Here is a 122,582-nt window from a genome sequence, read left to right as displayed (position 1 = left end):
TGGTCTTGAGATTTTCTTCACAATCACGGATAATCACCCAAATCAGCTAATTCGACAAGCAACGGACTATAAACCCTCAGATCGTTTTAAACATAAAAAACCGAAATCCTCCATCGCAAGAGAAAGCTGATACAGCCTCAATGCTCACAATGAGCGGGTAAATTACGCACAATAATCTCATCACCCACAAACTAAAATCCAGATGAAGGAATAAAGAGTCAAGTACTCAGTCTAACCAATTAAGTTCAAAGTTGGTCTTGAAATTCACTCTTGCTCTTGTTATCATTCAGGGAGTGAGAGGTGTGATTGAAGTCTGATTAGCGGAATAATGAATTACTGACCGTTTAAAACTATATATTTAGAAATTTATGTACATTTAATCATACAAATACAACATTTATTTTACGAATGATTCTATTTTTTTCAATTTAGCTACTTGAATACAAATTGTACCCTACGGTTATTCGTTATGAACTGGTCAATAACATCGTCATAAAAAGTTGATTTTACTTAATTTTCCCAAGTAACACGCACACGTGCAAATGCTGGCTGAAGCTCACTGGCTAGAGCTACTTTGACTGCGTATGGCATGTGTTTAAGAACGGCGTGAAGGGAGCGGAAATGACTATACGCGCGCATGAAATCACAGTGCTGTAGTGAGGACCTGGAAGCTCCGACAACCGAGCAAGTCAAGGTAGCTTTCACTAGACGAGCAAGCATCGACCTTCGATACACAACGCAAAGCTCAATTATTACCATGCAAGCTTAGTCTTCTGTCTACAAAAATAAAAACCTAAATGGAATGCTTATAAATGCATGCATTTATTAACAAATAAATATTACTTCTTTATCAAGTAATGAGCTTGCGCAGCAAGCATGGAGAATTCGCCGCTGCTTCTGCATTACTTCAGCCTTGGTATCCACCTCCGAGTCTGGCTCCCACTGATGAGACCTCAATAAAGGTCGAAACCGGTCTGTGTAGTGACCCATTATATCTGCAAGGAGATGCCTTAGTATCCCATAATGCAAAGCACAAGTGAGGTGTAGTCATACCACCTTTGATAATGGATGTTATCCCAAATCCACCCTTATAGTTGAGATGTTAAATTTATTACCACATCAAGCACATTCAGGTAATGAGGCGGGAACGAAATGTTTTTTTTTTTTATATACTTTCTATGCACATTCTTAATTAGTGCTTAGTTCTGTGCCTTATTTTTTTAAATTAATAACTGTAGAAAACCAAGTGAAAAAGTAAAAACACTAATAAAATAAATGACTAGTTCTTTCCATTCCTATTGTGTATTTCAGATCGAGACAAAACACAAAGATATTTACAAAGAGATTTCTCAATTAGAAACTTGCTTTTTAATTCATTCAATAAGCGATAGATGTTGAACGTAAGGAACAGATATACTCATGATTCTGCCCGTATGATATCTCGTTCTACGTTCAACATCCGGCGTTTGTTGAATGAATTAAAAAATAGTCTACTTCAGAAATCTATTTGTCAGTACCTGTTTATATTTGTGTTTTGTCTCAATATGAAGATGCACATAAAAGGACGTTATGAAACTAGTCATTTATTTTATTCGTGTTTACTTTTTCACGTGGTTTTCTCCAGTTATTAATTAAAAAAAGAAATATGAATACAAGCTACGGGAATTCCAACTCGAATGTTCTGTGCCTGTCCGACTTGTTTATGTATACGTTTTTAATATTAGTCAAGTGTTAAGCTCTTTGATTGCTTTTGCTGTCGGCAGCTTGTGTTCGATAGCTGACTACATCCACTTGCAAAGCAATGCTGTTTCTTTATGCTGCACTCCCTTCCAGAATTGCGATTCTACTTCTTACCCTTATTCTAATATTTTCATTGGTTCCTTAGAACTCATATCTTTCTTTACCTTACCTGTGTAAACAGCTTGGTTTCGTCCACAGTGGAAAATTCTTTTGAATTAAGGTTAATCTATATTAAAATTATTTAATGCATTCCAACAGTATGTCTGTCGTCATCGCGTAATCTGTCCTAAAGTAGATGACCAGGTGAATGAATGAATGAATATAGATCCTCCTAATTATTACGTTCAATATAATTTTATCGAGTTCACGTTGCTCGTATATTTCAATCCAGTTTTTTTTTGTAATTTCAAACTTCAATCCAAACGATACTTTCTCTGCCATACTCAATGAAACAAAACTGATTAAATCTTTGGTATACATCATAAAATAATTATTGAAATGATATTTAAGACGATCTTTTCATTTTGCATGGAACTTGATATGATTTTCAACTGACTAAGTCATAAGAAGAGAACTCCACAAAGTATGTCTCCACTCTCCTGCGCAACCGACTGGATAAAATCTGCATGCTGTACAGCTTCACAACAGCTAAATACCGTTGTACTGTGCGACCACAGATTCGAGACCTTCGACACTTCTGCGCATGGCAGAAGGTGAATCCATTCCGATAATAGAGTAATCAATGCGTTTCGTGGGATGAGTGTTTATTATTATACGTCGGAAAATTAGCTTTTCTTTTATGAAAATTCTATTCCTTAAAGTGAAAAAAATTTTACGTATAAAGCACGTGATTTTGCGTGTTGGTAACGAATTCGTACATTGCCTTATTCCTTTCTCCCCTTCAACTTGAATTGACTCCTTGGCAATCTACCAGCGACGGCTCTCGCTTCTGTGGTCGCAGTAATAGATTGTACTTCATCCTAATCCAGTGGATTCCTCTCTCTCTTTGAGAGGGTTGCAGCTGATTACTAGGGAGATAAGGGCGCAAGGCGGTTTCCCGTTGCCTTCCTTGCCGTAAGTGTTTATGACTGGCATGTGTGTTTTCACTGGACCGGTTTGCCTGTTTTGAGGAAGGAAAAACCTCCACACGAGACCGGTTAACTTTCTTTAAAGAGACCAGATAAAGGTTCCTCATGTCATAGACACGAATCAAACCCAGGTCTTTCTGACCAAACGGCTTCGTCTATACCGACTGAGCTACGGAGACTCATTGAACTTCATATCTTATATATTTCACTTAATGTAGTAGAAAAAATAGTTACTTTGTGACAAGTTTATTCTGAATATGACGAAAAGGTTATTCACCTGTCTATGCTTCCGGAAATATTCGGGAGCCTATTATCATAAACAAAATTTTGAGTCTTCATTATAGATTTGAAATTTTATTTAAACCAACCTATAGTATTATCATTTATGAAAGAAAACATACACTTAATTTTTTTTTTATTCGATTTACTTTTTTTTTTAGCATATGCATCTATCTCATATTTGTTCATTAGAATTATTTAATGTGGATTACAACAGTTTACACAACCGAGCAGTTTTCATTCTTTCACTTTTATACTTTGCATTACCTCTTTCATCCAGTCGGCATGCAAAAATACGAAATATTTAATTCAGTTAAGCTGATTTGCCAGTTTTGTGGCCAACCACGACGAATGTACGATCATCACAATGAATTTTTTAAGTCCAGAAAATTAAATATACGCTATATCTGTATATTTATCATTAGCAACTACAAACCGCGGAAAAAGAGCGCAGAGGACAGGTGCAGTAAAAATATAAAAAAATTTTGAGAGGTGCCCAAATCGGCACATTAATTGAAATCATAGTTGTAACACAGAGCAGCAGCTCTTTTCCAGTTCGTTTGGCAGTGTGATTTTTGCTTCGCGATGGGCATTATTTCGTGTTTTGCTTCCTACTTAGCAACTTAATAAATCAATAAATTTCCATATCTTCATCTATATAACCAGATTAAAAACTACGAGCGTTGCTGCGGACGACAGAATATATTCATCTAAGATTTTATGTATATTATTAACTATTTGCAGTGGTAGGTCAAGATGCCCGCACTCATTAGAAACGAAAATATAACAAAGAATGTTAATCCATATTAAATTATTCACTGCATTCGAATCTTTTTTACTAATAGATAATGCATTACAGTAACTAAATCATAATCCATAACATGGGTAAAATGGACAATTATTCTTACGTTTTTGTCTAATTTTCTGTAGGGCAATTGTCGTGTGTACTAATTCAGTGATTGGGATCGTATATCAACTTTCAAGTTGATATATACGTAGGTAGTTATCAAACTTATCAGCGATAAACGTCGATCTTTGTACGAACACTTCTGCGATAGTGACTGTTTAGCTGGGATCGTTTGATCTTTCAAGTTGATACCGTAAAGACAAATGTCGTCCTTTGTTAGTACACCTGTCGATTAGAAGGTTGTTGCGCATTTCGATTGAAAAAGACCCGCGTTCAATTCTTTCGTAACGTGAGGGATCTTTATATGTACTTTTTCAATTGAAAGTGAATCAGCCGATTTCATAGGGAGGTAGTTTTTTTTTTTTTTTTCTCCCTTCTACTCCCGGAAACTATGGCTTTTTTAAAATCCCTCATTCCAGCAAATCACCCGCGAGGGCACACGCAATGTACAGACCAGTTATGGTGGGCGGTAGATGGCGTTGTGTTGGAGTGTAAGTAGAGGAGCCCGAGTTGCATAATGGAGAAGTGTGCCCTCCCATTATTACCGAGATATCAGGTAATAATGAATCAGAGAATTTCTGATTAAAAACATATACCTCAAATTGAAGTGGATGAAACGAATTAGATGAAAGTTATCAATGGGAGTGGTCTTAACTTAAGGAAAAAAAATTATGCGCTTACCTATAAAGTTCCGTCAGAAACTATTGTCATGAAAATGAGAAGTTTAGTTAATAAACATTAAACTTCATATTAGCACTAAGTTTGGTCACGCCAGGATACTGAGGCATGCGTCAGCATACATCAGGAAAGACTTGAAATCTGTTAACTCAGTTCACTGTGCAGCGCTGTTGGTGCAGTGAATAATGCACCGTATTGTTTTTAATAAAAGTGTTCAATCTTTAAACGAGCTATTCCAGCTCATTCATATAAATATACTCTTATTTAAAATAAGAGTATATTTATTTAGTTCGCCACCCAAGATTGTCGTGTGTACTAATATTTTGTAACCGTATGCTCAAACCCACATTAGAAGTTATAAGAGCACAAACTTCTTTAGAAATTATACCTCTTAATTTCCAGCCATATAGAAGTAAATATTTTGTCTATAATTTGTGAATATTCTAAAAGTGTTCGCCTGAAAGAAATCAGGCAAACAAACATCCTAAGAGAAAACTCGGCATTATCTACTCCAGGGTTTCTCAAACTTTTTCTACGACGGAACACTTCACAAATCCTGAAATGTTCACGGAAAACATCTTAGTTATTTTGTAATGTATTAATTAATAATTAATTGGTAATTTAGTTTATTTTATTGTTGATTAATAATTGATAATTAATTATTAATCAATAATTAATAATTACTTAATCAGCAATTAAACCATCATTTAATTAATTTGGGATGATTTTCATTGACATGTCCCATTCTGATCACCAAAAATTTATAATATTCTTATAAGTACTAACGAGTGAATGCAGACTTTTTCTCCTGTGCGCTGGTTTTGTAGGTTAGATAAATATAAATAAAATAAATGAGTAAATCTAAGCGTTAAGAAAAAAACAATCATTTATTGTCAAATGTTAATTAGTAAAAACAGAACACATAAAAATAGTAAAACGTATATTGCAAATTAAGTTCTTAATGACTCCGATGTTTTTGGGTCTTTGAATTACAAATTCTTTTGATATCAGGCACAACATTAGAAAGTTGAATTCTCATATTTGGTGTAGCGTCGAATCTGTTCCTGGACTTTGATTTGGTTGCAGCATAATATGAAAATCCTGCCTCGCATAAATCTCATTGTAAAAGGAAGTAAAACAAGAATAGCTAGTTTTGACACGCTTGTCCAGAAATCATTGATTGGCAGTTCCTTGTATTTTTGTTTTAAATCAGAGTCACTAATTAAGTCAATTAGATTTTCCTAGTCACTTGCGCTGAAGCCTGCTGGCTTAGCTGTCACTGTAAATGGATTCAGAACCCAGGAATTGTCCTCACTGCATTTTGGAAAATATTGCAAAAGGATGGATTGCAAGTCATGCCAGTGTTCTAAAATTACGTTAGATACTTCTTCATTTACTTTAGAATTTATTTCAGTCAAAAATTCATGCAAGGTGGAAAAACAAAATCATTCTGTTCAACTGTAAAAATCCAGAATTGCAACTTCCTATCAAAAGATGCAATTTTATCTCTTGTATTAAAAACTGTAATATTCTTTCATTGTAATGATAAGTTAATTTCATTGCACTTTGTAAAAATATCTGCCAGATACGCAAGACTCATCAACCATGAAGAATTTCTTAATAATTCAATAAAATTTTGTCATAAATTATGTGACATCAAGAAGACCATTAATTCACTACGAAGTTTCAAAAAGCCTCAATAATGCTTTTCCTCTGGATAGCCATCTCACTTCAGTATGTAATAAAAGTGAATTATGTGCACTACCCATTTCAACGCAAAAATTTTAAATAATCTGGATTGAAGTGGTCGAGATTTTACATAGTTGATCATTTTTTCGGCTTCATCCAAAATAGTTTTTAAATATGTACGAATTCTTTTTGTTACTAGTGCTTGTCTATGCAAAACACAATGACTTTTGGTGGCTCTTGTAGCTACTTGCAGGATATGTGTTACAACTACCTTCATCTTTCCTACCATTGTTTGAGCACCATCTGTACAAATATCAATACACTTCTTCCAACCGATTTCCTGTTTTGTAATATAATTATTAATACAGTTGAATATCTCTTCTGCGGTAGTTTTTTCTTGTAGATATTCGCACATGAGTAAATCTTCTTCAATACTTTTATCAAATATGTAACGAACAAACACTAGTAATACAGCGAGTCCTGTGACATCTGTAGATTCATCCATGTGCAATGAATATTCACTGCAGTCTAAGTCGATGAATTAGCTGTTTTTCTATGTCAGCAGAAAGATCTTTGATGCCGCTTGAAACAGCATCATTTGATAATTGTACTGCATCTATTTTTTTAGCAACCTGCTCGTTTAGCATGCATTATACAATGTCTTTCACACCAGGCTTAATGAGCGTCTCACCAATTGTATGAGCTTCACCATGAAGTCCAATGCGGTAACTCACGCGAAATGACGCCTCTGTTGCATTTTCAGTTGAAGGAATTGTAGCCATTTGAAGTTTAAATTTTTCTAATGAGTCACGTCGTTTCTTAAAAAATTGTATATCTTTTCCTTTGTAATCAGTGTGTTTCGTTTCGAAGTGCTTACGAAATTTAGCTGGAGCCAAAGAACTGTTTACTAGTATTTTATTGCATAAAACATCAGGAGCATGTGTATTGCCAAGACACGTAAATCCATAATTTAAATAACTTTCATGTTACTTCCGTTTTGGTCTGTTCTTAGATGACTCTTGTTCTTTAATATTAGCTTTTGAAGAAACCAGTTTGCAATTCCATATCTTCTCCAATCATACGAGTAGATGTGTCATCAGAAGTACTTGCTCCTCCTTGTGTTAAAGTTCTTGTCTTTAAACAAGAATCCATGGGTATTTTATAATAATATTCAAATTCCAATATTTGTCAGAGGTATAATAAAAACAAATAGAATTGTGTTGTAAAGGTAACTTTAGTATGAAAAACAATAAGATTATAAATAAGAAATATCGAATAATATAAAAGTAAATGAATAATGCAAAATAGTAAAAAAAGACTAACACACAAAAGTAAATATGCATTGTAACAATACTTGTAAGAAAAGTACTAAACCGTATCAAATAATATAAAAGAAAGTGTAATAAGAATGATTTGATAAAATGTTCATTAACAAAAATTAAACAGTTCGAAATAAATCAGATATTAATTATAAAATTAGTTAAAAGAGTAAGAATTCTTTTTTTAAAAGCCGCCTCGCCTACTCCCTATATACGGGAATAAAACGGCGTTAGCTGATTTTTTTCTTTTCACGAGGGCCCGGTTCCAACAAATTTACTCGTAAATTCCTTTCCAATTTTTTTTAAAATTCGTACATTAACATAAGTATTAATAATTAATTATGGCATAAATCATAAAGAGTATTAGTACACTTATGTATACGGTGTTGACAAATAGAAATTACATTTAATTTAGTTATCAATCACTGGACTAATGAAATCTTTTAACATGTCGTAGTTTATTCAGTCAAACATCATTAAATTAATTTGTGCTGATTTTCATTGACATATCCCATTCTGATCACCAAATATATTTATAATATTATTATAAGTACTTACGAGTGAATGCAGACTTTTTCTCCTGTGTGCTGGTAGTTTTCCCCTCCTTTTGTACATCCTGGAGATCTTTGTAGGCTTGAGGTGGACTATCTGTTCCATCACAAACACCTTCAATAAGAGATTTCTTAATACCAAAATTAAACAAAGTGCCTTGTCTCTTATTCATATTAATTTTAACTCTGTATTCCTATTACTTTTAAAAAAAATCACGGCACTCCGGTTTCAGAACAAGCACTTACACACTGCAATACGAACTCGCGAAGAAAGTATTCAGTAGTAATAGATTTGAGAACCGGATACAGACTATCGTGATCTTCAATTTCAGTGGAAAAAGTTTGTTTATACTTCCTTGCTGATTGGTCAATGATATTTGCAACGCAGATGTTATTTCATTCAGTTTTGAGAACACACTGGCAATTTTTATGATCGGTCATAAACGGCGGTATTCACTTTCCCGATTGTTGAAAGATTTCAATGTGTGAAAATTAACGATAATTCTGAATACTTCCATGTTTAAAAATATTCTGCTTGGTCACTGACATTTGCTACACAGATGTCATTTCCTTCAGTTTTGAGAACAGAAGATATGACACCAATTGCTGTAATGGGCTTTCAACCAATTTTTATGGCCCGCCATAAACAGCAGCATTCCCTCTCCCAAATGTTGGGAAGTTTCGATGTGTGAAAATTAACGATACACAGATCTGGGTCTGAGCTTTTCGACATATTCACGAATATTATTCTCCTTGGAATATTTTTACTATAAAATATTTATTCATGAAAAATGCTTAGAAAACTAAAATGACAAATTTCAGAACTTCTTGCGGAACACCTATTCACCTTCCGCGGAACACAGTTTGAGAAACCCTGATCTACTCTATAATATAAAATGATAAGCCTTTTTTTGTAACGTTTTTGTGTAACGTTTTTTGTCAAGTTATTTGAAACGTTTTGAAACTCAGGGCTACCCTGAGTGTCAATTCTTAAAAATTCGCGTCATCAGAATTCAAGGAGAACTGGTCTACCAGTCCGCAACTCGGGAGGTTGGGTGCTGCAGGTGCCAGGGCGGGGGGAGGAACCCCCTTTCGAGTCTTCAAAATTCAATTCATCAGAATTCAAGGAGATCCAACCTACCAATCCGCAACTCGGTGGGTTGGGAGCCGTAGGCGCCAGGGGGGAGGGGGCAGAACCTCCCTTCGAGTATTCAAAATTCAAGTCATCAGAATTCAAGGAGAACCGATCTACCAGTCCGCAACTCAGGGGGTTGGCACCGTAGGCGCCAGGAGAGCGGATACCTCCCTTTCGAGTCTTCAAAATTCGAGTTATCAGAATTCAAAGAGAACCGGCCTACCAGTCTGGAACTCGGGGAGTTGGGCGCCGTAGGTGCCAGGGGGGGGGGGAGGAACCTCTTTTCGAGTCTTCAAAATTCGAGTCATCAGAATTCAAGGAGATCCAACCTACCAGTCCGCAACTCGGGGGGTGGGGTTTGGACGCGGTAGGCGTCAGGAGCCCCCTAGTATATATATATATATACAGGGTGTTCGGGATAAATTTGACAGTTTCGTAAGGAAAAAGAAAATCTTCTTTGTATCTATTAAATTTAATGAATTGACAAAAAAAACATTACAGGCAGAGTTAATTACAATACTATCAACAAGATTTACTCAAAATAACCACCATTAGCATCGATCATAGCTTCAATTCTGCTTCGGAACCTCGAACAAGCTGATGCTACAGTCTCCCTGGGAAGGGCCGCAAAAACTGTTTTAATTTTATCCATTAACTGGGCTTTTGTATTACTGGAAGTGCGATTGGTGTCTTTTTCAACTGCGCCCCATACAAAATAATCCATGGGGTTAAGGTCTGGGGAGTTTGGAGGCCAAACATTTGGACTGGTGAAGTCGTAGAAATTTTCAGACAACCATTTTTGACTTTTCCCAGAGGTGTGGCAAGGGGCCGAATCCTGCTGCCATACATACGGCCTACCATTGGCTACCCTTGTTATCCAGGGCTTGACTACAGTTAGCAACTCCACGAACAAAGCCCGAATTCCAATGCCAGGGTTCTTCAACACCTGTTCCTGCAGATTTGCGAGGAATTCTGCTGTACGAACGCAATCAGATCGTCTGCTAGGGATCTTTCTTCTTGCTACATCCTCGTAGTCACCATTGCAAGTCTGTAGTTCATGCCTGATTGTTTTTACTGTATTCAGGGAGCATTGGGCAGCAGTCGTAATATCCTTATTTTGATGGCGGGCACGAATCATCATGATACAAGTTATTCTCTTCCATGATTCAGGTGGGTTCCAGCTATCCATCCTTTCTGACATCTTGTATATGAATGAAGAAGGGTCCAAACTTTTAAATGAAGAGAAATGTGTGTTAATACATGTAACTTACGGAAAAATATAATTAATTATAAATATGTCAAATTTATCCCGAACACCCTGTATATATATATATATATATATATATATATATATATATATATATATATATAGGGTGGCCATAAAATAACTTTCCCTCTTTGGAGGCATCTGTATAAACGGAATGAGACCAAATTTTATATTGAGACGTTTGGTGAGATGATTTCCGCTAAAAAATATTTAGTACCAATAATCGCCGATAGGGAAATTTTGGCTCTGGTGGAGCTGAAAACAAGCGGATAATTACATTAAAGGCAGATAAAACAAAATAATAACATTTCAACGGTGTAAGCGACAGCCGCGTCACTCATGCGTTTATCATAATCTCCGGTAGTTAGTGCTTGCACACGACTGAACTTAAGTGAAGCATTTTGGAAAATTATGGAGACAACTACCGTGTTTGAGTAAAACTTTAGTTTAATAATAAAAAAAATCCAATAGATAATAATAATAATAGAACTCTAGCGTTGATGTAGCCAAGGTTTCTTTTTTTCTTCTTTTTTCTCACCAGAGGTCAGGCCAAATAATTGTTGTAACGGTTGGGCAGTAACTTTAACAAACCATGTAGATTGTAGTGCAGCTTATTTTTCTGTATATAGTGTATGTGCTCCAGAAGATGATCTTGATATAAAGATCGAAACGTCGAGTGTTGACTTTGGTTTATATTAAACTAAAGTGTTACTCAAACATTAAAATTTTTTTAATGAAAATTTTAGTTTTTACAGTGGTAATTATTTCGCTTGTACAACAATTGGAAAATCTTACGTATAAAGGACGTGATTTCGCGTGTTGGTGATGAATTCGTACATCTTATTTCTTTCTCCCCTGCAAAATGAATTGACTCTTTTTGGCACATTGCCAGCTGAGGTTCTCGTATCTCTGATTGAACAGTACATTCTTTTATATTTAACTGATACTGTTCATGTAGTATTATTGCTAATCATGCCTGTGCCCTTTCTCCACTTGTATGCCATTATATAATTGTATTTCATACATTCATTTTTCGAAATAATGCTACTTAATTTTTATCAATTTCTCTAATTAGTTTATCTTTTGGAATGTTCATGTTGCTGTTTTTAAATCATACTATTACTTAGTTAAAAAATCTACACAAAAATAAAAACCACGCCAGTGTAGTGTTGACAAATAAATATTAATTTGACAATGTTCAGTAATAAAAGCATTCCCTTGTTACATATGAATTTTTCTTCTGAACAGAAATAGCTACCTAAAAGCACCAATGCACAGTGGCGTAGCTAGAGCTTTCGCCGCCGCTCTTAATACACACCAAATATACTACAAAAAGTCAAAACAACGTATAGGGAAATAAATTAAAGCACTATGTTTATTTTAGTTATAAGTATAGTTGTTAAAAACTAATTATTAATTAAGTAAGATAAATGACTAAGCTAACGTAAATAAAAGAATCGTCGAAAAATAAAATTGTCTCACGTGAAAAGTCCCGCCCGGGAAGAACCGCACCCTCCTCTTCCCCCTAGCTACGCCACTGTTAGTGCAAATAATCCAGTGACTCCGGATTTAAAAAAAATAATTAAAAAAAAAAAACGCGTTTGCAAAACGTTGTAAAACAGCAAATACTGTTTTACGACGTGCAAATTTGCTGATGTTTTCATGTTATGAAAACAGTATCAACAAGCAACTAGAACATCCTGAAACGCGTGTAAAATAATCACGTGACTACTTCAAAAGGGAGAATTATTGAGTAGTTTGTCAAGGCTAGGAGCATCGGTGGACATGCTGTACGCTCCCTCAAATAGGATACCGCAAGAGGTAAACCGTCCGTAGGTAGGACGTTAGTCTCAATGATATCAAGTAGCAAAAACCATATGATAAGCGTTAGTAACACCATGAGTTACAAGCAGTTCCCAGTTTGATTGACAGTTACAATGTCAATCTCCTGGCGAGGAGATTGACATTGGTGTCACATTCGGTGTTGTCGCTAGCGCCCACCGTGTGCTTGGCGGAAAAGAGAAAACTAACATGGAAGGAACTATGCGGCCGACATAGTATCGTCCGCAGGCAACGTCGCTACCACTACAGCAACTGTTTCTTTCTACGTAATAAACAGTTAAAAATCAAATATACATCAAATAACCAGCATACAAAATCAAAAACATATTTGCTTTGCAAACAACATGGAGAGGTCATGATCATAAACAAAAACTGCCTAGAAACCGCCCGTGACCAATACATCGACCAAGATCGCGCTACTACGAATGAAATGTGGGATAGATAGCGCTTCTGGTCAATCCTATAATTAGCGGCCTAAGTGTGACTAAAGGAGGACTCTCCCTAAATAAACAATTAAGCTCATATTATGTCAGAGACCACGAGGGAGTCAAGGACTCATTGAGGGAAGCTATATATTACCCACACTAGCTATCGTACCTTCTCAAACTCATTCATACTAGATGCATTCATCAGTCAGAGAGAAAAATCTATCTATCATCACTTTCTTCACGGAATACGAACTCATTATTATAAACTCTCCCGAAAGGGAGTAGACAGAACTACTTCAGCACTAACGTTTTGAAGACAGGCAGGCGGATTCCCCATCAGTAAGTCTTCACTCAGCAAGAGAAAGCTATACACAAGCCAAGGCTTTTCAGGCAGAAAGCAGACAAATGATGGTCCAATCTCATTGCCCTAAATCCGTACACTAGTAGTATTACGATAAGTGTCCGTGACATGGTTTGAGATATCAAATTATAAACCAGGTTCTGGGAGAGAGAAAAACAAATCACGTTATACCAAAGATTGGCTAACTCGGAAACTGGATGTGGGGGGGGGGGAGGATATATACGAGGAATAAAAGGAAATTAGTTTTTAATTTTTTCACACAGGCATTCCATGTCAATACATGATTTCATATAACTCCTAATGCAGTGGAGTGTAGGTGAATTTTTTTAATGTATATCGTATGGAAATATTGCTGTTTGACAACTGCTACGAGAAGAGTTTTATTAATTTGATACCAGGAGAAAATTATACCATTTTGGCACTCGAGTATTTTGAATGAACAAAATAACACGAAACTGTTTATTGCAATTAGTTTTTATTGATTACAGTTTACTTTCATGAAACAAGTTTAATTCAGCAAGCCACATTAACAGATAGTTATTCTGTATTACTTCTTTGACATCTGACACAAATGACGCAGAACTAAATTGTGTATACCTTACTTAAAGAGAATCACGTTTCGAATTCTGAAAAAGTATATCAAGAAATAACAAACAAATAATAATGCTAAGTAACAATACAAAATAGCAGACTTAGTTATATCAAAAAAAAAAAAATCTAATCATACATATTAAATAATTACTAAAATAAGGAGCCAAAAGGCTTCAGTTCGGCGATGCAAAAATTACAGCAAATTGGATATTAGATCCAGCATTCGTAAGTTGACCAGAGAGCTAGCAGGAATACGTTCCTCTACATCCCCGAGTTGCCTTAGTGCGGACTGCTTCAAATACATAAGCGCTGCCCATGCGTCTATATATTCGCCTTTTATTAGTCCATTTTGATAAGGTTTCACTGGCCTGAAATAAAAGACGAATATATAGACGCATGGGCAGCGCTTATGTATTTGAAGCAGTCCGCACTAAGGCAACTCGGGGATGTAGAGGAACGTATTCCTGCTAGCTCTTTGGTCAACTTACGAAACTTTCATAGTTTCTGTATTCGACCTTGAAATAATGCTGGATCTAATATCCACTTTGCTTATATATATCATATATAATATTTTGGATAATTCTTGGAAAATCGCTGATAATTTATGGAGTAATTAAAATTATTCATAGATATACTGAAGTAGCTTACAACTGCGTTTTATATAAAGACCTCAGTCTGTAACTCAAGAAACTTAGGTATTAACAATTGTGATTACACGTCCTTTAACAAGAAAAGGGTCACTTCTGATAATCATCCAAGAACAAACTTCTAATAAATCCATGTCACTTTTCCAACACTTCGATATGTTTTGAAGCATCAGGCAGGTCGCCTCGGAACAGAAGCTGATAGTAATAATGCATTAAGAATTTTCCCAATCAGATGACTATAATGGATTAACACATACTTTACCAGACTGCACCTGGAGGAAAGCTGATGAATGTGGTATGCAGGTGGCACTATTGAGGTCATGCTGATGGCACGATGATGGATTCTTTCAGTATGGGCAATGTGTCCAGTCTCTCTTTTCTAACATCCGCAAAACCACCATACTCGTAACAGTGGAATCAAAAATGCCTCTCAAAAACTTACCAAAATGTAAAAAAAATGTTTCTTCAAAAATCTACCGAAATCCCACAATAAATCTCTTTCACATCCACTTCAACATTTGTGGCATTAAGCAAACTTAAATGATGTACGACAGATATTGAATACGAAGTATCTGTTTTGACTGAACTCCAAAGTTCAGCTCCAACAACATCCACGTTGGCTTTACAAATTCTTCTGTGTGATTCCTTCTGTCACAGGAATGCTATTTGTGCCTTTGTGGAGTCCATCTGATATTCCTTGACAGAGGAATATCAGATGAATATGGCAAATCTGGAATCTCCTCTTTTTTGACCTACAAAGGCTCTCTTTATCGCTTCATTAATTCATAAATCATTCTGGTCTCTTTCAACTAACTTCTGCATTCTAAAGCGTGTGGTCGACTTCAATGTATACCACTGTAATAATTAGATCCCTTTTGTACGAAGGTGAGCTGAAAAGTTCTGATAAACACCTAGAACAAAAATAGACCAATTTGTGCAACAAGGGAAAAACTTTTTTTTCTCAGAGGATTGCAAATGATGTAGCAGCATTGTATGTAACAAGTGTATAACACTTAATGGGGAATATGTAGAACAATGTGTAAGTTATATAATTTTACCTCAATTCTTTTATGGTGATTATCACAACTTTTCAGTACACCCTCGTAATTCTACTAACCAGAGTGGCTGAGAAGCTAAAAGTATTTGAAGAACGATGTGAGGCAAAATCACCCTTCTACCAATTATACCAACTAACTGCCATGCAATCCTCTGCATTTGCACAATAATTTAGATCTTTTCTTGAGTTAGTTACTCCTAGTAGATTGCTGGAGTCATTTATTCTTGATAACCGTAACCGTATTTTGTACAAGTTTCATCTCAAGTAGAATGTCTTGCTTTTCTTTCAGCTATTCTTAGCATAAAGTCCATGACAATTAGAACAATTTCAAGTGAGATGACTGCCATCGGTGACTTTTACTGCTTTCCAGGGTCAGATTACTGTTTGCACTCACCAGACCATAATATATTCTTGCTCCGATTAAATTACAGAATTGTCCAATGAAATGGGTAATTCTATAGTTCCCTTCATCCTGAAATGTATAACTGAAATGAAAGCCTTCATTTTTCCATGACATTCAAAATTCGATTATAACATTTTATAAAAGAAATAAAATATAATTCGATTTGAAAATCCCATTATAGACAATGTTTTTCAACAGTTCTGTCAAGGCAATCAAAGAAAATAGAAACAGTCGAGCGCCTAGAGATAATAAGTACAGCTTCATTCTTGGCCTACTCTATAACCTTCAACAGTTGTAGAACAATTAAAAATCTTTTTGTCTTCAAAAGAGCTGAATGCAGAAAACTGACCTTTACGAGCAGCTATTATGCCTCTTGTCCTCTGAGATGGCAGATAGGTATACGACTTCATCAATCTGAAGTTCTGCCTCCCTCTCTCTCTCTCTCTCACCAGTATAGTGCTACAGAAACCTGAACACAAAGCTGACCAGGCATCATTCTTCTTCTCCAACTTCTGCGTAAACAATCCAAACAAATCACCTCCAACCATACACTGACAGGTTCACCACATGTCTCTAGTGGCTCTTTTTCAGAAACGTTTCAAAATAATCTTAACCAACTTGCATAGGAAAAAGGATCTTGGTTCAAATAGTATCCTCTCCAAAAATTATATTTAAAATACTAATCCATGGAACCCTAGGGTTTCCATGACTACTAAATAATCAAAGTCTACGATTTTGCAGAAACTTGCTGCGCTCTCCTGAGCAAATAGGCATCGAAAGTTGCATTAGGTGTAGTTTCTGGTTTTAAAAAGAAATCTTCATTGAATGAGGAAGATACTAATTTTTATTAAATCAACAGTTATGTTACTCTGTTATGTATAATATGCACACAGGTATCTACAAATTATGCAAACCCTAATCACCACGGGAAAAAAATGCTCTATCCCCGAGACGAAGTATTTTCATGACATGTCCCAATAAGTCAAACTGAAGTTCCACAAAATGCTTGATATTGCTGTTGGACAATTTATTTGTTTATTATTAAATAAAAAGGCATTCCTCAGCTAACAAAATTTACTCACTACAGACTAGTGGGCGAGCGTATTTCTCAAGCACTGATTATGTATCATATGTTTTCTTTATTAAAATATTTTGCAGGTATAACGATTCATTGTCATAACTCCTTTCCAATAATTTTTTAAGGAAAGTTTCGTAGGGATTACACAATAAAGAAATCATAACAGGGTTTCCTCTACACCCAGTTATATTCAGCTGTCATCTATCCCGCAGCTAGTAAGCAACATCATATTTAACCTACTTCAAAATAAATATGTCTACCATCAAATATTTGGGCTACTGCTGTCACCTGAATGAGCTTTAAAGTAATGGAAAAGATCACTAAGGGTCAGCTTTATCATTTGGAGAAACATCAGCTAATTGGTGACTTCTAGTATGGATTCATCTTTCACCACAGGACATGCACCATTCCAAGATAAAGATCTCCTAACGATCATTCAGTGAAGTGATGACAACCAAGTGACCTTCGATGCTACAGAAAATCCTATCTTTTTACTCCAAAAAATCTTCGTTCACCATTGTTTACTTTTGATAACGCCGCAGCTCAACAGTCAAGACCAGATCTGTCTTCTGAAACTGGCATTTATGTTTGTATTTTCTTGGCATAATAGCTTCATATTTCAAGCTTCTTTAGTATCCTTTTTTCACTCAAGACATAATTTTCTCTTATCTAGCCCTAAACTCTACAAATCCTAAATGTCCCAATCTTTATTTGGGACATTTAGGATACTGCCTCCACATATGGGGTAGTGCACCAAAAACCTCTCAAAAATTCTTAATGTCGTCCAAAAGATGATTTGGAAAATCGATGATCTTCTTCTCAGACGCAACGAACTCACTGGCTTACAAACTGTTCCTTCTCTGAGCCTTTTTCAAATATTTACATGGGACTATTTCGGCATCACAATTCATTCCCAATGAATTAGTTTGTTTAGACTGCAGCTTCTGGTTCCTGAAATGTTAACAGATTGTTTTTCTCTCTTACCCTCTGCTCCCACCTAAACTCGCGTCTTCATAAGCATCAATTTATTATAGGTATGCGGGAGTGATAACAAAAAAAAAAAGGCTACTAGAACTTTGACAGTGGCTGCTGGGTGAGGAACCTGCAATGCTTGAATATCTGTTCAGCGATTATCTGTGCATTTCTTCAGCTTACACTTATCAAGAATCATGGCAGTGACTATGCCAATCCTGGAGCGAGTAACTGACAACTTATAATCAAAATCATTAGATAAGAAATTCGACATAACCGATTATGATTTTAAGTTTCATGTTATCGACAGCCACGTACTTTTCAACAGTAGCACTCAAAATAATAATAATAATAATAATAATAATGTAATATAATATACAGCCTGCTAAGCTTGAAGCAGTAAATATAATTCAGAATCTGTAACGAATTTGCAATTAGAGGAAAACTTCCAGAAACCTCATTGCACCTCCGTAGTGCAATTGGATGTTCTTTCCGTTCAGCTATCTGAGGGGTAGTCTTAGTCAATTTAATGCAAGTGAATTCCTAAGGACTCCCATTCCTCTGCATTTATCCTTTTCAATAGGATTGAGTTCCTCATGACATCTTGAAGGTACCTATGAAATTTTGTTTGGATGTTTTCACCACGTGTTCTGTCATACATATGGTCACACCTGTATGTCCAAATAGTAAACATAGTTATAATAATTATGATTGTTTGTACTCTGCTTAAATTTTTCTCTTTTATCCGAAATATTCGATTTTCATTCATTATTTGATTTTGTGGCATCCATTGTTTCACAAGACTTTAGAATTCTTCTGCTTTTTTTTCAAGAAATCATCATGTGGTAAAGTGTTTCTGGCTGTTCACAGAATTGACAGGTTGCAGGACCATCCAGCGGTATTCCTTTTGCTACAATCCACATTTTGGTTGGCAAGCATGCATGATGAACTTTAAAGAAAAAAGTTTTATAGAACGGACTTATTGGAAGACGAAATATATTGTTTAAGACTGAGCTCAGTTTGATCTCCCCTCTTTTTTTGTTCTCGATGTTGAGGTATTGGGAAAATGGTTCTAGTTAGCTTTGCATATATTGCTCTTGATCTAGTATGTAGTAGCTTCTCAGTGCCGTAATTCTCTTCTATAAACCGGTATCTTTCAGCCATTTCAGTGAACATTCTGGGTGGTCTTTTTTTGATCGACGGCAGAGAGAGAGCTGATTACTTTGTTAGGAAGACACTTATAGAAAAGCAATTGCGTATCCGTGGTATGATTTATTATGTGCTTTTACTGCAGTTATGGCTCTGATTATCAAGATCTTTAGGTGTATATTAACTTGGCCGAGATCTCTAGTTTCTATTTCGTGGAAGAGTGTTGTACGGCGCATTGGTTCATATTGTGAACTCCATATGTATGTTGCAAAGAGCCTATGAATTTTATCCGTCCACGGTCCGTGGTATGGAATGTTATGTATTTTGTACCACAGTCTGGAGCCTAAGTATATATTGCAAATCCTAGCTTTGCCTCTCACGGAAAGGTGTATTTCGCATATTATTATTATTTTTTAAATATGGCTTCATACAACTCTTTTCATTGATCTACATATGTGCCTACACCTTCAGTCTTTATTCCTAATACTGGCAAGTAGTTTTTTCTCAACATTGCATCCGGTATTCTTGGTTCCTTTTCCCACACGCCGACCACCAAACAGCAAGATTTCGCCACGTTCACCCTGAAAGCGGAGTCCTTTGCGAATGAGTCCAATGTTTTTATTGTTTTTCCATGAATTTTTCATTTTTTGGCGTGCGTGCGTGCGTGCGTGCGTGTGTGTGTGTGTGTGTGTGTGTTATGTCGTTGGCATAAGCTAGCAATTTTGCTTCGTTTTCTCCATGAATATTTGTTCCTTGAATTTGTTTATTTGTGTTTGTTGCTCTAATTAGCGGTTCAAGTGGTTTAGTGCATCTGAAATTTCACCGAGACTGTCCGAAATGAAGGAAGATAGCGGGAAAAGAGGGACCGCATAATTCAATAGCTGTTTATCCATTTTAAAAATACGATTTAATACAAATGCGTTGCTTTATAACCGTAGATGTAGTAAAACATCTCCATGAAATGAAATACATTTATCTCTGTTAGCTCATAACAGCGAAATGAAACTCAGTCTTTTTTTTTTTTTTAATTAATTTTTTTTATGTAATATCCGACTTTTTCCCTTATCCCCCCCCCCCAAGTTATCGATTTTTCTCTTTGTTTCTTAATTATGGAAATCAGTGTATTTTTTGTTTTACTTATTTGTAGTTGTGAATAAGATCGTTGACCGTAAAATGTATTATTCCGATTCGAGTTCGCATGTTTTTGCTCAAATTGTTCAACCGTTTCCTTAAATGAGCTTACTACTTTCAATTATGCATAATAATATAAACAAAAAATATATAAAATGAGAATTAAATAACTGCAGATATGCAATACCATTTTATATACATTTTCCTTAATTTAAGGTACTCCTTTTCATGTGTGGCGCTGCTTAACAAATGTTTCTTAAATTGATAAAAATTCATAATGGTTATTCTTTAGTGCATTTTACAGAGAAAAAAACGGTGAATTTTAAATAATCCATCAGTATAAATATTACATTTCTAAGCAAATTAAGCATATTATTTCAGGTTGATATTAAACAAAAAAAAAAAAAAAAGTAAATTCAAAATTCGATAATTACGCTTTTCCTTGTTCCAACAAATGTATGGCTTCATTGATACTTTCCAGAGGGAAAGTGCGAGTAATCAAATCGTCCGTCATCAGTTTCCCTTCAACGTACAAGTCCACTAGATGGGGTAGCTCAAAACGAACCTTATAATCTAATAAAATAAATAAATAAAAATTTTCTTAATAGTAATTCGAAAAATAACACCTAATTCTAGAAAAGCTGGATTAATTTTATGACCCGTATATAAATTAAACACGCCAGATATTCAAATTCACAGACACTGCAGCTTTATTTTCAAAAATATTCGTTATCGTAATTTCTCATTTAAATTTTTAAAAATATTGAGCTTCGTTTCAGAATTTAATGCCTTAAAATAATTAGGAGCTTGTAAATTTTGAATAATTTATCGATCTAAAGAATAAATAAGTGGAGTTGTTTCTTCTCAATCTGTATTTTTTTTCTTCTCTGAATTTCGAAACAAAGAAAGCAAACACTAGCATTCAGAATACTTTTTTCGTTTTTTAAAATTTTTATTTAAATTTATTTTTTTATGAGCATATTTTTGAAATCCACAACTTTTTCTTTAAGATATTCAGGCTGCTTCTGTAAATAGAGTAAGACAATGACCACATGCAGTAGTTTCAATTTTGCCGGCCTGGTTGACCGAGTGGTTAGCGTGCTCACTCTCCAACCAACAAGCTTCGGGTTCAATCTCGCTGTGGGCACGGATGTTTAGAATTGTCTTTAAGTGAAAGATGAATGTCATCTTCCGGTGTGCGACCACCGCCAGGTTATTGGAGGTCTGAAGTGGCTTGAAAAAGTTCCATGTTTGGTATCGGGACTATGTAAAATACATTAAATATACAATACATAAATATACGAAATAAATAAATAAATATATATGTTCATCTTGTTTTGACTGACTGAAACCGAGAAAATAGATAAGTGAATTTAATGGAACACACAACATGTTTCGTCAAAACGACTTCTTCAGGTGTGGTAACACTTAAAGCAAATTTTAAAAAAATATTATAATGCCACAATGTTTTTATGTTTTTTTTTTTTGTTTTTTTTTTAATTTGCTTTAAGTGTTACCACACCTGAAGAAGTCGTTTTGACGAAACATGCTGTATGTTCCATTAAATTAACTTATTTTCTCAGTTTCAGTCAGTCAAAAAAATATGAACATATGTAATCACCGAGTCAATGTAACTAATGATTATATATATGCATATATATACACCAGTTGGATCCACTCCCTGACGCCTACGACGCCCCACCCCCAAGAGTTCCGGACTGGTTGGCCGGTTCTCCTTGAATTCTGACTCGAATTTTGAAGAATCGACACTCAGGGTAGCCCCTGAGTTTCAAAACGTTTCAAATAACTTGACAAAAAACGTGACACAAAAAGGCTTATAATTTTATATTATAGGGTAGATAAAATAAGCTAACGCCTTTTTTATTCCCGTATAGGGAGTAGGCGAGGCCGTTTTAGCCCTATCTAACTTTTGGAGACCTTCTTTTTAGCTCTATCTGATTTTTGGAAGTGAAGAGAGGTGGCTCAACAAGTGCCGCCATCTCGTGGTCCCTAACACAATATATTTAATGTCTGAAATAATATGGGTTCTACGGTCGAATTTCTTGAGTTTACGGGACGAAAAACCCGCTTGTCCGTGCCAGGGATCGACTAACTCGGGAACCGGTCGAAAAAAAAAAAGGCTTAGAAAAATTTCCTCTAGTCGCCGACTAGATTCGAAAGCAAGTCTTCCCTCGTTCAGTCAAGCACTGTGGTGTGCAAACGCCACATCCACTGAGCTACAGAGCCTCTTATATATATATATATATATATATTAAGGGAGCTACTCCCCCCACGGCACCTACGGCGCCCAATCCCCCTGTTCCGGACTGGTAGGCCGGTTCTCCTTGAATTTGCCCACACCCAAACGGGTGTGGGCAAATATGGCACTCCATTTTTGAAGAAACGAATTTCTTGCATGGATTCCAATTGTAACAAAAAGTAGGGCTTAGATTATTATATGCGTTCGTTCTTTGAAATGTATTGTTTTTGATATCAAGCGTACTGAATCATAATATAATATCCCTAATGCCTGAAACCAATGGCAAGTGCTACAAAAAAAAAGGCAAATTTATAAAGGGCAATATTAAAAGGCATTTGCCTTTTAATATTGTTAAATTATTGTAATATTTTATATTTAATGTAATATTTAATATTGTAATATTTTAATGTATTCATAATACATTAAAAGGCATTGTAGACACTTATGGAAATTTTTGTTGAAAAATAAACTGGTTAAATTTCTGAATTCCTCTCAGAGAACAATATGTTTAAATTTCTGAGCTCTTTAATTTGATGTAATTTTTTGGGAAAAAAACTATCTAGGATTAGTCTGTGGTAAACAACATGAAAAGGAAAGTATTAAGAATGAACATCTGCTTTTGAAATTGAAGTGGAACTTTTTGCAGAGAAGAGAGAACTTGATTACCTTATAAAAAAAAGGTATGCGTAACGTTATTATTCATTTTAATTAGGAAGGAACTAAATCATAATTCATATTAATACTTACCACCTAGAACTGTTCCCTTTAGTTTTTTTCCCATCAACAGATCAAAAACATCTACAGATACTTCGTCACCTTTAGGGGGCATGCCAACAGCTATACAATGGCCAAGATGCGGATGCAAGGCCGAAAAACCAGATTTCTGAAGAAAAATTAACGCAGTTGTTAGAAAAAAGAATATTGAAACAGACCTTTAAATCAGAAATATAACGTTAGGATAATGTTTAAAACCAGCATATTACAACTCAACTATTTCCGAGTACAAGTTCAAAACATCTATTTCCAGTAATTGACAAAATAATAATGCGTTAACTTTTCCCAATATGATCATGGGGTATTTGAATCTTTAACTGTTTACTATGGAAAGCCGGAGTATTTAAACCAGTGAATTTCAAAAAAAGCACTAAGTGCGAAAAATGTCAGTATATAAAAATGTACTGTAGGTTCTCGATCCATGTTGAAAGTCGGGAATGCTGGAAATTATCCTGTGATAAACTATCAATATCAAAAACGTCGGTTACCCAAACTTGATGAAATAAACTGAGATTTCACCATTTTAGAAATGCAAAAGTATACAAAGTTTTTTAACGTCAAATTCGTCCACAACGAACTCTGAAAGCTATTTCGAATTTTATAATCTGAGACTGTTATTGTGAAACTTTTATGAGACACTTAAATCTGTTCATCTTGAAATATATGCATAGAGAGAGAGATCACATATCAAAATGACAGAATTTCCAGCCACTTAACCCCTTTCCCTCTGCCTAATACCAACAAAAGCAGCAGAATAGATTACTTGCTTTTTCACTTCTTGTACAATACCTTGCTGTATTTGTATACAGTGGAACAAATAGTCATCTTTAAATATTTGCTATGGACAACTTTACTGTTGTTGTCTTGTCCTTTGAAGAATCTTATATGTTTCCGTGTGCTCCTTGTACTGCTTTGGCTATGTCGATGCTTTTGTTTGTATAGAGCTGTTGTTCAGGATTAGGATATATTTCTTGCAAGGCTGCTGTAATTGCTGGACAGGTAAAGATGTGAGTGAGTGTCAATTCGGTATTGGAGCAGTTGTTGCAGTTTCTATATGTTCTCGTATCATCTGTACTGATCTTCAATTCCTCTATAATGTTCTGTTCGTAGTCTTGCTATCGTGATGGAGGTCTTTCTGTCAGCACTGATTTCGGGAATTTGATGTTGTATCACTGATTTCAGTGGAATTAGTTTAACTTTTGCTAGTGACTGGCATCAGCAAGAGTTGTCATGTGAGTTTCTTTGTTGAGTTCTCTGGCCTCTTTTGCTAATTTATCAGTTGCTTCATTGTAATCAATGCCTACATGAGTAGGAATCCATCGTAAAATGCAATATTTTCCTAAACACTTTAGTTGATTTAAGAGTTTATGGATGTCTTGTGAGAGCTTGGTATTGCCATTTTTGATTGCCTCCATAGCTGATCTTGAGTCACTGTAAATTATAATTCCTTCAGATTGTTGAGATAATGATAATTTTAAATACGCTTCAAGTGCTTTATTTATTGCGTAGAGTTCGCCGGTAAAATTGGAAGCGATTCTTCCACATTCAACTTTTATTGAAAATTTTTCACCTTTCGGGAGTAGAAGGAGAACACCAGCGCCTCCATTAATCATATTGGTGTCTGATGATCTATCGTCAGACAAATAATAAAATAACAAATAACCTGTTTGGAGGATGAAAGAAGGTTGATAGTATTTAGACCTTTTTTTTTTTTTTTGAGCATTTCTTTTGGTTCTTTTTTTGTAGAGTTTGGTAAGGATTAGATTTATGGAGGTATTTGAAGGTAAAGGACTGGAAAATATAGGTTTTTTGTTTATGTGGGCATTTAGCTGATCAAGACCTATTTCTTTTCTGATAGTGTCATCTTAATTGTAAAGTTGATGATCTGTGAAGTTTTTAGAGAGATACGATCGCTTTAGTAGCTTCCGATATTATTTACGAATTTTATGGTGGCAAATTTTCGTCTGTCCTCCAGCAGGTCAAGCCCACATTCCTGTTAGGCTCTGATATTGTTAGTGGATGAGACTGCACTAATGATAATCTTGGATGCTTTTGCTTGTATTTTGTCTAATGTTTCTTTTCCGATGAGGCCGAAGGTGACCAGATAGGTGCTGCATATTCCATTATTGACCTTATTAGTGTAGTGTAAATAGTTTTGAGGATTTTTGGCTTTGCGCCCCAATTTGTTCCACAAAGCCTTTTCAGTATATTTAATTTTTTTAGAGCTCTGTTGGAAGTGTTAGAGATGTAATGTGCAAAACGTAATTCCTGATCAAGCGTAACACCAAGGTATTTTGGATTTGTGACTTTTTCAATTAGCTTATTGTTGATCATGACTTTGGGACTGTAGGAATGTCTATTTTTCCTGTCTGTACTAAAGGTGCTTAGTTTTGTTTTGTCTGGGTTGATTTTGAGTTTAAGTTCATCTGACCATTTTTCTAATCCTCTCATGGATTTGTTTAGAATCTCCTCTGATTCTTTGATTTTAGCACTAGTGTGCCAGATGGCTATATCATCTGCATAGCAAGCTACTTTTGTGTTTTCTGTAAGGTAGGGATGAATGTCATTGACATATAGAAGGAATAGTAAGGGACTGAGTACTGAGCCCTGGGGAATACCAGCCCAGGTTCTCGGCTCTTTTGATATTGCTGCATTGATTCTGACTTTGATCTTTCTTCCTCTAATGAAATCAGCAATCCAGATTAAAGCGTTACTGTTTGTATTAATTTTTTGATCCAAACACGATCGAAAGCAGCAGTCATATCAAGGAATATGGCAGTTGTCTTTTTTGTTGTTTTTTCCTGAAATGAGTCTATTATTGTTTGGCAGAAGTGGAATAATTGATCTGTTGTCGAATGACGAGTTCTATAGGCAGTTTGGTAGTAGTTGATTTTCTTATTTTCTGTCAGCCAGTGCATAAGCCTGGAGTGTATGATTCTTTCAGTAATTTTACAAAGTATGCTAATTAATGCGATAGGTCTATAACTTTGACATTCTGCAGCATTTCTGTCAGGTTTCAGGATGGGTACAATAACTGATTTTTTCCATTCTTTTGGAATTTTGCCTGTTCGCCAAGAGGTATTGAGAATGTACAGAAGTTGTTCTTTGGCATTTTTGCCAAGGTATTTGACCATATGACCAAAGATAAGATCATTACCAGGAGATTTACTAGGTGCAGTTTTCTCGATTGATGAATTTAGTTCACTTAGTGTAAATTTTTCGGAGAAGATGTCATTAGTTTGGTATGCTCTTGCTTGTTTTAGTATGTTTCTTGTGAGTTTATTGAGGGTCTTGTCCTCTCTGTTATACTGAAGTTTGGAGTTGTTTGAATAGGTTTTTGCCCGTGTGTTTGCAATTTCTTGATCTGTAATAGCTTGTTTCCCAGCATTTATGATGAAATTTGTTTTCTGTTGGTTCTCTTTTTTTTTGATATTGTTGTCTAGGATTCTAATAATGTTCCAGTGTTGGCTGTCTTTTCTTTGCAGGTTACTGCAAAGCTCCGCCCATTTCTCTTGTTTGCACTTCCAAATTTCCTGCCTTATTTTGTGTGTTATGTCCATTAATTTCTTTCTGTATTCATCAGTTTTATTAATTCTAAATTGTTCGTTGATATTGTCTCTTTCTGTAATCATTGAATCAATATTGTGATCTTTCCAGTATGGTATCCAGGTATTTTTCCGCTAGTCTCTTGGTATTGTTGCTTTGGCAGCTTTACTGATGTGTGAAGTAAGGATTTGTAATTTTCTGTCGAGGTTTCCAGAGACAGGTTCACCTTGACAGAGGCTCTCAAAGGTTTGAGCAAACCTTGTCCAGCGGCTTTTCTGAAGTTCCATGTCCTTTTGATTTGCTGCTGTTCTTGATCAATCTTGAAGTTTAGTGGGGTCTGTGGTCATTGATAGCATTTCCCAAAATTTTCCATTGTGCACTTGATGCAATGCTATAATTAACAGCTGTGATGTCAATAGCAGATTTAGTTCCCGTAGTTTTAGAGAGATAGGTACTCTGTCCATTGTTAATTGTTGTGAGTTCCAAATCTGTAAAGAGGTCTTCCAATTGTTGACCTTCATGGTCTAAATCGGGAAAGCCCCACGTTGGGCTTTTTGCATTTAGGTCACCAAGTATAATGGTTGCATCAGTTGGAGATTCGCTTAGCTTTTCAATGATGTCTGTATCAATATTTGTATTATCAGGATGGTAGACGTTTGTGATTGAAATAAAATGGTTTGGCAGATGTATTTCAACAGCTTGAGCTTCCGTCGAACAGTTATTATTTAAATATTGATTTAGGGGGATTTCTTTGAATTTGATTTCTGGGGTCTTCAAAAGGAGAGCAAGCCTGCCACCTGCTGTTTCCTCTCTATCCTTCCTAAGAACTGTGTATCCTTTGATGCTGAAATTCAGATTTTTGTTTAGTTTTGTTTCTTGTAGACAAGCTATATGGATATTGTTTTTGTAAAGCGTGTATTTAAGTTCATCCATTTTTCTCTGAGTACCGTTGATATTGAGTTGCAAAATGTTAATATGAGTCCTCGTAGCATATTTGTTTAATGATAACTTTACTGTTATCATTAGACATAGCTGAAAACGGCGAAAGTTATGCAATGGAAAAATTACAGCATGTCATTTGTTTCTATGAGTTGAAACATATTACATGGGACAAAGTTTTTCACGCAGGTTTAAGATTAGAGCGTGAAGTCTAATTTCTAGACAAATTCATTACACTTATGGGGAAAAAAATGGATGATACAATCACAGTAATCCACATAATAGGTATGCTGATCCATAAACAAAGCTTAATAGGATACGTAGTCAAGCACTGAATGTATATTCTTGTTGGAATTGCTAAAAGTGAAAAATATCAAATATTGCATAAATGCCATGTGTAAGCTTCTTTGCATATAAACTGCAGAATATATCCCCCCCCGTTTTTTTTTTTTTTGAAGTACTTGATATTTCGATAAAGCCATAATCTCGAATGACAAGAATAATTATTCAGAACGAACTTGCTGGAACGCATGGTTGGTGGGATGTTTGATTTGTTGCCTCTGTTCACCATTTGATTTTCTAAAATATTTTCAGACTTGCAAATAAACGAAAAACTTTCGGCAACAGTAGCACAGGATTTTACAGATAACGATTACGAACAACGAAACTTAAAAATATGATGTTTCCGTTTGACGTACAGTATCTTTTTAGTAAAAATTACATCTTAAAATGTGAACAAGAAGTTGAATGTAGTTCTTTTAAATGGTACAGCATACTGTTGCTACTTCACATGCACTTACCATAACTTTAGCGTTTCCTACACACACAATGGAGTAATCTACGCCTCCACCTGACATTTCTCTCAGAACTTCATCGATAGGTTTCTGGCTGTCATTTGGATTCACGAATTCGGTACATCCAAGCTTCATCGCTAGAAAAGAGCAAAGGTGCACTGAAAATAAACTAATAAATATTAAGCATGGCTCATTAGAAAAAATCAACTGCGTGATGTTTTTATGTTAGTACATAAATTTCATTTCATAAGATTTGATTTGTAGAATAGAAAACAAAAGAGGAAAAAATTGCATCATAAATATACATTGAAAAACAGTTTGCAACTTGTCGATCCAGTTCAAAATTAATGGAAAGTTAGCAAGTTATTAATTTATAGTGGAATTCCAAGAAAGCAACTTTAAGTTGTATCCACTAAATCTTGGTGATGTTTAATTTTTCTCTCTTCGTAAATAAAAAACTGGACCATACTTTTTTCTTTGCATATTATATGGATTCTAATGAATAATTCCCTCATACTGTCAATTTCAAATTATGTTAAAATATCCATTTCGAATTATGTTTCAAAATATCCATTTTGGGTCTTTGACAAAGCTATTATAATTGTATCTTCCATACATCTCCACCTGTTTGTTGATGACTCAAAACTGGGAAGGGTGATAGTCAATTCCAATGATGTAGTTTTCTTGCAGGATAACTTAAATAGGTTAGCGGTATGGGCTAAGATAAATGACTGTCAGTTTAACGTGACTAAGTGTAATACACTTCCGGATGATGAGATCAATGTTGTGTACTATATTAATGGAACTGACCTGCAAGAAGTTGACGAGGCTAGGGACTTGGGGGTTATTGTGGACAGAGAACTTAAGTTTAGACATATTGCAAAGGCTACCAAAACATCATATCAAATTACATGGTTGTTGAAGAATACACTGACAAGTAGGAATAGGAAAGGTAATGGACCACATCTGGAATTTTTCGCATATATCTGGTCATCTGAATTTCTTGGTGATGAGCAAATGGTTGAGAGGATCCAGAGGCGCGTTACAAAGATTGTTGCAGGCCTGTGGAATGTTTCTTATGAAGAAAGATTGAAGGTATGTGGACTCCAAAACTAGCTCATAGACATATGAGAAGAGATATGATAGAAACACTTAAGTTATTGAAGAGGTTTTATATGCTTGACTTTTTTCTAAACAGTGTAGGAAGGGAGAGAACGATGGGTCAGCCCTAGAGATTGTGCAAGAGTATGGTTAACAAGGGTGTTAGGACTAGATTTTTTGCTTGGAGGGTGATGCATGTGTGGAATGCGTTGCCAGAGGTGGTTGTCTGTTATTGAATTTAAGAAGTGTGATAGGTATCGTGTTAATAATGCGAGTGTGTCAATGTAGGATCTATCGCGATGAGTCTTCTGACCCCATGGAGACACCGTTATAATAACCTCCAAATATATCACGTGACATAAGAATGAGAGGGAAACGAAAATGTCAATTATACTTCGAATATTTTGTCTCTAATGTTCAGCGGTACTTCAGGAAATGCAAATTAATCTTCGAGTCCTTGACGGCTTCGATTCCAGACAAATATCGCGCTGTCTTCGCTGTGGAAGCAATGAATATTCAAAAGGAATATTTTGAATCTTCTTGAATATAAGAGTCGATTAACACCCTGGTCATTCATCTGTTATTATTTACATTTTCCGAAGTTATTCGATCCAGGTTTCAAACAAGTAATTTTTATTATTCTTCATGCAATGCATCAAGAAGAGTATCAACATTTTGAGTCATCCAATGATTTAAAAATATTTAAGCTTTTAAACATGCAACTTTTCATAACATAACTCTTTCGGAGAAACACAAATGCCGACTTTCTTTTTTGATGAGTCTTCAAGTTGCTCACTCGACAACATGGCCAAAAGTAATACGCAACGGTATAGCGTCGGAATGTAATTTTTCCCCGCTTGTTCGAATTACTAAGATAAAAAGGCGAAATCGGAAAGCTTGTATTCAAACATGCAATATTAGTTTAACAATTTGTGTCACTGGTCGAAAACTATATCGAATATCTTTTATTCTTGAAATACATATATATACAAACCTAATTCACGTTTATCAGGGTTGGTATCTACACCTATGATCCGTTTAGCTCCTTTTGCTTTACATCCAATAACCGCACATAATCCGATTCCTCCTAATCCAAAAACTGCACATGTGGATCCTGAGTGTACTTTAGCACAATTAACAGCAGCACCATAGCCAGTCGGGACACAGCATCCAAACACACATATCTTCTCTAATGGAGCCTTCTTGTTAATCTGTAAGATTATTTTTACGTAGGTTATATAACACGTTTACAATATTTTGCCAGTAAAATTAACCACATTATAACGTAAAAAAAGAAAAAAGAGTTGGATATTTCTTTATAACAGGCTAGAATTTATTTCTTTAAAGTAAATTTTGGCTTGTAGTATACCCCAAATACAGTGCGTTCTATGGTCAATATTTTGAGTTGGGAGATTAAGAATACGAGTTTCAGGGAGTGGAATCCTACTTGCTTGTGTCTGAAAGGTCCGGAAAGAAATTCCTCTGGTCGGCGAATAGAATTGAACCTTATGTCATGGACCTTTAGGAATTTTGAAAAACGTGTCGACGCATCTAAGCAGCGAAGGGAATCAAACAGAATTCATTCCTACTATAGAGACGATGTCTGCTTTATAGCTGTTAATTTTTACATGTTCATCTGAAGCCTTACATATCGGACTGGTTTTGAAGCTAACGTCCATATGAAGCAACCTGTAAATCTATTCTATTTATTATATTCAATAGATTTTTTACACATATTTGGACAATCTTCTTTCGCATATATTTCTTAAAAATTATAGCTTAAAATATTCAAGAAAGAATATATTATGTTAATATGTTCATTATTTTTTCTGAAGCTGTACGTCAGACAATCGTTTGGATTTCTAATTTGCTTTTAGTCAGCCTTTTCTCCCTAGTGTCCCTTTTCATACTTGGACTCTTTACATTAACAAAGGAAATAAGAAAGAAGTGGAATTTTAAAAAATACGAGCATCACCATTTTCACTCATTGCACCCCCCCCCCTTTCGAACTCAAAATATAGTAGACATCAAAATATCGACACACATCTTTCACACAAGTAGAAGTTATTTAGTGGCAACAAACAGAAATTTAAGTTATTGTATGAAATTCTAGTAATGTTCCTTACCTTAGTAACGGACATTTCGTGAGTAACCGTGTACTCAGAGAAAGTACCAACCGAGATCATTTGGCGAATCGCTTTTCCCTTGCAAGTTATTCGCGAAGTACCATCTATTTGCAGTCCTGCCCACGCAACCCTGAAAAATTAAAAACCCAAGTAATGAGAACAAGCATCGGTTTTCTATAAAAGGCAACGATAGTTTTCAAGTACCACAATGGGATGTTTGTGTTTCAAGAAAAAAAAAAATTAATTAAACTGTAGATGAACAAAGAAGTTTGAGTTATTTTTTCAAAGTTAATATTTGGATAAAAAATGTGATCGAGTTACTGTGGATGATTTATATGCTCAAAGATCTGCAAAGTAAGACGGAGATACAGTAATCGTCACATACAGTTTAATAATAATAATAATAAAATGGCTAATACAAATTAATTGATTGGAGCATGTTTACTGACGAGTGTAAAGTAGAAATAAATGCTATTCGAGCAACCAGCAAGATATGCTTAGTATTCGGAGAAGATACCAAAATAAATTGTTGATAATCTGTGTGTCACGCACGACCGACCGACCACCCTTAACAGAAGCTAATTTCCTTTGAACTTGATTCTCGAGAAAGTTGGTAATTACTTGCAGAATAATAGGATAAGGATGATGAAACTATCCGTTTGTAATTAATCTGTTTATGCGAAAAATTAGTTTCGCATAAACTTAACAGCCAACCAAAAATTTCAGAAATAAGTTTTCACGTCACAGTAATAAGCCAGTTTTCGAATGGTGTTTTACACGTGAAAAAACAGTTATGCACAAAAAGAGATCATCGAAGCCTACAAACGTACCAACAGAAGATTTTGCGAAGTATCTGGTGAAATATTAGGTATTGTTCCTAGCGAGTTTCTTCTAGTGAAGCGAGTTCATGACGTATTGTCCCTTTGATAACATAAAACTTCTTACGAGGCGCGAGTGACAGGGAAACAAGATCTATCAGTAATCCCAGGTCACAGAACCTCGGTGTCAAATATCTCGTTCATACGACACATCAGGTTGCAGACCATTGTCGAGTAACGAATCAGACTTTCCCAGCCCTTCATTTGTAGTTGCGAGTAATGGTTTAGTAACGTTTATAAGCTGTATTTACTCATTTACGCAATATATGACATATATATTGCGTAAATGACATAAATGAAGCATTTATTTACGTCAGATACGCAAGCTAAAAAAATTAGAATAATTTTCGGAAACGAAAAAAGTTATTCCGAATTGCTTAGCTTAAGTGAACACGCCCCCCAGTTAGGTTATTAATCTACACCATTAAAAGTTCTACAATTTCGGCAATAAGTTTGTCACGTTTAAGGATTACTATAGTATTAACTAATGTAGTACTTTTCACTTAACGTTATCTTCGTAACAACTGTTGTTACAGTAAATTTAGCCTGCGGCTTTCCACTTAGAAATTATACCAAAAACAGAAGAAAAAAGTATACTTTCAGCTCATCTAATTCTTTCTGAATTATAACAAAGTAGTTGAATAAATCTGCTACTCAAGTTTAATTCTTAATGGATGAATTTAGCAAGTGTCATATGCAGTCTTTTTACACGATGGGCATACTGTAGTTAAGCGATTTTTATTTCAAACGATCCTCATCAAATGGGAAGCACACAATGGTAGAAATACATTTAAAATTAAGTAGTTTAACAAAAACTATATTCTTACCAGAAATGCTTGCACATGTTAGTGTTCTGATTCAGACAGAGATCGCATTCTCCACAGCACGGCGTCGAAAGAGGAAGCACGTGATCACCTGAAAACGATTGAACAAGTTTCATTAGACTACATAATACAGTTAATATGCTGATATTTACCCATTAATAATATGTAAAATAAACCGTATATAAAAGAGTACTTGACAAACTACACAAAACGTTCACATGCCTATCAGTATACCGCACAATCGTCCCAACTAATCTCCAAACACCCAAACCACTAGTCAATGTCCTCTAAGCCAGCGCTTCCCAAACTGTGGGCCGCGGCCCCCTTGGGGGCCGTTAAATAATGAAAACAAATTTAAAATGTTTTAAGACTAAGTATTCATTGTCAATTGTGTATGTAAGATGCCAAAAATGTAATATTTGCATTTGATTTTTTCGATATTCGCTGTGTATGTTTTGTATTGAATATAAATACAATAAATATTATAATAATATATGTCTGTATTACGATTTTTTTTCGATGGGGCCATTGAAATATTTTAATTTTTCCAAGGGGGCCTTTTACATCCATAGGTTTGGGAAGCACTGTTCTAAGCAATTCAGAACATAATCTACTGCAGATCTTTTCCTCCATAGAGCAATACATACACAACCATTCTTATTTATCCAAGTGTTTGATGACATAAGAAATTCAAATGGGATGATTTTCGCAATTTTTACGCCTCATTTCCTTGGTTGCATTCTTTCTAGTCAGGACAAAACATATGCGCCGAGCGTATCACAGAAATAATTCTTATCGGTATGGAAACATTTATTCCTCATTCCACTCGAATTCCATCTCTTATTGAAGCCTTGGTTCTCGTAAAGTGTGCAAAGACTGGACAAAGAATAATCGAGAGTACCCTAGCAGGTTGTCATCTAAAAACTATCTTCCTTTGTTGCTTATACCAAAACCCAGAGGAATAGCTGCAAATAGATTATAAACCCATCGAAAAATGAGCTAAGCAGACACCTTTTGTTACAAATAGCAGCGACACTGTTGGTCTCCAGCTACAGCAGTCATTTCTGTCCAACAAAAAAGCTTCCCTCACCATTATATCTAAATATTATATGGCATCACCCGCAGAAGAAGACGACTTCCTGGCTTCCTACTTCTCTCCAACTCTGCACAGAAGACTGTAGCGAATATTCTCCAACTATTCCGAACACTCATCACTCAATGAGTTCTCTTTACCCTCTTTTGGATCTTTCGCTACAGAGTGATCAGAAATATTATCTCTAAATTGGATACCAAAAATAGTTTCTTGGTCCGGATGGCAATTCTCTGATGGTTCTGAATCTTTGCACTCTGGCGTTGAGTCCTAATCCTCTCCTATGTTGAGTCCTAATCCTCTCCTATGTTGTATATAATGGATTGTATACTATGCTCTCTTCTTTCGCTAGTATACAATCCATTCCGTAGAAGGGTAACAAATCTTTATCTTTAAACTACATCCAATTTCTCTCATTTTTTTTTCAAATTAATGAAAAGATCCATCAACAAGCACCGTTACGTGATAAATCAGCACCAGAGATAGAGAATAGAACTGATGCCCGCCTCTCGTTATCATTGGTATTCAATACTAATAAAAATTATTCCAACTGGTGCTCCTAAGGATATCATGTTGGTTGAGGGCATCGCTCTCCCAACGAACGCTATCATACGGCGCCTCCATCAACCCTCAACTCCTGTAACCTAGAAGACAACACAACTAATGAATGACCACCAGTATTCGGATTCGTCGCTGCGTATCAACAAGGGATCTGTTTATTTATTTAGCCATTTCTAGTCAAATGCCGTGGAAGAGTTTGGAATTTTGGTTGCTCTCGATATCTTCATGGCTATTGACCTGGTGGTACACAAACGCACTGAGTAAACTGTCATTATTTCTCTGTTTCCGAAATCCCCCAATTTGGTTACCAGCTTTCTAACTGGAGAAATACTTCGTGGGATGGTTCTTTATCTTCTAACTGCAATTAATTCTGAGATCACACAAGGCTCCGCTCTTTCGCATATCCTCTTCCTTCTGTATATCAATCTATTCCAGCTGATTGCAATATCAATACAATACATAGCATCGCTAATAACAACACTCCTTTTCATTTAATAAACCTTGGGCTGCACAAATCACCGCGACATTCAGGACCTTAATCTCTACTACTCTCAATTCCAATATTCCCAAAATATTCAGCAAATGGGTTTAGATAACCTTGTCGGTTTCGATGCTAACAAAACATAATACTGTCTTATTTTCTATACGGAAAAAAGGAATCTTTTTTTTTTTCAGTCTTAATTTTGATATCAACTAAATTTCTTTTAAGAGATTTTTCTTTTTGAGATTACTGTAACCTCAAATCTTTCGTTGCTCAAACATGGTACAAATAATGCCTCCTTTTTCATCCAAAAAATTAGGTTCTTTCTCTCGAGACTTCACCTCCAAACAGCTAATACAAAACACAAATCCGTCCACCATTGAATATTGCTTTCGGCATCCAGTGTCCCTAAAAATACTGGATTCTGTAGAGCAGTTAGATTAATTAATGACCCTTCAGTCACTAATACAGTTCACTATTACTTTTATGGCTATCGTTCTCCAGAATTCGCATCAATAATTTGCCCACTCTGAAAATGTGCAAGCGCGTGTTTGCAACTAATTAACACCCATTCCCTCTGCTGCTGCCCTTTGGATCAGGCTCTTTCCCCCACCTGTATGTTTTCCAAGGTGCAAAATTCACAGCTCTTCAAGTTAAATGTGAACAAGTTCCTCAATGTCCATTCACGATACCACTGGTTGACCAACCTCTCGTGGATGGGTTCTCCATATATATATATATATTTTTTTTTTCTCGTCTTCTGAAACGACTGATTTCATGCTTAATGCTTTCAGGTTTGCAAAGTAACAGCTCAGTGTCCGTTGCTCTTCCGGTAATTTTTTGCCCCTCCAGAACAGGTATTACTTTGTAATAAACTCATAACGGCAACAATCTAAGTTTAAAATTCGATTATATGGTGAGTTATACGTTGTATTTCAGATTATTAAAATCGCAGATTTGGAAAATTGATTCATATTCATTTATATGAATGAAATTTGCGCATTTAAATCTAAAATCAGTTTTCAGTTCCAACAATTAATTCACAAAGCAGTGGCAAATATGACAGATACCCTGTTAATGAAAAAATGGGGTGACCCTATTATGTCTTGGCGGTAACTCACCAGGCTTCAAGGAAGTGACCCCTTCTCCTACACTTTCAACAATTCCAGCACCTTCGTGACCCAGCAGCACTGGATACTTGCATGATTCATATCCTTGCTGAAAGGATACATCGGTATGACACAGCCCTGCAGAAGCCATCTGAAAGAGAATTTAAAACGGTTGCAAAATTAATTTAGGCTATTTACATAACAGTCCATAGAAATAATTCAGTTAAACTAAAATAAAACAAGGAAAATTATTTCGCATTTCAAGCTTGATTTTTCAAGACCAAGCCAATTCAAACAAACTTGAATTCAAGAAGAAATGGGTAAATAGTAATAAAGTTCTGTCGATACCATTTTAGAAATATCACAGATGTGAAAAGCTGCACGTCATGTTTTCGTTCTTAATGTGGTAGTTTTATTATTTAACTCTTGGGGAACTGAATAAATTACAAAAAAAATCCTCTCTACTAAATAAATCCTTGTTAATATCCTCTAACTAGTACAATATTTCACCATCTCATTGGATTGTTTGAAACAATCTTTCTATAGATGTGCGATAATCGAATATAGAACCATGCAGTATTTAGGATTTTCGGCTTAAAATCTGAATTAGTTGGCAAAGAAAGTCGTCTGTGCCAACTACGTTAGGATCGAACTTAATATTTCAAAAAAAAAAAAAGACTACCACCATTTAAATCCAACTACATCTCTACTAATATTTACATCCACTGCGACTTTACCTTAATTCGAACTTCCTTGGCCTTTGGGACAGCGATTTCCACCTCTTCAATGGACATCGGGGTATTTGCTTCCCAGACAATAGCAGCACGACATGTAATAGGCTAAAATCAAACATCAGACGAAATGTATTAGTTATTTGAAAGACTCATACTACAGTAAATAACTTTAATAACAATGCAATTTTACAGATTTTTTTTTCTTGCATATAATAAAAAATTCTTCGATATTACATAGGCAGAAGAACAATAATATAACTTTGTCTACAACGATAAAGTGAAACAGAATTGAATCGTAGACATAAATTTAAGTTTAGTCGATAACTAAGGTTTAGCACTTTCTTCGAACAAATGCTCATGTTTACAACTACTGTTATGTACTAAATCGCTATTGTTGCAAAGATTACTGGGGCTAATGTAATTTATGTTGAGCCAATACAGATTTATGAGCTTTAATAATATTCGGGGAACCCACATAAGTTCCTTTGATTTAATTGTAAAACATATATACAGGCAAAATATTCAGAATTAATAAATTTTAACAATTCTATAATGTCCATTAGGAAATTTTATTACAAGAATTTCTGTCTTTCAGAATGGGGGTACAGTATTCAAAGCAGTGATTCCGTGTTTATCAGCTCTTGTGACAATAATGTTCTTGTTTTTAACCCGACTAAAGCTTTCAAGTTCTGAAGCAGGAATGCTCATTTCAGGTGACCATAACTAACGCTTTAAAAGCGGAGTTTATTCGCGGCATAACCAGAGGTGAAATGAGAAATCTTATGTAGAGAGTCTAAATAAGGAACTCGTTTTGGAGCAAGTCCCAGTTTGTCACCCGAACTAATTTACATATAACTGATTTAAAAAAAAAAAAATCAAACAGATAGTGCATGTCATCATAGATGTACTATTAATTTTAGAAATACTGTTAAATTACAAAGACTGTTATAGATAAATATTGTATAATAATGGAAACTATAAAAAAGTTGGAGAACAATAAAAATAGTACAAAATGAAAAGGATTAATGTGCTAGAGTTAGATGTCGGCTGTAATTTTGTTTATTTTATGTACATACTATTTTAATAACGTAGTACTCTGTAATTCTAAAGCAATAGACAAACTAGCACCGTTTGCTATTCATGCATCTGATTATCATATATTTTCTACTTTATGCGCATGACACTCACTACGTAAACGACCACAGATGCAACAACCATAGGGCGAGTTTTTTTTTTTTAGTTTACCAATTATTTGCTACGTGCATTATCAACAATGCTGTGTTTTATCAATTTAGCATATGATGGTAACTGAGAAATCAACAGAAGTATTTTGCTGTGTGCCGGTAATTTGGAAATAACCAGCATCGATTCTAGCAAACCAGATGCCAATCAAAGGCATTAAAGTGAGTATAAAACTCGCTTAGTGAAAACTTTGAGAAGTCGCATCATCAGGAGTGAATGGGATTGTAAATAGTAATGTAGCGTATGCTTTAAAGAATTGGTAAGTTAAGGTTTAAATTTTGATAATGAGATATTCATTTTAAAACACCCCTTTTTTCTTTATCATTTATAAAGAGCGCTCAACCTATGAATGTCAGGGTTTAGTGATTATTTTGACACTAAGAAATGTTTTTATAGTGAAGAAAATTCATACATTACAGGATGTGTGTTGTCGCATGATCCGTAGGCCTTCCATCTAGTTGCAAGTAAGTGTACTTGCAACGGAATTCAATATGCACGTTTTCGATTTTAAGCAATGTATATTGGAAAGAAGATTTTGATATATTATTAGCATTCTTACCTTTCCAGCAGTAGATGCCATTTCTATTTCACTTTCGAAATATCTACAACGAGATGCAGTATCTGAGACAAAGGAATATTAAAACACAGTTAAATTTCCAGTTACATCATAATATTTGAAGCATTTGATAAATCCATTAAAATTTATTTACATTTTTATGGATTTTTAAATATTTTACGATGGTCTTTGATAAAATATCAAAATTATGGAAAAAATAAAAAAAAATTAAACATGAAAAAAAAATTGTTTATTATCGATAAAATTATACAGTTTGGTATAATTCAAAATTACTTGAAAATAAAATCCATTCCTTCAATGATAATTAAAGGAATGGATTTATAATTTTTGCACATTACAATTAAATCCTTTAATTGTAATGTCCAAATGTTTAAAGAGACGGAGTAAACACGATAAGCACCACGAACACTCTACTACTGGCGCAAACTGCATATAAACAACAGTGGAACTGCACGACGGATAGTGGCGTATTACGCTAATAGCTCGTATCTCACTATGACGTGCATATGCTTGCGCGCGTAGCAAATACTAGCAATATGACACTGTGGTGAACACAGTGCTGCTAGCGTCCTTCGCCCTCCTAAGTGCTACAAGAATTTTTATTATTTTTTATACAAAATAAGGGAATTGTATAGGATTGTTGATGATAAAATTAAATATTACAAGCAAACATACATAAATTAATACATTTATATATCGAGAAAAATTGGGGTGCTACATTACAATTATATATATATATATATAATAAATAGAAAACTATAGTAGCTAACTAAAGTATAAACCACAAGAAATAAGGTTATACAAAATCAATGCTTTCCTCTGGACCATCGTAAAATATTTAAAGATATTGGCTACGAGAGTACTAAAGCATATTAACTGTTTCAGAAATATTTTCTTAAGTGTAATGTGGAAAAATCGTTTAGTAGTTTGTCTCCTTTCCCCCAATTCTCTTGCTCATAGATGGCAACTGATGTTATAGATCTTTCGACATTTCCTGTGTGAATGAGTAAAAAAAAAAAAAAAAAAGTACGGTAATTATCACTATACGCAATTCCTGAAATATTTTTAAAATATTCTTATAATTTCACTTGTTCATGGCGATGCCGCGGCAAAAGAAACTGCAAGAGAAGGATGCTAGTAGTGTTTATGAAAGAGCCAACGGGCATTGAGAAGGCCATATAATGCAATATCGACCTACGCAGTCAGAAGGATAAAAACAGATGTGAGTTACGTTAAGTAGAATCATTTAAAAAGAAGAAAATATAAAAGATAGAATAAAGCACAGGAAAAAAGTTTTCAAGTTGGCAATGAGAGCGAAATCAGATGAGAAGTTGAGCGAGCATGCTGAAGCGAGACTCAAAAAGTCCTTTTGCCATGTGACGAGTAAAAGGAAGAACTATTATGGGAGAATATCTCGAATGAATGAAGATTCATTCACTTAAACCACTTATTACTCTTTGCGAAAATGCATGATCAAGATAATGTAGTGATCGCTGTAACAAGAACGAACATGAGAATGATAGTGACCTGGAGGTATTTCCATATCTCATTGCCAATACGGCTGTGAGATATTAAAGCAATGTACAAGAGAATTTAGGGGCTACCTTTGATTAGGGCCCTTCAATTTAACCTTGTTCACTGATAAAGCTCCATGAGGGTGGTGGGAAACTAAAATAGTTCACTGCATAAGGATGGATCAAAACAGAGGAAATTATCCACATTTTAGTGTCATAGGACAGGTGGTTATAGTTTTGGAAAAGATGCGTTATATCATCTGCTAATAGTTTTGTGTGTGCTCGCAAATTTGCTTGTGTGAAAAAAACAGGTTTTCGCTAAAAAAATGTTTCTTTTTCAGTATGAGATTGCCTGACTCATCTTAGTGATTCACTGATTCTAAACTGCAACTACAAAACTCGGTTTGGTTTCTTTGGGGTATGCCATTTGTCCCAATAATGGCGCTACATGCAGCTTTGTACCAACCAAGGAATTCAAATCCGTTTGTCACTTCCTTAATTTGTGCTTTTGGTAAACATATCCTGGTCCTGTCTGATTTTGTTTTTGTATAAGATATTTCAAGCTACTGTTATCAGCGAGTCTACAATTAATTTATTTCTCAGCTTTTTATTTTTAAACTGTATTTGCTGTTGGCAACCCTACGTTCGATAACCGAATGCTTTCTCTCGCAAAGCTGTTTCTTTATATGGCACATTGCTTTTGTGAATAGGCACTTTACTTCTTAATATTTCTACTCTATTTTAAACTGTTCCCATTTGTTCTAAGCTTAGACTTGATTTCTTTACAATTACTTATAAAAACAGTTTTATCCTCTTCAGTATAAGATCCTGTTAAGGTTAATCCACATTAAACATCCTCTACATTCTAGCAGTTATGTCTCCATCATTACTTGCTTCGCTACTTCCAACTTTCCCTTCGTCATCATGTACCGTATAAATTAGATTGTCAAGTAAATAAACGAAAAAAGAAGCCTCCTAATTCTAACCTTCGACATAACTATCAGATTCGCGTTACTAGCTTGCATATATTCCTGCTCAGTTTTATTGTCATTTCAAACTGAAATCCAAGTGACACTGGCTGTTATACTAAATGAAACAAGAACTGATTGTTCTAATGTAAACAGTAATTATGTAAATAATATTTAAAAGTAATTCTGAATGGAAGTTGATATGATTTTTCACTGAGCATTTCTATAAATGATGGTATATATCAATTTGTTTTCAGAAGATTCAAAATTTCCCTGAGAGCTGATGACTATCACATTTGGCATGAGGATTGTCTTGGTTAGCACTACTTAAAAGTCATGAACTCAGCCCATATATTTGCCTTTATTAGTGCATTTAGGTTTCAGTGGCGGCTCGTACATAAGCACTACGACACTGCATCACCCCCAAGGAATAAATGAAAAAATTAAATTTTGTGTGTGTTTTAAATAATAACAATGCTTACAACATGCTACAGCGTATGTTTTGACATTGATTGAATAGTTAATAATTGGAAATTGTTCGATTAACGCTTTAGATTACGAAACAAATGCACTGCGATCTAACGCCGATATTCCTTTGGGCTTGTCATTGCTATTGATACGAAACTTTTATTATTGGCGTTTGTTCGTGGTAAGGATGAAATATTTTTAATAAAGCAATTTTTAAATATGTAAATTTATTTATTAATAAATTCCTTACTGATTAGGAAAAAAAAGTTTTTTTTTTTTTAAGAATCCTATAGTATTATCAATTTTAAAAGAAAGCAGACACGTAAACAACGTACTATTTATTAAGTTTACTGGCTTTTAATGTGTATGGCGCGTTTATCTAGTATTAGTTAATTAGGACTTCTTTAATGGAGACTACGCAGTTCTTGTGTTTTTACTTTTATGTGGTACTTCACCTCTTTCATTCAACCAGCATACAAAAATATAAAATTGGGAAGACAGGAGGTTTAATTTAAGAAATCTCGTTTGTCAATTTTGTGGACCACCACGATTAATCTACCCGAAAAACAATCAACAAGTTTCTACATAACCAGAAAAAATTGCGGAGGGACGACGCTGTTGAAGTTCCTACCATGCCTTATTTCCATTAAGTTCATCTAAAAATCGACAATCCATCTTTGAAAATAACCGGATATATTCCTGCCACTTTCCACAGTAGTAGGAGTTTACAATTTCTGAATATACAAGTGGATTGTGAGTGTTGCTGACGCAATCTCAGATGAAATGAACTTTCACACATCGAGATGATTGTAATCAACGTCTGGCATTGAGCTGAGCCACTTACTGACGTCCATCACTTTGAAATCGAGACGTTGAACCTGAGCATGCGTTATTTTTTTAGTATTTATTTATTTTTTATTTTTTGTGTACATACATATCCATGCTGAATTTTTGCCATTGAACACTTCGCATACTTTTTTTAATAAAAAAATGGTAACTCCCCACATTCGTGTTTCAGTTGCGCATGTGACAATAATGTTAATATGGGAGGTGAGAGAGCTATTTCTTTATGTTCGTAAGGTCATACGGGTCTCGTGGCATATGCCAGAGACCTACTATAGGTCTTAGCTCGAAGGGACTAAAGCACCAATAACCTATTCCTAATTCAGTCTAGTTCATCTTGCCACATTTAAGTCCCTGTTAATTTTACCTAATGGACGTATATTTGTTTGTAATTCTCTACTACCACTTCTGCGATTGTATTATCTGTCACTGACTAAAATAATGGTGTCGAAATCGTCACGATTTATTAGGTACCAATTTCAGAAACTGATCATCGGTATAGAAAGGATTAACCTGTTTTCTTTCCCATTCGGCACCTCACACACGGCACCGATATGCTTTAAGTTCTTGTACCTCTCGTGAGTGGGGAAAAAAAAAGTGGTTTGCGTACCACTTAATTATTCTCCATATTGTTTATACATACACACAGATGTGTGTGTGTGTGTGTGTGTGTGTGTGTGTGTGTATATATATATATATATATATATATATAATCAAGTTAACGAAAAGTAATGCCATTACGGACGATAAACTATCCACGTCTACAAATGTTGGCAGAAGCGCGTTTACATTAGAAACATCACTTAAGGTATTTGTTATTAATATATGACAATTGTGGTAACTAAATCCTAGCCATTAACATGAGTAAAATGGACGATCAGGCTTACCTTTTCGTGAAACTTTCCAAAGTGATTCCTTAGCCGAGATCGTTTGTGAACTTCCAAGCTGATAAATGCGAAAAGGAAAAGTTATCAGCGATAAATGTCGTACTTTGTACTAACACTTAAGTAAAGTTTTCCGAGAGAGAATTTTTAATTAAAACTAGAAGGGATCTTTCTTTAAAATGTCACATTCTGCTTGAAGTGGATGAAACAAATTAGGTGAAAGTTATCAATAGGATAGTTTGTTTAAAAAAAAGATGCTGCTAAAAGTTTCAGATATGTTAAGTAAGCAGGCACAGCGATACAATATCATTAAACCGGATTGTCAAATGTTCTTTCAGGAGGGGTCACATACTTCATGGAGTTTAACCTATAAAGTTCCGTAGGGAAGTATTGTCTTGCAGTTGAGAGATTCAGTTAATAAGCATAAACATTCACCTAACAGATTAGCACTAAATGAGTTCGATCATACCAGAGTGCTGAGACCTAATGTACACTGCCGCAATACATTAGGTAAGGCTTTGAACATTAGGTTTGAACTCTGTTAGTTCAAGTTCACTGTTAATTGCAGTTAATAATGAACTGTATTTTTTTAAAAACAATGTTCTGTCTATAAAAGAATTACAGTTAATTAATGCTTATTTACTTTTACCATCCAATATTATTGTGGTGTGAACTAATATTTCGTAAACGTATCCTTAAACTTACGTTAGAAAACATAAGGACAACTTTCATTAGAATTTATTATTCATGTTAATATCCAGGCAAATAGATGTCAGCATTTTCATTGTAATTTGTGAATCTTCTGAAATTTGCGGTGGAGACCTCTTTGCCTGAAGTAAATAATCCTGAGGGAGTATTATACCCCGTCGACAAGAATTCTGAGTGTGATACTTTCCTCATTATTATTTTCTCTATAATTTTCTACGTTTGATCAGAAACTGGCACGGATTCATACCCGAATTATGTTCTACCATGGACCCACGTAGAAAAATTATTACGATTAAATTGAACAGGATATTTTATAATCGTGTAATGATTAAGTAATTAAATTACCAAAACGAATATTTTCACTAAGCCAATCGTAACTACTTTCGAATATTTTAAACCCTTCAAGTAAAGTAACTGAAAGCTTACTTGAGTGAGGCCCGTGCAGGAGTCACGGCGTCCGATTGCTGTGCAGATCATTCAGGTCACATAAAATTTGATAGCTTGCATTTGATATTTAAATATCAAATATCATTTGCATAAGTTTGTTAGACATATTCTAAACGATTCTTCGAAACTATATATGCATCTTTTGGTCTATTAACTTTCTATAAACTAATGAGGCCACCAGCCGCCCTAAAATGCTGTAGCTAATTTACGCACTTTAAGGTCAACGCACCCTTTCACTTTTGTAATTCGTCGTGTCCTGTTTTCTTCCCTCTTCGTTCCCTCTGTTTCTCTTAGAATCGGACACTATTGGTGCGGCGGACTGCATATTCAGACCCCCCCCCCCCTATTAAGATCAAAGTTCTTTTTCCTTTCTGTATTCAGTCGTGTCGTTTACTTCGCTCTATCTCTAACTGAAATGTAATCTCGTTAAATTGTTTTTTCTGTAGCAGGATTTAAATTTTCTATTCGAGTGCATAAAATTAGGTTTTTATAGAACTATTCGATGCTCATGATTTCAAAAATAAATTTTTCTTTCACTCATTTATATACTTTTCGATTTAAATATTGGTGAAAGATGGCCTGTTTTTAAGAAGGTTCTAAACTAGACTAAAATAAGCTAGTATTTCTCTATTAAACTTCTTCCATACACGGTGAATCATTGCTAATTTGGTTGGCATTGGCTGACAAGATCGGGTGTAAATTCTCAGTGAGCAAATTGTGATGCATTAAAAGCACCTTCGAACCAAAATAAATATTGAGCATTAAGATTTGAACTGTGACAGAAAGTGGTCATGAAAATTCATAACGTTTAAGTTCTTTTCGATTTGAGATTGTTAATTCCTCTCTGCAACGAGAACACTGAATTTTTCACCTCCAACTCTTCCGGAATGGGGTGGTATCATAATAAAGCTTAGTCGTGATGTTTAAAATCCTACAACTACCCAGAAAAGTTACAGCACGTTTACACATATGTTATTTTTTATAAATTCACTACATGCTTTCGCTTATGTTAACGGGTTCTGAATTTCTTCAACTTTTCAATATATCAATGGCCAAGAGGTCTGCAATAACAAGCAGAAGACCACAACTCTGCTTAGTGGAAGACTGAAGTAGTAGAAAAAAAAGGTCCATGATTGGTCCCTTAAGCTGGTTTCTAAATTATCGTACCCTTGGGACACCCATAATAAAATACTAAATGAACGACAATTTACAATCTTTTGTAAGTGGTATTGACATCAAAAAAATTAAAAAAAGATTTAGAATTTGTATCAACAAAACGAAATAATTCCACTGATTTTTTGTTTTACAAATACAGATTGAATTATTTTAATTATTATATGGATTTTGTATTTAATTCATTCAGTTAATTTCATATGATCTTTGTATAGCCATCCTGGTTGGTCGAGTGGTCAGCATATTCGCTATCCAGCCAAAAGGCTGTGAGTTCAAATCCCGCCGTGGGCATGAATGTTTGTGATTGTCTGTGAAAATAACAGTGGTGGTGGTGGACATTAGATGGCGTTGGTGTAGATGATGTGGTTAGAGGATTGAGTGTTGAAGACGGAGAGTTGTAGAGCAAGCAGAGACGTCGTGAGGAATTTTGGCACCTATGGCCAGGAAAGAAAATTGCGCCGTTCTAAAAAAAAAAACTTTAAAAATCTCAATTTTTGCACCTATTGCCGGGGCCACGTTGGCCATAGCCTCACTACGCGCCTCTGAAAGCAAGCGACCTCCCTCAATGAGTCTGGGACTCCCTGGAGGTGTCAAATAATAATAATAAAGAAGCGGGGGGGGTGTAGACTCGGCTGTTAGAAACAGGGAGTTCAATGCGTACAATAATTAAATTCGACAGCACACTCCTGTACATAACGCACTGGTTTTCAATTTGTCTTTTTATACTTGACGCCAGCGCGTGTACTTGTGCTGATAACTGCATTTGACATCTCAATAAATCACGATGCTCTCCTCGTGCTGTCAAACTGGAAATGACCTTGCTGTGTATTATGCATCCGCCTAAAAATTTATGTTGCGCATTTTATGTAAATAACTATTCTGTAATCAATACTGGTAAATGATTGTTAACCCTACATTAATTTACTAATAGGTGATAATGCCGTAGCTCAATATGTTACAATCATTGGATATATTAATTCTAGGTATTCTACGCAGTTGTTTCGCTGATTTATCAAATATAGCCATCACTCAAAAGTCACTTAAGAGCGGGAAGTTTTATCGTCTAAACTGCAATCAATATGTGATTATGTTCTATAACTTTAAACAGATTCCAATACTTGCTAATTTTATTTTGAAATATATATTATATTCTGCCCATTTCTTCTATAGAACTGATGCTACTTCGATATTCCAGCTGAGAAAAATAAATAAAGCAGTACCAGTTTGAAATTAACAATAGCTAATTGGAGTCGGGGGCGCGCTGACCATATGTGCAATGTGTACAACGCACACAGGCGCCAGGATAGTAAAGGCGCCAAAGAGGAGGAAATACTTAAAAAAAAAAAAAAAAAACGTTTTTTAAAGTGATTTTTTTATTGGAGGGGGGGGGATAGGGGCACCAACTAAAGTTTTGCACACAGGCGCCGGACACTACTGGCGCGCCCTTGATTGGAGTGACCATTAGCAACACTGTAATTCGAAGTTTTATACGACCGTTTTCTTGAAAGAGTCATAAGAATGAATGAATATATATATATATATATATATAGTAACTCTCGTATAACGCGGTCTACAAATTATAGTAACCCTTTATCTTTTCATATATTTTTCACCCAGCAACTTAAAAGTCAAATTTTATCTTCGTTAAATTTCAGTCTTCCGGTATCGCGCATGTAGTTATAAGTAGCGAATTTATATTACGGGAAATACCCTTTAGCACGCATGTACGTCAATTGTTTATGTATAAAGTGTTTATTGTTGAAAATTGTCTTCGTTTTCTGCCAGGAAAGCACATTAAAAATCATAAGTATGTTAATCTCAAGCTGAGCACTTTATTTTCTGGTGAGTTACATACAATATGTAATGCTTTTTTATGTAAACATTTATTTTTATAGTAATGGCGACTTAGAGGGCTTTTGCAATATGGTTGTAAATGAAATTAGTGAATTGATTGATGGTGAAAAAGATTTAAGTTAGGAGGAACTGGTATACGATTAATAGATGACGTCGAACCAAATGGTGGGGAAAGTTCTGCCGAAGATTCTGATTGTGATGAATCCGTTAAAGAATTCAGTTTAAAGAAATTAGCAGAAGGATTGAACTTGGCAAGAAAGTTATTTTACGGATAATGATCCCTCAATGGAGCGCTCCGGAAAATTCACGAAGCAATTGGATATTTGTTTAGCTCCAGCTCCGTATTATGAACTTAATAAAACATTGCTTCATAGTGGTAAGCAAGATCTTATTACTGACTTCTTGATAACTAAACCAGCCGAAGTATGCAATGAGAATTATACAAATGATGTGCAAGATATTTCAAGTGAAGACGTCCTGCCACTCGTAAATAAAGAACAGTCACGAAATGTTCGTTTTGAAGACAGTGATGACGATTAAAATATGCACTTTATTTTATTTTGCTTAAAACATTTATGCATTATGTGCAATTTGTATTTTTGTAAGTTTATACTGTGTATTTTGTTTCATAGTTTATGTTTTCCTAACTTATATGAATTACCTGAATTAAATAAAAATATATTTTTGTTGGCTAACTTTCACTGATTATGTAAACACAAAAGAAATAAAAAAAAAAAGAGGAAAACTACATAATGAACTAAACAATTTGCCATAATAAGTTATAGTATAAAACTGATCGGATTTGTATTGACAACAAACAAGCAACTAAGGCAATTGGGTAGGAATAATTATAACTGTTAATTGCATTTTTTTTTCTTCCTTTTCAGCTGATTGTGTTTGGGGCGGGATGAGATGAGATGAGATGAGCTCACATTCACCTGAAAATGTCCAAGGTTCTTCGCATCTTTAGGTTGTTTATATTCCAATTTAATAGTTCTCGTGCCTAATGAATGACTACCTGATTACTATTTCCATGCTGTTATTTTGCCTAAAGATTTCGGCCGTCGAAAATTTTCCGTGATTCTCGTATTGATGAAACTCCAGAATATATTTTTACCCAAATTCGTAGACCTCCTTAGTTCCTCATTAAAATCAGTCACATAACCTAAAATGGTTTGGAAGTTAATATTATCGGCGATTTCAATATCAGGTACGTCGTATTCGGCAATGTAATTCATTTTCATGCATGTTGCGATTTCAAAATCACGATACGTATGAAAATGAATGCACACAAATGTGTGAGCAGAGCATAAAAACAGGTTTTTTTTTGCTATAAAAAAAGCTAATAATGTGCAGATATGGATCTTCCACCTTTGTTAACAGAAGAATATTTTTGTTGATTTATAATACTAATTTACAACGAGATTATTCTGCAACAAAATAATGCAAAAATTGTTTACTGCATTTAATCTTTATTCATACATTTTAAATTCAAAGTACTTTAATAAGGAAAAATGACGTTAAAAATTCCTTGTTTACTCCTTTTAATATTCAGAACACTTGTGTGACGCCACTGTGTGGTGGCATCTCACTTAAAGAGAATCACAGTCCGAATTCTGGAAAAAAAAAAAAAAAAAGGCATATGAATTAAGAAAAAAGTAATATTGAAATGTCAAATAATATAACGACACTGAGTTAAAGAATTAGTTTGGCCAGAAATATCTAATCACCCATATCATTGAATATAAGGTAATATGAATGGAACAAGAGTTAAAATTATTGTTCATGTTTTTATAATACTCAGCTTTTAATCACTCGGAACAACCTTCTCATTGAAGTCTTTCATAAGACTACAATTGCAACTCTTTAAAACAAGCACGAACAGAATCTTTCTGTCTCTCTCTCAATGCCTACCCATACATTGGAATCAATTTGCTGTATCTTCCTAAATCTCGTCTGTGTGAAAGTGATTTAAAAAAAATGCTACTTCCTATCTCTCTCTTCTCAACGGAGGCGAGTAAGAAGGTTCAGAGATCGACCTTCGATGTCTGAACACGTGTACATTATCTGTGTTTTATCGGCTTAGGTTATCGAGTCACCGTAAGTGACTAAGCAAAACTCTGCAGGGAGCCTCAGAATACTCTTCCTACTCACACTAATTTCACCTTCCTTAATGTTAATTTTGAGTGATATTTAGTCCCTTTTATTCGACAGCAACATTCATAGAATGGTCTCCTAAATTTCAAGTGTTAGTTCCAAATAATTAAAAACACTAGAATGCATAAAACAAGAAAATCATCAAATTATTGCCATGTACCCTCAAGGGGTGTACAGGATATGACAGTACTACATGAAAAAATTACATCATTACTAACTTCCTACAATTTTCCTCCAAATCAGCCTGTTACTTGTCAAGACTCCAACATTATCAGATCTTATATTTCTATCGTCTAAAGCACTTTGTACCGTATCAATCCACCTATATCTTGGTCTTCCTCTGGGTCTTTTCCTGCCAATCTGGCAGAGAACACTTGTTTTGCTAATCTTTCCTCGCCCATTCTATTTCATACCACCTGAGATTAGCTCTGCTAACGCATTCCTGGATGCTGACAATGTCAAGTTCTTTCCTAATATCCTCGTTTTTAATATGATATTGCCATTGATGCCATCTATTCACGCCTCTAATCTTTCTCAGGACTCTCATATCTGCGGTCTCTAGTCTTTGGTCAAGTGTTTTACTTCTGACCCAGCTCTCAGATCCATAAGTTAAAACAAGAAAAGAACTTTTATTTTCCATATCTGTGTGAAAGTAGCAGTGTTCATCATTTTGAATACATCTGAAGTTTGGTTGTTTCCTACCGAACAATGCATCATAACTGGACTAAAACGAAGGTAAGAGTTTGCTGCTAGGGGAAGGGGGTATCCTCTGTAGATACTTATACCGGTCGCATATTTCTACTGTTTTTAACCATATTTGGAAAACATCTGTTTCTTTAATAGTTAAATGTTTTGTAAAATTATGCAAAAACGTATATGCACATTTTGATCATAACGGGAGATAGGATTGTAAAGAAAATACAGTCTATGCCAATGCCGCCTTATGTTCTTCCTCCTTTCACGTATTAGACCTAGTGGCCTGTTACGGAGCTATCCTTAGCCCTTCTAAACCGTACCCGCCTCTAGGATAAGGTGGCTAACTCTATGCCTCTCGGTGTGTCCTATGTCTGTAGATGCATGTGTTCACGGGGCCGGTTTGCCTGCTTGAGGGAGGAAAAACCCCAGATAAATGGGGGAGAAAAACCTTGCTGTCCACGCCCAAGACCGGCTAACTTGGCTATGGCTGAGGAAGATCCTTTAGCTCCTCACATCGGCGACGGGAATCGAACCCAGGACACGCCTTTCCCATATGGTTGCGAAGCGCACAGCCACTTGGACGCCGCATTATCATCAACCAATTTCGACAATTCGTTTCTGAATTGTTAATTCATTTAAAAACAAAATAAGTAGTATCTCAAATTAAAAAAAATATTATTCTATCGATGGTATTGTTTTCCTCACGGAAACTCTGCCTCCTCCGTATGATACCAGCTAATCGACTTCAGTTGGAAAACCTTGATAAAGTTCTTCATTTCAGAGATAGGATTTACAAACTGAGTTGGAAATCTTTTTTTTTTTTTTTTAACAGACCTTGTAGATATAACATTACTTAATCGACTATGAAAGCAATAAAATACAATTTTTCGTTATTGTTTTGTATTTCCGTATACTAGGATAGTTTGCATCACACTGTGGAGGTAAGTTCATTTCCATGATAAAGTTTTTATTCAAAAATATTCTGACAAGCGCCTCTTACTGCATAGAAGTGTTGCAGATTCTAATATGGCTCTGCCAGATGCCATAATCTTCTGGAATATACAAGACGAGATCGTTTAGCACAATATCTGAGAGAGTACGGTGTACAGCTATAACGCAGTTAGGAAAGAAATTACTTTAATTACTTCAAACCAACAGTGCACCAGACAACATATCTATCCCTCTATAAAGAATTTTTTTTCCCCATGACACAGTCGGATCTCAATCTCTGAAAATAGGACATCCCTACAAATAATTCTTATTATGTGCACAGATAACATTATTCTTATAAATCTGTTTATTCCGATTTTTGTATTTATTCCACTATCGATAATGATGTAAACAAATAATATATGAAAAATCGGCATTAAATAATTGCACACAGAAATGTTATTGTATACGTGTGACCTTTTCCTTTAAGATATTCTTTATTCAAATTCGAAACTAACGAAAACATTTCTTAAATTAATGCAAATTCACGCTAAGCATTCTTCAGTGTATTATACAAGAACAACTTCGCGCAACTACAATTTGATATTCAGCACCCAAAACATCGAGTAATGAATTCTGGAAATCCGCCATTTCTAAATATGATCAAAATCTCTAAGCAACTTAAGCTGAAGAAAGATGGCACAGAAAATTCACTCCATTCGAGGTCTCCAATTTTTATTTCACTGTAAAGAATGCTTAAAATGGATCGACCTATTTTAACCTTATGTTTTGTGGGTTTATTTTTCCCTTGTTAACATCTACACGAACATGAAAACAGTGTTTTTGGTTTGATAAGTGCGTGTCTTCTTTCGCTGCTGTAATTTAACAGTTTGTTATTCGAAGAGCGGATATATATCTGCATATAAAATTCGATAATTACCCAATTCCTTGTTCCAACAAATGTATGGCTTCATTGATACTTTCCAGAGGGAAAGTGCGAGAAATCAAATCGTCAGTCATTAATTTCCCTTCAACGTACAAGTCCACTAGATGGGGTAGCTCGATGCGAGTTTTATAACCTAATAAAAAAAAATAAACATTTTCGTTAAAATAATTGCAAAAATAGCTGACACGTAAGCCCAAAACAGCTGGATTGAATTCTCATACACAATTAATACATAAATTCTGATTAAATTAAATTCTCATACACAAGCTAAACACAGTAAAGATATGCACTCAAAAACCCTTAATATATATTTTTCAAAATATTGCTTATTGCTATGTGAGTTGAAAATAATTTGTGGAAATCAAGTTTGCAAAATTGGAATAACTTATCGAATAAGTTACATATAAGTAATGAATAAGTGAGTGGTTTCATCTGGATCATACTTTATTTTTAAATTTATTTATTTCCTTTTCGTTATTTTGAGACATTATGAAAGCAGATACTAGGGGCTGTTTTCTGCCATGGGCAATTTGGATATTTATAACATCATTCGTGGGCCATACAAAATTATCAACTTAAAAATTAGCCTGCTATATTTGATCAAACATTTAATTAACTCACCTCTAATGTGATGGCTGGAACTGCTTCTCTTTGGTGAGGCGTGTGATGTTAGCTGGTATTGATGATGTTGCTACACGCAACTGCTTTTCCAGGTTTGCGTCGGTCAGTCTGGAGCGCAGTCGACTCTTTGCGATGGTAAGTTTTGAAAAGAAATGCTCGCAGCAGTAAGTTGTTCCGAACACAGATGCATGTTTCAATGCATGTCTCCTCAAAGTGAGAAATTCATCATTCCTTATGTAACGTTTATAGAACTCCAGCAGTGGGAGGTTGTTGTACCTAACTTTCAGCTCATCGTCGCTTTGCAGCTGAATGATTTCGTGTTGTAGGTTATCAGGCACATCAGTTGGTTCCGCATTGAACGGTGTAGCAAAGATGTGCATTCCATTTGTTTACTTTTCACGTCCTTGAATCTTTCATTAAATGCCTCAATTAGTTTCGCACATTCACCTGCATATTCAAGTGTCGTAGAAGGCTTTTGTCTTTCCAAAGAGGAATGCACCGTGTTATTCCTTTCGAGTTGCACTTTCCACAGCCTTAATTTAGCTTCAAATGATTGCACGTTTAAAAGCAGGGAACTGAGAAGCTAGTTGAGGCCCTGCAGCTTGACGTTAAGCTCTGAGAGATACTTGGTAATGTCCACCATGAAAGCTAGATCACACAGTCGCTTGCTATCATTGAATTCCCTGACAGGTTTTCCCTTCATCTCCATGAACTGCTTGACTTCATCCCGCAGTTTGTAAAATCTCGTGAGCATGTCCTCTCGACTCAGCCACCACACTTCACAGTGATAAACAAGATCACCGTACTCAGACTTAAGATCATTCAGTAACTCTTTAAAATGGCGGCTGTTGAACCTTCTGCTTTTGACAAAATTTTTGCATGACACTACTGTTGACATCACATTGTTGAGCCGCAACGGCTGTGCACAGAGACTTTCTTGTTGTACGATGCAGTGGCGTGGCATATAATTAAATCACTTGGATCAAGACTGAGACGATTCAGTTCTTTCTTCACTAATGCAATTAACCCTTTTTGCGAGCCAACCATGGCTGGAGCTCCATCTGTAGTAAAGCCACTTAACTTTTCAAATGTTAGCTCAAGTTTTTTCATTGATAAAACAAGTCTCTCAAACAAGTCTTCACCTCTTGTAATGCCATGCACAGTGACAGCAGTTCCTCTCGCATGTCAAACTCTGTAGTTATCCCACGAACGAAAACGGCCAGTTGAGCGATATTTGTTATGTCCGTTTCGTCTGTTATGTCTGTGCCGGAGCACGGCTGGAGGAGTTTTACGTGAATACGTCGCGACAGCGGATTATATATGTATCGGGAAGTGAAAATAAATGAAAACAAGTTTAATAATCGATTATAATTTTATTTATCATAGGTCTATGATAAGAGAAGTAAGATACAAACTGTAGACAAGATACATCCAAGTTTCTGACGAAAGTCAAATCAATACAAAGTGTTACCTAGCGTGGTCGCCGTGGTCTGAACGTAAGTGAGATTAAACTCGCGTTCCATAAAGTCCTGCAGTGATCGGTTTTGTGACACATCGACATTGAAGTCACCGGTGATGATGATGGGTGTATGCAAGTCTGGCTCGATACTGGGGATTGTTTTCTTTATGCTTTTCGAGTATTGCAGTAGGGATCGATAGATACAATATTCTATGAAGGTTCAGATGAATGTACACAGCTCCGAGGACAAATTTAGATACACCGTTGATCGTTTCATCGTCCAGGCATATCTCCCACTGACGGTTCTTCGACTAAGCTTGCGACTGACATCAATGGTGACAATACGTTGACAATCGGTGAAGGTGTTGAGATTCCTGTATATGGCGACTACACCGGCAGTGCGTTTGGACGATGAAAACGAAGTTGACGGTTCATTGCGTCGGTTTTTATGGTTGTATTCTTACATGTTTTAAGTTCGAAACCAGATACATTCACAGGTGTTGCATCATCCATCCAGGTTTCACTGATGACCAAGTAATCAGATCTATTCATAATGGACTCAGTTTCGATAACTTCGGCGTGATCCACCAAACTCTGGACGTTGATCGCCGAGACAAGTAAGACTCCCCGCGGCGAGTTTTCGCCGTTGTCATTATCATCATCCACGTTTAATATCTGTGATCGTCAACCGCAGAAACTGTCAACTCGCTTAACCAGCGTCGGCAAGTGGTTTCTTCATTCTCTCGTATTGGTCGTGTATCTCCCCGACAGTGGGTGCTGAATATCCGTAACCGTGATAAAATTTATAATCGTCTCTCTTGTTAGTCAAATATAGCCCGTCGATAGAAGTGACTCTGCTCAGTGCAACGTACACCAGTTGCTTTTGTTGAGACCTGTCGTACTAAAAGACGACTCCTTGCGATTCGTTATGGCAAACGACCTCCAATGCTCTTCCATTGTCACCGATCTTCAGAAATCCACAGCCATTTCGTTCAATCCATCTTCCGAAGCGGTGGCATAGTCGCTTACGTCATTTACATCCATGGGTTCGTGCGCTGCCGAAGTGCTGGCGCCGCTTCCAATTTCTTTCACTCCCGATAGTTCCTTATTCGTTCCAATCCAGACATTGGGATATTATTGGAAAGCTGACGAGCTGCTCTTTCCCGTCGAAGGCGTTCGACATATTTCTGGCTGACTTTCCGAGGAGTATAGGCGGATATTGTGAAATTTCTAAAATATTTCAACTTAAATCCACATTTTCTTCACCAACAATGTATTGAAATTTAAGAATTATGCATTAAATCGATAGATCTCGAAGACAGCTGTTGATCGACACTAAAAACGAGCGTCGTACCACGACAGAGTGCGAAGTTATGCTGAGTGGAAGTTTCCGATGCTCGGCAGATCGTACACAAAATGGCTGAGCACCCACTGCCACCCGCGGGGCGCTATCTGAAGATTACTCAGGAATCTTTATTCCCTCAGCTATCGAATGGTATGAGTTTTGTTTGGCTACCTTTAATACTTTAGACATTATTAAGCCAAACCTTATCGAATGATTTCGTTGCATTCAACTTTTCGTCCCGTACCCCCTAGTACTGTTCTGAATTTAAAGGCGTATTCACGTCAAAATTGGAAATCTCCTGCAGAATCCTTCAATGTTTTTTCAATATCTTGTGCTAAGTCAGTAGTCCGATCTGAGATGGTTCTCCGAGACTAACTAACACTCTGAAACAATTTTACTTTGTCTGGTGCTAACAACTCCGCTGCAGCCACCCTGCACTCTTTCACAAACTCTCCCTCTACATGAGGTCTCAGCTTCTTTGCGATTAACTCGCTCACTACATAACTCGTCTAAATAACGTTGTCTCTGTCATAACGAGGCTTAGTGAAAGCAGCTTGTTGTAATCCAAACTCCACTGAAGAGCACCGATTTTATCCATACGCATTTGGCCTCTCAATTCATTGAGTTTATTTTGAGCTGTAATGACGCTCCAGATTGGCTTTTTTCATTACTGCTAACGCATCGCTACAAACTAGGCACACAGGTTTGCCTTTGACTTCAACAAAAAAGTAATCATTTGTCCAGTTCTCTTGGAAAGATCGACACTCTGCATCAACTTTTTTCTTTGTAGTCGCCATTTGTAGGAGGTCACACCACTTAAGTTTTAATAACTATCCAGTGTGTGTCGCCAGGGACGCGATTATTTTGCTTGGATCGCTGTTCTAATCCTGCATCTTGGATTTGGAACATAATCAACGTTTGTACCATCGACTCTCGAGGTCTTCTCATCGGCTGAAGCGCCAGCTGACGAGAAGCATACGTGTCTGTCCAGTCTATCCGGCAATGCACGTTCCTTGCTTGTCTCTCAAAATTTACGTCATTATTATGATTCACTTAATATAAATTTATGTTGCTATGAAAAAAACTCCTAAATTTATTGAATTTTAAGTCCCGCCTGTGGCTGCCTTGGCAGGGCCAGACGGAATTTCGCGGGCCTTATACGGCCTGCGGACCAGATGTTCCCCACCCCTGACTTATTGCTTCAGATTTTTCCTTTTTTGTTATTTTTAAAGATGGCCGCAGTAGATGTAACATTTAGACAATTCAAGTCGATGCAAATTATGGATTTCGACTAACTGCAAATAGTGTTTTGATATGTGATTATCTTTTTTTCATTGTAAGATTTAAAAACTGAATCTTCAACTGTTTTAATAAGCAAGTATTTAGAGCTTCAATATCAATACGATAGCTAACTTATTATCTTAACTTAATTTGAGATGACAACTTGGTTAAGTTTTCTCGCAAACAAATATTCATAACCGTATGAATTTGAATCGCTGAATCATAAGAATATTTAAAGCTTGGTTTATTTAATTATGTGGCCCTTTCTTGTTGTCGACATGTACCTTAAAATATTCTTGAATAATTTATATGTACGTCCTTTTCCTCCAACTTATTTGTTGTGCCCGGCAGTAAAAAAAAAAAAAATTTAATCTGGATAAAATCGAACTATATTTAATATAAACATTGAACCAAGATTAAAATATAATTTTCACCATCTTTGTAATTTTTTCTTTTTAAAGGTGGAAGCAAAAAAAGTCACCCATTTTTGAGTTAACGAAATTTCTTTCCATGGCAACAATGTATAGCTAGAATTAAGAACATTCTTTGAAATGTGTTAATCTGTTGATACTGAAGTTACAGTTACTCGAATGTTTGAAACCAATGGCGAAGTGGGGAATTTACAACAGATTAATTTAAAATTCATTCCAAATTCCCAATTGTATGCATTGATTACCTTTCGAAGAACTTTAATTCGATAACAGGCAGAGGTGGTTTTTTTTTTTTTTTTTTTTTTTTTTTTTTTTTTTTTTTTGTGTCACGTATTTTCCATCCCCGAAAGCTTGTAGAATATATTAGTAATAGTGCTGTGAGTAGGTAAGATAATTCGGAAGCTCTTTTCAACTGACCAAATGCAACTTTTTTCATTTTACTTAAAGCCACCAATCGGCAGAATCGAATCGTCAGACTATGCAATAACTACTTAAAGAACAAACGTTAATGTCTACGATGAGATTCGAACCAACTCTATTCATTCGGTCGGATATTTCGGCTGGTAGAATTTACGAATTGTATTTCAGTAATAATATATAAGTTTAAAAGAGTGGAGCCTAATAATATTAAAAAAAATAACTCAGTCTCCTCTGCATTCGATGATACAGTATAAATATATGCATAATACGTATTGTAATCATAATAAGGAGGGATTTTCGGCATAGTAAGAGAACTGAAACTGAGCTGACATTATATACATATACCTATGCCGTTAATGTGATTAACTGCAAACTGATTGAAAATAATTCCGCTGTGTGCGCGCGCGCGGTGCTTAATATCAAATTTTATTTCTTGTAAATTGGCCTATTTAGGTTAGGCCTATTTGTCGAGATATCAAATTTACTGGATATCAACTGAGATGTCAAGTGCCTGAGTCAATGTTGGTTGTTATTACTAATAAGAAGTTCAATAAATCAGAATACAGATGAATGCTTACTGCCTAATGCTGTTCCTTTTAGTTGTCTTCCATTCAACAGATCGGAAACTTTTACGGATATTTCGTCGTCCATGCCAGGCAGGCCTACTGTCACACAACAGCCACAAAGTAGACGAGATGCCAAAAACGCAGCTTTCTGAAAGATTTTCTTTCATCTTAATTTATAAAAGCAACGCTAAACGGACATTTCATAATCAGAAAGTTGATGCTATGATCATTTTAAACTCTAAATTTTGATTAAAATTAGAACAAACATTCTTTAATTTCAGATAAGTTGACAAAACTGATGTTTACGTTAAGTTCGCTCGCGCTAAACATGACTTATTCCGGATTATACCTTGTGAATAAGCAATTCAAGTGGATCTCTTTGATATTAGTAGGCAAAAGACGCCAAAAGTTATGCAATAGAAATGGCAATATCCTGGCCATGTGTTCCTATGAAGTGCTTACAACTATATCATGGGAAGGCGAGTGTCAAGAAACGGGAAAATATAAAATAGGATTCTAATGGCAGATGTACTGATCCACAAAAAGCTTCAAGCCTTTCCAGTCATAAGCAGATATAAATTTACTCAAGAACTATCAATATCAGGAAAAATCGACTATTGTCGTTTAGGTTAATGCCCAATTTCCACATTGACCCTTCAAAAACAGAATAGATACACGCCAATGTTTCAAATCCGCCCACTTCCAATAATCTGCAGAATCATCCCTTTTAAAAATAGAAGCTTGTAAACGATTAGCGAGAGTAATGTTAATTACGATTAACGTAAATCGGAGTCAAATTTCTTTCTATCGTTCTATTTTTAGTTGTGATTCGAATAAACATACAACTAACTTAGCCTAAATCTGGATTGTCAGAAACATTTCTGAAAAAAAAAAAAAAAAAGTAGGAGGAACATATAAGAGGAATGATTGATTTGTTGCTTCTCTTTAACTTGTAAAGTTCGTTTTAGATTAGCGAATAAAGGAATTCTTTGTTAGTAACAGTTTTCTTACAAATAGATTAATAATTGCAAACAACGAAACATTTAATGATTTAAAACAAACTTTTAATTTCCGTTTTCATGTAATATTTTGGTGCACTCTAGGCGTTCAAAAAATCTAGGAACGTGAACAAGAGTTTAGCAAACCTTCTGCATCTTACATTACTTAATGGCATTAGTATTATGTCTACACTTACCATAACGTTAACATTTCCTACACACACAATGGAGTAATCCACACCTCCACCCGTTAATTCTCTCAAAACTTCATCGATAGGCTTCTCACTATCATTCGGATTCACGAATTCTGTACATCCAAGCTTCATGGCTTGAAAACAACAGAAAACACTAAAAATAAATTCATCATTATGTCATCCGTAAAAAATTAGCTATTTTTTTGAAGAAATAAAGGATTTTTTTACACTGATAATCATTATATTAGCAGTTTATAAAATTTGCACATCCATAATAAATGGCAGGCTTAAAGAGATTACCGAAAAGAAAATATTTAGAAAATATTTTGATCAAACAGAAGTATCATTGATCAACATTTCATTATCAGACAGATGATGGGAAAATGTTTTGAGCATGCAATAGACCTACATATGTTATTTATAGACTTTAAGCAAACATCTGACAGTCTAAAGAGAGATAGTCTACAAAAGGCTATGAAAGAAGTAGAGATACCAATAAATTTAATCAGATTAGCAATGATGACGATGAAAAAAACAAAAGCAAAAGTTAAAATAGATAATAATTTAGTGACCCCTTCGATTTTAATAAAGGTGTAAAACAAGGAGATGGACTATCATCAACATTATTTATTATAGCTTTACATTATGCGATTCAAGATTTAGATCAAAGAGGGACAATGTTTAATAAATCAAGTCAGTTATGTGCTTATGCTGATGATATAGTCATCGTGTCAAGGACTAAGAAACGGTTAATTGAAGTGTATAATGAGCTGGAAAGAAAAACTAATGATATGGGATTACAGATGAATAAATAAAACTAAATATATGGTGATGTCAACTTAAGAAATAAGAAAACCACAGCATCTACAAGTTGGACAGAAAAGATGAAGGAATAACCAGATTTAAGTATCTAGGAGATATTGTTGAGAATGAGGCACGATCAACTATAGCAATTAAAGAACGCATTTAAACTGGTAATAAAGCATATTATGCAAATATGAACATGATTAAAAGCAAGATAATAAGCAGAAATACTAAAATACTTATATAAATATGTATATAAAACTCTCATTAGACACATGGTTACATATGGAAGCGAAGAGTGGACTCTTAGTGAAAAAGACCAACACAATTTGAGGAAATTTGAAAGGAAGATTATAAGAAGAATTTATGGACCTGTTGAAGAAAATGGTAAAACAAAGAAATTAGTCAGATACTAAAAGAAGAAGATATTGTTAGGTTCATAAAAACAGATTGCAATGGTTAGGTCATGTAGAGAGAATGGACCACTTCCGTATGCCAAGAAGAATACTGAGAGAGAAGATTACATGCAACAAGTAAAAAAGGAAGACAGAGATTGAGATGGATTGATAACGTAATCCAAGACTTGACTACTATGAAAGTGAAGGGCTGAGAAAGACTAGTCAAGGATAGAAGATCGTGCAGACAAGTTGTACAGGAGGCTAAGGCTCACAGCGGGCTGTAACGCCAGATGGTAGGTAGTCATTATATTAGGTTTATGAACTACGGTTTGATAAGAAAACGTTTTGACCTTTACATTAAAGTTATCTTTAGGTATATACACACTACAATAAAATAACTAGCACTTTAGACATTATATAGCGTACAATAGTAAAGAGTAATCTGTCTAACCTGCTCTCTTGTGATAATAAAAATGAAAAAAATCATAAAAGTGAACTAAATTAATAATTACATCGGCCAATCAAAAACATCGGAAATGGAGATATCAACGATATAACTATCCCTTACATTAAAAGGATATCCGTAAAATGGGTATAAATTAAAGTAGAACATCAAAAGTACCTTTAAACCTGCTATAATACTAATCATTTCTTCAGCACATCCAAGGATCCCCCCCCCCTCCCGGAGATGAGTATACCAAATGTACGTGTAACTTACAGTGCATTGCTGAAACTGGACTCGCAGCAGATAACAGAAAAGAGCAGCACAAAAAAAACCATGTCCGCCTAATCTGCGATAGGAAAAAGAGATCTTTCTAATAGGCTCAGGAGATATCCCATAGAATTTATTGGAAAGGTACACAACTCTTGAATAAAAGAAGAACATGGTACGAGAGAAACTTTAAAGAGGCTTTTGAGACTTTCATAAAAAAAAAATTAATTTAAACAAGAATGATGGTCTAAAATTTCTACGTTTTAGTCAACATTTTCAGATTGCCTAGAGCTGGGATCGGCAACCTTTTCTGACTCGCGGGCCACATTCAGCTTTTATTATAAATAATCGGGCCGCAAGCGTTTAATTAAGAGAAAATAGTGATTGAAAAAATACTTAAGTTATCAATTTTTCTTATATCAATCTTAAAAATAAAACACATTATTATTTTCATGGCTATTTTGCCTATTTTTGTTTAGAGGAGAAACATGCAAATTTTCCCAGAAATAATACCTACCTTAAAAAACAGAAATATTTAGAGTACCAGATATGAAACAAGCATAAAAATGAAACTCAATGAAAAATTATTATCACGTAAAAACAAAGTTATATAGTTTATGCATCAGAATATGTGTGTCTCCTTGCTTAATGTGATTGTTTTCCCTTAGCCAAATTATCTCTACCCACTTTATAACCTGAGGTGCAAATTCGAATCGAAGCATGCAGATATTCATCAGTTAGTCGAGAAGCAATTTTATTTTTTCTATAACTCATGGCAGAAAATGCTTGTTCGCAAATGTATGTGCTTCCAAATGCAACTATCATCTTCTTTGAGAAAAACTGATTAATCCTTCAAATTTTTTGGTAAGCATCGATAAAAGTTTTGGATATTTTCTAACGAAAATGCGTTCTTTAATGTTTCATTGTGTTGTAATTCCAAAACTTCCATCTGTAGTTGGTTTGGTACGTCATCAATGTCGACATTAAAAGAGTTCAAAATTAATTGCATTTCGATGATATTTTTATGAAAATCCACAAATCTTGTTGAAAATTCCATTTGTAAATCTTCAATAATACCAACACAAGTTTCCTTTAGGGTTTGCCATCGAACAGATTTTCAACATGTATAATGATGTAGATTTTCTTCCATCATTTTCTTCCATAGACATAGTTGGCGACTGCAAAAATGTACCAAAATCTCGGTTATCGTCGGATGAAGTCGCCTTTGTTATCCCCACTCATGATGACACACACGGTTGACTCGCGTCAAGTTGCACGGTGATATCACGAAGTATAGGCATAAAAATTATTTTTATTTATTATTCATATTATAAAATGTATTATTTAAATAATTCAACATTCAGGACACCTGCCATGTAAGTACGGTAAACCTTTTATGGGCCGCCAAAAATGAGTGCTTGGGTCGCCAGTTACCGACCCCTGGCATAGACCATCGGTTCCCGAAAGGTGGTAAGCGTACACCTATGGGTACGTGCTGGGCCGTTCAGGGGTACACGAAAAATAATCAGCAATGGCGGAAAAGCAAGTAATGTAAACAAAATGCACTGAATGGGCACTCAACAAAAGTGTCAGTATTTGAAAACAGCTATTTTAAAAACAAGGGGTACAATTTATAGAAATGGGTTTAAAAAGGGTACACAAGTGGAAAAGGTTGGGAATCACTGGCCTAGAGTATCAAACTATAGTCAACACTAATTTCTACAGAATAATGAAAATAATCGCTGCTATAATTATTTATTACTTTTATTTTAGTTTATTTCTTTTTTGCGACAACAGATCAGTGTGGGAAAACTAATTAGTTTTAGATATTATGTAGCTTACAACACTACTGTGCTAGTTGTTCTAATTTAATCTCTCTCTCTCTCTTTCTCTCTCTCTCTCTCACACACACACACACACACACACACACACACACACACACACACACACACACACACACACACACACACAGAGTAGCTTCATGGGTGGAAAACAGCAGAATGCACTAAAAATAAAGTGATGAATATTATACATCATTATGTTAGCCACCAAAAATAAATAAATAAATAAATAATCGTTTACTAAACACATGAATATATACTTATTCCTGAAGCTGAGCTTAACGTACATTAAGCGTAGAATTTTATTATTACGTCTTTATCTGAAACGGTACTTCAGTCCATAAATCTAATATGTGCCCTACTCGTCGTTCAGTTTCACTGAACGAAAGGATCATCACTGAGATGTTTACCTCAATATAAAACGAAAGGAAATGGGCAATTTATTAACTATTTATGCTGGCATCTAAGAATGCATTTTTTTGGTTCAAATAAGTTATTTCATTTATTTTTTTAGAAGAAATACGGGTGTGGTCTGAAAAGTTATCGGCCTAACAATGAAAAAAAAATTTCTAATTTCAAAATTATTAAATTATTTTTATTTTTCAATATAATCTCCCTTAAGACTAATACATTTATTACAGCGATGCTTCAGCGCCATTATCCCATCCCTGCAGTGCTTCTCAGTAAGATCTGCAAAATACCCCTCTACAGCTGCAATCACCTCTTGATTCGAAGAAAAACGCTGACCAGCGAGGAAGAGTTTTAATTTTGGGAAGAGATAGAAGTCAGAGGGAGCCAATTCTGAGGAATAGGGTGGATGTTCCAACATTTCATTGTGCAAATCCTTTAATTTTCCCTTTGTGGGCACACCCGCATTGTCCTGATGAAAGATGATTTTTTTTCTTATGCAAACCGGGTCTTTTCTCACGAATTTTTTCGTCTAGTCTGGTTAAAAGATCGGAATAATATTCCCTGGTTATTGTTTTACCCTTTTCAAGATTATTAATAAACAAAATGCCTTTATTATCCCAAAACACCGATACCATGACCTTTCTTGCTGATGGAACCGACTTTGTCTTTGGCGCTGAACAACCGGCTTCTGTCCACTGTTTTGACTGCTGTTTGGATTCTGGTGTGCAATGGTGAATCCAAGTCTCATCCATAGTAATAAATCGACGCAGAAAATCAGTTTTATTCTTGTTGAAACGCTCCAAGCACTATTCAGAGATTTTCATGCGAGTGCGTTTTTGATCTGCTGTAAGCAAGCGCGGTACTCATCTTGCGAAATCTTTTTCATTTGCAGTTCTTCATGCAAAATATATCCTACACATTCTTTTGAAATGCCTATAGTCTCCGCACTTTGACTCGCCGGTCATCCAACACCATCGTGCACTTGATCAATGATTTCTCGTGTTGTTACACTTTTTGGACGTCCTTCACGTGGATCAACTTCATGGTTGGTACGGCCACGTTTAAACTCGGCAGCCCATTTCTTAATTATCTAAAACAAAAGAGAAGAGTGCCCATAAACATTTATGAACTTTGAATGAATTTCCTTTGGCGTTAAACCTTCTTTTATAAAGAATTTTTTTTAACCGCACGATACTCAATTTTATCCATTTCAAGGGATACAAACAACAGTTTTGCTTCAGACAGTTGTATAAAACAAACTACTTGATAGCATGACTTGCAATTTCACATGGATGCTTATGATAGATGTACCAACTTAGAAAAAAATCTTGCCGATAGTGTTGCCATCTATGGTCGAGAGCGAGAACTTTTCAGACCATCCTTAAACTTGTTACTATTCTCCTGCAAAGGAGAATAGTAACAAGTTTGAAATGCAGGCTGATGAATAATATGCAAACTTATGGTGACCTCGACGTCGCAGTTTTATATTGTGTTCAAAGATCCATTTCGATGATTTGACGTCATTCGTTGTAGTTATGAATTGTGAGGTTCGAAGAAATTATATATTTGTTGCTTCAGTATATTTTCAAGTATGTCATGTGGCTTAAGATGGAAGCAAATGTGTTTTCAAATAATTTCTGAGTTGTCTTCGGTAAAGTGGTTCTAAAAATTCAAGAGATCTTGAATTTAAGTTTTATAACAGGTTTTTGTTATCTACTGTTCAAGTCGGAAATGCTTCTGTCCACGTTTAAAACAAGTAATCACAGCTTTTGATTAAGAATAAAATGTCCTTCGGTGGAGCCCACCAGGGAAGGCGAATCTCAGTGAAAAGATTGTTAGACGTTTTTGAAGTTATATTTTCATCATCGACTGTGAATCAGTCCATTTTAGATTTGTTTTTGCTTGTTTTGTAGGTCTTCGAATATTCGTCGAAAATATATTCTAAAACAATGTGCCACTTCGGACAATCTTCAAGTCTTACATCCGCATACAATACTGTGTATACAGACCTACTAACTCAGTGATATCTTTAAACATAATTATGTTATTCTATGACAAAATAACGAAATGAAAGCAACTGGAAAATATCGAAGATGATACTAGTATTGATTTTTACTAATATGGTCTTGAAATACCAGTATACTAACCTATTTGACGTTTATCAGGGTTGATATCTACACCTACGATCCGTTTAGCTCCTTGTGCTTTACATCCAATAACCGAACATAATCCGACTCCTCCTAATCCAAAAACTGCGCACGTGGATCCTGAGCGTACTCGAGCACACTTAACAGCTGCACCGTAGCCGGTCAGGACCGAGCATCCAAACAGACATATCTTCTCTAATGGAGCCTTCTTGTTAATCTGTAAGATTAATGTCAACGAAGTTACATTACCAGCACGAATTTTAAAAAAAATACGTTATCTGGAAATAACACTGAGTAAATTTCCTGAATTAAGCTGGGTTTTCAATATTTTTCTAGAAATCACAGCTGTTTTCTCTTATAAATGCGAATTTGTTTCAAGATAGGTTTTGATAAAAGCCACATTCCAAAATCACTCGACCACAATCGAAATTCATAAACATGGAAAGTTTATATGATAAAATTCTGAATAAATATGAATATTGGCTTATGTAGATTGCTTCTCCATCAAATTAAATTCTGATTTAATTTCTCGACACGAGAACTCGGGCTTTCCGATGTGTGTCGAAAGGGTATACAGCAAGTTGTAGAGTGCACTTAAAAAATTACATATTTTGACGATAAAGTACTTTTTACAAGCACCCTATTTCTTGAATACATAGGCAGATTAATTTTTCAACTCTGAAATAAAACCACACAACGAATAATTCTCACCTTCGTTTCTTCCGTAAACAGTGCACAAGTAAACGAGGGGCTTTTTAGCAGTAAATGCAGCATGTTTCCTATCAACCTATTTCGAAACAATGAGAAAAATTATTGAAGGCATTTTCGATTATCTCACTTTTAAAATTTCAATCTTTATAAACGAAAGATAGTTTTTAATTTCAGAGTTCATTTCCAAGAAAAGCCAACTACCCCTTTAATTTTTTTTCTTTTTTTTGGTAAACGATGGTTGCTGCATTCTCCACATTATCAGAAGGGAATCAGTGTTAGTCTACTTGTGCGTAATTATATACGTTGAAATTATTCAGGTGTCGAATTTTCGATCGTCGATATTTTTAATTTTCGAGAAAATTATGTCTGTAACTTACATATTATTACAGGATAAGTGTAATTCATTAATCGTTTTATTAATTTAACCAATTTCTGGTTTAATGTACTCGAGGCAATTGTAGTTTGCTTAATTGTGCCAGAACTTCTTTAATAAATCTGGTATAAAAACCACCAATAAAAGGATCAAAAATATGAAAATAGGTAAACACATTGAACACATTAACTGCATTCTGAGAGCCTGTAGAACAATATAATATTGCTGCTATTTAGACCGTTTTTGTGAAGATGGCAGGTTAAATCTGGAAATAGATAACAGAATAAGTAAAGCTGGTATGTTAGGAAGTCAATTGGATAAATGTATATGGAATAAGAGAGAGAGATTATCTAAAACACCGAACTAGCAGTATACAAGACTGTGTTCAAACCAGTTTTAAGTTGTGCATCTGAGAGTTGCATAACTTAAAAGTTGGGTAATAAAGCACTCAAAGACTAGAGACCACAGGGTTCATGAGGGTTCTGAGAAAAATTAGGGGTGTGAACCGATGATATCAATGGCAGAATCTTATTAAAAATCAAGATATTATAAAGGAATTTGACATTATTAGCATCCAAGAATGTTTCAACAGAGCTAATCTAAGGTGATACGGCCATTTAAATAGAATTGGTGAGGAAAGGTTAAAAAAACAGGTGTTTGATGCCAAGATGGCAGGAAAGAGACCCAGAGGAAGACCAAAATCCAAGCAGATTGTCAGAAATTCGTTAGTATCACGAAATGTTAGATATGACAATATTGGCATGCTCACAAGTAATAGGTTGATTTGAAGGAAAATTGTTGATAAGAGATTAATAATATAAGCTTCCTCATGTAGTGTTGTCATAGTAACCTGAACACTCCTTGAGGGTGCATATCAGGAAATTAGTGATGATTGAAATGTAACACTTTCCTTACTTAAGAAAAGGGGCCATATTTTCTTTACAAAGAAAGAACCTGGTGGTCCTTTCCATAAAGTATTTTTATTTAAAGTAGGCGACATGAAAAAGAACCTGGCATATAAACGCAATGCACGTATTCTCAGGTAACATACCTAGGATTAAAACAAACATTACGTGTCCCAAACACATAAATTAGACATCGAAATATAGACATCCATGTAAAATATGAGTTACTTGAAAAATAAACAGAAATTAAACCTATTTTATGCATATCAACTAAGTAGTTTACCTTAACAACGAACACTTCATGGGTAACCGTGTACTCAGAAAACACACTAATCGAGCTCATTTGACGAATCTCTTTCCCCTTGCAAGCTATTCGAGAAGTTCCATCAGTCTGCAATCCTTCCCACGAAGCACTGAAAAATTAAAAAGAACACAAAAATGATTACCTAGAAAGAGCAACGATGTCAAGCGATGCCACAGGATCAGTGCTGACAAACAAAAACGTATCTACAAGTAACAAAAAACGTACTGGTGGATTTTGAAAAATTAATATTTGGACGAAAATTCCGGTGAGGTCATTTTAGATTATACTTTTCGCTTTAATCCCTGCGAAAGTATTAGCATTACTTTGACGTCTGATGAGCGGAATTAATAAAATTGGAATAAGGGATGAATCCTGGCCACTTCAAGTTCGATTATTCGAGCATGTTTCCTTTATGAATATAAACTGGGCTTACAAGAAACAAGTAGAATGACTTTATGTGAGTATCTTCACAAAATGTCGTGAATGGACACTACAATGCGTTTGCAAATATTTGTGTGACGCGTGAAATCGGTGACGCATTCCTTCACTGACGACAGCTGACTTGAGTCGGATTCATGCCAAACTTGCCAAGTATGGTGAAACTATTCGTTTGTAATTCTTATCAAGTGGGAAAGGTACAAACTCAGAAAATTAGTTCCGGATAAACCCACAGATCAATTTGCTTGTTGCTGCTTGAGAACCTATTTTAGTTCTATATTAAATGGTTTATGCACAACAACAACAGCAACGAAACCTAAGCATCAACTGTTTAACAATGTAGGAGTCAATATTAACAGCTGCAATAATGTGCATCAAGAAATAGAGAAGGCCAATCACGGATAATTTGCAATTTTACGACTTCCGGAGTCTGGAATATTATGAAGGTTAATCAAAGAAAAATAAGCTATTTACCACCACTGTTAACTTACGATTGTGAAATGTGGTCAACAAAAAAGGAGAGGAGGAATAATCATATTTGAGAGGAAAGAACTGGGAAAAAAAAACATTTTCAGCTATCCTACAAATTAAAATATTTGACTGCGTGAACAAAGACAATGAGGAACTACAAGTCCAACAGAAGACCCCGAACATGACTGATGGGATGTGGTAACAAAAGACTTAAAGCTGAATACACACTTTACAACGGATGCGACTTATGATAGAAAAGTGCAGTGTTGGTGACATTAGGCCTAAATACTGTAATCCATTAAGCTGTTGACGTATGGAGGAATACCCGGTATTGTTCACGAGTGTTGCCATCATCATCAAATTCCTGCCATGAACCCTCAAGGGGTGTACAGGATATGATAGTACTACATGAAAAATTTACATCATTACTAACTTCCTATCTACAATTTTCCTCCAAATCAGTCTGTTACTTGTCAAGACTCCAACATTATCAGATCTTATATTTCTATCGTCTAAGTCACTTTGTACCTTATCAATCCACTTATATCTTGGTCTTCCTCTGGGTCGTTTTCCTGCCAACCTGGCAGAGAACACTTGTTTTGCTAATCTTTCTTCTCCATTCTGTTTAAATGACCATACCACCTGAGATTAGCTCTGCTAACGCATTCCTGGATCCTGACAATGTCAAGTTCTTTCCTAATATCCTCATTTTTAATATGATATTGCCATTGATGACCCTAATCTATCTTCAGTCTCTCTCTAGTCTTTGGTCAAATGTTTTACTTCTGACCCAACTCTCAGATCCACAAGTTAAGACTGGTTTGAACACTGTCTTATATACAGCTAATTTAGTGTTCCGACTAATTTCTCTCTTATTCCATATGAATTTATTCAATTGACTTCCTGCCATACCAGCTTTGTTGATTCTGTTGTCTATTTCCATATTTAATTTACTATCTTCATTAAAAATAAGGCCTAAGTAGCTGAAATGTGTTACTTGTTCACAGGTTCTCCGTTCACAACGCAGTGAATATTTTGCCTATGATTCTGCTTATTTTCATTGTCTTTGTCTTGTTATTGCTGACCTTCATACTATATCTATTACAACATTTGTTTAGTCAGGGAATCTTGCAGACTTTTTGCGGATTTATTTAGAAGTATAGCATCATCCTCATAAAGCATCTTCCTGTACTTCAATTCTAACTGCTGACTTACAACTCAAATAAAGACTAAGTATTGCTTGATATAATGCCCCATTGACACCATATAACTGTATCGTTTTGAATAGCTTCTCTCTCTTGGCACTTTGCCATAGGCCTTTTCCAGATCAACAAAACTTAAATACAGATCTTTGTTATATTCCCATGCTTTCTTAACTATTTGTCGTAAAGTGAAGATCTGATCCTGACAGCCTCTATTTGGCCTGAATCCATCTTGTTCTTCACCAAGTTTTTCTTCCACAGTTCTTCTCAACCGTTTCTCAAGCATACCTGCATAAATCTTGCCAGGAACACTCAGTAGGGAAATACCTCTGTAATTCTCAGATGCAGTTTTATTTCCCTTTTTATATATGGGTACTATGAGAGCTCTACCCCAATCATCGGGAATTTGTCCCTCTATCCAGGCTTTCTGAATTATGCAGTGCAGCCACTGTAAGACTTTTATACCACCAGACTTCAGCATTTCTGGTGGAATATCGTCTGTTCCTGCTGTCTTTCCACATTTCAAGCCTTTGATGGCTTTTTCTACTTCAAGTATGGATATGTATTCCTGACTATATGCGTGTTGAGTGTTTTTTTACCACCGTACTATCACTGCTTGTTTCATTTAGCAATTTTTTTAAGTAATTTCTCCATACTTTTTGTTCCATTTTCATGTTACCTTTATCATCTCTAATTTCTTTTACAACATTCCTTCCTCCATTTCTGAGCTTCGTCAACAACCTCCAGAACACTTGCCGCCTTCTTGATATTTATTATCTGTGTTCTTACCAAACTCTTCCCATGACTTTCGTTTAGCTAGTTTTACAGTGGTTAGCTTTCTAACGCAGGTAACGGGTGTTGCCTTCGTTGGCGAATTTTTGTGGTCCTCAGTATTCTCCGGTATAGTACGCCCACAGATACGAGACCCTTCGACACTTCTGCGCATGTCAAAAGAAGGAGAATCCATTCCCATAATGGGGTAATCAATCCGTATTGTGGGATGATGGTTTATTATTACACGTGCACGTGATTTCGCGTGTTGGTGACCAATTCGTACATCGCCTTATTTGTTTCTCCCCTTCAACACGAGAGGTTGACCAGCCAACCTCTCGTATATGGGCCCAACTACATAATTTATGTAGGATGAATCTAATAAATGTTATACCGATTCTTTTCCAGAGTTGACAAACTGAAATTAAATTATTTTTATTCCATGGCTTCATCAAATAGGAAACGTATGTACTATAGAATTACGTTTAAAATAAAATAAAAAATAATGAAAAGTGTAATCTCACCCGAAATACTTGCAAAAGTTGGTTTCCTCGTTGAGACAGAGATCGCATTCTCCACAGTTCGGAATCGAAATAGGAATTACGTGATCACCTAAACAGTTGAAAAAGTTCAATGATGCTGTGTAATACAGTTAATATGCTGATTTCATACACATCAATTACAATATATAAAACTAAGTTAAGAAAATACTTATCCTTTTAGCTATTATTTAAGGTTTAATGAAAATTGACATTTCAAATCCTACAAACAGTAACATTCCTTATGTTACGTTAGATAGAACGCATTTTTAATACATTTATGTTCACTCTGTCATTACCTTAATTGTAAGATCAGTTTTGAGTTGTAATAGTTAACTCTTGAAGCAGTGATGTCTATGGTTAGGTATCTTTGCTAGTGAAGAAATGGCCGTAATAACTCACCAGGCTTCAAGGAAGTGACCCCTTCGCCTACACTTTCAACAATTCCCGCGCCTTCATGTCCCAGTACCACTGGATATTGGTGTGGCTCAAGTCCTCCCTGCAGCATGTGAACGTCCGTATGGCACATTCCTGAAGAAACCATCTAAAAAAAAAAACAATGGTGTTGCAAACGTTTTAGTTATAGTGAACTCAAACAACTCTAACAGTAATAAGCACTGCTTAGTAAATGGTATTAACTAAAATTAATATATTTTCCTTTTAGACTACGAATATTTCTCTGGCAATCTCGACTTTACCTTAATTCGAACTTCCCCCGCTTTTGGGACAGCTATTTCCACTTCCTCTATACACATCGGAGCGTTTGCTTCCCAAACGACAGCAGCACGGCACGTGATTGGCTGAAATGAAACAGGCATATTAAATTTAATGTTTTCAAAACATTAAAAACATTCGTGTTCTCATAAAATAGAGGTATAATTTCTTTTATACATTGTTAAATTATAAACAGTGCTACGGGTGAAATGTTTTATAATGAACTACAAATGCTGAAGCGGGAACAATAATAATAAAAAAAAAGACATTGCAATTACTAGCAATAAGGTGTATGCTATGTTTTCGTTTCATTTATTTGAATGATTTTAACAATTAATGCAGCACCCTCCAATAAGAAAGTGGTGTATCAGTGTTTTCCAAGCTTTCACTACTCGAGCATACCTTTTAAAATTTGGGTAGCACGTGCGTACTTCACGTTGTAAGCAAAGGCAATCTGGAAGAAGTCGTATTTCATTCAAACACGAATAACTAGAAAGGTATTTATTTTTAACATTGACGTAGTAATAATTTACAAGCAAGTGAAACATTTCAGTCATACGGATGCAGTATTACATACAGCAGATACAAACATTATGAAATTTAAATATTCATTAATGAAAAACATTTCATGAGACTGATTTATTTAGCGAAGAGTTCAGACCACAATGTTCGAACTACCCGTATTTGCCGGTGTATAGGACGCACCCCCTTTTTTGTACACTTTTTTAGGAAAAAAACTATCACTGAATATTATAATGAATTTACAGTATTTCGATTATAAAGTAATAAGTAGGTCTACTTTCAACAAATACCTAACCTAGCTAGGAAAGGGTACCCACCTTTTAATCTTCTTCGTCAAAACCCAGAAATTCATCTCCAGAGCTAAATGAAGAGACATTGAGACCTCTTCTAAATCAGAATCTGAGTCCTCATACAACAAATTGTCCTCTGTACCGTCCAGTGCATTACTAATGCCACACTTCTTAAATGATTTAACCACTGTCTCAGTTTTCACAGCATCCCATGAAGCTTTGACCCACTCACAAACTTGCGAAATACTAGGCCTCTTCCTTCTTCCTGATGGCTAACCTCAAAATCTGAAGACTGCACCCAGTCTTCAGATTTTGGGTTCCACTTCTCCTTCATAAATCCCTTAAATGGTTTATTAATACAGACATCTAAAGTTTTATGTACATAACATCGTGAAATTTTTAGTTGAAGCTAACTAGTTAGACCTCCTGGAATTACAGCTAACTGAGTTTTCAATTCCTTGAGTTTATTTGTAACATCTTCTGTTCTGCGAGAACGAAACTGATCCCATACTAGCATGGGATTCAACAGTCCACCAGGGCGCCTAGACCAAATTTTGTCTATCCATAACTTCATTCTACCTCCATCCATCCAGCCTTTTGGGTGAACATGTACAAACACTCCTTTAAGCAGTTTTTCTTTGGGTAGCGCATTCCTTTTAAAAATCAACAGTGGCGACAATTTTGTCCCATCAGCACAGCAGGATAAAACAACCTTGTAGTGAGTTTTTTCGTGTCCCGAAGTTTTGACAGTAACACTTTTTTGTGCCCTTGGAATCAACAGTTTTGTTTGAGGGCACATCCAAAGTCAGCGGAACCTCGGTCATGTTTCCTATTTGTGCAAGTTTAAAATTTTCTCGTTTCCTTGCGTTAATGACGAATCGATGAAATTCAATCATTTTTTCTTCATATTCAGCTGCCATCTTTTGTGATTTTTCTGTTTTAGTCCGCATACATACATTGCTGGTTTCTCTTCATGAATCTTGAACACCCTGATGTTGATCCAGTAAAGTTGGCGATCCCTCTGTTAGTGGCTATCGCTGTCGCTTGATGAATAATCATTTCTGTAGAAATTGAAAGTCTCGCTTTTCTGTGGTCTAAAATCCAAGTATTCAGTTCGGCCTCAAGTTCTGGCCATTTTGCAGTCCCACTTCGTAGGTTATGTTTACCGTGAGTTGCTTTTTTCAAAATCCTCTTCCTGATTCCGCCAAGTTCTTATCATTTTCTCAATTGGGGGTGGCCCGAAATGCCTCTCTGCAGCCGTTTCCATGTTCTTTAGCATACGCAATCACACGCGGCTTGTATGCAATATTGTAACAATGCCGACGTTTTTCAGCCATAATTTGCCAAGAAATTTAGAGAAAATTTAACGGCAGAAATTTATCACCGTTCACAACAGCGACAACAATTTGCAAGTTTAAACGAACAGGACACAGCTGTGATCGTCGATGACAGCGCGTGCACTGAACCCTACGTCAGTGTTTCTCAAAGTGTGGTACGCCTATCCCCGAGGGTACGTGAAAGGTCTTCAGGGGATACGTGGCAATTTTCGGCTATGCATCATTAACGCATAGAATAAAATTCAACGTATCCGTGAAGTTCGAGATCGTAAAACGTTCCCGTTGTATCACTGAATAAGGTACAGAGACGTCTGCAGGCCGTGCAATATCTTTCTCAACAAACAGTGCAATTAGAGCCAACTGGGATAAAAACGGCAATAAATAACGAATCGCATGTCCCCCTAATTAATAAGTCGCATGTTGCCGGTGCAACATATGGTTTTGTTTGAGTGAACGTGTTAAAACGAAGAAATATATAGTGAATGTGTTTCAGATATTATATAAGGAATTCGGGTGAAGAGAATTAGCATTTCAACTCAACTGTCGGCTTGTCTTTGTCATTTAGTAGCACGATCTTTTGTTAATACCGCACCAAACGTATGAACACGGATGTCTGGAATTTGAGAAACACTGCTCTACGTAACTGGAATGCTGTCACACACACCGCAAGGAAGCAATAAAGAAATCGCGTAACTCAGAAAACAGAAAATTTCCAGAAATGAAAATAATAAAAAACTGAGTATCGGCGTGTATAAGACGCACCCTGTTTTTTAGACCTATTTTCAAAAAAAAAAAGTGCGTCTTATACGTCGACAAATACGGTATATGATGCAAACAGTTCAAAGCATGCGATAGAAAAGCGATTGCGCTGTAAAATAAACGCTGACCTAATGGAGATCGGACACATGCAAAGACTCACCGTTTATTTAAAACTTTTTTTTGGGGGAGGGGGGTATTGAAAACCTGCAATAATCCTGCACTTATCTACGACAACAGAAATATAAAAAGTAAACAAAAAAAAATGATTTTTTTTTTTTTTTTTTTTTTTTTTAAATGCGTCGTACCCACAGAGATCTTTTGCCCACTCCTGGGATAAGCGTGTCACACTTTACGAAACATGATAAATTAGCACCATGTTTTGGTCCTTGAACTGACAAGCACATTATTTTTAATTTGGATTCAGTAAGCATGGGGGGGGAATTCCGTGATTTATTTAAAATGTTTCTTGTGAATAAAGAATTTATTTATCGCGTACGTATTTGTTGAATAATGACAAATCTACTTAAAAGTTCACAACTATTTTGATGTCCGTCAGTAATTTGGAAATAGCCAGAAGCTAACATTAACATCGTTATTGAAATCAGCGCAATTGAGCGGTCGCTCGCATGATCTAAATTACGTAAATATGATTTCAAATAAGAATGAAGTGTAGGGTCAGATAATTTGCATGTATATAAGTAATCAGTTTTGTTTTCGTGCAATTAAGTGTTCGGTGCAGCTGTTCTACTTTACAACAAAATATTTACTTGAATGCTATTTTTTCATTTTCGATTCTGAAGATGCATAGAACCGATGGTTCTATGCATCTTCAGAATTTGTAAATTGATTCAGTTGTAAATTTATAAATTGATTCAGTTTTTCTTAAAGTTTGCATTTATCCCAAACTCAACCTCAATACATCCCCATGCTACTCAATGTTCCTTAGGCGCGCTACTCAATTTACGTTTATTTTCGCTTTCAATGTTTTCTATAATGTTGCCTAACTTGATCTGCGCTTCCTATTGAGATTTTAAATTAACATTGCTAAATAATTGGAAAGAGTTAAGCTATTCGCAAAATCTTACTTTTCCAGCAGTTGAAGTCATTTCTAATCCAGTTTCAAAATAACTTTTCTATATAATATCTGAAAGAAAAAATATAAAATTACAAATCAATTTCCAATTATACCATACGAATAAAATTTAAAGCAAATATAGATGTCTATTAATTTTTAAATAATTTATTATCCAATTTAAAGATGTCAAATTATTTTATCATGATCTATTATTATCTATAGAAGAAAGTAAAGCATTGATATCCGAACCAATCACGCTCAAGAGTGAAATGCACCCGGGGTTCCACACAACAGCAATACAACAACACTATTTCTTTTGCCCACTCCTGGGATAAGCTTATTTACTACATAATTCAAGGAAAAATATCCTCATAATTCGTCTTGCTCATTCTAATAACAGCTTCACAGACTGCAATGAAATCTCTACTTTTATTCTTCTTGTATACAAGGTTTGCTCTACAGAATCGAAAATTTTTTTTCCCTTAAAATAGAAACTGCAAACTTCAGTTCTCTGAATGAGACAATTTATTCAAGGAAATTATAGACCGTCTAAATAGCAAAGCTCTCGCCAACTGACGAAAGAATGCCATCTGCAGTGAAGGAAGTTTACTACACTGTTCACAAAATTCATATCAGAATACATTAGCATTATTTGGTCCTTCTCATCTCCCGAGTATTTTGAGATTGTTCTTACGTAAATAATAATTTACACCTGAAGTGTTGCTACGCATGTGAACGCCGTGATATTTAAATATGTTAAAGTTATCTGTTGTAAACGAAATACTTATGACTACTCTACCAGACTTAAATCAGTGGTCTCAATACTCATCGCTCTATTAGTTACTGAAGCCTAATATTGGGCATGGCGATTCAACACCACTCTTCTCTTCATTCTGTTGACCATTTCTGCCTATTATCTTTCCACAGTTTGTGAATACGAAGATTGTGTTCTGCATTATGGAATAGCTTATTAAATTCAAAACAGACATTTAAACTATTTCCTGCAACTAATTGCTTAGTAAGAGTTTAATAAACAGAAATTGTTTTTAATAAAATGGTGCCGAAACCAGCTTATCGTTTTATTATAATATAAACAGTTCTGCAGACCTTTGCTTAATATCAGGTGCAAGTCTCTCTCTCTCTCTCTCTGTCTCTCTAGAACCTCTGAGTTTGATTTCAGCCATGGATCCATGCGAAAGTCTTTAGGTAGATAACAATTTGTTTCCCGATGCGAAACTTCCTGCTTAGTAGAAGCCTGGGGATAACCTCCAAGTTCTTTTTTTTTTCCTTTTTTTTTTTTTTGTGTGTATGTGTGTGTGTAAAAGTGGGTTAGCCGGTGTTGTACGAAGTTTAACAGTTTTTTTTTTTAAAAAAAACAGTATTGAAAAAGAACAGCAAATATGAAATATAAGAAAAATGGATAGCACTTAAGGATATTACTGATGAAACAATAAAACATTGGTAGAAAAAATAAAGTAGTGGTAATGTTGAACTAAGGCAGAATGATATAAAAAAGCAAGAAAGAAAACTGCACCTAATAGACACCTACAAGGAAGCAGTATAAAAGAAAAATATAAAGCTAAGCGAAAAAGAAAAGCAGTGCGGAAAGAAAAAATGAACAAGAACACTGGAATAACCATCTCACAATATTTTATAATACATAAAGAATATCGTAATAAATTAAATTGGTTTAGATAAGCGGAAAGAGATTATTTTCAAGATATGTACCACAGAAAAGAATAAAGATAATATAAAGAAAGCTAACGATATCTGTGATGAGTAATGTAGTACTTTTGCAATACACAGGAAAGGACACAAACTGTTAAAAAATCAGCTGGGGCAGATTAGACAGAGAAATACAGAATATGTAGGGGAAACAATTCGAAATGCTGATATTTTAAACACAGTTTGATGAAATAAAAATGTCAAATAACTTGCACTTCTTAATCGCTTTTTTTCTGATTAAGAACTTAGGGCCTTTATGCTAAGAACGAGACTGAAATACAGAAAATCTACAGAGAAACAAATTTGCTTTGTACAATATTAAAATTGTGTACAAGAATAATTGGAAATATATTGGTACGCTCAAGCACATTTGTTCATTTGAGGTGGCAACGGCATGAAATTCACTAATTTCACAATTCGTATTTTAATCTCGATATAATACCTACTATCAAATGTCTTTAAGGACTTATACAACGTATAATTTTGTTTCTTATCCGAGAATAAACAAGGATTAAAGAAAAATAAAAGCGTCAACGGATGCCATATTTATGTTAAAGCAAATAATACAGAAATCATTACAGTATGCTAAATCTCATTATAATGTAAGGAAAGCATTTGGTGAAACAGTTAAAAGATAACTGTATGAAAATAAATATATCAAAACACATGACTTAACTAATTAAGAAAAGATACGTAAATAACTATTCATTGCACAAAAGGAACTAATGAGAAAAACTAAGGCGTAATACAACTAAACCAAATATAACAAACGATGCAAAGCAGTCAACTTCTAGTGAGAATTAGGATACGTTTTGTTTTTAATTTTGAGTAATTTCAATAATGAGACTGAACCTCTCATTAAGCACACATTTCCCTTATGAAATCAATATCTTACTAACCCGTGACAACTATACCTTCTGTCCCTTCACAATTCGACGGGATCAGTTACACAAGTTATCGAGTCCTGAACAGCAAGGCAGCACAATATTTGTTTTCGACGTGTTACATCTGGATTCGTGAAGTGATTGTCAGCACACACTCGCGATGTTTAGTAATGACATTTCTAACGTTCATTTAACGACAAGTAATAATCATTTACAACTGTCTTTAGTACTGCTGTAAGATTCAAGGACGTATTGAGTAAAAACGAAGTTTCTATCTCATTTGCTGAACAGACCTAACCGTGGTGGCACTAAATTTTTTAATTATCAGCTCAATTAAAAATTAAAAATGTCCAGGCGCCTGGACAATTCATTTTTAACGGATTTTCCATGACACACGACTGCTTATTTCCTTTCGTCACAAAGAACTTGACTTAAATATATTTTATAGGCATAAAAAACGTTCTTGCAGCAGTTGTACATCTTGCTTTAAGATGTCGCTGTATTTGTTATCGTCGATAGGCCAATGCTCAAAAACTGCTCATAACTTCCTAGCATTTCTACACCTACCGTCATTTTAAATTGTTCCTATTTCTTACTTGAAACGTGAGATTCCTTTATCTTTTGTAAACAGGTTTCCTGCCTTCCTCCACAGTGGATAATAATACTCATAAATATTAGTGTTTTCCAACATTTGTCCCTTATTAACTTCCGTTACTAATTTCTTTCGTCATCGTGTACCATGCCGTGATGGTACTAAAAAAACTCCCAATTTAACAATTCGATATCGCACCGTTCAGTTCACGTTGCGAGTATGCATATTCAGGGACTAATTTTAATTTCCACATGTACTTACTGATCATAATCTGTCATGCTCAACGAAGCGCAAAACCTTATTTAGTAATAATACAGCATAAATATTTAAATAACAATGTATAATTAAATATTTCCATTTTACGCAAAGCTTGATATGATCTTCCACTGCCTTTAGATTTAAAAAAAAAAATACAGTTAAGTCACAAGAATGCTCTGGTCTCCTGTCCACCATGTGAATTCACGTTGGTTTGCTGATAGATTCATTAACATACTTCATATGTTATACATTTCACTTAATGCAGTAGTCCAACAATTTATGACCACAAGTTTATTCAAAATATGATTAAATGGCTATTCAAGTGTTTTCATCTGAAAATAGTGAATCGGCAGAGTGCTGTTAACTTTAGAGATTACTGCTGCAGCAACCCCTTTCGGTGATAACCTAAATATTAAAACGTATCCAATTTTAAAGTATTACCAATTTAAGTATTACCAATGGTGAAACAGAGACATGTAGCAAAATCTTGTTAAAGAATTTACCAATCAGATTAAAACTTCTTCTCAATACCACCACCACCGTCATCTCTAACCTGAGAGTGGGTCACAGTTTAGTAGGATTGCGAGTTCTGAATACGGTCGTACATCATGATATATTTCCATGTCGCAAAACACTTACGTTCGGTTGAGTGCCTCAACTGCTTTTACCAAAACTCAGATGAAGATACAAAAGAGGGCTGCAAACTTGGTTTGCCAATGTTGTGGTCCACCACGATCAATCAACCAGAAAAATACTCTAAGTGAATTTTCCCACCACGAAAAGTGGAACTCCATTATGGTGAAGTTTATACGATGCTATATAGTCGAAAGGTACATCATCTAATAACAGCAGTCGACATTAATACCGAGAAAATTACAAGTTGCTAGCACTGGACATGATTTCCAAGCTCCGGCTGAACTCACTCAACGTCGTGCATAATAAGCCTTTTTTTCATATGAAGTTCTACATATTCTGATTTAGAGAAGGCCAAGACTCGAGAAAATTTTCCGTTCTTACTCGAGGACGCTACTGTATTGCTATAGCACCGTTTTATTATTGAGTCACTTCTTGTTTAACTGCCAGCTCAAATAAAATATGAGTACTTAAGTTTTTCACTTCTTCGCAATTTATGGAAAAATTCTTAACCGTACTTCGACCTGGGATTTTCTGATATTAAATTCTGTTGCTATGGCCGCTATTCAGTGACAGATCTTCAACCTCAAAGTCCATAATTGAGACCTATCAGTGTATTTGACATTATCTAAACTGTAATGGCCGGTTACAGTAATTAAACTTTTATATATATATATATATATATATAGGGTGTCCCAAAATTCACGCAAGATTTAAATTTAGCGCCATTTGCGCGGTAAAGTGTTGCCAACGAGAAAAAAAAAGACAGCATGACAGTTGACAGTTCAGGGTTATTAAAAATGACCACACAAGGCATCACGGGTCCATTCTTCTTCGAAAATGCGGATGGTAAGTCAATAACAGTTAATGGTGCTCACTATCGCGACATGATAATTCAGTTTTTTGTGCCTAAATTGCAAGATATGGATGTGGACGACATGTGGTTTCAACAAGACGGTGCCACATGCCATACAGCCTGAGAAACAATTCAATTACTGCATGAGTCATTTCCTGGTCGTGTAATTTCTCGTTTTGGTGATCAGAATTGGCCGCCCAGATCATGCGACTTAACGCCGTTGGACTTTTTTCTTTGGGTTTTTTTGAAGTCTAAGGCTTATGCCAAAACCCTTATGCCAAACACCCTCAGCCAGTGCAACCAATCCAAACGGATTGGTTGCACTGGCTGAGGGTGTTTTTGAGAGCCCATTGTAAATTATCGCCATTGTAAATTTTGCCAACATTGCGGTTTTGCCACAGTGGCAAAACCGTAATGTTAGTTGCTATGAATGTTTTCAATTTTCTGTGGGTGAAAGATTAACTTTACAGTCACGCTGCATTACAGAAGTGGCTTGAAAAAGTTTCATATTTGTTTGGTCTCTAGAACAGAAATTCCCGATTATATAAAAATAGCATTAAACATCAAATTAATAAAAAAAAAAAAAAAAAACGTAAAAATTACTAGCCTACCCAGGGTGCTAATGTAATACAGATTTACGGCCTATCATGGGTGAGAGTCACATAAAACCTTCATTAGGTATGCGTACCTATTTTTCATTTTGACATTGAAATCCCCAAATGTTTTTTTAACGAAAATTCAAACACCGCTAGCACTAAATTTCAGTATCGCACCTAAGTGCGTTTTCAGGTTAAGCATTTTCAGGCACCTAAGTTGCCTGAAAATGCTTAATCAACGTATTGGTACAGAAAAATAACCTTCCTTAATCGAGTTTAGTTCTTTAATTGAAATTTCTTTTAATGAAGCCACGCATCTTCCCCCCCCCCTCGCCCGCCACCATGTGCACCTAAATTACATTTCCTTCCTCATCTCAACAATTGTAGCAATGATATTAAGTGTGTGTGGGGGGGGAAGTATGGTGATTTTCTGATACCCTAAATCCAATATGGGCAGATGAATATATTTACCACGATTCCTCTTTTAGACATTGGCTGAAAGAAAGTTCAAATTGCCGATTGCACATGTCCATTTCAATCTTGCTCTCCCATGTCTGAATACAATTCGTTTTCTATCATGAAGGAGGTTTATTTGGAATTTTATCCTCCTTTACTGGAAATAGTGGATTATTTCTCATTGCTTATCATGAGAGTGTGTCGAAACCTGTAGGTTAACTGAACGTTTACCTCAAAGGTGTGTCACATCTCTTTTCTTTACAATTTTCGTAGTGACTGCTTGCAGTGCTTCCTTTGGGGCATTATTATGTAACTCGCGTGAGTATATTACCAAACGTAGTCATTTGTTTTTATTATTATTATCGAAAACTTTGCATTTCATTGCCGGGGAAGAGGCTAAACACTAACTTTCTTTTGTTAATATGAACTACAGCAGGCAGTCGAGATGCTCAAGCTCATTACAAACGAAAGTGTAATAACAGACATCTGGAAACTAATTTTATTAATCGATCATACATGACGGTAACAGAATCCTAACAATAATAAAACTGCCTATTATTCTTACCTTTTCCTTCAACTTGCTTCCGCAGCATATAATGATTACTTACAAGCATTTAGGTTGAAAAATATAAAACAAGCTTATCAGCGATGAATATCGAACTTTGTACGCACTTGACTAGGAACATTTAACATTGATCGTTCGAGTGGAAGAAACAAAAGTAAGATTTATCAATGGAATGGTTTCAGTTAAAGAAAACAATTACCGCTCTAAGGGCATTCGTAGTTTCAACGGATGGTTTCACTTCAATGAAGAGGGTGCGGAGTCAATGCTTATCAAAGATCTAAATGCGCGCAGTATCATGTTGTCTACACAAAAAAACTTCATAATAATAATAACGCACACATCAGTCAAGGAGCAGTAGGAGAAAGAGTAAGAGCAATTGCCGTTTCCTGAGAAATAATTTATAATGTAGGAGGTGAACTTTTTCGGTTTAACTAAGAAAGGATTTTTACACCGCGAATACCCAAGGAACTTGGCATCAGCAAAATCTAAAAGCAAACGCACATAACATCAAGTGACAGTGCGATGACTGAAGGCATGTTCGACCAAGTGATGATCTCCTAGTGCTTCGTTAACTCAACAGTTTCTGTAAAATGGGAGATAAACTACTAAATCCATAGAGAACGTTTTTAAAATTCTTTTATAGTGATCTGACTTATCAAATGTATTAACAAAACGTTGCTCAAGGAATACAAACCTTCCTAAACGTTGGGCTGCAGTGTCAAGGCAGAATGGACATAATGAACAAGCAGTTTTAATAAAATTGTAATTTTATTAAAATTACAATACGTCTTAAATGTATTTTGGTAAATAAATGTTTAACAACTATGATACAATGTTCAGCACTTTGGAGATGATCTCTATAGATTTCGAAGGTCATGTAATTTAGTCAGCAACACTTTCTTGGTTGAAGACTTTTACTATGCATTGTTTGGAAATCGGATTTCATTCAAATCTCACGAGAGGAATTTTCTAGACCTTTCTACTGTCAAGAGGAAGATTTCCACAAAAGACTAGGACAAGTGTAAGAACACATGTTGCTATGTAGGACATAGCATGATGAATTAGGTGAAATGGACTAATCTTCTTATTAGGCATTCAAGAAAACCAATTTATGATCGTAAGTGGACATTTTTATACAGGAAATAATGAACAAAATAAAAGTTGAGATAATTTGCTTCGTTCTGTCGGAGTTTAACATGTAGTCTTTCGGTGCTCGGAAAGAATTCAGCGATATTCGCAGACATGTGAGTGTCTTAATTATCATCATTACGTTTTTGTATGATATCAGGGATGTGTGTGTGTAGAGGAGAAGGATATATATCCTTTCTTAAAAGAAAAGTGTTAAATATTCGGTTTTGGAATTGAAAGAGAAGCCAAGTGTTCACACTTATCTTGATTCAGTTTGTCTCTCGCTGTCACAATTGTTTCACGAAATCGATGCATTTTTTTTAGTCGCTACATTTCTATTTTTGTTATTACTTATCGAAATTCTGCTTATTTTCTTGTTCAACAAATTCGTCAGAAATTATTTAAAACTTTTATTTTATTCATTTTATTTATTTAGAAATCACAGCATTTAGATGCTGTAATCTACTTTTTTTTTTTTTTTTTGGAAAAAAACTCCATAACGAAAAATAGGGTATGTTCGTAAACTGAATGCGTGTATAAATTTTGGTAGCCTGGTCTCCGAGAGGACAGCATTTCTGCCTTTCAATCTAAGCTGAGTTGCAACTTCACCTTAATGGTTTATGCACATCTTTAGGTGTAGTGTAAAACTATTTGCATATTATACGTCTAGTGTGTGTCTTAAGTTACCATGTTTGGTCTTTTGATCAGTTTCGCAATTTAGGGTTAAAGAGTTTGGAGATGTTATTCCAGGCTAAAAACGTAAGCCCACCACATGTGGGCTTACGTTTTTATTATTCAATGTGTACTGCTTCACACCATCTCATGGATATCAATGGCACTGAAAAAGATGAATTTTTATTTTGTTCATGCATCTGATTTATTATTCAGTTATTATAGATTACGCCAAAAGACTGCTTGTGCGTTTGTAAATTGTGCGCCTTCTCCGGCTGGTTCATATATGGCATCAATACTACATATGATGTGAACAGAAATTAGCGTCAAATTATTAAAGTTGTAAAAATAGAAGAATATACCTGAAAAATTTAAAGGCAAATTCGCACTGAGAAACTGTGTAGAAATCTTTTACATAAATGCAACAGTTGAAAAGTGAGTCAAAAAGTTCTTGTTTGACTGTTTAAAAAAATCTGAAGTTACCGCGAAGAACGCATTTCTACACATTTTCTGAATACGAAAAGGATGCTGGACATCAACATCTACGAAATTAGAAAAAATAAGCAAAAATAACTACTACGGTGGAGGATCTCCATCTCTTAACCATTCTAATAGTATTGTTTTATTTCATTAATTTTTTTTTTTTTAACGTCTACTAAATGTTCAGTCGAATTGTCCATGCCATAGTGCCTATGCCATCGGATCAATACAGCTGGCAGACACTTTGGCCTTCATTAGTTCTATTAACGTGTTGTCACAGTACTGTTGTGTTTAATTTAAAAATTCCATCCTTAAACAAGACATTTCAAGCACTGAGAACGAATAATAGTATATTTTATTTCACACAAGATTGTTGTGAAACGTCCACAGTAGGAGAAAGTTTAGTACTTTAATGGAAATTTATTTCATTTAGATAAATATTAAAGAGAGTTGCTGAAAGGGGACATCCCTGTCGGACTCCTTGGTTTATCTCTCTTGGATATGATATTAGGGACAACCATGTTTACAGTAAAGGAAGGGGCACTCCCACGGTCCCCTAGCTGGATCTATCCTCCTCTTCCTCTGCTTTGAGGAAGATCCATTCACTTTAATCGTTCCTGTAAGGCTTTATCTGCCAACTCTTCCTATTTTATGACTGTTATGCTATCAGAGTGCTCGAGGGCTATACGGCCTTCCATTTCTGGCCAATATTTATGTCTCCTCGAAAATCTACTCTTTCCCCTTCAATATACCTATTTCTCCTACGAGTTTAAATTTGGAAGAAGGCAAGTTCAGAAACCTTAAGATAGCAACCCTACCACTGGACTATCCCTCGCCAGGCTAGTAACCTGATATGGAGAACACTAATTTACTTCTAAGCCAATAGATAAAGGTATTCGAAAGGAGATGGGAAAGTATCAAGGGGGGGGTCTGCCAATTATATTAAGAATATCATTATCAGCGTAGTCAATTTTATGAAGGTTCTAAACCAGTTTTTTTCTAAATTATACTAATCTCTAAAACTACTTACTTTCAACACACCACCACCAGGGGGTGCTGATAGTGACAGTATACAACTTGGTTACACCTGCTTTCATTTTTGTATTCCATCGTGCCCCAATTTCTTGAGTGTTTGTTTTTTCTCTTTCTGATGGTAGTTACTCGTACAATGGACTGCACATTCCGATCCCTAATACTACGTGAACAGAAATATGATCTCTGAATCAATTCTGATTTTTCGATAGTTGATTTTTAACTAAGAATTACTTTCCAATGCCTTAAACTGGAAAGTAATGATTTTCTTAATTGTTTTAAGACGGATCACAGCTGGTTTTAAATAAGCTTAAACTTATGCAAAAATTTCATTTAAATCAGTGCTGAGAATAAAGTAATTTCATTAAGCTTTCTTTTCCATCCACTACTTTTTATTTTATTTTATTTTTTTTGCTTTCTTTCGATTATTTTTTTTATCATCATTAATTATTTTGAACGTTAGATTTATATTACCGCACCTAAAAAAATAGAAAAAAAAAACAGAGGGGAAAGTAGGACCTGATTAAAATTTATTAAGATAAAATCTACAGCGCATTCCTGTATATATCAAATCGATAAATGCATTTTATTAATGCTTTATTTCACAGTCCGGGTTAAAATATTTGAATCCAGGCGAAAACATGGTTTTTGCATTCACACACACACACACACACACACGTCTTAAGCCTACGGGGTCAGAATGTATCGGGGGAACGAGTTGCTTTTTGAGAATGGAGTATCAGTCGTGATTTTGTTGCACTATGATTGTTAGTCCATCTGATAGGAAGAAGAGAATTCAAAAAACGTGTTATCACACAGATTGAAAAGTGGATTAAAATCAAGCCATGCATTAAAATTTTTATCCAATAGATTAATGAAAAGGGAATAAATCTGTTATAATTTCGTACTAATAATCAGTTAAGCATAAATAATCCATCTTTTGATCAGAAAATATAAAATAACATGAGGGATACAACAGGATCAAAAAAATCAAATTTTTGATTAACTTTTTTAGTTTTTTTTTTTAATTTTTAACATAACATGAAATATCAGAAAAAAGGGGACATAAAAATTCTAACATCAGCAGGTATAGAAAGCATTCCTAAATTAGTACTTGGAAAGATGATTAGAAAAGGCATAAAATAATCAAATGGAATAATTTCTTCGTTCTTCCTGGAATAAGCCCGCATAAAAGATAGGATTATTCCAGGAAGAACGCACAAAATACATATACCAGAAACGACTGTTAGGTAAACTAGAAACAAGAAGACAAAAACAAGAAGGAAAAAAAATGGCCAAATTTTAAAGATATAACATGAAATAGCAAAAGAAGCAACCAGTCAGTATAAAAACTAATAAACTAATCACAGATGGACATCATGATAGAAAGAAGAGGTGATAAACTTAACGAAAGGAAGAAAAACTGCATTTCACAGGTCTACAAGATAAATCAAAACGCATCAATGCATGAAGAATATAAAAACTGTACGATAGTGAAGTAGTGAGAACCAAAACAATAGAAAAAAATCAGCTGAAATAGATGAGATACAGAATCGAGTATTAAAACACGAAGGGTAAACAATTAGATTAGTAGAATTGCGACATTCTGGATACAATACTGAAGGAAAGAAATATTCCAAATGACTGACAAAAGACCTAATAATACCGGTTTTCAAGAAAGGAGCAGAAAATCCAGAGATTCGTAGAATAAGTTTGGTTTGCACAACATTAAAATTATGCACAATTATAATTAGAAATATAATAATTTGAACTTTTTGATGAGAAACAAAGATTTAGAAAAAGTTTTATATGAAAGCAAATAGTCGTCATAGAATATCTCTCTTTGCAGGTGTTTTAACTAAAGCGTTTCATAGAATACATTTATAAAACATAATAAGCAAATAACTAATTAAGAATGTATATATATGCATAGATAATAGATCTACAATAAATGCAGAGCCAAATGGAGGAATTAAAATTACTAAAGGAATTAGATACTCATTAAGTCCCACCTTACTGAATTTAGCGGTGGATGAAATAAATTAAACAAAATGGAAAAGTGGGGAATACAAATTAAAAATGAAGAATTGGATATGCTGGTGATATCTTACTAGCAGTAAACGAAGATGATTTGCATTTCCTAAATACGTTCAATATTGCAGCAGAAAAGAGAAATATGAAGATATTAACAGAAAAGTACTAGAATCATTAGTTACTAGAGAACCTGTAATCATAAGAAACATAATTAACAATTAAACAAATTCGAAAGATAAAACAATGGAAAGAACAATAAACGTACGTAAATTTATCTACAGAAGTTCTTCGAAACAAGTTTGACGCAGCGCCATCTAGGTGCCAGAAAGAGAAAAAAAAAACTTTTTCCCAACATTCTCTTTAGATTTATTACATGTACTATTGAAACATTGCAAATTTTAGAATATTGCCAGAAAACAAGCGCGTAAAGGAATAAAAACTGTTTTAAAACTAATTTCCTCCGCCTCGTAACCTTGGGATAGAAAAGCTTTGTAGAGACCACTCGATTAGTCTTAGCCGGATTTTATCTCGTTCTACTTGCTTAGTGATTCTTTTCCACCTTCACTACATTTTATTCAAAGAAATATTAAAAGATTCCCTTGAAACAAGTAAGTTTCATAAGTTGAATTCCAAAGTCACGAAGCACTCGAATAGGAAATAATATGCGCGAATCACTTTATAACACTATTTGCTACTTTGTGAATGGAAATCTTTCAGAGGGGAAAAATTCGATTACATTGACATTGTATGACAAATCGCGAACGGTAAACAAGACAAACAGACATAGCCAAACCACGTAGTGATATGGACGTGCAAAGAACACTGCACGACAATAACCGAGAATGGGAGTAGATAATTTATCCATATTACACACAGAGTATGAGATACCTTTTCGCCATGCAACAATTCTATAATGCAGTTACTGCTGTCAAAATTTATTATACCTAACGTTTTTCCCTATATTCATCATATTTCTAATATGTATTCTCGAGAGGTGTACAAGATATGACAATACTACATAAGTTTACATTACTAACTTCAGCTGAACAGTTTTCCTCCAATTTAGCCTGCTGTTTGTCAGACTCCAATGTTATCATATCGCATATTTCGATCTCATAACTGTATCGATTCATCCTCTTTCCGGCATCAAACACTTTTCTAACCATTCCTCTCCGATTCCGTTTAGGTGACTATTCTGCCTTTGATTAGATTTCACGCACACTCCATATCATTAAGTTCCTTAATATCTCCTGAGTTTCCGTAGCTCAGTCAGTATAGAAGAAGCCATTATGGTCGGAAAGATATGGGTTCAATTCCCATCAGTGATGCGAGGAACCCTTATCTGGTCTCCTTCGACAAAAGTCGAGTTAGCCGGTCTCATACGGGGTTAGGTTTTTTTTTTTTTCGAACGCTAACTCGGGTTTTTCGCCCCCCAGAATAGGCAAATGGGCCCTGTGAACACGCATGGATTAGTCATGGGTATGTCCCAGCCATATGCAGGTCCCGAGCCCGGATAAAATCGGAGTGAGTAAAAAACCTCATCAGGAACACTTTGTTGGGCATCCTACAAAGCCACCTAAGGTTGGAAAGGACTGAAAGAAAAAAACCACCACCACAATATCTCATTTTTAATATGGTTCTGCCATTGATGACACCTGTTGGTTACAATAAAATTTTATCCAACAATTCCTGTTAGCGTAGCAAGTGCGGAAAGAAGTTTTTCCAAGCTCAAACTTATTAAAAATTATTTGAGAACAGCAATGACCCAAGAAAGATTGGTTGGTCTAGCAACTGTATCGATAGAGGTGGACATAGCATATAATTTAAATTTAGAAGAGCTTATAAACAGTTTTATTGTGCAATATTCCCATAGAACAGACATTTAATTAATATTATTATGTAATCGTTTTGCATTAATGTTTCTCTTGTAATAAAAACAAAACAGCAAGTGGAGATTTTCTTATATTTTTGTCTTATAATCCATCAGGGGCGATATTTAGTTGTTTGCCTCAGGGCGCGATCTAATCTGGCGACGGCCCTGATCCCACCACAGTGTTCATATTTCCATCTCCAGCCTGTAAAACTTAAACAACTTTCTCTGATACTCAAGTTTCATCTTTGTCAATCACTATTTCCAATTCTACTCATTTCTTTCGTCTCAAAGGTGGAGATTGTGCACATTCTCGCTCTGATGTACCATTCTGGAATATTCAGTTTAGGATCTCCTGACTATGACTTCTTCCTTTGACGAAAATTTCTCTGTCCTATCACTCTCCGTACACTACCACCTATTTTAAACTTCACTTCAAGTTTTCATTCACCTCAGTCTAATTTAACAGAGAAGTCAACTTTTTGGGATATTTAAATTTAATCTACCGCTTAGTAGTCCCGGTAGATTGTTTCAAATATATGTGACTAGCACGAAATACCTTAACAGTCTTCAAGTAGTCCAAAACAAAAGGCAAAGTCATCGTGAAACTTTTGTTCTTTAACTGCCCATATTCGAAAGGTCTACTTGGAATCACTAAGAAACTAGAAAATACTCTGGGAACAGAACCGTCGTTGTATTCGACAGTATTTACTATACAAATGAGAACCTCCGGTAGCTTTTTACTATAAAGGGGGGGGAGCCAGCTACTTTTACTGAATAATCACGTCTTCTCCCAAAAAAATTAGCATTCTAGATTTTACACACCGTTTAGTGGCATGATGGCAGTCACGTGTATGTATAAAATTATTTTATTGATTTGCGTTCACGACGCAATTAGGCAATATAAACTGAACTTCCCTCTTATTCAAGTGTTGGCTTTTAGATACGTGATGTTATCTAAAATTCTTCTAATCTAATTCTTCAATAGTCCCATCTTTTTGAAAACATACCGAAACTAAAAGTCATCAAGTTCAGCATTCACAAGTTGGAAAATGAGTAGAACTGGAGTCTGATCTGTTATTACAATTCCTGTGTGTAATTGAAAAAGCAACATAAAATATGGTCTAATATTCTTACGGCCTAATTAACAGGATTTAACAAAAATGACAAGTACTTGAAGTATGTCACGACCATAAAAAGATTATATTATATTCGATTCTTGTTCCTTGTAGGTTTCTGTCCAATGTGACATCATTGAGTTGAAGTGGAAAGGGACGTTATTCTCATAGATGTGTGTGACCTCCTCTGTATGAGTTGTGCGAGTGTTTTGTTTTTGTTTGTTTTCAGTGGTGGCTTATGGGTAATGTTTTAGTATGGAATTCTGGGTGATGTTCAGAATATGGAATGTTCGGAATTTCTGTTGGGGATCATCTGTCATTAACATCACGTTGGTTTGAGTTTGTAATTCTGGGTAATGGTTCGTGTATGGCATTGTGGGTGATGGTTAGAGATAAGATTAGGATAAGTGACGTCACTGAGATGATGATGGGTAGACTATGGAATCCTTGGAATTTGCCGAGTATTCCTTTTACTTGATAGAAAAACTGTAGAATAGAAATCCTCAGTTTTTCTTCAGTATGAATAGTTTGTAAAGAAAAAGAGGAATACGTGAAAAATTGCACAGAAGAGCAAATTTATGATAAAAATAGTTCGGTTACCTTGTAGTGCGTAGTGATTTTTGACCTATCAGATCGAAGAGTGAATTTCAGTAATCCTCAAGAAGAAATATTCAAACTCAGATCAGTTCTTCCAAACCAACATGCCTTGAGACTTGTTCTCTGTTGACAAGGATAGTAGGGAGAAGACTCCTCCCTCAATGTTTGAACATCTGTCAGTGCAGCCTACCTTACTCCGATTTAAAGTTGAATATCATCGGTCAGCTACTATTTTTCAACAACTTTTAAAATAATGAAAAACATTAAATTCAATTTAAAAAAGTAAATCGCTTTGGGAAAAATGCGAAAAAAAAAGGATTCTCCTATTTCTTTTCCATTTCTATTGGCAGAATTGTTTATCCAATTTCAACTAAATTTGTGGTCTATTTTCCACATTGCTGTAAGGCCTCTGAGAAATTTAGTTCATTCAGACAAAAATCAAGAGGAGAGTAGAGAACAAAGTTCAGTTCATCGACATCACATGGTTCAACTGATTTGGAATGCAGATATTTCTTAAATTTCTTTAAAGAAAAAAAATCCGTCCTGTTGGCGCAAAAGGAAGAGAAAAGTATTGCCTGCATCCATCTCAGGCACATTCACAGGTCGCATCCTTTGGTTGTTTAGCATATTTCTGTTTCTGTGTGTTTTAGGCTTTCTGAACAAAAGTACAGTTAAGTAGTTAAATTTTTACTGAGAAATTAAACCTGATTAGACAAAAATAAAGGTCGGAGTTTGATTTGGAGGGAATTTCTTTCTCCTGAGAGCTAGTTCACATCATTAACTATTTACAAACAAATCTGAAAAATAGTTGTTTCTTTCATGTGTACCTTGACAATTTCCACACTGCTGGTCCAAAATGGGGGAGGAGTTGTAAAAGCTGTAAATACAAAAGCCACTGTAAGTAGTATTGTATGAATTTCGAGAATTTGTCCTTAACTGTGACAAGGAACAAACTCGAAAAAGTAAGTGATATCTCGTAAACATCTTTATACCTAAAAAGCGAGGCAAGTACTTAAAGGAGGAAGTTGGCTGAATTTAGAAGCAGCGACTAGGCTAACTTTTTTGAAGAATATAAATTGCCCTCTGAAATTCGAATTCGTAAAAATATTATCCTCTACATAACCGAACTGCAGTTAATATCCTGCTTTTCTCAGAAGATATTAGCTTTAGTAATTATGAGTTTTGTTTTATTATTTTTTTTTTATTTGATGAAATATAGAATTACAATAGAGACTACTAACGCCTGATCCAGTATTTTGCACTGCGCTGTTGCATCTTCTCTCCCACCAGTTTTATCTGCTTAGCATGAATAGTAAACCAAGTTTTTTCTGGAAATCTTGTCATGCCACCTTCATATAAGACTGCTAATTCACTTCAGTTGAAAAGCCCTTATAAAGTTACTCACGTCCTGAAGATAGTTTGCATCCGAGGTCTCTTCGATACAATGAAATGTCTCGTCCCGCTCTTTGCACGGGCGCTTTATTTTCAGAAAAAGTATGTTCATTCCCCATTTTACTTATTTCAATGTAGAAAAATCGACACAAAATAAATCCTGTTTACGACTATTGGCTCATTACAGCAAACCGATGCTAAACAGGAAGGACTAGCAGGAAGGTACAAAGTGGAACACTGTCGTAATATAATTTCACGTGCAATTTGAATAGTTTTTAGAAGACCTTGTAGATATGATTGCAGACTTAGCAAACACAAACTTATGAAACCATTTTATTCTTTTCATGTGGAGCCAATACAAGGATAACAAAATCGTGTTTCTTGTTGTTTTGCATTTCCTGATATAATATAAATCTACCGAAACTTTGCAGCCATATAAACAGAGTACAACAGTCAAATTACAAAGTTAAACAAGAAACCAAAAAAATATTAGACCTACTGAGATAATACGCATACCCTCTCAAGACCGATCCGTCACAACAACTTCCTTTAGTTAGAAACACGATAAGTTCAAATTTCGTCTAGGGCGTGAAAGTTTTAACTGAAATTTAGTTAGTCTCATACAGCGCGGTAGAATTTTTCCCTACCGGAATGTTTGGTTTTTCATTCCATAAGGCTGACGAAGATGTCCAAACTGTGTCATAGCATTAATTGGTTTCCATGAAGCCAGGATGCTTGGGGAAGATGAATCGAGTGTTGTAAGCATTTACTCAAGAAATACTATCACAGTAACAGGATACGCGCATTTTGCTTTCAGTAAGAATGTGCAAAGTTTGCTATTCATACTTTATATTTTGTCTTTTCACAAAAAAGGGCAATCTTTCCGATGTCTTTTTTTAAATATTATTTAACCTCTATATACGAGGGTAGTTCGTATCGCTCTCTGAGGATCTAATTTTGAATTTCCTTACAGAAAATTGTAATATTCTGACAATTATTTCTGGTGTGTGGAAGCGATTGTCCAATTGCAAAGGATCTGAAAGAAGGCGATCTTCTGAAACCGCACAGGATATCAATATTTATCAATTAGAACAACGCCCACATCCAGATATAGCGTATATCCACAGTGCATCCGACGCCATAAAGACGAAAATTATTTCCGTGATACAATTGGGTAAGGAGAAGTATGATAGGTATTGCGTGAATAATGGTTAGTGTGCCAATGTAGGGTGTACTGCTACGAGTCTTCTGACTCCATGGAGACACCGTTATAATAATAATAACTGAACGTTTTCTTGTTACATTTATCTCTATTGAATGTGCTACTTTTCCTTGAAGCCTATTTCAACCTCCGCGCTATGCAATTCTTAGAGATATGCTTGTAGTTATTTACCCCATGCCAGCTATTAATAATTCCCCGAAGCAATTCAATGGAGTATTTACGATCTAACAGCATTTTTATGATTTAAAAAAAAAATACTCAAAACTGTTATTAGTATTGTTATAAAAATGCAATTAAAATGTCAGGAACATTTTTACGTGGATATTTATTTGCGTTTCGAAAACGATTTGATCGAAATATATTTTGATCCAAAACAGACGTTACATTCAATAGTGCAGGAACACCAAATGAAAGTGGCTCCATTAGAGCTTCTAAATCAAGTTTGTATTCTATCAGTATTTACTTGATTTTTCTATGATTACTAAAACATTGTAGTCGAATAAAATGTTTGAATGAAGTGGAATTCAAAGGCAGTTCAGCGAAAATTTTGTCTATCCTAACAGTTCGGTATCATACTACTACTGCATTTATTTCTATTGAGACCTTACCTTTATTGGAACTTCTATCGCTTTTGGAACAGCAATTTTCTCTTCCTCTATGGCCCTCGGAGTGTTTGCTCCTCAGCCAACAACAGTACGAGATATGGCTGGCTGAAATGAAAGTCAAACGAAATATTTAAAACGTCAATGAAGTATAATTAAAATACAATGTAATTCTAAAATTACAATGCAATGATATATGGGCAGCGTCACTAATATTGGCTTTTGCTTCGATTTTTTTTACATATGACTAATATAACTCTCTCTCTCTCTACTACGACAAGTAGCAAGCAATATAGAAACTAGCTGTTTTTCTTCTGCGCGAGGAAGACATTTCTCAGTATTGATTTATTATGTAGGTCCATCATCAATATCTATTTTATCGTTCACAATAAAATGCATACAAATACTGGGAAGTTTTTGAAAATCAGCGAAGTCTTCCTGTCTGCTAATAATGGAATAGACTTGAGCAAATCACGTGCCGACTGCGTGCAAAACACTCGTTTAGTTCAAGTAAGTGGTCTCGTGAGCACTAATTATGCAAATATGCTCGTTTGATAAATGTTGCTTAGCGCTAATTATGACATTGAAGAAATGCTAAGGTCATGAGGTTGCTTTCAATAAATGTAATAAAATTAATTTAATTTAAAAGGTAAATTAAACTGATATATTATAAAATACGTTTATTATGTTTGACTCAAACTACTTGAAACTGCAAATCAAAACTTCATTTGCGGAAAGCAAACTCAACTGTCAAATCGAATACAATTTCTGCTGTAAGCAAAAATAAATCTTAAATTGAGTGCTTTCTAGTATGACGAAGACGCCACTTTTACTCTTATACCTCTAAGTATGTTTCAAATAAACAGCTCTCAAATTGAGATGTACATTACGATTATTTATTTATTTTTGACATAATTTATATTGTTTCCTTTCCAACTAATTCTCTTTGCAAATATCTTCTATGTGATATCCGGAGGAATACACCATATAAGTGACTTTGAATTTCGACTTTTAAAGCATTTCTGGTTTCCATTGAACTTTTTATTATCCAATTTTGTTTTTACTATTTAGAATGAAAATAATACTAAAAAGAGTACAAAGCCCAAGGTGAAGGTCGAAAATGCCTTTATGTTCTCATACAACCATTAAAAGCAATAAATAATATACTAATACAGGAAATTTTTTTATAGTAAAATATCGCGAGTAAGTGAATAAAAACAGCCATTCCCAATAGAAACTATCGTATACCAAGTACTGCCTATAAGGAAAACCAGTTGTACAAGATTAATGCCTTTCAAATTTGTCAAAAATCTTAAGAATATTTACATTATCTACTACCACAACACTTGCAGACATATTTAATTCATGAACAGTTTTTTTTTTCAGTGAAATAATATTTTCTAATCTATTCATTAAAGTCTGTAAAGTAATTCTTCCCTTTTATCCGTCTTGTATCTAAGATTTGCAATCTACAAAACCGAAGTCTCATCATAGGAGTAATTTCTCAACGCAGATATCAATTTGGCAACTTTACTGACTTCCTGGAGAACCAGCAGCGGAATCGTTCTAAGATTTGGAGTACATTTGCCGCCCGTTTGGTGAATGTTGTAACATTCGTACCTCCCAGGATTTCGGGATTCTACCACTTCTAGAAGTGATAGAATCGCAACTCCCTTTGCACACAATTAGTAAGTCAGTCACAAATATATATGCCCGTAGTGAGATTTGAACCAACAGACTGTTGTGGTGGGAGAGTGGATGCGTCATGCATTCATGTACCAGGGCTACTCCTCGTTTAAAGTACTTTAGTTTGGAGTCCCTTATCACAGAAAGCGCCGACCTAACTAGACCTGCACTTTCTGAGATAGACTTAATTCAAATTATAAGGAGATAATTATATTCATGCGTATTGGAAAGTTTTTGCAAATCAATGCAAATAAATAATTATTTAAATATCGATATTTAAAAGATGTGGTTGTGGAACTTAGCGTATTCTTTTAAACTGTTAATTTTTTAACATTTGTTGGAGTTTCGCAAGAAGATTTGAATTCTATGAAGTACGTTCCCTCTCTTGTACCACCGTGAGTCTACTCGCATGTATCCCATAGTATGAAATCACATTTTGTATTTTAGATATTTATAACTGTCCATTTTACTTCGAAGTATGTTTTTTTTTTTTTTTTTTTTTTTTTTTTTTTTTAGTGCTTTGAACACAACTTCATTGAACGTTATGAATGGCTATTCGCTTATGTGAGGTCTGAAATTGCAGACGGATCAGGAGAATATATACATCTTCAGAAACTATCAGTTGAATAATATGCGACCGAAGTTGATTTTTGCCATGGTATTATGAAGTGTGTGCACTTCAAGTAATATCCTTACTGAGTGATTTTCCATTTGTTCTTTTTTTTATCAGATTAAATAAAGTATAAAGCCCATAGCAGCCGAACAAGAACTTTTATATTTAACTACTTGTTCATAACTGGTCGCGATGCAACTAATATATATTATATTGACTCGAAATTTCCAGGATAATTAAAAAAAAAAACTTAAATCTTTCGCAGTACTTGACGTGGAAAGTCCGTCTGGTCCTGTAGGGGGAAAACCGATTGGTTAAAAGGTAGCAATAGTTTGAAGAGATGATTTCAGTTCATATAAGAAAGCGTGTGCTGGGGATCCCTGCTTATGAAATCTATAAATAATTAATGTGATATTAATGTGATACATGATCAAAAGTAAATGAAAAAACTCAAGAATAATGATTATATTTCAGTCAGCGATGCCTTCATTGCATGTCAAAGATTTCACATATATTCTTGGGTTTTTCTCTCAGAGGGCGGTGCGAAATTGAAATGTATTGCTATTGGATGTTGTGAGTACAAGCGGTGTGAATGAATTCAAGAATAAGTATTAAAACTGGTGTGTGTGTGTGTGTGTGTGTGTGCGCTATGTGGCCTCTCTCGATGAGTGTGACTCCCTGGAGGTCTCTTAATAATAGTAATAATAAAGAGATTTAATCGAAATCAAATGCTGCCTACAACGTGAGGTATTTCCAATGCCTAATTCAATTAGCCAGCCACATATCACGAGAATAGGAATTTTATCGACAAAACTAGCAAACAACGCAACTCTCCGACATAACAGAGCAAATTATTGGAACTGGGTGTAACAGCAATCTTTCGCTACTGGAAAGAATTCGGTGGTATGTACCAAGCACAAGCCCGTGGCGTAAGAAGAATTTTCTTAAGGTACTATGTAGGGGGAGGAAGGAATGGGTTTGTAACACTTAATTTTAATTAAATGGTAGCCTTTTTTGTTTTTTATAATTATCTTTCGCCTCATCTGCGAGTATGCTATGAAAGAGTAAAAAATTCAACAAACTGACGAAATTCTGTTATTTCGGTAACTGATCTTTTAACTAAGAGATATATGCTGCTTTTTTTTTTTATTGAACTATCTTTTTACTAGCTCTCTGTATATTATATAAATTCGGAGCTAGCACCTCACCAGATTCGAAGTGCAATTGCTCAAATATTTATACAATAAAGCCTGCTTCAAAAATCTTATTCGCTAAGTGGATATTCTGGACAAACTCAAAATGATATCGAATTTGTGTTGAAACCTTTTAATTACTATTTCATAAAACATCCGACTGTACTGACCAGTCGAAATCCTGTGAATACATAACACATGCATCGATCGCGAGTGGATTTGATATTCAGCATCGCAAGTGCATTTGATATTCAGCATCGCAAGTGCTTGCATATATATCGACGCATTTTGTCAATCGTTACATTTACTCATTTGATAGCTTATTTCATATGAATGTGTTTAAGTTTCATTCCTGTTCAATAAATTCATTTTAGAAATTTTGTGCAATTGCTGTAAATATGAACTTATTTTTAAGATTATTCCAAAGTAACTAAAATGCAATTCATTTAAAAGAAAAATCACATGTGTGTAATTTGGTAGTCTGGTTGCTGTTGATTATCATCTTTGCTCTTCATCATGGGCTATGATTGACACTCCACTTCATAGATGTTTGTGAATGTCTTAATGATACAAAAAAATTGCGGTCTTACAGACCGTAACCCTGGTTATTAGTCTTGATGTGGCTTAAGTCTAAGAACGTATTCCCGATTATCTAACTAGGAATTCCTGATCTCGATTGAAGTGTGTGTAAATCGTGAGGATTACTTGGCAGAAGAATCCGAGACTCTGGTTTCTTGGAATCCCGAGTTTTTAGTTATTTCTGATAGAAATTAAAACTGGTGTTTTTATAAATCATCTAACACACCAGCTTATGCCTTTATAAATGACTTTTTTTTTTTACAAGAAAATGCACTTCTTTTGAACGTTGTCATTATCAATTTTATTACTGAGGTGCTCATGATCTGTACATTTGAGTTGTGAAGTACGTATGGGAATTGCAGTTCCCCTGGATCACGTTTTCTACTTTAGAAGTAGAAAAAAGGTGAGATTTTGTCACGGGAATGAAGCATGGGTATTCAGAACGAAATATGTTGATTCAAACATGTTCGCTGAAAATTGTGTTTCTAGTTAGAAACCCATAACCTTGAACATGATTAGAAATTCAGTACAAACACGATTCTGTTTTTATCAAATAGATTAATGATAACAGATATCTGAATTATTGAACTTAAAAAAAGGCAAATATATCGCAAAAATTTAAAAAGTCTCATGTATTTACATTTTTAATTTTTACTTGAACATAGTGTAAGTTCTTCAACATTTTGTGAAAAACGTTGGGGGGGGGGGAGTAAGAGTTCAAAAGTTGTTCTGAGGAAAGTATAAAATTAAAAAAAAAAAGCTTTTTCTAATGCTTATACAGCCTCTTCTTGGGAAACAAAAACCTTACTCTCCTGCTCCACTTCTGGAGTAAGCAGGTAGGTTTGGTTCTATGAAACGAGTTTCCAGAGACAGTATAACGCAAAAGAAAAGTCGATCGAAGATTTCACGTTCTTTCAGAGTTAGGAACACGTCATCTGCTGTTTCTGACTCCTAATTGGAGTTAGAAATAGAATTTTTCGGACCCCATTGTTTTGCCGATTTCTCCCCCCCCCCCCAAAATATATGCTTCGTCTACAGAGCAGTTTCTAGAGTATCTAATCATTAGCCCATCCCCGACACCAATGTGCTACAGGCATGCTACCTTTCATCAGTGCAAGTCACATAAAAATTCTATAATTGGGCACTGTCAACATATCATGGGTCTTGTTGATGTTCTAATATGAGAAGTATATGTCGTCGGAAGTCTTAGCTTTATATATTTTAAGTGTTTAATGTCTATCAAGACTTAGTCGTTTCTTTGTATCCCCAACTGTTCAGTTACTGACATGTGTTACAAACTTCTTTGATATTTTTCTGTTTCCTTATAAAATTCCTTTAAGCAATTCAACACTTATTTGAAGACGAGTAAGTTCTGAATGAAATCGGTTTATTTTTCTATACTTCAGAAAAAAAATTTCGTAAGTGTGGATTCCAAGGTATGTCTTCTACATTTGTCGATAAATTAGCGCTTTGAAGAAGCCAGTATTGCCATACGGAAAGAGATTTTAACGTTATTAGTTGTTTCTTTTCTTCAAAAATCAGAAAAATCACAAACCAGCAGTTCTTGCAAAGTAAATCTGTCGAACTCAACTAGAATGAGCACGGTTACTGAGTATCACTGTCAGTTTATATATATATGTTGTACCACCTTTAGACTCGAACTACGTTCAGGCGCAAATTTAACTGTTTGCTTACTTGGGATTAGGAGTAAAATAACCAAGTTTATAAAATTACTTGGTAACCCTAATATATCTATCTATCTTTTCAGGTCAACTTTAAGAGTGGTCTCGACTTACATCGATTCCTTTCCTCTTTATAATCTGTATTGACGAAATGAAACAAATTCAGTCATGTTTTTAGTTATTACCTTTGTAGTTAGAATTATTTTCGCATTATCTTACAAAAAAAAAAAAGAAAAAAGAGAACGGGTTTCATAGAGCGATTTCTATCATTATTTTTAATTTAACTTGACGTAAGAAGCGTGGCTCATTGTTGCAATGTGTTATCACTTCTTCTTCTTCTGGTTCCCATCTGCCATACGGCCGCGGGAGGGTAGCTTTATGCTACCATTCTAGGGAGAGATGATTATGAGCAAGGTGGTTTCCCGTTGCCTTCCTTGCCGTAAATATTTATGACTGTAACCTGTGTGTTCACGGGGCAGGTTTGCCTGCTTGCGGGATGAAAAACCCCAGATAAACTGGCGGAAAAAAACCTGCTGCCCACTCCCAAGACCGGCTAACTTGGCTATGGCTGAGGAAGATCCTTAAGCTCCTCACGTCGTGGACGGGAATCGAACCTAGGACACTCCTTCCCCAGGCATATGGTTGCGAAGCGCAAAGCCACTAGGCTAACCGCGCGGACGTTATCACTTCTATCATAGTCTAATTCATTAATATGAATGAGTTTTACATACTCTGCCCATAGCTGATTTAAGATGTAGCCTTCGTTTTTATTAATATTAGTAGAGCATCGTATCAGTTCGTTCGCTTCTTATGTAGTCTGAATTTAAGTATGGAGGTTTTTATGAGTTGCCACTTGTTCTTTGGTGGTGTGAAAGTCCTGATTTATTTGATAAGAAATGCTTGGTGCAGATGCAAAACCAACCGCGTCCGATAACCATTTCAAATTTTCTGGTGAAAATTTTACTGAGTAGGATATCTGAGAATGTAAGAGTCGTGAGTGCGTTTCTCACCAGAGGCTGCGTTTAAAAGCGCCTCCATAGCGCAACTGGGACGACGGTATGTTGCGCCCTTCGATTGGAAAAGGCCTAAGTTCGATTCTCGTCGTGACGAGAGGAATCTTTATACGGTGTTTTTCAATTGACGGCGAGTTAGCCGATCTCATACGAAAACTGGGGTTTTTCATCCTTCATACAGACTAATCAGCCTTGAGAACACACGCAATTAACAGACAAAAAATATTAATGGTGGTGATGGGCAGCAGATGGCGTTAGTGTCAATGGTGGTGGTTCGCTGTAGCTGGATTGAGGGATGGAAACAGCTGTAGAGTGGGTGCCCTCCCTCGATGAGCCTTTGGACTCCTTGGAGGTGTCACGTAATAATAATAGGATGGACTATGAATGGTGATTTCGTTTAATTACAATTTATAAAAAAGCGTATATCAAATTACTCACTCTCTGTTAAAACACCGAAGAGTTCTGTGTTAAAAATCAAATATAAATTTTTTAAATCAAAATCAAGGCATGCATTAAAATATTTTTATTCAACTGACAATTCCTTTTAAGAACCATCGAAATTACTTTCTCTTCATTCTATGTCTCACATGCCAACAGCCTTTCTGTAGACGTAACTTCGTAGTCCACCAGAGATGCTCATTTATAGAGAATAACACTTCGGATTCTGTAAACAGAAATTATACATGAGAAAAAATATTTATTTTAAAATAATAAATCAAACAAAAACATTAATATTTCAACTGTTCATAGTTCGGAAAGGGAGAAAAAATCTTTTGCCATAATGATCCATAAGATAATTATGTTGGTGAAATTTGACATAATCATCCCGATTTGCCAAAAGTAATCTCCAGTTATTCAGATAACGTGCTTGCAATTGATTATGGAATAAATAGCATGAAACCCTCCGTACTTTTTTTTTCCTGTAGAAAATGGAAGCTACCACAGCACGCTTTCTTTTAAAACACAGAACAATTCTGTGTTAAAAATCGAATACAAAATTTATTAACAGTTCTAGTATTCGGCAGCAATTTCAAAATCACATATGCAGTCATCAAACATTTCGATGGAATCCTATTTATCCCCTTAAGAACTTCGACAAATCCAATTTATCTCGCTATCATGATATAAATAAGTCGTGGATGCTTAGCATAAATCATGCACAGTCTCACTACTGGCCTTTCTTTTAGATTCTTCATATCCTGAATGATGCAATTCAAATCAACTAAAAGTCAATCACTTATTGCAAGCTAATTATTCATTATATAAAGAACAAAACAAGATGTGGTTTCAACTATATGCTGAAAGGTTTCGCACTTATATTATTTCTACTTGCTGAGCAGTGCTTATTTCTTCAACCACTCTTTAAAACACAACGTAGCACTCAACGAAAACTAATGAACTTATTTACGTATTAGACTGTCAGAGTTCATAAACTAATCGAGTGTGTTTTGACTTAAGAGATTGTAGCTTCATATTCACCAACTGAGGCTCCATCTCCCCTTTTTTTCATGCGTTGTCTTCGGCTTCCTTGCCAATTTCAGATTTGAAAACCTTGTTTACCTTGTCAGTCAAAACCAATGCATGCTGTTGTAAAGCGTACGAGTTGCAACACGGATGTTTGTTAAGGCCCACCAGGATAAGCGTGTATTAACTTACTGAGTTCAGAACGCTTGTTTTAAACTCTCAGACGAAACTAATTTGTCCTGACAATAATAGCATCAATGGTTTGTAAGAGTCATAAGACTTACAAGAAGGCAGGCAGGACGATTTCAAATTTTCTTGAAAAAATCTAAAATAAGCAGCATACTCTTACGTAGCTATGTCATGTACAGTAGGCCAGAAGTATACAAAAAGCATTGCACAGTGATAAGGGTAAAGAAGTAAATTAACTGAGTCATGTAGCATTTATTTCTGTCAAACTATTTATTCCAAGTGATGAACTTTGCGTCAGTATTTGCTTTGAAAAAAATAATAAAAATATCTTTACATGTTTAGAATGGCAAATATGTTGATTTCTTGGTAATATGAATTAACAATGAGTAGAAATGCACTTGATAGGGAAAAAACTCTACTGTGTGATAAAGTGCTTGTGAGCTTAAAATTATAAAGAAAATAAACTTGCAAAAAACAAAGAGAATAAAATATATTTTTTTATTTTGATTCATGCTGTTAAAATCAAATTTCAGCGCAACTGCTACTGAAATGAGAAGAAATAATACTGGCAAGTTGACGCAATGTCTGCAATTTCTATTACTTAGAAAAGAAATAACCTCAGTACGTAAACAGATTTGTGCACTTCTTTTTAGCTTTCTATAAATAAACGAGCTTTGTCCTCAAGGGCAACGAAATCATGGAATTTGGGTGTCTTGGAAACGGCTTTAGTTTCGATCCTACTATCGATTTAGAGACTATGCTGTACATACCAAAGCCTGAGCTGCTTAAAGTCCAGTTATATAACAGAAGCGAAGATAGTTTTGCCATTTTTATAATGATGAATCAGTATAAAATTTCTAGATCATGGTATCTTTTTCTTCTCTAAACGCAACATAAAAAGCAATCGAAAATTTCGCAAGAAGTTTTATCCTTATGGAGGAGGTAAATAATTATGTATGTGCATCACTCGATTACAAAACCGGCTTTATCTTATTTTAAGCTAATGCAGTCCTCACAAAGTGCGTATGGAATAAGAAATGTAAAACAGTTGCTTTAATTTTGCACATGATATGTCATATCCGAGCAGATACTGTCAACTACATTAATGCACTATGAGATCTTATTATACGTGACATTCATAATCTGAGAAACATGACACGCTACATGAGGGGAATTTCGTGAGGGCTTCTTTTCAGAATAATCCATAATAGCCAACGTAATTAGTAAAAATGCAGTCTGATACCGAGATTATCCTGCACTCTGGAACCGAGCCCATACAGAACTATGCCTAATGATTGCGAGTTATGGTTTCTTACTCATTTTGCGTTGATTTTCTGTCTCTTTAAGAATTTCTCAAACTGAGAAAGGCATACATGATCATAAGGTGGGTTTTGCAACAGTAAGAATCCAATGCGTCTCTTAAATCTGGGTTTTCATTCATCTATAAGCATATACTAATTCCATTTGGCTAGAATGATTTCAATGAAATTTAATCTTTAGCCTCTCAACTAACTAAAGTGATGTTTTTATTTATATTGGACCATTTTTTAAGCTTCAAGCAAACTAAACAATTCGATGCGACACTAAAGACCGAAACATTTGATGAAGTACACATGCCGATAAAAGACCTCAGATTTCAATGCTGTAATTAAAAATAAATCACGGCATTGGTATCCTATGCAATAATACTTTACAAAAGCACCTTTGATATTAAAATTGGGACAATTTGTGAAAACTCCTCTCCCTAGAAGTATGTAACTATTTATTTAATAGGTCGAATAGAAAGCGTTATTTAATAGTTCGAATAGAAAACAAACACGTTGGTTTTATCTCATTAGAATCTTGTTTAAGTCTCTCTGATGTAAGCGATGATACCAGTAACTCTAGGATGTAAAATATTAGTCAAATGGAACACTCTTATTTATAATGTTTAGCAAGCTATATTTCAACGAGAAGTCAGAGAATTGAAATTCTGAATAACAGTAGCGTCTCCGCTGACTATTCACAGGATACTTATATATATCAATAGACCAGAAAGCAAAGAAATTTCTCGAAGGATCAGAATTGTCAATCTGTAATTCTAAATTCTGACACTATACAAAAATTACGTAAAAGGCATTTGAAAATAAAACGAATTAAAAGCGATTAATAAATATTAAGCGAAAAAAAAGATAATACCTATCTGCTGCTACATTAAGCACACAATATTTGCATTTGAATGATTAAAGTATTGAAAGTGATGTCCGTATATTTACCTTACAGAGGAATGTGGATAGTCTCCTAATGTCGTATAGTTCCCACGAAATTCGTTTAGCTCAAAGTGAATTTCGAAAATCGGAAGAAGGGTCACCAGTCTTAACCTTTCTTTGCCGTAATCGAAAGCAGTTCATGGCAATCAATAATTGTAGAAACAGAGGCAAGTATACGGCAGACAACTATTACTAACGTGTTATCCAACCAATATTACAAACAACGTTCGTACTGTCTCTTAATAGTCGCTGTATGGTGTTAAGTTACAGCTTTTGTTTTCAACAGCTGTAGTCTTTTCAGAGTAACTTCGCTAGTAGATCTAATGATTAGCGTCTTCCCTCTCCAACCAACAGACTCTGAATGTTTAGACTATTCTATCGTCCACTATAAGAGGATCACCCGCTTTCTGTAGATACGAAGTGGCTTCAATACACACCGACGTCGAGATGCTCAGTCTCCTACAGAAAGGTTTCCTTCCTACTCTTCACTTCCTAACATCTAATAGACGGTCGTTTGTCTTCTGAAGCGAAATACGAAAGGAGTACTTAATTTGATCTGTACAATAAACTAATATGTATGCTTTCTTTGAGCTTCCTTAGCTCAGTCAGTATAGACAAAACCATTTGGTCGGAAAGACTTGAATTCGATTCTCGTCAGTGACGTGAGGAACTTTCGACGAAAGGTGAGTTAGCTGGTCTCATACGGAGGTTGGTTTTTTTTTTCACAACAAAATCGGGTTTTTCGCACACCAGAACATGCAAACTGGCCCCGTGAACACACATGGATTACAGTCATGAATACGTCCCATCCATATGCCGGTCCCGAGCACGGATAAAAATTGGGGGATTGGGGAAAACAAATGGTGAAGTACCCTGCAAAAATTTCGCCAGGAACACTTTGTGGGCAATGCCTACACAGTCATTTACGGTCGGAAACGACTGAAGGGAAAAACCACCACATTCTTTCATTTATCCAGGATAGAATGAAAAAAAAATCTTGATATGTAATTACTATACTTACGCTTTTCCAGTGAGCATGAGGTCCACGGCATCATTGATTCGTTCCAAAGGAAGTGTGTAAGAAATTAGTTCATCCACTAACAGCTTTCCGTCCATATACAGATCCACTAATTTGGGAAGTTCAAGTGTGGATCGGTATCCTAACAACAACAACAAAAAAAGAAACATGTTATTCACATAATGAACTGCGAGGTTTCAATTTTGACACACTGAGCCCCTTAAGAATTAAAATTACATTTGAATGAACTTGTCCAGGCTTAAATAAAAAACGTTATTCACTTTAAGCCCTTAATAACTTGCGACCTTAATAAATAAAGGAATATTAAACAGTAATGAATTAAAATTGAGATAAAGAATTAAACTTAGAATATCACGATAATGTTAATCACATTTTCAAATTAAGTAATTGGGAGTGATCACGGTTTGCCTGTTAGACCCAATTTATAATGAGAGGCAGCAGGACGCATCAATGGTTTACATTAACTAGTGATGCATCCTCACTTAACTTGGATTATTTTTTCTTAATTTTATATTCACTTACCACCATAAGAAGTCCCTTTTAAAACTCTTCCGAAAATCAGATCCCAAGCATTTGAGGTTACATTTTTTTCCTTTTCAGGTAAACCTATGACGACACACGTTCCATAGGCTCGATGAGTGGCAAGAAAACCCAAGTTCTGAAATTCATTGAGATCCATTAGGAAAAAGAAATTTGTGAAAGAAAATGATTAGGATTGCCAGAATCTTTAAAAATTAGCATGTAATGTACATAATTAACAACAGAACTTATATTGGAATAGTCTTTCCATTTGAAATAATCGTTGATTTCGAAAGAAAAAAATCAGAACATAAGAATACAGAAGAAACAATCTACATGCCTTCTTTGATATTCGGAGCTAAACGATTTTGAGTGAAATAATCTTCAGGGAATTGTCTTATGTCATCAGATGTTGAAGTATATTAAGAGGTGATCTGTGAAACTTATACAAAGAATGTTTGTATGGCAAACTAGGCGGAAAGGCAGTCTACGTTCACTAAACAAGAATGCACTGTTTCATCTAACAGGTCGCCTAGTAAATGCAATAACAAACATGGAAGTTGAAAAGTTTGTGCTTTGATCGCAATTAGTTATAACTGATTAAAATTCGATGGATGGGCTAAGCATCTAGATAAGGTTGAACAACACCGTAGAAGAGTTTTGATATCTAAGCAACTGCACTTTATTGAATATTAGAAAGCAGAAAATTAGAAAACCTTTGGTTCACGAGTTCTGTAATTACGCACAGTGATTTGTGGTTTTCATAATTTGCATTGCATCCTGCAGATAACTGAAATTTAGTTATTAAAAGCTCACGGTAATCAGTTAGCATTGATTGAAGGTTTATTCGAAGGCAAAGATACTTGCAGTGGATTAGATCTTTAAGTTGATAGCGAGGTTTGTGATTGTTGGTAGTCCGTTACCACATCGCCATTACTAGTGAGGGCTGGCATTAAATTATTTAAACTACCCAATTCTGGTAATTTTCCGATAAATATTTTCTAGTTATATTAAAGTAGAAAATGTAGATGATCAGAGTTTATGATATTTAGTTTATGCATTTTATAGAAATAATAAATATGATATCAATTATGGTTGGCTGTTTGTATAAATACAGTTGTTAGATAACATTTAGATAAATACATAAATCAGTATTTTTGGGAAAGATGTTGGAGGTTTTTTCCCACTTGGTTAGACTGTAATAAATTTCGTTTAATCCTTTATCAAATGTAAGCAAACTAAAGTTTGCACCTGAAGTATCTTTAGGACTGAAGCAACTCGTAGTAAAGGTGGTCCAAGCTCTAATCACCACTTGTCTTAGTATCCCCCATAATACAAAGCTCATCTCCTTGCGGACATGTATAATGCTATGCATTAAGGGAAGGATACTACCCAGACCGGTTTCGACCTTTATTGAGGTCTCGTCAGTGGGAGCCAGACCCAGAAGTGGTGATACTAAGGTGGAAGCAATGGAGAAGCTCTGACGAGACCTCAATAAAGATCGTAACTGGTTTGGGTAGTGGCCCTTCCCTTAATGCATAGCATTATACATGTCCGCAAAGAGATATGCTTTGCATTATGGGAGATACTAAGACAAGTAGCGATGAGAGCTTGGTCCACCTTTACCACGAGTTGCCTCAGTCCTGAAGATACTTCAGGTGCAAACTTTAGTTTGCTTTATATTCGGATAAAGGATTAAACTAATTTATTATAACATAAATCAGTAATTATTAGAAACCTTCGTTACTAAATCAATTAATCAAGAACTGACCATTACATCCACGTTTCCTACAGAAATAAAAGAATAATCCACACCGCCATCAGTTAGCTCTCTCAGGACTTCATCGATTGGCTTCTTGTGTTCAGTAGGGTTAACGAATTCTGTGCATCCAAACTTCCTAGCTGAAAAACACACATTTCATAAGTCTTTGTAAACAAAGCTAACATTACAATAATTAAAAGAAGCACACGTATTAACCACAGTAAAAAATTTTTAATTGTAATTAAATAATTACAATTAAATAATTTACAATGTGTACGTGTGTTTCTTTGAATTATGATCTCACCACAGGTTTCGTTATTAAAATAAAAAAAAATTACAATAGTTTATTTCCTAAATAAGGAGTTACATAAATTATCCATAGACGAATATGTGTACCCAATAAGAGATGTCTCTCTGCCCTTGCAGATCATGCTTTCCCCTCGTCAATGATATTAGCAACAAAAATAAAGATAATTTAAATCGATTAATTTAGAGATATTTTAATATTTTTCGGTGGCAAGCCGGTTACGTAATAAGCAATGTTGGGAAAGAAACGGGTATTTGAATTCATCTATCAAAATGTTTCCACATTTCACCTCAAGTGCGCTTATGAGGGATTGTTCACAGTTATATTAACGAATTAATGTTCACTTGCCATCCCTATTTCCAAGTAGGAAATACGTAATGGCTTATAATGAACAATTAACATTTCTTACAATATTTATCTGAAGTCGGTTAACTTTCGTTGTTATAACTTTACATTTGGTGCAATGGTATATTTCATTTACAATGATACGCAGGACAATTCACTCGCTTAAATGGGACAAGCAAGTAATAAAATCAGAATCGCACACTGAAGACTGAAAAGATGTTTCAAATACTATTTAGAAAACGAAACTGAGTTATTTGTTAATAGATCTGACTGAAATGCATGCAGAAAATTCTCGAATATATCAACTTCAGATATGTTCCCCTTTCCCCAAATTTAGTCGTCTTTCCGTGTACACTTAACTGTTTTAAAATTTAAATTTCGTCATGTACTATACGTAAAATAACCTTCATATACACAATAAACAAAAGGAGAGCTTTTTTTTCCAGTTGTTGCTTCATCTATTACTGGCATAAAAATAAATTTTGCTGTATTTGGCTTTATTACGTCACACTTCCAAGGACTTATCGAGGAAGGGCGCTGCACACTGTACAACCAACTGCGTCTTACTTAATCCTTGGTCCACACGCCACGCTCTGCCTTCTACCAACAGTATTTTGGTAGAAAAGACTGGTATAAGGCTGATGGTTTGCACTTAACCACGGATTTGGTATTGAGAGTTTAGAAAACGACTTGCTGACGATAGCAGGTTTAGATAGCCAAAATCAGGGAAATTAGAGTTGTTAGGGAGGAAGCAGGTGAGGAAGTACCGTACTTATTCGAATATAACTCGCCTTCGTGTATATCTCGCATCCCTAATTTTACTTTACGAAAAAAAGAAATGAAAAACATTCGCATATACCTCGCGCACACAAAAAAAGTTTAAAACTTTAAAAAAGTTTAAAAATACAGTGAATGTTATTACTGATATTTTGAAATTCGATTGAAGAAATCAGCATTTCAACTCAACAATCTTCAGCTTGTTTAAGTTAAGGGATATTACATCCCATATCGTTTCTTAGCCGAATAAGAAACTCAGAGTTTCATGCCGAATATAGTAGAAACTCTATAAAGTTCGGCGATTCCAAGCGTAAACAAATACCTGGGTACTGCAGCAACTGATCCTTAAGGTAGTGCAAGCTGAGGCAACTCATGTCTAAGGTGGAGCAAGCTCCGATCACTATTCTTGATATTTACCCATAATGTGAACTTAGCTGCTAGGAGCTGTATTTCTGTTCAACATTATGAGAGAAGGTCACTACCCAGACCGGTTTCAACCTTATGTATAGATGAAGCGGGCTCTAAAAATAAGACGATCCCGAAAGATCGCCGAACTCAGCGTTGTTCCACTCGATGACAGGCTCACCCCACCACCAAGCAGAGCCATAATCTCAGCGGTGGCCCTACTCAGAGACAGGCAAAAACCTACCTCCAAGCGGAGCCTCTCAAAGCCAGATCCTCCCCTCACCGGTTTCCACCCTCATTGGGGTCTCATCAGTGAGTAGGCAGACCTAGTTAATACAAGTTTGTAGCGAACAGAACTTATAACCCTTCTATGAGTATTGCCGAGAGGTGTCCTAATAAATGACTAATTATATGAAGAGCCAAAGGCTTCAATTCGGCGACATATGACTTGTTTAAGTTAAGGGATATTACCTCCCATATCGTTTCTTAGCCGAATAAGAAACTCAAGGAGTTTCATGCCGAATATAGTAGAAACTATATAAAGTTCGGCGATTCCAAGCGTAAGCAAATACCTGGATACTGCAGCAACTGACCCTAAAGGTAGTGCAAGCTGAGACAACTGTCAAAGATGGAGCAAGTTCCGATCACTATTCTTGGTATTTATCCATCATGTGAACTTAGCTCCTAGGAGCTGTATTTCTGTTCTACATTATGAGAGAAGGTCACTACCCAGACCGGTTTCTACTATATTCGGCATGGAACTCTTTGAGTTTCTTATTCGGCTAAGAAACGATATGGGAGGTAATATCCCTTAACTTAAACAAGTCATATGTCGCCGAATTGAAGCCTTTGGCTCTTCATATATCTAATAATCTTCAGCTTGCCTTTGTTGTTGAGTCGCACGATATTTCGTTAATACTGCACCAATCATATTCGAGACCGGTTGTAACGATAGCGAATAGTACATTCTTTGTAAGGCATACCCATTTTCAGTATTTTTAAATCATGGTGATCTTATGATTCCTAAATGATAAAAGGGAAGCAATAAAGAAACTGTTTTAATTTAATTACAAAAGCATTGTCACTTAAGATTCAAATATGTCGCGTGATGAAAGTTGAGCTGCCGATAGCGTAAATACCTAACGTTGATAATTAAAATTTAAATGCATCCATTTTATTTCATTAATTATAAACGTCAATTTAATTTTTTCCTGAAAAACGTTCGTTTCCGAAAATATATCTAACACCACGAGTTTTAAATTTTAATTTTGGGAAAAAGAGTGCGAGTTATATTCGAGTAAATACGGTATGCAGGTACCAATAAAGCAAATAGGTGTGTAATTGGAGAGAAAATGCTGTCTTTAGTTTGAGGTTGTAAATAAGAATTTAATTACGGAACTATGAGGTTTATATTTTTATGTATACTAAATCCAAGAGTATCGGGAACAAGGAGGAGTAATTTTTAGCATTGGTTAGTTCCTATTGGCACAAAGTTATAGGTATTAGTGAAAGGTGATTGACTAAGGATGATATAATTATTGGCATAGAAAGTGAAGGTTATACTTTTAGGGAGGAGAGAATTGGGGAGGGACTGGTAATAACAAATGAGTTACTGCCTAAACGAGTGCTAATCCAACAGGAAATTAGTAAAGTGGGGAAAAATGATTTTGAGGCTATTTGGTGTGAGATGCAAGCTAACACGACAAAGCATCTGGTTTGCTGCTACTATAGACCAGGGAATGCAAGGGATAATGTGGATGATATGCATCAACAAATAAATAAAATCAGTAGAGGGCGAGTAATTATTATGAGTGACTTCAATTCTAGGGATATAGATTGGAAGGAGGAAAGATCATATGGCGAAGGAAATGGAATTTATGCAACTTCTTAGGAATAATTAAGGCAGCATGTAATGGAGAATAAGTGGGAATCGAGAGTGTTGGACCTTGGGATAACAGCTGAGAATTTGTGCATAGCTAAGATGGATTTATTGCCACCAATCAGCGGGAGCGATCACTCAGTTTTGACCTGTGAGGTGACTAAAGTGTGGAATTTTCAGTAAAGAAGGGTTTGATGTGGAATTGTAAAGCTGGGATCTACGAGGAACTTAGAAAATTTCTCAGAGAACTGCCATGAGAGGATATACTTTAGGAATTAGATGTTAATAGTGCATGGAAGTGATAAAGAGGATGTTTGAACGAACAAGTAGCTAACTGCCTACCAAGAGTTAAGATAATTAATAAACTGGGAATTAAATGTATGAGTTACAGCATTAAGCAGGAGCTAAAAAGAAAGAAGTATGTGGAAGAGATTCGGAGATAGACGTGATAAGCAAGCCTATCGGCAGTATGAAGCAATGGCCAGAAGAGCGATTAGTATGGCAAGGAAAGCAAAATCGGAGTATCAGAAGAGATCAGGTGAACGAGAGCAGAGCGTGATCCGAAAGAGTGCTTTCAATTTGTGGCAAGCAAAAGAAATCATGCCCACAGTAGAGCGATTTTGAAGAATGTAGACGGCAGAGAAGCGACCGAAGTAGAAGAACTAGTCGAATTATTGGGTAATCATTTTACAAGAGTGTCTCATCTAGGTGATGATATTACCCTAATAGATATGACAGGGATTAATGTGTAAGTAAGGATAGAGGAATTCCAGGTACTTAGGATATTACAGAACGAACTGTATGTCAATACAGGTGTGTGTGTGTTTGGATGGGATATCATCCCGTATTGAGAGAGAGAGATAACCTGTTAGGGAGTTGGTATCCCTTTGACTAGGTTGTCTGATCCTCGTTTCAGCTCATGGAGAGTCCCAAGGGAATGGAAAGAAGTAAAAATAGTTCTATCGCATAAAGGCGGTTTCAAGACAGAAGTGGCTAATTATAGACCAATTAGCATTTCAGGAGTGGTGGTCAAAGTATTAGCGAAGTTAGTTAAAGACAAAATTCAGGAATAGGATATTGTATTGGAGATAGCATGGCTTTGTGAAGGGTAGGTCTTGTTTCCGTAACTTACTTTCTATAATAATTTATAGTATATAAATTTATACTATAAACACACACACACACACACACACACAAATGGGTATGGGTATGGATATGAAGCGTGTGATGTGGATAAGAATGAGTGAAGGAGAGATACCAGATAGTAGTTTATGCAAATGCATAGTACTCTAGAAGGCCTGTGACTGGTAGCCTGCCAAGGCTTTATACTTGGGTCAGTATAATTTAATTTGCTTGTTAATAATATAGGAAATGATCTAAGGGGAAATATTTAGTTGTTTGCAGATTATGAAAAATTTGGTAGAGCAATAGTCAACAGATATGATGCCGATATTTTAAAGGATGATTTAAATAGACTGGCAGTATGGGCAAAGAAGAAGAATGAATGCCAATTTAATGGCAAAGTGCAAGGTTATGCGTTTTGGAATACAAAGTTCCCAGCTGTGTACGATATACTGTATATTGATGGGATTGTACTCCGGGAACTTGAAGCGAGGGATCTGGGTGTATTGGTGAATTAGGATTGAAATTCAGATGGCATATTGCAAAAGTATCAAAACAACTCATGGAATTACCTGATTATTGAGGAACATCCTGACATGCAGAGATAAAAATGAAGTGATTCTTTATAAGGCCTCATCTGGATTATATTTGGTCGCTTGGGTTTCTTGGATATGTGGATGAGGCAACGGTTTCAGAGGCGAGTAACTAAGATGGTGGCAGGCCAGTGGTGCTCCATATCACCATATGTACTTTGTGATTTCTTACTTGCATTTATAGGCAAACTTATTCTCTTTCAAGAAGGTAGTCACCTGCTTTAGCTGTTGTGATTACAGTTTTTCTCAGTTCTGTACTCCATTCTGCAGGCCGTTAGTTGATTTCACACGTTTATTTTTAACACGCGGAGTGAAAAATGTTTACCCAGAATCAGTTGAAATTCTATTAAAAAAAGTTGTCTCAGTTTTCGCAAAACAGTTATTTCTCTATAAATGAATGATCTTCTCTGATATGTTTACATCGGCAACTAAAAATCAACTTTAAGAATTGCTGCAAGTTATTTTTATAGTTCATTAAAATTTAAAACTGACAAAGTTAGTACCATTTGTAACAAATTGTTTTCAGGTTTGACTACCAGTTATTTTTACTGCATACGTAAATTGTTTTACATAGAACTTTATTAGCACCTAAAATGCAGTGCACTTATTCTTTCCCACAATATATGAAATTGCATTCCTCGCTTAGCTGAGTTACTGGTATAAAGTTTTAAAAAAATTTATTAACTTTTATTCTACTTTCACATTAACATTGGTGACAAAAACTCTCACCACTCAGGAGTTACAAAAAAATTCTGATGAATATGTATTAAATATCTTAGGTTAGAATAAATGCTTCAAAGATTTTCTAGTTTCTTTAAGAAGGTGAATCAACTGCAGAACGCGAGTTCAATATTCAGATATCAAATGATCTGAGAAAAACTTTTAGAATTATTTTATGCTAAATAGTTTAATGCGATTATGATTAATACTAAAATGAAGCTGATGTGAATTCAAGGATTGATAAACAGAATAACCAAAGAATTATTCGAACAAATAATCTAAAGGTTTAAAAGATTTCAAGTTCAATATAATAATATATACCTACGAGCATGCAATTTGTGATTTTTTTTTTTTTTTTGTACGTACCTTGTTCAAATTTTTGCGGATTTGTGTCCACACCTATAATACGTTTTGCCCCACTGGCCTTGCACCCTAATGCGACATTCATACCAACTCCTCCTAGTCCGAAAACTGCACACGTGGATCCTGGTGTCACTTTGGCACAGTTCACTGCTGCTCCATAACCAGTTGGTACGCAACATCCGATTAGGCATACCTTCTCAAGAGGGGCCTTCGGATTGATCTACGGGAGAGACAAAAGCGTTATTCTCTCTGAATAAAAATAACTTTTTTTGTAATCTACAAACGAAAACATACCATTGAATACATTAAAAAGATGAACATTCTCGACAAAATGGCTTATTTATCGCTCATCTTCAGCGTATTCTCAACAGAACTGACTACTTGCTGTCGGTTGTGTTGGAGATTTTATGCATACGGTCAACTGTGCATAACATCTCCGCTATCAATAAACAAGCTGTGGATTCGAATACTCCTGTATACAGACATGTCTACAGTGGGATTCGAACATTCCATTGTCAAGGTAAAGGAATTGCATCGGTCCATTACCTTCGATACCCGAATTTTTAAATCGATAGGTAACTAAACCTATAGATTTATTACTGTGTGCCAATGGCAAATACAATAAAAGTTTGAAATCTATCGAAACCTCTTATACCTACTTTTGGACATTCCTGAACTCGGTATTCTTCAACCAGAGTGTGTGATTCTCTGAATTCGATGTCTCCTTGCTCCCAAAGATAAAAATGCATGTCCCCCCCCATTACGTGCTTGATAAATTAACTTCCCTCCTCTCTGTGAAAATATTCTGTATGGCTTGTATTTGATGTTATGACTCAACTTTTCCGTCCGCAGACATGTTATTCCTTCATTTTGTCTGGATGCAATTTGGTTAAAGGATAATAAATATCCATTATTTATTAGCCATTATTTGTTGCTAATAGAAACTTTTAAAATTTACGAAACTTAATTTTTAAAAGTGTTAAGTCAAAAGGAAAATAGTTTACTTGTGAATAACATAATGGACAATCATTTTCTTTTTAAAACATTTTTCAATACTAATTCGGATGCACGCGCTTTGGACAAAATAATGAAAACTTGTTATACACACACATTTCTTTATTAATATGGTGTTGGAACAACTTTTGCCTTTTGTACAACCTGACTTCTTGGAATGGATCAAATAAGTTTTGAATAGTTTCCGGAATTGTGTACCATTCTTATTGAGCATGAAAGTTATTTTAAACACGTTAAAAGTGGGAACCTAAACCTTATTCTGCTCTCCAAAACTGAGCAGAGTGGTTCAATAATATTCAAATCTGGTGATTGTGCTGGCCATGGAAGATGGTGAAGTTCGTCTTCATGCTCTTCAAACCACGACTGTACACAGTTCAAGCAGTTTTAATGGGGAATTGTCTTGGAATACTGCGTTGTTGTTGGGATCGTGTAATGCACTTGATTACCCAAAATGTCCAAATCACTTACAATAATTCTGCCATGAAGAGTAATAATGGCACCAACAGAATACCACAATATTGCTGCCCAGACCATCACAGACCTGCTCCAGTTGGAACCACGCATCTGGACTGTAGGCTTCTTTGGGTGTTCTCCCAAAGGTAAACTCGTCCTCCTGATGCAGGAAGCAGCATAAAGGTGGACTCATCTGATCATATCACACGCTTCCAGTTTTCTGACATCCAAGTTTGAAGCTCGTGATCACCATCGTTTACGCACCTGAGCATTCTTTTCAGTAATCAGAGTTTTGGTAACTGCAGCTCTACCATAAATATTGAATTTATGAAGCTCATGTCAGACCATTTTTTTTTGTTGAAACGGATTCTAAAAGATGAATATTCAGTTCGGTTACCTGAACTGCAGTAGTTCTGTAATTTTTAGAAACAATTCTTTTCGATGTCCTACGATGCCTCCCCTCCCCTCCAGCACAGAAACGTGGATCTCTTCCTCACCCAACAGATAAGATATTCGAATAATGACAAAAGCTGTCTTAAACCTAAAAGATCAACTTAAGAAACGATTACGTAAGTTTCTTTCGAAAAAATATCTTCCAATGAAAACAGTAAATATTCTACTCACCTTTGCAACGTAGATCTCGTTGGTCACCGTGTATTCAGAGAAAGTGCTGATGGAATTCATTTGACGAAGTTCTTTCCCTTTACACGTTAATCGTGTGGTACCATCTAATTGGACCGAGTCCATCGCGAAACTAAAATTTAGAAATATTATTAATTTGGGAACAAAAGTTCATTATTGAATATATACAGAGTTGGTCCAAAAAATTTATACACACTTCAGCAAAAGAAAAACCGTATACAAATTGTAATACTAAATTTCTACAGACATCAAGGGATGAATACAAGTTACCTTTGACTTTTACAATTACAGGAGGTGCTCAAAATGGTTACTATTAGCGTCCAGACACTTATTTTTACGGCGAACTACTGTTTGGGTGACGTTGGCCAAAAAGTGTCCAGTGGGATTGCTGCACATGCCGTTTCAATTTCTTTCCGAAGAGCCACCAGTATAGCTGGTTTTCTACGATACACTACATCCTTTAGAGTCCCCCATAGATCGTTGAACTTGAACAACAATCTCAAATTTGAAATAACACTTTAAAATGGTCTTGCGTTCCTCAAATGACAATCGTGCCTCGGCGATTTTGTTTGACTGTCCTACCGGTCACGTGTTGATGCTAGTATTCATGCGAGTAACGACATATTTTGAGAGAACATCATACTACACATTGCTGCCATAATTCGATACAACTTCGACAAAAGTCCATATGACATCTGTTAAAGTGTGTATACATTTTTTTGACGGACTCTGTATATAAATACAATACTACATCGTTTACATAATACGTTAGCCATTCTTGAACTGGAATGGAATTTACTGTTCTGTATATTCCAAGCACATCCTTATAGTCAAGTACACCTCTACATCAGGAATTTAGCTTATGAAATATTAGATCATAAAATAAACAATAAAATGCTGATTTTTCTTACTCTTTTTTGTCACACAGGTTGGTTTTGCTATTTTTGCAGAGTTTGCAGTCTCCACATTGTGGCGCAAACGTAGGGATGACGTGATCACCTAAAAGGAAAAATAAGACGATCATTGAACACTGGGATGTTAGACATTAATTTTTATTAACATTTTTTGGTCATCGCAAACTAAATCAAATCAATTTGGAGATAGTACCGAATCCATCACTGGAATGGGGGGGGGGAGTTACTCTTCTAATGGACAAAACACCGTTTTTCTTAAAAGCTTCCACTTTGTACATAGACGGAATGATACAAAGAAAAAATTCTCACATTTCAAAATACCACGTTTCTAAAGAGTGTAATATTTCTTATTAAGAAACTAACTTACCAGGCTTTAAAGATTTTACTCCTACCCCAACGCTTTCAATTATTCCAGCACCCTCATGTCCGAGCACGGCCGGATATTTCAATGGTGCTCGACCTTCCTGCAAGTGAACATCTGAATGGCAAACTCCACTGGAAACCATCTAGAAAAAAAAATTAAAAATGATTCGATTTATTGCTGAGAATTAATAATTACGCAATATAAATAGCTTTTTAAACTATTTACTATTTCATTGCTATTATTTCTCAATATGTTATTTAAGATTTTAGTGAAATACGTAACGATAAGCAAAAGGATATCAGTAGGCAGTTGCTAATACATGAAAGTGACAAATAACTCGAATATGGCCTTTAAAAAATTATATTTCTTAAAAGAAATTTAATAGTATCATGCTCCATGTTCCTATAATTTTTCTTCCTCCCTTACCGGAGTAATTGAGTATTAAAATGTAATAAATGCGAATACCATTCTTAAAAGATAAAGATATGCATTCGTATTGGTAAGTACTCCAGCCTGATTAGTACCCGCTTTCAAGCAACTCGTTCTGATTCGAATCTCACCATGGGAATGGATGTTTGTTAATGTCTCCAGGGGGCAGATGAATTTCATGATCTTGTTGTGAGGACACCACTTTGCTTATTTGAAGCTAGTTGCCAAAGCTGCTCTAAGACGTGTTCTAGTTGCCAAGCATCGCAACTTTTGAAAAGTACTGTCTAGCAGCTAGAGCAGATTTTTGAATTATGTGATACATGATAATGTATTAGTAATAATATTCGTAATATGTTATCCTATAAGTGCACAATTTATTAGCATACGAATATAGTATAGGGTAGCTTCTCGTTGTTGGGATTAACAAAAAATCTCTTCCCACGCTCCTTTAGAACTGGCAAATGATATCCATTCATGTCTCGAAGAAATATTCTCGTGAAAATTTCGCCTCGGACTTGCGGATCAATTTCTGAAATCTGTTGCATGTCCAGACGTTCTTAGAAACAGTATTCCCATATCTCCAAGAACACACTTTTTTCAATGCAGGGAAATAAAACAAGATATTTTATTACTAGAATGATACGCAGTGACAACACCAGACCATAAATTTAAAGACCTATAGTTATGTTTCATTTTATTAATTTATATTTAACTAATTTATATTTAGCTAATCAATAGCTAATACTATTAACAGTTGCCCATATATATAACACACGACTTACTTTTATTCTGACCTCTCCAGCTTTTGGGACAGCAACTTCCACCTCTTCTATGGAGAAAGGTTGGTTTGGCCCCCATATTACAGCTGCTCGGCATTTTATTGGCTAAAGAAAGAAGGAAATATTTAGTTTGTCACAGTTTTATTAATATTAATTATATTAATAAATTAATATAAATTTGCTAAGACTGTAATCTTGTAATTACAGTCTTAGCAAATAATCCAGTGTATTATGTTTGATGCTGAGACTTACGCACACACTCTGTCCAGTGTGTGCGTAAGGATGTAGAGAACTGCTTTCGCTATCGACTGGTTTGGATTCCAATCGCACTGTGGTAGACTCATTCCATATTACGCGTAAATTTGAAACTGTTGAGTGCTTCAAAAGGTGGTAGATCATTTTCTTCACTTGATATGTTAACGCTGCCTTGCTTATTAAAGTGTATAAATCTGTTTGTACTCTAGTGTAAGATTATCGCTTATTATACTTTTCGCTCATCAATTTATTCCTCAAACTATAATTGATAAGAAATATCGAAATTAGTAAGTTATATTTTTATAGTCAACTTCTCTCATTATGCTCATACATATAAAGGCTTAAGCATATATGAAAATCAGTTTTAATTGTAGACATAAAACATGGAAAGCTTACCTTTCCAGCGGTAGAACTCATTCTGCTCGAATTATAAGATGATTACGTGCTGTATAATGATCAGATATTCTACAAAAAATAAAACTATATGAACTTGTATCCTATTTGTTATTAATGAACAAATAATAAAATTTGCATTTTATCCACTTCCCTCGTTATTAATTGCATACACATTTCTAAAAAAATTTAAATGCACAACAGCAATTTTTGATTTCGATTCAGACAGAGCCTTGTTTCGTTGTTAAAAATATTTATGCATGTGTGTGTTATATGCATAACAAATATACTGAGAAGCAAACAATTATCACGTTTGCTATAACAGCAGACGAAATAAAAAACATTTAATTTTCGTCCATGGCCGATGCTTTTAGATATATGTTTAGGTAACAAGATAAAAACTGAAGTTATAAACATCGACATTTAGGAATAAATTAATGGCATTAAATTTTTAAAGGAGATAAATTAGATAGCTCAGTGAGGCTCTCATTAATGAGTTCGGGAAGAATTAATTATTCAAAAATCTGTATTACATAATTTATAGTTTATTCGTTAATTCTGCGCTAAAAATAAAATGCGTGAGAAATTATCTTTAACGAATGGATCCATCATTTGATTATCTCACGCATTTTATTTTTAGCGCAGAATTCCGAACATTTAAAGGTGAATTATAATAAAAACAGACAATTTGACAGAAAATCGTGCTGCTTGGGATAATCTTACCTTGTAATGCGTCGGCCAAGAAACAGAAATCAAGGAATACTTATATGGTGTACTGTGGAACCAAACTTATCTTAATGACGTGCAGTTTTAAGTTATACTTCAAGTTATCACTAAATGGCGTCAAAAGCAATAGTGTATTATCAATGTCGGTGAGACTCCTTCATTTCTGATTCAGGGCCTATCTTTATGATTATATAAGAGGTGAGTTAAGTTAGGCCTCTCATCTTTATCGGTTTGGAGGGTTTATTTTTTATAAGAATATTTATTAAAATAAATAAAATAGAGATTGTAAGAACTTTAATTTTATTAAAACAGCAAGGATTTATTTCATGTTCTAATGAAAATCCAATCTTGTGTAAAAAATAACCACTAAACATACAAAACGTTGAGACTATCGAGTTCATTCGTTTTACTGAATTCGTCTTTAAAC

The 122,582-nt window shown here is 35.2% G+C and overlaps 4 protein-coding genes across 9 annotated transcripts; all 4 read right to left on the bottom strand.

Moving 5' to 3' along the window:
• Positions 1 to 13,729: 13,729 nt before the first annotated feature.
• On the bottom strand, positions 13,730 to 45,400 carry LOC150104557 (alcohol dehydrogenase class-3-like). 2 transcript variants are annotated; one of them, XM_090395773.1, is made up of 11 exons: positions 45,160 to 45,400; positions 39,331 to 39,392; positions 37,533 to 37,634; positions 36,808 to 36,946; positions 33,558 to 33,645; positions 31,853 to 31,982; positions 30,721 to 30,937; positions 28,632 to 28,762; positions 23,320 to 23,455; positions 20,747 to 20,885; positions 13,730 to 13,910 (listed from the first exon to the last, which is right to left on the bottom strand). In XM_090395773.1, exons 2-11 carry the CDS (start codon positions 39,349 to 39,351, stop codon positions 13,883 to 13,885), a joined length of 1,131 nt encoding a protein of 376 aa, XP_090251899.1. In that variant the 5' UTR covers positions 39,352 to 39,392; positions 45,160 to 45,400; the 3' UTR covers positions 13,730 to 13,882. The 2 variants fall into 2 exon arrangements, with proteins under 2 accessions (XP_090251899.1, XP_090251900.1); XM_090395774.1 differs by lacking the exon at positions 45,160 to 45,400 and adding an exon at positions 44,029 to 44,107.
• On the bottom strand, positions 18,860 to 20,588 carry LOC150104558 (uncharacterized). Its single transcript, XM_090395548.1, has 3 exons — positions 20,500 to 20,588; positions 19,322 to 19,457; positions 18,860 to 19,075 (listed from the first exon to the last, which is right to left on the bottom strand). Exons 1-3 carry the CDS (start codon positions 20,586 to 20,588, stop codon positions 18,860 to 18,862), a joined length of 441 nt encoding a protein of 146 aa, XP_090251674.1.
• Positions 45,401 to 49,676: 4,276 nt separating the features above from the next.
• LOC150104556 (alcohol dehydrogenase class-3-like) lies at positions 49,677 to 95,795 on the bottom strand. Of its 3 annotated transcripts, none has more exons than XM_090395769.1 (11): positions 95,694 to 95,795; positions 76,986 to 77,044; positions 72,977 to 73,078; positions 72,681 to 72,822; positions 72,264 to 72,351; positions 68,837 to 68,966; positions 66,565 to 66,781; positions 60,255 to 60,385; positions 59,072 to 59,207; positions 52,931 to 53,069; positions 49,677 to 49,823 (listed from the first exon to the last, which is right to left on the bottom strand). In XM_090395769.1, exons 2-11 carry the CDS (start codon positions 77,004 to 77,006, stop codon positions 49,796 to 49,798), a joined length of 1,134 nt encoding a protein of 377 aa, XP_090251895.1. In that variant the 5' UTR covers positions 77,007 to 77,044; positions 95,694 to 95,795; the 3' UTR covers positions 49,677 to 49,795. The 3 variants fall into 3 exon arrangements, with proteins under 3 accessions (XP_090251895.1, XP_090251894.1, XP_090251896.1); XM_090395768.1 differs by lacking the exon at positions 95,694 to 95,795 and adding an exon at positions 83,541 to 83,666; XM_090395770.1 differs by lacking the exon at positions 95,694 to 95,795 and adding an exon at positions 83,584 to 83,599.
• Positions 95,768 to 122,199, bottom strand: LOC150104555 (alcohol dehydrogenase class-3-like). 3 transcript variants are annotated; one of them, XR_016548576.1, is made up of 12 exons: positions 122,153 to 122,199; positions 121,433 to 121,501; positions 120,785 to 120,886; positions 119,577 to 119,715; positions 119,207 to 119,294; positions 118,278 to 118,407; positions 116,190 to 116,406; positions 109,685 to 109,815; positions 107,917 to 108,052; positions 107,377 to 107,515; positions 103,018 to 103,117; positions 95,768 to 95,795 (listed from the first exon to the last, which is right to left on the bottom strand). XR_016548576.1 is itself a non-coding variant. In XM_090395771.1 (11 exons), the coding sequence occupies exons 2-11, from the start codon at positions 121,451 to 121,453 to the stop codon at positions 103,090 to 103,092; spliced, it is 1,131 nt and encodes a 376-aa protein (XP_090251897.1). In that variant the 5' UTR covers positions 121,454 to 121,501; positions 122,153 to 122,199; the 3' UTR covers positions 102,962 to 103,089. The 3 variants fall into 3 exon arrangements, 2 of the variants coding, with proteins under 2 accessions (XP_090251897.1, XP_090251898.1); XM_090395771.1 differs by lacking the exon at positions 95,768 to 95,795 and having other exon boundaries at positions 102,962 to 103,117; XM_090395772.1 differs by lacking the exons at positions 95,768 to 95,795; positions 122,153 to 122,199 and having other exon boundaries at positions 102,962 to 103,117; positions 121,433 to 121,845.
• Positions 122,200 to 122,582: the final 383 nt, after the last annotated feature.

Source organism: Typopeltis vanoorti, chromosome 7, assembly GCF_054136105.1.
Source record: "Typopeltis vanoorti isolate ZY-2024b chromosome 7, IOZ_Tvanoo_1.0, whole genome shotgun sequence".
Taxonomy (NCBI): Eukaryota; Metazoa; Arthropoda; class Arachnida; order Uropygi; family Thelyphonidae; genus Typopeltis; species Typopeltis vanoorti.
The sequence above is the reverse complement of the archived record's forward strand: the minus strand, read 5'-3'. Positions and strand labels throughout refer to the sequence as shown.

What these genes read in the sequence shown, in the direction of transcription:
- LOC150104555 (XM_090395771.1), bottom strand. Translation starts at nt 121,453, where the DNA reads ATGAGTTCTACCGCTGGAAAG. An exon ending in TCCGCAAAAATTTGAACAAG is followed by an intron (nt 109,816 to 116,189) that starts GTACGTACAAAA and finishes TGTGTTTTTCAG; the next exon opens with CTAGGAAGTTTGGATGCACA. An exon ending in AAAAGGGACTTCTTATGGTG is followed by an intron (nt 107,516 to 107,916) that starts GTAAGTGAATAT and finishes TGTTGTTGTTAG; the next exon opens with GATACCGATCCACACTTGAA.
- LOC150104557 (XM_090395773.1), bottom strand. Translation starts at nt 39,351, where the DNA reads ATGGCATCTACTGCTGGAAAG. An exon ending in TGGCATCTACTGCTGGAAAG is followed by an intron (nt 37,635 to 39,330) that starts GTAAGAATGCTA and finishes GTTTGATTTTAG; the next exon opens with CCTATTACATGTCGTGCTGC. An exon ending in TAGGAAACGCTAAAGTTATG is followed by an intron (nt 23,456 to 28,631) that starts GTAAGTGCATGT and finishes ATTTTTCTTCAG; the next exon opens with AAATCTGGTTTTTCGGCCTT.
- LOC150104556 (XM_090395769.1), bottom strand. Translation starts at nt 77,006, where the DNA reads ATGACTTCAACTGCTGGAAAA. An exon ending in AACTTTTGCAAGTATTTCGG is followed by an intron (nt 68,967 to 72,263) that starts GTGAGATTACAC and finishes TTAATTTTTCAG; the next exon opens with TGCTTCGTGGGAAGGATTGC. An exon ending in TTGTTGGAACAAGGAATTGG is followed by an intron (nt 49,824 to 52,930) that starts GTAATTATCGAA and finishes TTTTTTTTCCAG; the next exon opens with AATTCGGACTGTGATTCTCT.
- LOC150104558 (XM_090395548.1), bottom strand. Translation starts at nt 20,588, where the DNA reads ATGAATTTTTATCAATTTAAGAAACATTTGTTAAGCAGCGCCACACAT. An exon ending in AGGAAAATGTATATAAAATG is followed by an intron (nt 19,458 to 20,499) that starts GTATTGCATATC and finishes TAAAATTCATAG; the next exon opens with GCTCTTTGCAACATACATAT. An exon ending in TAATCAGAGCCATAACTGCA is followed by an intron (nt 19,076 to 19,321) that starts GTAAAAGCACAT and finishes CTCAACATCGAG; the next exon opens with AACAAAAAAAGAGGGGAGAT.